Source organism: Mustela nivalis, assembly GCF_964662115.1.
Source record: "Mustela nivalis genome assembly, chromosome: 8".
Lineage (NCBI taxonomy): Eukaryota > Metazoa > Chordata > Mammalia > Carnivora > Mustelidae > Mustela > Mustela nivalis.
Window position 1 is genome coordinate 59,878,111 of NC_139027.1, and position 105,181 is coordinate 59,983,291.

Sequence of the window (105,181 nt, forward strand, 5' to 3'; positions counted from 1 at the left end):
AATAAATCTTAAAAAATAAAATAGAAGTCAGCACCAGAGGCATATGAGTTGAAAGCACCTTAGGAAGGGTCATCTTTTAATGCTCATTTCCTCATGGTGAGTAAAAGCACCTAGAGATAATAGGATTAAGTACTCAATATATCCCAGACATCCCTGCTTTATAAGCGCTTAATATTTATTTGTGAAAGAACATTAAACAAACTTATCTTACATGAACTTCCATAATGAAAAGTGGTAACAGGAGCCCAGCAGTTCAGCTCATGATCTGGGAAGTCGTTGCTCTGAATGGAAATACGGTTTCAATCTATTTACTTACAGGTTTACCTGTAAGTTCTTTGTGCTTTGGCTGGCTACCTTATCTACTAAAAATTAACAATAATTATTATTACTATTATAATTATAATTATTATAGCGTCCACTTCATAGGATTATAGCGAAGATTTAAAGAAATAAAATATCTAAAGGGGTTAGCAATGCACCTAGCACACAACTGAACTAAAATAATTTGGCTCCCTGTAAGTGGTTCATGTTATGTGTAAGAAGCTAGTAACAACGAGAGCGTTGTAAGACAGGCAGTCCCGGTTTGGCAATCACAGGTTCAAAGCAAAAGTCTCTGCAATTTAACAAGAAGTTTTTATACCTCTAACTACCCCCCAGTAACAATCAATAGGAGACAATCAACACTTAAACCAAATGAAAACAGGCACCCATTCCAAACCTTTCTTCCAACTCCCTTTCAAAACGAACAAAATTGAACAAAATACAGGACTAAGCCGCCCAGCAAAAACCAGCTCAGCCCCGACCATTCATATGTAATCCGGTAGCCCACAACACCTCTGAGACGCGTAGGGTTTGAATTAACGGAAGGGACCTCACGACCCAGGCCAGGGCAGCGGGCGATGTTGATGCCCAACGCCCGCCTTTAAAATCATGGGTTTTCCTGGCTGCCTCGCAAACGTCCTCCCTCAGCGCGCCTCCACCCCGGGCCCGGGGCCAATGCTCCTAGTAAACCCCCAGTTGGCAGCCACAGCCGCCTCAACCGGCGCGCGGCGGGCAGCCTGCTACGTCACGTCGGCGCCGCGCCGCGTGGCAGGCCCCCTCTCCACCTCCTCCTCCCGGCGTCCGCGCTGCTTTCTGGAAGCTTCGTGAAGGCGGTGGGCGCGTTCCGTTAGTCTGCGGCCGGCTGGAATCCGGGTCCATCCGTCCTTCGCGAGCCCACGCAGACCCAGCCAAGTTTGCCATGCCGGAGAACGTGGCACCCCGAACCGGGGCGCCAGCCGGGACTGCCGGCGGCCGCAGCAAAAGCGCCTATCAGGACCGCGACAAGCCGGCCCAAATCCGCTTCAGCAACATCTCGGCGGCCAAAGGTATCGCTCCCTCAGTCCGACCCGAGGCCGTGCGGGGTCGAGCTTATACTCTCATCCTGAACTTGGGTTGCTAAAGCTCATTTTTCTGTTACTTGAGATAATCTAGTCCTTCCAGGGATGGCAGCTCAGTTGAGGGATCTCTTATGTATTCTGCCGGTAATTCCCAGGGCCAAGTATGGAGATCTTGAGGCTGGCCCTATTGGTCTTACACGCTCGTAATTTTTCATCCCTGGCGGGTAATCACGCTTCAGGGGAAAGATGTCGAGGACCGCAAGCAGCCGTCCCTTGGGATCTGACACATAAGCGCTGTCGTTTAAATGCGTATGGGTTCCACTGGTGGTAGAATGTTGTTTGCAGAATATATTTTAGTTTTCAAATGTTCCTATAAAAATATTTAAAGACGCTCCTGGCGCAACTGATGAAACGAATTTGGTTAACTCCGCGCTTACGTTGGGGCGGGGCCCTTTGTACTGGGCTGTGGAGGAGACTCACCTGTTCTGATGGAGCGTGTGTGCCTTTACGTTCTCCCTGCATGTCCAGCCAAACGCAAGCAAGTCTAGAAATATGGACGATTTATTGGTGTTTTTTTGTTTTCTATAACTGTATGGTATGTAATAGCAATGAAAACCTGAGTTACAGTTCTCTGTTAACCATTTCTGAGTGGCTTTGTGACCTTCGACCTTTAGCCAACCCATAAAATTGAAGAAAGTGTTCGCACTCTCCCCCCCCCCACCCCACCGGAGTTGCGAGAATTAAGAGTAGTTGTTGAGACAGAAGAGCCTGGAAAAATGAGAACGAAGACTTAGAGATCTTAGCTGATGTATATTGAGTATTGAAATGTAGTGCGTTTTTCATTACAGTTAGAGATTAAAGTGCGAGAAGACCTGAGAGGTGAAGATTGAAAGGGTAGGATGGGGCCAAATCTTGAAGGGCCTAGTGAGCAGAGGCCACCTGAATTATCTGTGAAGCTGACCTTTTTTTTTTTTTTTTTTTTTTTTAAATTTCTTTTAAGTGTAACAGAATTCATTGTTTAGAACCTGACCTTTGGCTCAGTGGGTTAAAGCCTCTGCCTTTGGCTGGTGGCATGATCCCAGAGTTCTGCTCAGCAGGGAGCCTGCTTCCTCCTCTCTCTGCCTGCCTCTCTGCCTACTTGTGATCTCTGTCAAATAAATAAATAAAATCTTAAAAAAAAAAAAAAAGAAAGAAAAGAACCTGACCTTTTTAAATGAGAACTCAGAGGGGCACAACTAGTCTTTCCAAGTCAGACAAAACCCAACAAACTTGATGGAGAAAAGTTGCTTTAGTTTAGGTGCATTTTCAGGATAATTCAGGGAGTCAGTTTTTTCTTTGGATGTTATCTCAAAAGCATGCCCCCCGAAAATTGGTTGATAATGTAAAAACCATAAACACACAGAAAAGTAATACTAGTTCTAGTACTCTTCAGGAGTTCCTTTTAACAGACTCTGCTGTGTGCCATACTGTATCTTAAAAATCAGATGCTTTGGGAGATGTAAGCAGTCTGAAATCTTTTATTTTTTGGATAGGGTGTGTTTTCCTAACTTCATGTAGATGAGTGTGAGGGCATTCTTAAAGTGAATTGGTCTATTGGTGAATCATGGCCATGGGGTCCTCTAAAATCTCCTGAGAGGCTAATATTGACTGGATAATTAGGAATAGCAGTCCAAAATTATGAGACAATTAAATAGAAGATAAGTTTTAATTATAGCAATTTTTTTTGTCCTTAAGGTCTTTAAGTATTATTCATGCAGTAAAAGGAAGTATGCTGGTTGTGGAGTATAAGATGATTAGGGCACAATCTCAGCCCTGTGTATATGGGGTGAGGTGGTATGTGAGGAAGGGGAGTCTTGGGCTTCTCAAAGAAAAGGGGATTTGTCTTGACTGTTCATCAACTCCAGTTTCCCTTCAGTGGACCAATAAACATTCTTAGAGAAGTTAGTAAGAGTAAGTAACTTTGGAATGGTAAACTATATACCCATCGATGTTTCATAATGTACTGATGATGACTGAAAGCTAGGGTTTTTGTTTGGGTTAAGATTTGGGGGTTTTGTTTGGGTTTATTTGGTGGCAGGGTATGTAAAGATGGGCAACATCTTCACATCGGGTGGACAAGTCTTAGCCTTCAAAAATTACACTCTGTATTTAGAGAAGACAGAATAGACAAATAAGGGGAATTATATAGTAGGAAGTCTTGCCTCTCCTGTTGCTTGTGTTCTCTTAAGGAATGGAGAAAAAATGCAGTCTCCATTTTGAGTTCATAATTACATTGTGCTTATTTTGATACTTAGAGGAAGGTTAGGTAAATCCTCAAATTTTATTCTACCATAGGCAGGGCACAAGTATAATGTACAGTGACTTTAACAACAAAAGGTGAGTGTCGTACAGTTAAAGGAATAAATTACTGGGTTTCCAGTAGATTATTATTAGACAGTGAGTTTTCTTTAATAGACAGAGTAAATGGTTGCACACCATATCCTAATAAGGACAGATGATCATTTGAGAGGAGAAATACGTTGCTTTTTTTAAAGAGGTTCTGATTTCTTCCTTCTGTTTACAGCTGTTGCTGATGCTATTAGAACAAGCCTTGGACCAAAAGGAATGGACAAAATGGTAAAAAAAAAAAAAACAAAAACAAAAAAAACCAGATTATTCATTGCATATTGGGTGCTGCTGTCTACACTGCAGATTCTCAATAGTGGGTTAAGATATGCTGCCTAAAGAGCAAAAAGTGCTAGAAGAGTACTTTGAGAGTTTAGAAGACTAATAGATTGCTTTGGGGTGAGCAGGACTTAAGTATAATTCATATATTTTTAATGATCTTTATACAGTGAAAGTACATACACAAAAGTTGTTATCGGTTGTGTTGTTACATGAGAAGTAGAGTAAGGTTGTAGCTATACATGCTTGAGTTCAATGTTCCTTATTGCTGTAACTGTGACCCTGCATGGTTCTGTGGAATTTCAGTTGTTCTGGTGTGACTGACAGGCAGCATAAAACATTGCAGTGCATTCCAGACCATCCAGTTTTGAGAAATATACCCTCAAATTCAGTGCTAATTAACATCCAAAATGAGAGAGAAACCATATGAAGGATTATCTGGATGATACACAGATGGTATTATTCTGTGTGGATGTTTTAAAATCTGTCCCTGCTAGTGAGCCTGTTTATCCTTTGTTGAAAATACTAAGACATAAGTTACTTTTTTGAATATAAGAATTGTATTTACTGTGTTGTGGTGCTTTTTGAAAATTTATGGTGTCATTTCTTTCTTTCTTTTTTTTTTTTTAATTATTTTTATTAACATAAATTGTATTATTTGCCCCAGGGGTATAGGTCTGTGAATCATCAGGCCTACACATTTCACAGCACTCACAATAGCACACACCCTCCCCAATGTCCATAACCCAACCACCCCTTCCCTACTCCCCCACCCCTCAGCAACCGTCAGTTTGCTCTGTGAGATTAAGAGTCTGTTATGGTTTGTCTCCTTCCCGATCTCCTCTCGTTTTGTTTTTTCCTTCTCTACCCCCCACAGCCCTCTGCCCTGCCTCCCAAATTTCTCATATCAGAGAGATCATATGATAATTGTCTTTTCTCTGATTGACTTATTTCACTCAGCATAATACCCTCTAGTTCTGTCATGTCTTTGCAAATGGCAAGATTTCATTTCTTTTGATGGCTGCATAGTATTCCATTGTATGTATATACACACACATCATCTTTATTCATTCATCTGTTGATGGACATCTAGGTTCTTTCCATAGTTTGACAATTATGGACATTGCTGCTATAAACATTCGGGTGCACATGCCCCTTCAGATCACTACATTTGTATCTTTAGGTTAAATATCCAGTAGCACAATTGCTGGGTCATAGGGTAGCTCTATTTTCAACTTTTTGAGGAAACTCCATGCTGTTTTCCACTCTTAATGATGGATATGAACCCAATAATGTTAGTAATTCTTCGTAGTAGTTCTGCTTTGTGTTTTGTGTGTCTAGATTTCCTTCACTTTCAAACAAATGAAAAAAATAGCTGGAGTAAAGCCAGGTGTTTCCATTTGTAAAGTTAGACTGTTGCTGCATATTTCTTAAATCACTCTAGTAATGTAAGAGAATTTGAAATTAAGCACAGTTGTAAACCAGGCAAACGTAAATTAACTTATCTACCAAGAAACTTTAAAATTAATAGAGCTTTTAGGGTGTCATTGTGCTGGGTAAAGAATAATTTTTGAAATACAGCTTTTTTAAAAAAACAAAACTTGACAGATTCAAGATGGAAAAGGCGATGTGACCATTACAAATGATGGAGCCACCATTCTGAAACAAATGCAAGTGTTACATCCAGCAGCCAGAATGGTAAGTATAATTTTAGATGAGGTTGCCTTTTTTTTTTTTTAATGTATTGCTTGATATTTGTAAACAATTAATTTTGTCTTATTTGATCACATTGTATAAACACTGAATTCTTTTTTGTGTTAAAACAGGCATGTTTTTAGGATACATTGTGTGCCTAACATTGTGCTCTTCAGTGCAAGGTTGTAATAAAACATGAGTCTTCTTGTCCATAAGAATGTACTGTATAGTAGAGGAAGAAGAAGATAAAAACATGAAATGTCTTTAATAGTTCAGTGGGTGTTGGTTGGAAGAGAGCTGTGTAATCTTAATTGTGCACAAAATCAAGTGTCTAAAATACTGAGGTTTATTAAACAGTTACCAATCCAGCTTAAGTGTGATGATGATTTCAGTATAAGTGAGAAGTCACCATATCTGCAAAAAGAAATTCCTGTCAAAAAGTTATGTTTGATTACATAAAGGTGACTTTTAAGATGAATCAGATTAGGCTTATCCGGGGTCAATTCAGATAAACTACCAAAGGACTCCAAACTGACACGTGTGTCTTCCATAATCCCGTTCTTTAGTTTCCAAGTCTACAGGGTACCTTTGGTGCAACATCATTTACACTTTATGACAGGAACTTTTAATAGCTGGGGAGAAAAAAAATGTATAACCATAGATCAAACCAAAAAATCATAACAGATTCTTATAGAGAGTATATGAGCAAAATTTTGCAAGTCACAAATATATCAATCATTTTAAAATGAAACTTAAAAATAAAATGAAATCCAAGAAGTCAAGAATTTTATTGAGGGGCGCCTGGGTGGCTCAGTGGGTTAAAGCCTCTTGTCTTCGGCTCTCGTCATGATCCCAGGGTCCTGGAATCGAGCCCTGCATCGGGCTCTCTGCTCAGCAGGGAGCCTGCTTCCTCCTCTCTCTGCCTTCCTCTCTGCCTGCTTGTGGATCTCTATCAGTCAAATAAATAAATAAATAATTTTGAAAAAAAAGGAATTATATTGAGTTTTACAGTGTTGATAATAATCACATTGTTTTTGACACTGATATGAAGGCTATTCATTTATATTTCACTTAGATGTTATTGGGTCCTTACCTTTCTCACTGAGCAACTTAGCATGTTCTGTTTACTTAGCTGGTGGAGCTGTCTAAGGCACAAGATATAGAAGCAGGAGATGGTACCACATCAGTAGTCATCATTGCTGGCTCTCTCTTAGATTCCTGTACCAAGCTTCTTCAAAAAGGTAGGTGGGACATAGGACATGTTTTATTACTAAACAAAGGCCAAAAGTTACTGAGTAATAGATTTGGTATTTGATTTGGAATAACTAATTTTGTTAGGAATTTTTAGGTTAAATTTTGCTGTGTTTATTATATGAATAAGAACATTGTTTCTTTTTGTTCTTTTTTTTTTTTTTTCCTCAACCAGCCTTCATTTTGAATGGAACTTGATAAAATTTTTGCTTTTCTAAAATAAGGTGTGGTGGCGGTACTGATCTTACTTAGATTCTAGATGAGAATGAAGATTTGGGAAAGGTAGTATAGTTTCTTCTGGTAAATACTGCTTAATCATAGTGGAGACTCTCCAGTCACTTACTCTATTTATAACATAGATTTGTGGTTTTGAAAGGTGTAAATATCGCATGAGTGCAGAATTGACTGCCAGATTAATGGAAATAAGTTATTTGCCATAATAGCAGTTAAGGTTGTTCAGACTGTTTTATTTATAACTGAAGCCTAAGTTAATAGAGATCATTTTAAAAATTATGACTACTCTGAAATTATAATAAATAAAAAATCTTAAGGGGTGTCATATGTAGTTTATGTGTTGTAATAACTAAATTTTAACAAATGACAGGGATTCATCCAACCATCATTTCTGAGTCATTCCAGAAGGCTTTGGAAAAGGGTATAGAAATCTTGACTGACATGTCTCGACCTGTGGAACTGAGTGACAGAGAAACCTTATTAAATAGTGCTACCACGTCCCTGAACTCAAAGGTGAGACCAGTACTAAGGGATCATTTTAAAATTACTTTTTAAAGCTTGTTAAGAATTGTAACTCTTAGGTTGTGATTTTTGATGCTCTGCAGTCCATAAACGTAAGGTCTGGAGTGTCTGGGTAATTGAGGTTATTTGTACAACTGAATTAGTTAATGTCAAATCTCTTCCTTCAGGGCTGTCAGATAAACTGTACGTCCATGTTATAGACCGGAAAATACATCTAGTGAAGTTAAGTAACTAATCCCAAGACTTATTAGTAAGGGATAAGTGGAGATTGGAACCCAGGACAGGTTTGCCCATCCGTGGTCCCTCTTAACTTATAACCAGTGCTGCTGTTTTAGTTTTCAAGTGTAAAGCATTGATTTTTTTTTTTTTTTTAAATTTCCTGCAAACTTAATGTTCTTGTCTTCTGTCATGTCCTGTGTCCCCCACCCGCATTTTTTTTTTCATCAGCATTATTTTGATACATTCATCTTTCAGTGAGCTGGATAGTGTTAGTGACATACATGATAACTGTTGAATGTCCTCAGACCTAATATGGACAGAATAGCAGGGTCACAGAGTCTAGACTGCTTGGTTTATTGCTGGGCTCATCACTTGACTAAGCTGTGTGACTCTGAATTTCTTCATCTGAAGATTGATCGGGTATATAAACATAAAGGGCTAAGACCATTGTCTCACATACAGTAAGTTCTTAGTAAAGCGTTAGCCAGAAGTTATTTTTATTAGTCCCTCAGTATTATGTGTGCACATATAGAGCATTTGCTCACAGATTGATTTTAGGTAAAAAACATCTACATATAATTTGATTTTTGGATTTTCTAGAGCTACTAATCTAGACAGTCCCATCTAATAGGTTAATAAAGTAGGAAAAGAAGTCTACATATTTTGTGCCCTACATATTTTGTGATGGACAGCTGAGTGGAGAAGACAGTTTGGAATGTTGTGTCATGTTCCCATTCTCCCTGTCACCCCAAAAAAGTGGTTAAGATTTCTTCTTCAAGATCTTAGTTATTAAAGAACCAGGATTTTGTGTGTGTGTGTGTGAAAGTGACTGTATTTAATTTTTTAAATTCTAGGTTGTCTCTCAGTATTCAAGTCTGCTTTCTCCAATGAGTGTAAATGCAGTGATGAAAGTGATTGATCCAGCCACAGCTACTAGTGTAGATCTTAGAGACATTAAAATTGTTAAGAAACTTGGGTAAGCATTTCTAATTACGATTTTAGTAAAAATTAAAGGGACACCTGGGTGGCTTAATCAATTAAGCCTCTACCTTCAGCTCAGGTCATGATCCCAGGGTACTGGGATCAGGTCCTGCATCAGGCTCCTGCTTCTCCCTCTGCCTGCCATTCCCCCTGCTTGTGTGCTCTCTCTGTCTCTGACAAATAAATTATTTTTAAAAATTAAGAACTTTTATTAATGTGGGAATCTCAAGAATTTGTTTATATTCTGTTATGATGGCAAGGTATTAGTGTGATCAAAGAATTTTAGGAATTGGGGCAGTAATAAATGTGAGACCGACTTGTATTTTATTGGACTTAAGATTTTTAATCTGTTAGCAACCTATTAAACTCACAGATTTCCACCCTTTGTTAACTGTGTCCTCTTTGTTTCCTTTTTCCTTAGTGGTACAATTGATGACTGTGAGCTGGTGGAAGGGCTGGTACTTACTCAAAAGGTGGCAAATTCTGGCATAACCAGAGTTGAAAAGGCTAAGATTGGACTTATTCAATTTTGTTTATCTGCTCCCAAAACAGATGTAAGTAAAGCAAATGAAATTAGTTCCCTATGTATGTAACTTTCTAATAGTTTGGATCTTTGTTCAATATTCTAAAAATACGGTATAGTGATACTAGTGGTAAAGATCATAAATTCTGAAAGAATTAATAGAATTGAGACAAAAGGGGAAATTATTAGATGCCAGACATGACAGATCAGGCTGTCATTGAAATTGAGCGTTGACTCATAGATGAAGGCAAGGAACAGTAGGGGCACTATGTATGAAATAATAAAATTAGGTTATTTAAAAGTTACAGAGTAAGTGGAATTTCCAGTTTCTTTGTAGGTTTCTGAGAAACACCATCCATCCTGTAGCAGCAGACAGATCTTTTGTCCTGTATTTACACAAATGAAAGTTGAAACCAGCTTACTATTTATACTCTAAAAAAATATTTTTTAAGGTATTTTCTTATCTTGGGGCGCCTGGGTGGCTCAGTGGTTTGGGCTGCTGCCTTCGGCTCAGGTCATGATCTCAGGGTCCTGGGATCGAGCCCCGCATCGGGCTCTCTGCTCCGCAGGAAGCCTGCTTCCCTCTCTCTCTCTCTGCCTGCCTCTCTGCCTACTTGTGATTTCTGTCTGTCAAATAAATAAATAAAATCTTTAAAAAAAAAAAAAAAGGTATTTTCTTATCTTTTGATCGTAAGTGCTTTTTCCAAAAGGGAGTGGTTGATCTTGTCATTTCACTCAGATTTGCTCTTGTTTTACATTGTATTGGCATATAGGTTTCCTGTTGAGTCATGTGTTTCCCAAACATTAAACCCATAGAAAAATTAATGTTGTTTTATACACATTTAATTAATAAGATTTGTCCCTCATACCACCTTTTAGCATACCAGTTTTTCTAACAAGCCATAGAGTTAAAAGGATACAACTGAAATTTCAGTAATGCATACCTTTCTATGAAAAAAATTGACATATTCAGGAACAAGGATAACCATTTTAAAATTACCAAAGTGTACTTGCAAAAAATATAAATAATACATCAAGGTGTATAGATGAAAGTTAAAGACCTGAGTTACCGTTTTCCTAGACCTTTTCTATGTATGCCTGTAATTTATTGTTAGGCTTGGTTTTGGTTGAATTTATTATGATACCTAGTATTTTCATTAAAAATCTGTCCTTTTAAAAAAAAAAAAATCTGTCCTTTTGAGGGGCGCCTGGGTGGCTCAGTGTGTTAAGCCTCTCTGCCTTTGGCTCAAGTCATGATCTCGGGGTCCTGGGATCGAGCCCTGCGTTGGGCTCTCTGCTCAGTGGGAAGCCTGCTTACTCCTCTCTGCCTGCCTCTCTGCCTAGTTGTGATCTCTGTCTGTCAAATAAATAAATAAGATCTTAAAACAAAACAAAAAAGCCTTTCTAGAAAAAAGAAAAAATCTGTCCTTTTGGGACGCCTGGGTGGCTCAGTTGGCTAAGCAGCTGCCTTTGGCTCAGGTCATGATCCCAGCGTTCTGGGATCAAGTCCCACATCGGGCTCCTTGCTCGGCAGGGAGCCTGCTTCTCCCTCTGCCTGCCATTCTGTCTGCCTGTGCTCGCTCTCTCTCCCTCTCTCTCTCTCTGACAAATAAATAAAATCTTTAAAAAAAAAAAAAAAAAAAAGCTGTCCTTTTCACTTAAAAACTTTTTTAAACACCAAAAAAAAAAAACCCACAAAACTCTTAGAGCACAATTTATTAACGCGATGTTCTTTTTTCTCAACAGATGGATAATCAAATAGTAGTTTCTGACTATGTCCAGATGGACCGAGTGCTGCGGGAGGAGAGAGCCTATATTCTCAATTTAGTGAAGCAAATTAAAAAAACAGGATGTAATGTCCTTCTTATACAGAAGTCTATTCTGAGGTGTGGAAGCTATTTATTTTGTTGAGCTTTGAATGACAAGTTTATTTTAGCAAATTTTTTTTAAGCAGTTTTTTAAGAAACATTTGGAGTAGGTAGATCACTAGAAATCTAGAATGAATCTGCATTTTGGGACATTGCATTGTGATAAATCCTCTAAAGTGGGTTCTCTTTGCACTGTGATGATTTAACTGTGTGGGATATATAGTTGACCCTTGAGCAACTCAGGTTTGAACTATATGGGTCCACTTACATGTGGATTTTTTTTTTTTTTACAGTACTGTAAATGTATTTTCCTTGTGGTTTTTAAGTTCTCTTTAAGTAATCTCTGCACCCAGCATGGGGCTTGGAACTCATGACCCTTAGATTAAGAGCTACGTATTCCAACTAAGCCAGCTAGCCACTCCTCCTTACGGTTTTCTTAACATTTTCTTTTCTCTAGCTTTATTGTAAGAATACAGCATATTGGCTAGCTAGGTTTTCTATAAGGCTTTGGTTAGCAGGGTATTAGTAGTCAAGTTTTGGGGAAGTCAGGAGTTACATGCATATTTTTTACTGGAGAGGGGGAGTTGGTGCCTCTAATTCTCATTGTTCCAGGGTCAACTGTATGTTCTTTCTAGACCAAGATCCTAAATATCGAGCAAATGGAATGCTTGGTTTTTGATACATTTGGTTTAGAATTGCTTAGCTAGCTAAAAGAGGCATTTATTTAAAGGTCCATGGAATTGCTTGCCTTGAAATTTAGAAGTTCTTTTGAGGAGATTGCAAGAGATAGTTCATGGAACAAAAGAATTTTCCAAAGTTTGAACTGATCCCTTTTATTTCCTTCAGTATTTTATTCTAATAAGTAGATGTAGTCCCTTGTACTCTATTAACAAATGTTATGCCAGGAAATACTAGGGGTGAATATTTTATTATAGAAACCTTGATGAAGAGTTTGATTACCTGGTTCTCCTACCAAGTCCTATCATAGGTGATGACCTTAAGTAAACTTCTCAAAATTTTAGTTAACTTATCTGTAGAAAAGGGATCAGAATATCCACCCTTCCAGTGTCACAGGGTTGTCAGGAGCTTTGTTCAGGTAATTTGTGAGAAAGCGTAAATTTATGGAGTCTTAAATTAATCATACGTCTAAATTCATCAAATATCAATAAAGTTTCAATTATCAAAGATACATTCATTTAGTATTAAAAACTATGACAGTAATTACCTTTTATTGTATTCTTTACAAATAGTGTTGCCTGGGGTACATTTTAATATGATCCATTGGAAATCTTCAAAGAGTTTTGAGCTCATAAACTTGGTCAACTAAATTTAAAACGTCTTCCTATACTAATTGAGTTCTTAATCATTTAAACAGTAATGATGAATAGCTTAAAACACAGTTTAACAGTATATTTTTTAAATCTAGCATTGGCCTAATCACTGGTTTTGTGTTTTAGAGATGCTCTTAGTGATCTTGCATTACATTTCCTGAACAAAATGAAGATTATGGTGGTTAAGGATATTGAAAGAGAAGACATCGAATTCATTTGTAAGGTAAAATATTTGTAGCTTCTGTGTGAAAATATCTGGTAATCAAATGTCTTAATTTGTGGGTTTGATATTTTTCCCAGACAATTGGAACCAAGCCAGTTGCTCATATTGACCAATTTACTGCCGACATGTTGGGATCAGCTGAGTTAGCTGAGGAGGTCAATTTAAATGGTTCTGGCAAACTACTCAAGGTAACAGTATTATTATAATACAGGTTTTATTTACCTGGGTTTGTTTTTGTTTGTTTTTGTTTGTTTTAACCCTTATTTCTGTACCTAACTTGGAGTGTATTTACTATAGATTACAGGCTGTACAAGCCCTGGAAAAACAGTTACAATTGTTGTCCGTGGATCTAACAAATTGGTGATTGAAGAAGCTGAACGCTCCATTCATGATGCCCTGTGTGTTATTCGCTGTTTAGTGAAGAAGAGGTAATACATCACTAACATTTTGAATGTTAACATTTCTATTTTGACTATTTTTAAGGTATAAATAGTAAGTTATTAAAAATAGCTTTTTGTTGGATAAAAAAAGCTAAAAATGTATTTGTGAATTTCAGAGCTCTTATTGCAGGCGGTGGTGCTCCGGAGATAGAATTGGCCCTACGGTTAACTGAATATTCACGAACATTGAGTGGCATGGAATCCTACTGCGTTCGTGCTTTTGCAGATGCTATGGAAGTCATTCCATCTACACTAGCTGAAAATGCTGGCCTGAATCCCATTTCTACAGTAACAGAACTGAGAAACCGGCATGCCCAAGGAGAAAAAACTACCGGCATTAATGTCCGAAAGGTAATAATTTTGTCTTTAATTATTACAGAAAATATTGATTAAAATGTTAACAACTTCATAATTGTCTATTGAAAAACTTGTTTGTTTGGTTTTTTTTGGTGGACAGCAAAGCAAGATTTATTGAGCAGTTATAAAGTTTATTGAAAGATAGAGTACAGAGCTCACAGAGAGAGGACCCGAGAGGGTTGCCTGGATCAAAAGCTTTTTAATTGAAAGTAATCTTTTGGGGGAGCTGGGTGGCTCAGTCAATTAAATGTCTGACCCTTGATTTGGACTCAAGGCATGGTCTCAGAGTTGTGGGGTCAGACTCCCTGCTCAGTGGGGTGGTTGCTCAAGATTCCCTCTCCCTCTGCCCCTGCCCACCATGCTTACTCACTCTCAGGTAAATAAATCTTCTTTTGAAAAAAGTAATCTTGGGTTTAGGGGCACCTGGCTGGCTCAATTGGAAAAGCATATGACTCTTGATCTTCATGTTGTGAATTCAAAGCCCTGCATTATGTGCAGAGATTACTTTAAAAAAAAAAAATGTAATCTAAGATCCAAGTATAAGAACCGCAGGTCAACTAATTTATGCCAGTGAATAAGAATGAAGAGGATGTTTTCAGTGAAAAGTGGTATTTGTTCATTACTCTGCTACTTATTGATTGTGTAACTCTTAGTGAGTTACTTAGTCTGTGCTTCAGTTTCCTTAGTTGTAAAAACGGGGACAATTAATAGTTCCCTCAAAGGCCTGTTATGAGGATTAAATGTATTTACCAGGGGGCGCCTGGGTGGCTCAGTGGGTTAAAGCCTCTGCCTTGGGCTCCGGTCATGATCCCAGGGTGCTGGGATCAAGCCCTGAATCGGGCTCTCTGCTCAGTAAGGAGCCTCCTTCCCTTCCTTTCTCTCTGCCTCCTTGTGATCTCTGTCTGTCAAATAAATAAATAAAATCTTTAAAATAAATAAATAAATAAATAAATGCATTACCAGCTAGGAGGCTCTTACTAAGTTGCCTGGGATAGAGTAAACATTACATAAATATTAATTGTTGCTGCTTTTGTGACCAGTAGCCTAGTATAGTTGTGTGGCATAAACACAACAGTAATAATCTTCCCCTTTGTATTAGTGCTTTATTAATATTTCTATTGAAGAGACAAATAATACGTAATGGAAAATGACAATCCAAGGATAAATAGATTTATTTATTGATTTATTTAAAATAATACCAAACTCCAAAGGAGAAGGGCATTGCCTGGTTAGGGAAAGCTTTATGAAGGTGCAACTTTGGTAGGAGAGGAGGAAATTTCAGATGGGGAAACAAATGTTTTATAGGTGAAAGGAACCAAGAAATTACTTGTTTTGTCTAGAGGGTTATATGCTGGTCATATAGTGGACTTTAAGGTTGGAAAAGCTCCCATAAGACCTAGAATGAGAAGGCCTTTTGAGTATTGGGGCAGTTGTGGAGGAGTTTTATTTTGCTTTTATTCCAGTAGTTGGGAACTACTAATTTTTTTTTTAACCAAGAGACTAAGATGATAAAGTATTTTTCGGAGGGAAGACTGGAGGCATGGTTACCTGTTACGGCCATCATCACATAATGCAGCAATCCCGAGAGAAGGGAGACTGAGAATAGTTGCAGTAACAATTTAAAAGTGGGATTTGAGGAAGATGTAAAGGCAGGGCAGACCAGCCTTGGCCATATTCAGAATTAGGGTTCAGGAATTATTTGAGCATTAAAGATCTTGGAATTTTTAATGGGTATAATTACCTAATTTTGCCTGGGTATTTTTAAGTTAAAAATAGTTAGGAGTTGTTGGGGCACCTGGATGTCATCGGACATCTGCCTTCGGCTCAGGTCATGATCCCAGGATCCTGCTCAGCGAGGAGCCTGCTTCTCCCTCTCCGACTCCCCCCTGCTTTTTGTTCCCTCTGTTGCTGTCTCTCTGTTAAATAAAATCTTTTTTTTTTTTTTTCCCCCTCAAGATAAATGGAGTTGTTTGGGGTCTAGGATTGGGGGAATCCAGAATTCCCCCAAAACTTAAAAATTCAGTTTTTCCAAATTTTCATTAAAGAGAACATTCAGTATAGAGAATAGCTTAAATAGAGTATTTTACTTTTGACTAGAACAAGGGAAAACTAGGTTCGAAAGGCCTTGTGTCATACTGGTAGCAGTGTAATTGGTGAGGTATGTAATCACAGACACTAAAAGCAATTTGTGCTATTTGGCAGGGTGGTATTTCCAACATTTTGGAGGAACTGGTTGTCCAGCCTTTGTTGGTTTCAGTCAGTGCACTGACTCTGGCAACTGAAACTGTCCGGAGCATTCTGAAAATTGATGATGTGGTAAGTGTAAATAGATTATGAATTTCCCTACAGGGTCAAAAAGGTATATTTTTTAAAGAGTTTTGGGAGGGGAACAGGGTGGTACATGTTACTTTGTTGGTCATCAAGGTGATAACAACAGTTCATATTTTTACAGTCATTTCTTGTGAAAATGGGATTTGGTAATGGGCAGTTTGGTAATTGCACGAAATTTCTTTGATCATTAAAATTCTGTTATTATAAGTTGTGGAACTCGTGTTTTTTTCTTACCAGGTAAACACTCGGTAATTGGATGAACACTGGCCGACTGGCACCACTGTGGTCCCTAAATTGCTTCTGGAGTGGAAGATCACCTTGGTGTTCCTTGCTGTTTGGAAGATTGTTTCCTTTGTGAATTCCTGGGCCTGGTCTTCCAATGGCACTTGCTTAAAATTGTATTGACAAAACTTAATTAAAATATTAAATGTTTTGTTTCAAAAAGCAGATTAATTTATTGGCTCTTCCCTCCCAACATTCAGTTACTTCTCATATTGTTGAAAAAGCTATGTAAGAAGAGAAAAAAATGAGTTCATATTTGCCTGTTGACTTTAAGTCTCAGTTCTGTGTGCTTTAAGTTTTGTGGGTTTTGTTTTTTTGTTTTTAAACAGAAGTATTGAGAAATTTTAAATGGCCCAATATGCTCATCTCCCTGATAAATGAACAGATAGGGGTGCCTGGGTGGCTCAGTCATTAAGTGTGCCCCTGTAGTGTTAACTTTTAAAATAGCATATCAGAGTGATACATGCTGTTCTTTAAACTTTTATGAAATTTTTCTTAATAAAAAATTAAGGGTTAGGAATAACACTCGAGGAAAAAAAACAAACATGCAAAATCTCTGCCCCACTGGGGCACAAAACAATCCTCTATATTTACAGATACCTAATGATACAGTTGGAAAGTATATAAAACAAATGGTTCAGTTGGTTCAGTCTGACTGGCTAATATGATCTCAGGGTTGTGAGATGGAGCCCTCCTCCTACCACATTACTTTGCAATGACACCTGCAACTTAAAATATTTGACAGAGAGGGAATACAAGCAGGGGGAGTGGGAGAGAGAAGCTGAGCAGTATGTATGCCATAATGTCAATAATTAAGTGTATAGATTGGTACATCAATTCACTGTTAAGCTACACTCATCCACATCAGGTGTTAAAACAGGACCATGGGATCATAACCTGAGTGTTGCGCCCTTAACTACATTTCTCGAAGTCCTATGGTTTCTCCCGCATCATTCTGCGTTATCATGGATTTAGGTGTTAGTGAATGAAAGCTTGTCTGCTCTTCTACACAGACACACGATGTGTCTTTCCTCAAACTCATTCCTTCTAATCTTCAATTTGTGGTTCTTCAGCATGTAGGCCTGTCTTGTTTTAGGGTCAGGCTTACACCGAATCCCAAGAGGGCCACCTGTAGCCACAGAACCATCTGCATGTGAATAACTACAAGTCCCTACTCTGGTCACTTAAGGCACCCATATCTCATGAACTTCTGGTTCTGGCTTCTGCTCGGAATCGAGCCAGTATTTGTTCCAGTAGGCAAAGCAAGTCTCAGCCAAAAGAAAGAACAGCCTGAAGGAGGTGGGGAAATGGATCTTGCAGGTTCTCACACTCCAGCCCCGTGACCAAGAAAGGCTTGGTAAGAAGGGCTCATGGGTGCTTGGCTGGCTCAGTCAGAACAGCATATGACTAGATCGCAGTCCTCTGAGTTCAGTCTCCATGATGGGCATAAAGCTTGGTTAAAAAAAGATTTAAAAAGAAAAAGGGCTCAGACCTCACAGATAGGTTCTAGGAAATGCACACTGCATACCTTAACTTTAGGTAGGGTGGCAATGGCTGGTTGCAGGGCTAGGGGGCCAGAGGAGGCCGAAGGATAGGGAGGAGAGGTTGTCTCAGCCCAAGGTTGTAGACTTAGCAGTTGGCTGAAACTGCAGCACATACACATGGTGTAGAGGGAAGGCGCCATTTGAAACGCCCAAATCCTCAGTAAGGAAGCTGTTGATGGGCGTGTCTGAGGTTACTGTCAGGCGCTTGCACCTTCAGCCCCATCACTGTGAAGTTGATGGACCCAACCACAAACAACCCGGTTCATAGACTATGTCACTCGCTGGTGGGTGGGCCCGGCTCCACCCAACTCTGGGCTTTTACTGGTCAAACAAAGAAAAAAACCGAGTGCGATAACTAGCAAACTCCTTCGGATTGGTTGATTCCTGCGAGCTCTCAAGTCCATCAAAGTAGAATGTACCTCATTCCATTCCGTTCGCCGGCTCCCAGGGGAGCCATGTTAGGTGACATGAAAACCACGCCACCGTTCTGAGATCACACAATAACATCCCCTGCTTTTCTCTGCCGCCGCCGGCTTCAACAAACGTCATTTCAATGAATGAAAATGCGCTATTTTTTTGTCTACAAAGCAAGTTAACTGATAAAATATGAGAAGTGTGCGTTTAGGCGGTGAGGCGCGAAGCTGGCGAGGAGATGTGCTGTTCTGCCCGCCAATCCTCTAAACCAGCGAAGAGTCAGGACTCACTCCCACTGTTCAGGAAGCGCCCATCTCGGGTTTCCCGCAGCCGAAGGGAGTTTGAGTGACTTTTGGCCCCTCGCGGCCCCTGTAGCGTCCCTAGTTACTGAGCCCCTAGTAACCGCCCGCCCCAATCCAGGAGCCGCTGGCAGGTCTGAGTCGGCGCCAGCTCCCCCGCCCCGGGCCAGCGCGGGCGCTCAGGCCTCCGCGGCGCGGTGATGGCAGCCTCGCACCGAGCGGCGAAGCTGGAGGCCTCCAGTCTCCAAACTCCGGAAAATCCCAGCGTCGGAGCGCAGGTCGCCCAGAATGAACGCGAAGACCCTTCGGAGGCCCTGGCGGCAGCGGCGGCGGCGGCCTTAGAGGAGGAAGAAGGCGACGAAGAGGAGAAGGCGGTGCTGCCGGCGCTGGCGGGGGTAATGCAGGGGCGGGACGGAGGCTGGGGCTGGGTGTCCGCAGGGCGCGGGCTGAGGGCTGGTCTGCGTCCCCGCTGGGCTAAGCGACAGGCTGGGAAATGGGCTGCCCTGTCCATCTCCGCCCTACCCAGTAAACCTGGCCCACCAGGTTTCTCTCTGCTCCCATGGAAAATAACTCAAAACGGAAGCGTTGGAAAATCTTTTAATTTTCAACGAAAAGATTGTAAAAATTTCTTGGAGAGCATTTCTGGAGAGTATAGGGTACAGAAGTTTACTCCTTTTGCTTCAGCATCTGTTGGAAGTTGTTGCTTTTTTCTTTTCAACTTGGGAAAAACTGATGTACCCCATAGTGGATAACCCATAAAATTCAGGTGAATCAGATGTGCTGTCGGGTGTGTTTTATTGTCACTTTAAAGTCTTGGTTATTAGTGCATTTTTATACATTGTCATGAGGCGTGGTGTAAAATCATTTAAGAGTTCAGTGGGCAGTTAGATACACAGATTAAAGTTAGGCATCCAGAGAAGCAAATTACTGAGGTTCCAGTTTCCTAAACGACTCTTCAGGGTGAGAAAACCTTTTCACTGATCAATTTTCAGTGTCAGATATGTCGTGAACACCTGCCCATCAAGTAGAGGGCTGAGTCTGCCATCTACTCTATTCATTTAAAAGATGGGAACATTAAATTTTAACTAGCAGTATGCAGGTATAAATCTCCTCACCCCCAGTTAAGATTCTTAATACCATTTGTCCAAAGCTTCTCAGATACAAAACCATTATGGCCTATGGCTAATAAAATCACTGGATATTTTGGAACTCTAAACTGTTTACACTAAAACTGTTAGTGAGAAAGTCTGTAGCAAACCTTTTATGGTCACAACTTCACCAAGAGACAAACTCCCTGAGGTCCTCCAGAGTAAGGCCGATTGAGACCCTGAACATGAACCAGGATGAGAGTCCTGAGAACAGTTTCATTCATGATAAAGCTTCCCACAGCACAAATCTCAGTACCCAACAAAGGAGGCAAAGTGATAGAGGAAAAAAATTTGAATGGAGGAAGAGGATTGGGAATCCTGGATAGGGTCTGTTCTCTGCCATTTGCTAGGTGCTACTAAAATGTAACTTTCTTCAATCTCAGTTTCCTTAAACGTGAAAGAACTGTAATAAATGTCTCTCTTGTCTCCCCGGGATATTAGGAGAACCAAATGAGTAGATTTGTGTCATATCTAAAGAGCAGTTTATATAAATTCATAACAATAATAACTGCCAGTGATTTGAACAGCTCACCCAAAGATTAAATCTGGCTTTGCTGTGCTAGAGGAGTGCGTCATTTCTGTAGTGGCAGGCATACTTCCAGAGTGCCCTGCGAAACTGCAAATTTGTATTAGAAATTTAGTACCTTAGGAGGGATTAGTTTATCTAATAAGCTAATTTTAAAGGGACAGGATCCTACCAAGCAAACAGAAAAGGGAGCTAAGTCTTATGGGTTTGACAGTGTTCTAAGACTACCACACTTGGAAGATCCAAAAGCAAACCTGGATAAGCTGTGCAGACCCAATAGAGAGTACCGGTTAGAGGAAGAAGCCCTGAAAAGGCAGGAATGGGTTCAGGAGCCAAGCTTGTGTTCTTCAAAGTAGGAAGCTCAGATACTATGTGCGCTACACAAAACTGATTAGAGGGGCGCCTGAGTGGCTCAGTTGGTTAAGTGTCCGACTCCTGATTTCCGCTCAGGCCTTGATTTCAGGGTTGTGAGTTCAGGCCCTGTTCTGGCTCCACGCTGGGCTCCATGCTGGTCATGGAGCCTAATTTTTTAAAAAGACTTATTAGAGAACCAGTTATCACAGTAGGTTCCTTTCAGTCCTTTGCTTTGCCAAAGCCACCCTCCCTCCCCTCTCCCCCACACACACCTTGCAGGACTCTGAGCCCATATTGGGTTCTGAGGCATGTTCCTTGAATCTAGCCCCAGTTGAAGATAGTACTTCATAGGCCTTGTTATGTGGTTGATGATGACATGGGTAAACCAGTATTCTTTAGTTCACTGTTAAAGTTTCACTGACTTTCCTAATGAAGTGACCTTTTTCAGCAAATACCAGCAGTTATCAAGAGCTGATTACTACTCAGTTGTGAGTGAAGCAGGCATAGAGGACATCATCACAAAGCTTCCAGTCTGGTGGGGAAGTTAGATAATACAAAATGAATAGTGACTATATAGTATATTAGGTATATATCTAATATATCCAATATATATTATATAATATATAATTATATATAAGCATTTATCTGATATATCCAATATATATTGGATATATTATATATATAATAAGTGATTATAAGATGAGAAATGCTGGGAAAGAAATGAACAGACTTCTGTGATTAAAAAAAGTAGCTAGGGGACGCCTGGGTGGCTCAGTTGGTTAAGCAGCTGCCTTCGGCTCAGGTCATGATCCCAGCGTCCTGGGATCGAGTCCCACATCGGGGGACTGCTTCTCCCTCTGACTCTGCCTTCCACTCTGTCTGCCTGTGCTTGCTCTCACTCGCTCTCTCACTGACAAATAAATAAATAAAATCTTTAAAAAAATAAATAAATAAATAAATAAATAAGTAGCTAGGAACCTACTTAAATGAATTAAATTTGAAGACGATGTCTGGTAGATGAGAAAGAGCAACCATTTGAAGACTAGGGGTAGAAAAAGCATTCCAAGCAAAGGAACGGCATATGCAGAGGCCCTAAGGTAGGAATAGAAAGAGTTTTGTGTGATTGAGGGTCTGAAAAGAGAGGAGAAAGGGAAGAAGATGAGGTTGGAGAGGTGAGCTGGACCTGAACATTCAGGGCCTTTTGAACCAAGATAAAGAGTTTATGTTTATTTTTGGTACAGGTACAGCAGGAGGTCCTTGAAGACTTTTCAGAGATCAGACATGTTTCTGTTTACATTTTTAAAAGATGATTGATGGCTCTCTGGAGAATGATTGGAGGCTTTGACAAAGCAGAAGTAAGGAAATTGGTTAGGAGGCTGTTGCAGTGACTCAGAGGCCAGTGGTAGTAGCTTGGTCCTAGTCTGGGAGAGGTGGCAAGAAGTGGACAGATTTCTTTAGAATGGATAAGATTTACTGTTAGATTGGATGCGAAGGCCAAGGAAGAAGAAGAAATGAAGAATATTCACTCCCAGGCTTCTGGTTTGACCAGCTGTATGAAAAGTAATGCCATTTACTGAATTGGGGATAACTAGGGGAGGAATAGGTTTACAAGCTGGGTAGGATTCAGGGTCTGAGGTTGTTTTGTTTGTTTTTTTTTTAAGATTTTATTTATTTATTTGACAGAGAAAGATCACAAGTGAGCAGAGAGAGAGAAAGAGAAGCAGGCTGATGCGGGGCTCGATCCCAGGACCCTGAGATCACGACCTGAGCCGAAGGCAGCAGCTTAACCCCCTGAGCCACCCAGGCACCCCTGGTTTTTGTTTGTTTGTTTGTTTCTTTTAAAGATTTATTTATTTTAGAGAGAAAGAGAGTATGAGCAGCAGGGAAAGAGGAAGAGGGAGAGAGAACCTCAACCAGACTCTGTACTGAGCACAAAGCGGAAGCCGGGCTTGATCTCATGACCCTGAGCTCACAATCCTGAGATCAGTACTTGGGCCAAAACAAGAGTCAGACACTCAACAGACTGTGTCACCCAGGTACCCCAGGATTTCTGTTTTGTTTTGTTTTGTTTTTTTAAGATTTTATTTTTTTATTTGACAGAGAGAGATCACAAGAAGACAGAGAGGCAGGCAGAGAGAGAGGGGGAAACAGGCTCCTCGCTGAGCAGGGAACCTGATGCGGGGCTCGATCCCAGGACCCTGAGATCTTGACCTGAGCTGAAGGCAGAGGCTTAATCCACTGAGCCACCTAGGTGCCCCCAGGATTTCAGTTTTGATCATGATAAGTTTGAGATGCCTGTGAAACTACCAAGTAGGAATATGTAGAAAGCAGTTGGGCCTATGAAACCATAGTCCTGTGGGATCTGGACCATAGACTTCTGTCTGGGAGTTTCCAGCCTTTTTAAGACAATGGGAATGAACGAAGTCATTTAGGGACAGAATTTAGAGAAAGAAGAGAAAGGGTCTACCATAGAACTATGAAGAACCTAGCCTTGAAGGGGTATCTGGCTGGCTCCTAGGCAGAGCATGGGAGTCTTTATCTCAGGGTCCTGAGTTCAGGCACCATGTTGGGTGTGGAACCTACTTAAAAATATATGTATTTTTAAAAAGGGGGCACCTGGGGGACTCAGTCATTGTCTGCCTTCGGCTTAGGTCATGATCACAGGGTCCTGGGATCGAGCCCCGCTTCAGGCTCCTTGCTCAGCAGGAAGCCTGCTTCTCCCTCTCCCCCTCCTGCTGCTTGTGTTCCCTCTCTTGCTGTGTGTCTCTGTCAAGTAAGTAAAAAAAAAAAAAATTAAAAAAAAAAAAGGTGCCTGAGTGGCTCAGTCAGTAGAGTGTCAGGCTCGGTTTCAACTCAGGTCAGGTCGTGATCTCAGCGTTGTGAAATCAAGCTGCCCTCCACACACACACCCACCCCTACGCCCCTCCATCCAGCTCTGCATTCAGCAGGGAATCTGCTTGAGATTCTCTTCTCCCCCTGCTCCCTGCTCCCCACCCCCCACACTCACACTCTCTCTCTTTCAAATAAATAAATCTTAAAAGGAAAAAAAAAAAGAAAAGTAAAGAAAAAGGGAACAGAAGAGATTAAGGACCAGCTACAGTGGTAGAAGGGGTGTAAGTTTCCCATTCATTGGTTTTAGTGATGAAGAAAAGAGTTAAATGCTGTTACGAAGAGGAATATTTCATCTCTGAAACAGGAAAGGATCCTGGGATCAAGCCCAGCTTTGAGTTTCCTGCTCAGTGGGGAGTCTTTTTTACCCTTTCCCTCTGCCCCTCTGCCGGCTTGTGCTCGTTCTCTCAAATAAAAAAAAATCTTTAAAAAAAAAAAGGAAGAAATTGTTCAGTCTTGGGGATAGCAGTTTCCCCCCTCTTTTTTAAAATTTATATATTTATTTGAAAGTGAGGGAAAGTGGAGAGAGGGGCAGAGGGAGAGAAAAACTCTGAAGCCAGCTTTGCACTGAGTTGGAAGTCTGACATAGTCCTCGATCTCACAACCCTGAATCAGGACCAGAGCCCAAATCAGCAGTCAGACACACCATCGACTGAGCCACCAAGGCACCCCAGAAATTGTTCAGTTTTTAATTCAGTATCAATATTCACAAAATATTCTTTTTATTTTATTTTATTTTTAAATTTAATTAATTTAATTTTAAGTGGACTCCACACCCAAAATGGGCTTGAACTCATGACCCCGAGATCAAGACCTGAGCTGAGACCAAGAGTCAAATGCTTAACCATCTGAGCTCCCAGCCACCCCTTTTTTTTAAGTTATATTTTAATTGTGGAAATAATATATGAACATATTTTCCTTTTAAATATCAAATGTTGCAAGGGTGCCTGGCTGGCTCAGTCAGTAGAGCATGTGACTCTTGATCTCAGGATTGTGAGTTTGAGCCCATTTGGGGTATAGAGATTACTTAAAATTACTTAAAAATAAAATCTTAAAAGAATTTCAAATGCTACAAATAAGCCACAGGCCCTTTTACCACTTCTCCCCCCAGAAAGAAAATCTGCCTCCCCTACATTGGTAGCTACTCTTTTGCCAATATATAGTCTTCTGGGCATTTTTCAGTTTCCTGTGTACATAATATTTTAATGTATGGTCACATTTTATTTATTTATTGTTTGTTTATAAAGATCTTATTTATTTATTTATTTGTCAGAGAGAGAGAGAGAGCAAGCGAGCACGTGCGCACAAGCAGGCAGAATGGCAGGCAGAGGCAGAGAGAAGCAGGCTCCCCGGCAAGCAAGGAGCCTGATGCAGGACTCAATCCCAGGACCCTGGGATCACGACCTGAGCCAAAGGCAGTGTCTCAACTGACTCAAGCTACCCAGGCATCCCGGTCACATTTTATAAATACATATTTTTCTGCAGCTGGTGTTTTCTCTCACATTTATTGGGGTTTTATCCATGTTAGTATATATAAATCTACCTTATTCCTTAGAAATCTTTTCAATGCAAAGAAGTTTTTTTTGTTTTTTAAGATTTTACTTATTTATTTGACAGAGAGAGAGAGTGAGCAAGCACAGAAGCAGGGGGAACAACAGGCAGAGGGACAGGGAGAAGCAGGCTCCCTGTTGAGCAAGGAGGTAGAAGTGGGTCTCAATCTGAGGACCGCGGGATCATGACCTGAGCTGAAGGCAGACACTTAACCAACTGAGTCACCCCAGCGCCCCGCAAAGAAGTTTTTAAATAAAAATTCCAGAACTGTGGATGATACTACATAGGCTAGAACACAAATAATTATGAGTGCTTGTTACTGATGAAACAACATGTGCTAGAAGGAGTGATTATCTAAATGGGTCAAGCCAATCTAGGGAAGATTATCATCTAATCGGGTGGCTACATGCACAACATTCCATAGAAAGCTAAAGAATTAATTAAAAGGAAAGGGTACTATTTTAGGTTTTTGGAAAATAATGTCCTCAGCCTCTGTTATTTGGATTTACTGAATACTTTTTTCTGTGTGGAGATAATAAAAGATGAAATTAGAATTGGAGGGGCGCCTGGATGGCTCAGTGGGTTAAAGCCTCTGCCTTCGGCTCAGGTCATGATCCCAGGGTCCTGGGATTGAACCCCACATAGGGCTCTCTGCTCAGCTGGGAGCCTGCTTCCTCCTCTCTCTCTGCCTGATTCTCTGCCTACTTGTGATCGCTGCCTGTCAAAATAGATAAATAAAATCTTTAAAAAAAAAAAAAAAGGAAATTAGAATTGGAAGTTGCTTATTAACCATTCATCTGTTTAAGATAAAAAAAACACTGTGAGGTCAGTTTATCTGAAAAATTAGAAGTATTAAGCTTAAATGGAATGGATACTATGCAAAAGTCAGCACCTAAGTAAAGTTTGTGAGACCTGTGCCTCTCATCAGAAGCTACTCATCCTTCTATAATTTTTCAAACAGTTTTTCAGGCCCAAATACATTTTATCCTTTTTGTGAAAATGACTGTTATAAGGCCTCCTTTTAAGGGATGTTGTAGAAGAATGAATGAAGAGTGCACGGATGCTTTTGCCAAAAACAGTTCTTTGGAATATCCTCTTGGTTTTTATTGTAGTTTTTGGAAAATAAGCACACTTGAATATTGAGTAGAATATAGCTATTTAGGGCAGCCAGTATTTCTTCAAAAGATTCAGTCATCTGGGAGGGAATACTTTTCTTCTTCTGCATGTGGAAACTTAATATTTTTTTAGCTTACATTCATTCATCCAACAAATATTTCCTGAGTATCTGCCACTGGCCAAGAACTTTCTAGGCACTGGGAACACAGCCATAAACAAAGCAGACAAATCCTTGTCTTTGTGATGCTTCCTTTTTGGTAGGGACAGACACACAATATACAAAGTCATGTGGAATGTCAGTTGGTGGTGAGTATTTATGAAAAAAATTAAGCAGAAAAGGGAGGCTGACAATGAGTGGGGGAGAGGTTGTAATTTCAAATAGGGTAGTTAGTGAAGACCTTGTTGAGATGACATTTCATTAAGACCTGAAGGACTGAACAAGTGGGCCATGCAAATATCTGGAGAAAGAACATCCCAGGGAAAGGGAACAGCAAGTGCAAAGGTCCTGAGGGGATTTTCCTGATTTTGTGAGCATTGAAAAAACTGCAAACTGGAATCAACTACTGCTACTAAAATGAACTACTATTGCTGCCCAAGGGAAGAACTGTTGCTGGGGAGGCTCAAACAGAGAGAGAAGTAACAGGAAGGTATAAAAGTCCCTTCCTCTCCAGCCATGCAGTTTCCCTCTAGTGTTACTTTTAGAAGAGTCCAGCGGGGAACAGCTGGCAAAGCAGAAACACTACAGAATCCCATCCCCAGCATCACATAACAGGGGCTAGAAGGGTGGCATTGGAGCCAAGAGACAATAGTTTAACACCTGGCACACCTACCTACTTTATGTGTCATAAAATTAATGTTCACAAGGTAAGTGCCCATGTCACATGGCTAAGAAGTGCAGAACCTAGGCTTAAATGAAAATTCTAACACCATGCCTGTAATCTTTCTCCCAAGCCATGACAGCACTCCAAACTGAAAAGTTACTTAGCTTCCATATGGGCATTTCTTATTGAAATGTGTTTGCAAGCATTTCCATCCTCAGGTTTTGTCTCTCATTACTCCATTCTCCCTAGTCAATCTTATCCACATCCAAAGCTGTACCTGTCACTTCTGTGTACACTGGTACATGCCATATCTCCCTCTCCAGCCCAGCCTTATTACTAGCTCTCCACATACATTCTCCCCCTCCCCTCCCCATTTCCTGGACATCTAGCTGCCCCTACTATCCCTTCAAACTCTGTGTGTCCTAAGAGATTAGTTTCCTTTCCGCTTTTATACGCTTTTCCGCTGTATTCTCAATATTAATGCATGGCAGCACCACCTACCTAGACAGACAGCACTCTAAACAAAAATCTTTTTACTCTCTTGCCCACAACCCAGGCCATTATCAAGTTGAAACTTCAGCCTCCTTAGTCTCCCAAGGCAGCCTCCTTTCTTTTGTTCCTGGCACTGCTCCCTTCATTTTGCCCATAGGATATCTAACTCAGACCTTTGCAGTAGCCCATTAACTACTGCCAAACTTACCTTTCTTCCCTCTCTCCTACTTGCTATGAGAAGATTCCTTCTGACAATTACCATATCATTCCTCTGCTCACATCCTTCAATGTTCCTATTGGCTATGGCCTGAGCTCTTGGTTAGGGCTCTTGACTTACCTTTTTCACCTTGTTTCCCACCCTCTTTTGGGTTCCATATACCCTGTTCCCCACTGCCACTCAGACTACCTCCCTCTGAGCACATAATGCCTGTTCGCTTGAGGCTAAAAAAACCCCTCCTGCCCTTGAGGGGAGTGTGGTAAGCTTTGGAGCCTAACAGATTTGGGATTGAATACCAGCTCTGCTACTTATAAGCTGTGTGACTGCAGAGAGGTCACCTAACTCTTCTGAACCTCAGTTTCCTTGAGATCGTACTACGTACTAGTTGCATTGTCATGAGGTGACATGATGAATATTATTCTAGCACTGTGCCTCAGATTTCTTTGTTTTTCACCACTTCCTTGATTGGGCACACTCCTCACCCATCCTTGTGTCTCCAGTCTGGCTCATCTCTAAATTTTGCCTCCTCTTTCTCCCTGGTTAAAATTAGCCATTCTTTCTGAGTTCTCATGGTGTCTTATATCATGACACATGGTCACTCATCTGTCTCCCTGTTCAGCCGGGAGCAGCTTGTGGTTAGGAGTGAGGAGTTCTGTCTTATTCAAAGTCTACTATTGATTTATTTACATGTCCTCTGCTAAACTAGCTGGTAGCTTCTGGAAAGTAGAGTTTTTAATCTGATTTGTATCTTTCAGTCGCCAGCTGAATGCTGGGTGTCTCTAAATATTTAATGGATGAGGAAGTTAACAAAGTTTTTATCCCCACAGCTAAGAAAGTAATAGTGAGGAACACATACAGAAACAACAGAAGAATCAGAAAAATGTTTTATTTGAGTTGTAGGACATATATAAAGCAATTCTCTGAGTCACAAATTTGTTGATAATAAATTTCTGCATATGAGTTCTTTTGAGGAAAACTTGTTTTCCTTCATTTGCTTTCTTTAAGTTACCCCAAGTGGTACAGCACTTGCCTCTCGTATACTCTTTTTAGTCTGTTAAAAAACAAAAACACCACACATGTAAGTATTTGTATACAGATGATATTCTGAGTTTTCCTAAGAGAAGCTTCTCAATTTTATTTTCTAGAGTGTTAGCATATTGTTATATATTTATAATTTTTATGGCAAATAAGCTTTTCTCATTTTTAGTCTATTTCAGGCTTTAGGTCCAATTTAAAACAATGATCAGCAGCCTTTTATGCACCCCATCATAAATAATTTAAACTGTTTCTCAACTGAGAAACTATTAAGATTATTTTATTTATGGAGAAAATTGGATTTTACCTCCTTAGTTGTTTCAGTTAAAGAACTTTGAAAGGAGGGCACGTGGGTGGCTCACATGGTTAAGTGTCTGCCTTTGGCTTAGGTTGTGATCTCCAGATCCTGGGATTGAGCCCCACGTCGAGCTCCCAGCTTACCAGGAAGTCTGCTTCTCCTTCTGCCTCTGCGTCTCCCTCTGTTCTCTCTCACTCTCTCTCTAATGAATAAATAAAATCTTAAATTAAAAAAAAAAAAAGAACTTTGAAAGGTATGTGGAAGGAGTGAGGGAGGAAGATAGTTAGACCCTTTTAGGCATGGCCTTTCTGTACCATAGCTATACTGTGTGCAGTCTCTGTACTGTACTACTCTTGTTCTCTTGTCACCCTCAAAGTTTCTGTCACCTATGGGAGCTGTTGGCTCTTGTTGCCACAGAAGTGGCTTTTCTGATGGTCCCTCCTACCCTCTCCCACACCCTCCTATTCCCTCCTGAGGCATCAAGGAGGCCTTCTCCCTGGCGCCTTGGTGACCCAGTGAGAAATTTGTTCCCCCTATTCCCCTGTCCCCATTCTCTCATTTCCCTAACTTCTCTCTTTCCATGTCTTTTCTCCAATGGCACGCACACCTTTGGGGCCCACACTTCAGGACCCCAGCTGGGAGTGGGTATTGGGCTGTGTTTGGCCAGTTTGCAGCAGGAAGAACTGTTTTTCTTCACCTCAGTTAAAACTTACAACTCAGAAGGAGGTTCTTTATAAAGCGTGGCTTGGGTCTATCCTATTATGGTGTATGAACTGGGAATTTAACCATCCTTTATAAAATGAATTAAATAGCATTTATTTTCTGGCAGTTTGGTATCTGTCTCTCTCTCTTTCTCTCATTCTTTTTTTTTTTTTTAAATATTTATTCACTTACTATAGAGAAAGCGGGGAGGGGCAGAGAGAGAGAGAGTCTAGCAGACTCCCTGCTGAGCAGGGAGCCTGACTCAGGGCCGATCCCACAACCCCAAAATCATCATTGGAACTGAAAATCAAGAGTCAGACACTCAACTGACTGAGCTACCCAGCTGTCTCATCTCTCATTCTTAATAAAATATCATTAGGGGATAGTCCACAAGTAACTTATAATCCATTATGTGTATGTAGCCTACAAGTAACATATAACCTAATTAAGTGTACACTTTAAGAAGCAACATTGGGAATCGGTATCAATTTAATTCATCTTTCAGTTCTAAACACCATATAACAGGTTTTTTACTTCCTACCAGACTGATTTTAACACCAACATTTCTGAGGTGGACGAACAAACACATACAAGCAAGGAGGACTTTGTGGACTTTTCTGATATATACCACTCGAATGAAGAGTATTTTAGGAAGCTAGAAGAGCTGAAAGCTGCCCACTTGGAAACTATGGCAAAGTTAGAGAAGATGTACCAGAATAAATTAAATTTAAAAGAAGTTCAGCCAGTGATCATCAGGGAAGAAGCTTCTAGTGTCTCTTCCAGGTAAGTTTGTACATAACGTTATTTGTGGGCTATAAAATGTATACTTAAAAGTGCAGAACCAAAAAAAAAAAAAAAAAAAAAAAAAAAAGTGCAGAACCAAATTATTCAGAATATTTTCTCTCAACTCTCTCTTTGTACTTTAATGATATACAGAGGTTGGACTGTATTCAAAACGTGTAATGGCTTATCCACCAATGGCTTCTTGTTTTGAGAGTCATTTAGTCTTTTCTCACTGACCTGCCACTCAAAGAACTATAGATATGTATCAAAATATTCAGTCTTGGCCATTTTAATTTTTATTTATTATTATTTTTTAAAAGATTTTTAAGTATTCTCTACACCTAATGTGGAACTTAAACTTACAACCCGACATCAAGAGTCGCATGCTCTACCAGCTGAGCCAGCCAGGCGCCCCTAGTCCTTCATATTATGTAAGTCCTTCATATGAAACATGAACATTATGTGATTTGGTAAGTCCTTCATATTATGTGGATTAACATGAGCTCAGCAGCACTTGGGTGGCTCAGTAGGTTAAGCATCCTACTCTTGATTTCAGCTCAGGTCTTGATCTCAGGGTTGTGAGTTCAAGCCCCATGTTGGAAGTCCATGCCTAGCATGGAGCCTGCTTATAAGAAAACAGCACAAAAAACACAAGTCATTAAACATATAAAGTATAGAAACAGCTCTTTCTATACTTCTATAAAGTATAGAAACACTCTTATATCTCAAGAGTGTACTTTTCTTTTTTTTTTTTTTAATTTTACTTATTTATTTGACAGAGAGAGAAAGATCACAAGTAAAGAGGCAGGTAGAGGGTCAGAGGGAGAGGGGGAAGCAGGCTCTGCCTTGAGCAGAGAGCCCGATGAGGGGCTCAATCCCAGGACCCTGAGATCATGACCTGAGCCAAAGGCAGAGTCTTAACCCATTGAGCCACCCAGGTGTCCTGTACTTTTCATTTTGATAAACTTTCCTGCTTCTGTTACTTGAAAAAATAATTAAGTAAAAAAATAAATTACACACACACACACACATGCACACTCCTACACACAAACAGTTCAGGACTAAGACATAAATCTGATTCAGGTTTTCAAAATAGTCTGTAATTTCTGGACCCATTTCTCCTATGAACTCTCTTGTTTTCGAAACTTGAGGCAGGTCTCTTTTTTTTTTTTTTAAGATTTTATTTATTTATTTGACAGAGAGAAATCACAAGTAGATGGAGAGGCAGGCAGAGAGAGAGAGAGAGGGAAGCAGGCTCCCTGCTGAGCAGAGCCCGATGCGGGACTCGATCCCAGGACCCTGAGATCATGACCTGAGCCGAAGGCAGTGGCTTAACCCACTGAGCCACCCAGGCGCCCCTGGAGGCAGGTCTCTTAACTCATCCAGTTGGTCAGTGCTAATTATGCATCTCCTGTGTGCCAGAAGTTGCTGGACACTGACGAGTCGAAAATCAAGTTGCCCTTAAGGAGCTCAAAAACTAACTGAGAACCGAAAATTGTGATACAACCTGATAAGACAGGGTTATGGAGACAGAAGAAGAAGCAACTGATCATGTCATGGTGTTGGTAGAGGGATACAAGCAGGAATTTTCTATGGAACTGTCATATCCAAGTTCTGTACTAGAGGAGTTGCTGTAGCAGATGCAGGAAGTAAAGAGTGGGCTTCTAGGCCACAGAAACCATGTGTGCCACTAGTGGCATGGCAGTATGAGACTTCCTGGTGTGTACAAGGAACTTCATATGGTTGGATATGACTCAAGATTGGTAACTGAAGGTAGAGAGAGGAAGAGGTGAAACAGGAAAGGTAAAAGGGGACTAGGCTTTTCTTTTTTTAAGACTTTATTTATTTATTTATCTGAGAGAGAGAGAGAGAAAGCACAAGTAGGGGAGGAGCAGAGGGAGAGGGAGAAGCAGACTCCCCACCAAGCAGGGAGCCTGATGCAGGGCTTGATCTCAGGATGCTGGATCCTGACCTGAGCTAAAGGCAGATGCTTAACCATCTGAGCCACCCAGGTACCCCATATTTTTTTTTAAGATTTTATATATTTATTTGAAAGAGGGAGTCCATAAGTGGGCGAATGGCAGAGGGAGAAGGAGAAGCAGACTCCCCATTGAGCAGGGAGCCTGACACAGGGCTTGATCTCAGGACCGTAGGATCCTTACCTGAGCCAAAGATAGACATTTAACCAACTGAGCCACCAAGGTGCCCCAGAGAGGGGCTAGTCTTGAAGGACTTTATAATCTAGACTTCGTTACAATGGCACATCCATCATAGAAAAGTTTCAAGAAGGGGAGTGACCTAATGTATGTTTTAAGATGGTGACTCTGGAAAACATGTGGAGAATTTAATAGAGGTTAGCCACAAGGAGCCTCTGCTGCCTCAGGTTTCCCTGTAAAATGAAAGAATTGAAATAGATAATTTATAGGCATCTCTTAGCTCTATTCTAAATAAAAGTGATAATGATAAGGCCTATCTATCCAGCACCTATCTTCTGAGTATACCTTGATCTTTTAGTTTTTAATTTTTATATCTGGTCACATGCAACTGAGAGTGTAACTTTATTATTCTTCTCATACAGGTCTGATTCAGAAAAGAACTCCTATCACACAATCTCGTTAATGACATCATTTTCAGAGCCTGATTTAGGACAGTCGTCCTCCTTGATTATGTCTTCCTCTGAAGATGAGTTGCCGAACTCAGAAAAAGAGTATCCTGAAAAAAAGAGGGTGATGAGCTATGCTAAAGAACTCATTAACAACATGTGGACAAATTTTTCTGTTGAAGATTATATTCGGTATAAAGATGTTGATTTCCCGGCAGTTGAAAAAACAAAGAAGAAACCAAGAGAATGGGTGCCAAGGATTACAGTACCTGAGCCTTTTCAAATGATGATTAGGGAACAGAGGAAAAAAGAAGAGAACATGAAATCTAAATCAGATATTGAAATGGCACACCAAGTGCTCAGAGAACAAGAAGAAGAATCAGAGTGTAAGAAAAAATTCCGAGCCAATCCAGTTCCTGCATTCGTCTTTCTCCCCCTTTATCATGACATAGTCAAGCAAAATGAAGAACGCAGGAGGCGTTTGAAGGAAAAAACCAAAGAAGCTCTTTTGGCTTCACAAAAACCATTTAAGTTTATTGCAAGGGAGGAACAGAAGCAAGCAATCCGGGAAAAGCAGCTGAGAGACTTATGCAAGTCTAAAAAGAAAACAAATCAATTTAAGGCCAGACCTATACCTCGATCTACTTATGGCTCAACCGTAAGCTCAAAGTTTAGCTCAACCTCCAATGAAAAATTAAAAGAAGAAGAGCTCTATAGAGAGATTGTGACGCAGCTGAGGGCCCAAGAGCTTTTGCAGTATTCATCTCCTCTGCCTTGTAGGTCAGGTCTCAGAAGCTGTGCTCCGAGGAAGCTCAAGTGTCCTGAACAGGTTGAAAAGTTGAAGCGTAAACACGAGTTGAGATGCCAAACTGCCAATTTTGAATACCTTCCTGAGAGATACCGGAAACACCCCTCAGAACAGAAGTGTTCAGAACTCCTAACCGTTGGCCGTAAACCATCTGGTCTTCATGCGGCCTCTAGCGCATCCACTAAAAGAGAGAAAATTCTGGCAGACATTGCAGCAGATGAAGAACATTTAAAAGAAACACGGCCTAATCTCTCTCCAAGGCACAAACTGACAGTAAGAAGTGCAAGTGCAAAGCCTGTGCCTTGTAACTGCAACCCTCCAGTGCCCACAGTGTCTTCCAGAGGAAGAGAGCAAGCCACGAGGTAAATGACTAGGATGTAGTGCCTGCCGACTCACGGCTGCTAAAATAGTATTTGTAGCTCTATTGATTTTTGTGTTGGTCATTTGGAAAATAAGAAGAAATAGATTTGGTAATATATTTTACTATATCAGGCAGAGCATTTTGCCAGAGAGTGTCCTTCTAAGAAATGAGTATCTTTTCCATTTTATGAGTCTCCAGGGATAGAAAAGATAGTCAGCCTGTTGCTTTCCAGTTGCACAAGTCATAGCCTTTTTTCAGTGTTTAAATTTTCCCATGTTAAATCTTTGCTAAATCACATTCTCATTGGCTTAAAGTGAATTAAGCCTTAGTTTGTTGCCCTCAGGAGATCACTTGAGGAAAAGAAAATGTTGGAAGAAGAGAGAAATCGGATCCTAACTAAACAGAAGCAAAGAATGAAAGAATTGCAGAAACTCCTGACAATCCGGGCTAAGGCTTATGACTCACATCAAAGTTTAGCTCAAATGTCTAAATCCAGAGTCAAATCTCTCAGGTATCATAAAAGAATCCTGAACCTCCAGATCATTGGTTTTCAAACTTTCTTTCTTAATCAGTGGATATAATATATGAACATATTAATTAGTATTTTAGTTTCTGGATTCAAGTTGCTGTCAGTTACACTCAACACACAGATATACACATTCACACTCACTCACTCACCTCACCTCATGGTGAGGATTATATGCCATGTTGATGAACTGAAACATTTTATATCATGGCCATAGTTAATAGTTGTAATCATATGTCAGTATCTAATCTTTTCTTTTACTTTATAAATTTTTTTTTTGTGGGGCCTCATTATGACCCGACCTGAGACTAAGAGTTCTATGCTCCACCAATTGAGCCAGCCAGGGGCCCCTTCTTTATACTATTTTTGATAGCCCAGTACAATATTGAGAAAAAATCTTTTTTTTTTTAGTTTTTTTTTTTTAAGGTTTTATTTATTTATTTGACAGACAGAGAGACAAGCAGGGGGAGTGAGAGTGGGAGAAGCAGACTTCCCACTGATCAGGGAGCCCAATGTCAGAGAGAGCCCTTTTTTAATAGTTTGCCGTGTAATCTCAGAATATTCTTCAATAAATTGATCTGTAAGAGAACTTTGTTCTAAGGTCTGCATGAAATCTGATATCACAAATGAACACGTTGATGTCAATTAACATCAGTTATGTGATGTGTCAGTTAACACGTGTATGTGTTCAGCATGTGTGTTGCATTTCATTGTAGTTCTAATATAAACAAATATAAATAAATAAACATATTTGCAGAACCCCTTCACAGAGCACTGGAATTCTGCTGTACAAAGTTTGAAAACCAGTGTTCCAGAGGAACATTTTTCTGTAAAAATGTTCATGTTTAAGTAGGAAAATATCTCCCCCCAAAGCTGGTAAGTAATATGATTTATTTTTAATCTGATTTATAAGTACCCAAATCTATATTTGCTTTTAATTATGAGTTATTCCTTTTTAAGTATATATTGTTTATAATAATTATATTCCTTTATTTATATATTATGTTTATATTCCTTATAATGTATATCAGTGTAATTTATGATAGAGGGAGAAATTTGATGAACTTGAGCAAAAATTTTTTAGAAATATACTCTTCACCCTAAGAAAGTAAACTGGATTTTTCATAATACCAATTTTGTGTATAATTAAGCATAATTATAATTCTATAGTATAATTATCTTCTCTAATCCATGAAATCTTATTATCTTAGTAGAGTTAGTATGTTTTACATAGAGGAAAAAGCGTATTTTATTCACTATAGGATCTTGTGCAAATAGTAAGTACATTTAATGTGAATTTATGTATTTTGGTTCCTTTTCCTATCCATGTCCTTTTCCTTTATTCTCTATTTTCCCCTGACCTGCTCGAATTTAATTAACTTTGCCACCAACCTATAGATCTTTAAACTAAATTTTCTTGATTTTCTGCACTTAAAATTGAGTTATGAGGGCATTTATTCATTTCTTCAAGCCAATTTAATACATTATATTTTGAAAATTTCAGAAAATCAGAGTATCCAGACTGTTCCCAGGATGTAAAATGTGTGCTCTCACAACCTAGTGTTTTTATTTCTGCATTCCATAAAAATTTACCAGTCTAGGAAAGGAATTGTGGTAAACTGTAAGCCATGCTTGTAATTTAATTTCTGATTTGTCATCTAAGCTAAATGTTCTATCTGTAAGCTGTTATTTCTTTTAAAATTCCATTCCTTTTATTTGATTTTAGAAAGAGTGAAAAGGAAAGGATGAGAGAATACCAGCGAGAACTAGAAGAAAGAGAAGAAAAATTAAAACACAGGCCGCTACTATTTGAAAGAGTTGCTCAGGTTGTGTTTGTTGGAATTTAAGAGCTTCAGTCAACCTTTTTTATTTTTTTAAACATCTCTAGCTCCTAACTTACAGTCCATTTTTCTTACATGTTATATAATTTATTGAGACATATTATTGTTTCTGTGACAGGTTCATCAAATCAGTCAAGTAAGTTTGTACTTAAATCTGAACATCAAAGCTAGTCGAGGACGCATGTCAGCTTGATACAGAATGTGCTGCTGATGCAGTCATAGTCAAAATAATCGTTTCACAACCTGTTTTTCATGGCTTTTCTTTTTTTTTAGTACCAACTTTTCTTTTTTTTTTTAGTACCAACTTAGCCATATATTAAGGTGAGTCTTCACTATATGATTTGGAAGTCCTTGAAGAATTAAAAAATGAAACAAAATGCTAATGGAATCAGATTTCTTTCTGCCAGTTTTTCTTTTTCACTTTCATTGAGATATAACTGACCTAGAGCACCGTGTACAGTTAAGATTACAGCACGTGACTTGACATACATATATGGCAAAACGATTACTACCATAAGTTTAGTTAAAAACCCACACCTCATATAATACTGAACTTTTAGGATTTACTAAAATCTGAACTTTTGGAATTTACTCTCTTAGCAGCTTTCAGATATGCCATACAGTGGTATTAGCTACAGTCATCATTTTGTACATTACATTCCCAGTACTTATTTATCTTATAATTAGAGGCTTATACCTTTGACTGCCTTCATCCAATTCCCCTGGTAACCACAAATCTGATCTGTTTTTCTATGAGTTTGTTTTTGTTTTTAGATTCCACATATAAGTGAGACCTGTAGCCCTTGTCTTCCTCTGTCTGACTTATTTCACTTAGCATAAAGTCCTCAAAGTCTATCCATATCATTGCATATGGCAGGACTTCCTTTTTAATGGCCAAATAGTATTCCTTGCACGTACACCACATTTTCTTTACCCATTCATCTTTTGATGGTTACTTATGTTGTTTCCCTGTCTTGGCTATTGTAATTAATACTTTCGTGAATCGTAGGGTGCAGATATCTCTTCAACGTAGTGATTTTGTTTCCTTCAGTTAAATACCCAGAAGTTGGATATCACTGGATTGTATCATATTTATGTTTTTAACTTTTTGAGGAACCTCTGTACTGTTTTCCATAGTGGCCGTTCTATTTTACATTCCTACCAACAGTGCACAAGGGCTCCATTTTCTCCACATCCTCACGAGCATAGCATTTATCATCTCTTATCTTTTTGATACTGACCATTCTAACAGTTGTGAGGTGATACCTCATTGTGGTTTTGGTTTGCATTTCCCTGACGATTAGTGACATTGAGCACCTTTTGGCCTTTTTAGGTACCTGTTGGCCATTTGAGTATCTTCTTTGGAAAAATGTCTATTCAGATCCTTTGCCCATTTTAAATTGGATTATTTCATTTTTTGCTATTGACTTTTATGACTTTTTTATATATTTTGGATATTAACCCACTTTTCAGATATATCATTTGCAGATATTTTCTCCATTTAGTAAGTTGCCTTTTCATTTTGCTGATCGTTTTTTTTTTTTTTCAAGTGAACCTATAATTTTCATTCTTATCTACGATTACTGAAAGGACTTCCTTTTCATTGGGAAAATAATTTGGTCCTATGGACAGTGAGTCCTGATTTTACTAAATGTATAGTTGGTTTTATAATCTTCCTCTAAGAGATATCTGTCCATTTCACATCATCTTTTCTTTTGTACTCAGAAAGTAGGTGTTCTTATGGGTGATATAGCTTAACAATAGACAGGATCACTGGAGATTACAGGTGCTGTGTTGTGATTTTCAAGCTGTTGCATTTGGAGCTTCCTGCCAACATTGCAGGGCCATCCTTCTAAATGCACCAAGGACAGGGACATGGCTTTACATATTCAGGTGAATTTACATATTCAGTCTCTCAAAGTTTTGGGACCCATTTACATACAGATTTGGACATAATTTTATGTAACACTTTTCATTTTAAGGGTAGGTTTCTTTTTTTAATATCTCAGTTTCAATTTTAGAGGGAAAATTACAGAAAAATTCTGTATTACCTAGTGGAAAGTGATTGACTTTAAGCTCAAAGTAGTTCTTTGCAGCTCCCACCTGCAGGTTATTATGACTTTCTGTCTTTCTGGTGGTTATATCTACACAGATTTCCCACACACATCTACATTTATCTTGCTTCAAACTAGATCTTCCTCTTTGATTTCCTGTTTTTGTTGAGCCACAATTTTGGTGGCTGGGAATCACTTTCCCTCCCTCTTTCAATTGCCACTGAGAGACCTGACAAGTTTTCTTCCTAAATAATTTTTGGATCTGCCTTTCTCCATTCCTGAAGGTGAAGTGCCATGTGAAGCCTCTATTATCTCCTCTCTCGGTTATTGTAATCATTTGACTGGTTTTCCAGCCTTGCTCTTTGCAAAGCCACCCATTATATTTTCACTTTACCATTCCTGTTCCCTTGCCAAAATGTTAACTCTGGGTAGGTTGTAAATAACCTTTGGTAATGGTGACAATCGTGTATTTTCATTGATTGTACTCATTCTCATTTTCAATAAATGGGATCAAGAGGTATTGTCCCTGACTTCTTCAAACAATACTACAAAGCAGGTATCCATGTATTACAGAGGAAAAAACTGAAGTTCAAAGGAGGTAAGTAACTAATTAGATTTATAGGTAGTCCGTAATGGAACTAGAATTGGACGCAAGTCCGTTTGCTTCCAAACAGTTAAGACTAAGCTGTCCTGCCTTCTCCCAGAAGATACCTCCATGAGTCTCAGCGTAGTGAGTAGACCCCTCTACACTCTGATCCCTATTAACCTTTAATTGAGTAGATTCTAAATTCTAAACCAAATTCATCAGCCACAGCACTGCCCCCGCCCCCTCACCATGAACACCCTTTACTTTCAGATCATACCAAACCACTAGTTTCAAACTTGAAATTTTTATTCATGCTGTTTCTGAACACTCTTAGAGCCTCTTTCTGTTTTTCCTCCTCATCTTTCAAGTCTTCATATAAAACCACTTCTTGCATTGTTTCCCAGGTCGGATCGGGTGCCTTTTCCTGTGTTTTTCATTACCCTTTGCATACTTCTGTCTTCACTCCTGCCACTCTGTGTGGGAATTACCTGTTTCAGGATCTCTCTTCCCTTCTAACTAGTTCCTTTTAAAAGTTGTGTTCAAATCTTTGTATTCCCAGCACCTAGCACCCAGGATAACGTCTGGCACAGAGGAGATGTTAATAAACATTTATTGAACCAAAACTGAACTGTCAGGATCAAATTAGCCAGACTGTGACCTCTTGCTTTTTTTCTGGGATTAGTGGTGGGGAGTGGAGTGGGGGTTGAGGGGTGTCGGGGAGGGGGCTTGAGAGCACCCCCCCTCTTAGTGATGAGTCTCAGCAGGAGTGAGCAGTTGTGCCATGTTATGAATCCTGCCGCTTCTAAGCACCAGAGAAGGTGAGGCCGAATATGTAGCATGTGTGAAATTAAACCCATAGAGAAATTTTAAATGTTGAAAACATAGATCAGTATCACAGCCCATTCTACTTCTGCCACTTCTGGCCCTCACATATACTGGTCCCTTTGTCCAAAAATACTTCTCTCTCCATATATACCCCCCAACTACAAAAGAAGTATTCAGTAATTAAAGATTTTTTATTTAATTTAATTAATTAATTTATTTGACAGAGATCACAAGTAGGCAGAGAGGCAGAGAGGTTTGGGGGTTGTGGTGGGTGGAAGCAGGCTCCCCGCTGAGCAGAGAGCTCAGCTTGTATATTGGTCTTCATAGCCTCTGGATGCATTTTTTTAAAGATTTTATTTATTTAGGGGCACCTGGGTGGCTCAGTGGGTTAAGCCTCTGCCTTCAGCTCAGGTTATGATCCCAGGGTCCTGGGATGGAGCCTCATGGAGGGCTCTCTGATCAGTGGGGAGCGAATATATACTATTCGCCTTGATAGAAAATATGTAAAAGTAATTAATTCTGTATATAGAGTGACTGGCAGTGACTCACCAGTGACTGGGACTCAATCCCAGGACCCTGAGATCAGGACCGGAGCTGAAGGCAGAGGCTTAACCCACTGAGCCACCCAGGTGCCCCAAGAAGTATTCAGTAATTAAATAAGTAAAAGAGTTACTACAAATGAAACTTACGGTTTTGAAAAGTATTTTTCCGCTTCAAATGAGGGCACTGATTGTAGATAAACTTTCATCATTGCATGTTATTTTGGTTTCCTGAAGAAGCAACACTAATTTTTTTCGCAATCTTTGATAGTAAAATCAAATAATCATACAGTTATTTTAATTGTTCCTTTTATCTCATAGTCTGTGCAATTCTTTGCATGGTGAAATGCAAGGAGGAAATGTTTATTTCAGTTAAGAGTAATTATATACTATTCGCCTTGATAGAAAATATGTAAAAGTAATTAATTCTGTATATAGAGTGACTGGCAGTGACTCACCATTGCTTTGGTTTTGTTAACACAAATTAGTGCAGCTTTTTCTTGCAGTCTGTTTTGCTGTGACTATTGCTGCTAATTAACAGCTGTTATTTGATACATTCACTCACAACTTTGTGCATTATCCATTTATTAGTGTTAATTGTGATCTTGCTGCTGTTGAGTTGTTCTTTCGCAGAGTAAGGCTATGATCTGGGACAGAACAAACCATGTTGTCCTATTTCTTGGAAATCACAGGGTTTATTAATTGAGTAAATTCTAAATTATAAACCAAGTTCAAATGAAGACTTATGAGCACTGACTTGGGTATCATTTTAATCTCTTTTATATTTAATTTACGTATATCAGAATATACTGTTCTTAATGCATTTAGAGTTAGGTCTGGGTTTTTATTCTGCTTTACTGTCTTTGGAGCAGTTCTTATTTTCTTACTTTGCCATGACTTTCAGTTTCTCGAAACTTTTATATTGGTCTTCATAGCCTCTGGATGCATTTTTTTAAAGATTTTATTTATTTAGGGGCACCTGGGTGGCTCAGTGGGTTAAGCCTATGCCTTCAGCTCAGGTTATGATCCCAGGGTCCTGGGATGGAGCCTCATGGAGGGCTCTCTGCTCAGTGGGGAGCCTGCATCCCCCACCCACTCCCCGCCCCCGCTGCCTGCCTCTCTGCCTACTTGTGATCTCTGTCTGTCAAATAAATAAATAAAATCTTTTTTAAAAAAGATTTTATTTATTTGAGAGCGAGAGAGAACAAGAGCAGGGGAGGGAAGGGAGAGAGGAAGAGGGAGAAGCAGATTCCCCTCTGAGCAGGGAGCCTGATGTCCCACTTGATCCCAGGACCCTGCGATCATGACCTGAGCTTAACTGACTGACTGACAGCCACCCAGGTGCCCCCTGGCTGCATTTTCTGAAAATCGTTGTTACTCATAGTGGGTGCATTTTAGCAACAGGTTGAGTGTGTTTTTAGTTTTCCAGAGCATCAGGAAATCACCGGTGACAGTTTATCCATTGTAATCAATCTGTTATTTTGGTTTCTCCTGTGGAACACTGGATGCCATGACCCCTCATGACACTGGAGTCCCTAGGTTAGCCAAATAAATATCTGACACCTGCTTTGCTGAAGTCAGGTTTCAGTTACCTTCACACTCCAGGATGAGCACTACTACTTAGAGAAAGCAGGATGGTGCCATGGAAAAGTCCCAGGAAATGGTCAAGAGACTTGGTTCTACCACTCACTATCCTTGGGACCTTAAGCAAACTGCTTAACCTTCGTGGGAATGGAGGGAGTATTTGTTTCCTTCTTTGTTAAATTTGGGGGTGAGACTGGGTGCCCTCCCACACCCTCTCCAATATGGAGTGCCATTGGGGTACTGGATCTGGCCCATTCCTAGTTACCTTCCTTCAGTTGGAGGACAAGATGGCAATTCTTGGCCCTATACTCATAGGAGGTAAAAAGTGACCAAAGCTGAGATACTAGTGTGAACCCCAGTCCTGTGACAGTGGGAAGCCCGTGGTCTCAGGTACTGTGCTAACTCCTTCCTGTCTTGCTTCAGGTGTGAGAGAGGCTCATCACAATTTCACAGGTGCCAAAGCCAGGAAACAACATTCTGGAGATTTGAAGCCAGTGCTAAGTTCTTGTTCTTTTTGCTGTATTCCCTGATTCCTCCTGATTAAAGATAACAACAGTGATGAATTTATCATCTTTGAAGGATTAGAGATATAGCATGTAAAGGATAAAAATTACAGTAGGTACATAAACTATAAGAACCCTCTGACAACCATCACAAACTTATTTTCTTCCTGGTGTTTCCAGATAGTCTTCAATAGTCATAAAGGTGTATTTTTTCAAAAAAGTATATAAAACAGAGTGCAAAGAATAACTATAGACCAAAACTCATGTGGCTACTACCTAGGTTAATAAACAGAACATTGCCAGCACCCCAGAAACCCTTTGTGCCCATCCCAGATCAAAACCCTCTCCTACTCTCCCAGAGGTAACCACCATTCTAATTTTTGAGATTAACACTTCCTTGTTTTTGCTATTACTGTTGCTTGTGTTTTGCAGTTTTACCATCCTGTGTATCTTTTGCCACACAGTATAGTTTAGTTTCACCCATTTGGGAACTTTATGTAAATGAATCATACATACTATACGTATTCTCTTGTGTTTTGCTTCTTTTCCTTAGTAGTATGTTCATGAGATCTGTCCATATGGTCCTGTACAACTAAAGTTCATTCATTGTCATTGCCTTATTTTACTCTGTTATATGAATAGAACACGATTTATCCATCCTTTTGTTGAGAGATGTTTGGGGCTGTTCCAAACAGTAGTGTCCTATGTATTTTGGTACAGCACATATGTGGGAGCTTCTCTGGGAATAGGCCTGGGAGTGGGATTGCTGGTCAGAAGGTCTGTGTACTGTCAGCCACCTGTGATTATTGGGTTTAATTTTCACTGGAGCTTTTTTTTTTTTTTTTTTAAAGATTTCATCTATTCACTTGACACTCAGAGTTCACAAGTAGACAGAGAGGCAGGCAGAGAGAGAGGAGGAAGCAGGCTCCCCGCTGAGCAGAGAGCACGATTCGGGGCTTGATCCCAGGACCCTGGGACCATGACCTGAGCTGAAGGCAGAGGCTTTAACCCACTGAGCCACCCAGGCGCCCCTCACTGGAGCTTTTAACCCCTATGTTTTTAATGGAAATTTGGTCTTCTGTTCTCCTCTAAAAAGGTTTGTCTTTCCTATAGAAAAATGCAAGAATGGCAGCAGAAAAGCAATATTCTAACACCCTAAAAGCACTAGGACTGTCTGATGAGTTTGTTTCAAAGAAAGGCCAAAGTGGAAAAATAATTGAGTACTTCAGCAATCAAGAGATGAAGAGTTTCACTGAAGATAAAGAAAGGTAACATATATAAGTTGTCTAAATGGTTTACCTTTGAAAAAATTCTTACCTGCCAGAAAGCATAAAATTCTGTCCTATATTTTTAGAAGATCTTTTAACCTAACAAAATACATGTGAACTGTTTGTAAAACATTGGTATTTTAACACTTGGCACATTCAAAATGGCATGGTGATAAAGTATCTTGTTTTTAAAGGAGAATAATTTAACTTTCTGACTGACATGAATGATGAAAATAATAAGATGGTTTCAAATGAAGTTTAAAGTGTCACTCAAGGTTGGAAATATAAAAAATATATATATAAAATAAAAAATATAAAAGTTGGCACTTTTATAGAGTTTTCTTGATAAATCGGAGCTCATACACTTGAGGAAGGAAGACTGCATGATGACATACGTTGCAAGGGGTTTGTTGACCTTTAAATCAAATCATTTTTCCTTTGAGAGATTGATAAATTTCTTCCTCCAGCTTTGAGGAAGAAGAAAAAAGAGAAGAAAGAGCGAGTGGGGAGGAAAATCATTTTATGGATACGAACAGCCAGGATTCTTACAAGGAAAAAGAGGAAGCTGATGAAGAGAGCGGAGAAGAAGAATCTGTTACGGAGTAACACAGTACCTGCGGCTCTCCCGTCTGTGCCTGCACTGTCGATGGCAGCCCTGGGCCCAACCATCTGTGCTTGTGGTGTGAAGAACATCCATGAGAGCCCTCCAATAGGTACAGGGCTCTTGAGCAAAGTCATCTGTAACCTAAAAAGGCCAAGTCCAGCCAAACAGTTGTCGGTTCAGTTAGGCTAAGGCTTTGCCTAGTCAGGTTTTTTAATCACTCGTAATGGTTCGCAACTTTGATCTTACTTGTATTCTTTAAAAAAGCATTTGAGAATCATAGTTGTCACAAACTGATTGGTTAGAAAAGTATGTGTTACTTCTGTATTTGGTATGGAAACAAATGGTGTGGCATTGAGAGCAGAAATATTGGCTTTTGGTGATTCAAAAAAATTTTTCTGGAAAGTCTGAATCAATAAATCTTCAAATTATACTATTTGCCCATTCTTTTCCTCTGTGATACATCTCACAAAATGAATCCTCATACTTGTTTTATTGGGTATTTAAAGTTTCTTATCTGAGCCATTTTTTTAAAAAGTAATAAAATATAGGGGTGCCTGGATGGCTCAGTGGGTTAAAGCCTCTGCCTTCGGCTCAGGTCATGATCCCAGGGTGCTTGGATCAAGCCCTGCATTGGGCTCTCTGCTCAGCAGGGAACCTGCTTCGCCCTCTCTCTCTGCCTACCTCTCTGCCTCCTTGTGATCTCTGTCTGTTAAATAAATAAATAAAATCTTAGGGAAAAGTAATAAAATATAGAAAAAATATGTCCTTACAAATTTGCGTTCATTACTGTACTGTTTGCTGTTAAATTATCCACACTATCATGACTTTTTCTTTTTATCCCTAGTTTTATTCCAAATTATTTTGATATGTAAATTGTTAGAAAAGTTTTTATACCAGGTATTTTTTTTAACTTTGAGTATTATGACAGAGGTAATTATAAAAATCTGTGTTAAAATCTTAATTGGAGGTAAATATCCACACTTGTATATATGATGAAATTGTGCATAATAATTTGTCCAAGGCAAATCTCCAAAGTAATTCAGATTTAACTCTTTAATAGTAGACCTGGTTGTGCTCAAATTTTGTACATTATTGTGGATATATTTTGTCTTTCTGTGCATGATGGTAATTTGTATGAATCTATCATTTTTCCTCTTTAAGCAAATTTTTGTTTTTAAAAAATTCAAACCAGACATAAAGATGTGATAGGATAAGACATTTTATTTTCTAAAAACAACCTCCTCTAAAGAGAATGAACTAATTAAGGTATTTATAATAGCAGTGTTTCCCAGGTGAAAATGTATGCTTTAAATTAAGAAATAAGGCGATTTTTCTCAAGGGCACATGTTTCCTTGTAATTCCTTCCTACAGTTTGTGTTAAAACTATTTGTCACTATAATTAGATTCTAAACTCTCTGGGAGTTGGAACCATTTTAAAATTCATCTTTGTAGTCCTTTAATATTTTGCCCAGGATTGTGTATTTGGTAGGCACTTAATAAAGGCTTGGATGAGTAAGTAGATGAATATGGTTTTTAATTATATTTCAGAATGAGTACACATGGGATTAAAATTATCTCCCTTTTAATTTATTGAAAGCCTGTGAAACACAATCCACAAATTGTAATATTTAAAATGTGACTTTGCTCCTCATTCTATCCCTTCTCAGTTTCATGAGAACAGTGTGGGACTTGGTTTCAGGATCAATGTTCAGTTTTCTTTTCTTTAAAAATGGGAGTAGTACCTATTTGGGTGACTGTAGGAAGAATTGAATGATACCATGTATGGGAAAAAACTCTTTGGAAACTAGGCTATTCGAATAATTGGTGTCAGAGGACAGAATATTCCTGAAGAAATGTTAACTAACCATACTTCTATTTCAATGAGATACAAAGTGATTTAAATATTGTATTAAAAATAATAATTGAAAAAAAAATAATAATAATAATTGGGTGCACTTGGATGACTCAGTTGGCTCAGGTCATGATCTCAGGGTCGTGGAATGGAGCCCCAAGTTGGACTCAGTGCTCAACATGAAGTCTGCTTGAGATTCTCTCTCTTCCTCTCCCTCTGCCCCTCCTCATTCCCTACCCCTTACTCCCGCATACTCTCTCCCTGTCTGTCTCTCAAAAAAATAGATAGATATCTTTGGAAGGAAAAAAAAAAAAAAAGAATGTTTGAACCACTTTTTTTAAAAAAAGATTTTATTTATTTTTGACAGAGATCATAAGTAGGCAGAGAGGCAGGCGGGGGTGGGAGGGAGCGGGCTCCCCACTGAGCAGAAAGCCCAATGTGGGGCTCGATTCCAGGACCATGAGATCATGACCTGAGCCGAAGGCAGAAGCTTAACCCACTGAGTCATCCAGGTACCCCTTGAACCACTCTTTTAAAAAAGATTTTATGTATTAGAGAGAAAGAGAGAGAGCATGACCAGGGGGACAGGCAGAGGAAGAGAGAGAAGCAGACTTCCTGTTGAGTTCAGAGCCCCAAACGGGCCTCAGTCCCAGGACCCCAAGATCATGACCTGAGCCGAAGTCGGATGCTTAACGAACTGAGCCACCCAGGCACCCCCAGGCCACTTTTTTAAAAAACCGTGATCTGGTAAGGGGCGTCAGGGTGGCTCAGTCAGTTAAGTGGCTGCCTTCGGCTAAGGTCATGATCTTGGGGACCTGGGATCAAACCCCGCATTGGGTTCCCTGCTCAGCAGGAAGCCTGCCTCTCCCTTTCCCACTCTTCCACTTATGTTCCCTCTCTCACTGTCTCTCTCTCTGTCAAATAAATAAATAAAATCTCTTTTAAAATTTTTTTTTAAAAGACAGTGATCTGGTAAACTCAGAGCCAAACTTACAAGACACTGGCAGTTTCAAATCTTTCTATGCAAATTCAAAAATTTTCTTTTAGAAGATATCAGGTTGATAACTGAAGCATCTCTTTATCATGTGGCATTACACAGTGATGGGCAGAAGTCAGTCTTTTTTTTTTTTTTTAAAGATTTTATTTATTTATTTGACAGAAATCACAAGTAGATGGAGAGGCAGGCAGAGAGAGAGAGAGAGGGAAGCAGGCTCCCTGCTGAAAAAAGAGCCCAATGCGGGACTCGATCCCAGGACCCTGAGATCATGACCTGAGCCGAAGGCAGTGGCTTAACCCACTGAGCCACCCAGGCGCCCAGGCAGAAGTCAGTCTTAAAGATTAAATCAAATATAGTTTTCAGGTGGTCGGTAACTGAGAATGTTGTACATTTGTATCATCAGAATTTGCTCCATAATTCTTTTCACTTATGGGATTCTCTGTTATTCAGGATTAGCTTAGCATCAAGAAGAAGGTTATGCTCTTTTCCCCTTAAATAAGAAAAATATCACTGGGTTACCTACTGGCCTCAAACATACTTCTTCAGAAGAAATCAACTGGATATTGGAGGATTAAGTGATTTTATATATTATATATATTATATAATATATATACACACACATATGTACACTTAATATGTGTATTCTACATATATAGTATGCACATTCTACATAGATAAATACACTTAATGTAATAACTTTAATATACTTAACTATATATACTAATTTTTATCTTCATATAGTATATATAAGATATATATTATGTATATTACATAAGCACATACAAGTATACGTATGTATATGATAGAAAATTTTAGAAATCACTTTTATCACATTTCATCTACACAATAAAATTCACATGCCTCAAAGGAATTATTTTTATGGATGATATTTTTAAATTAATTCTAATAATTTGAGACTAGCAAAGATTTCAACATTTAGACATAAGCAATAAAAATCATCAGCCTTGGGGCGCCTGGGTGGCTCAGTGGGTTAAGCCGCTGCCTTCGGCTCAGGTCATGATCTCAGAGTCCTGGAATCGAGTCCCGCATCGGGCTCTCTGCTCAGCAGAGAGCCTGCTTCCCTCTCTCTCTCTGCCTGCCTCTCCATCTACTTGTGATTTCTCTCTGTCAAATAAATAAATAAAATCTTTTAAAAAAAAATCATCAGCCTTAAAATACTGCCTTACTGCTTATAAAAAATTTTTACCCTTCTCAACCTTCATATGCCTGTGTGTAGATGTGTGTTCTTGGTGGTTGTTATAGACGGAAACAAGGTTTTGTGAAAGGAGGTTTTAGTCAATAAAGCTTTGTCAATATATTATGGTCTAAAGAAAGTGATTATAGGGCGCCTGGGTGGCTCAGTGGGTTAAAGCCTCCCCTTCAGCTCAGGTCATGATCCAGGGTTCTGGGATTGAGCTCCGCACGGGCTCTCTGCTCAGCAGGGAGCCTGCTTCCTCTTCTCTCTCTCTCTCTCTCTCTCTCTCTGCCTGCCTTTCTGCCTACTTGTAATCTCTGTCTGGCAAATAAATAAATAAAATCTTTTAAAAAAAAATAAAGGGATTACTTTGTCCAAAAGCTCTAGGCATTCTCAATTCATATAGCTTATAAGTTGTGCTGATGTGGCCTATGGTTGGCCAATTTATCTGTACCATCCTTTATCTGTACCAATTATAGGAATAACTTTTATAGGAATTTGTTTGTTTCTACAGAGGAAAAAAAAACAGGTATATGCTATATTTTTTTAATTCTACTTTTAAAAAATCCCAATATTCAGAATCTGTCTAGCAACTAATAAATGAAAAAAACTAAAACCATGGTTTATGAGATTTCCTAGCTCTGAAAGCAGATATGTTAATATTTAGAATATTTACTCTAGTTATTTTTCCTCATTTATTTATTTTTTAAATTTTGATTTTTTTTAAGATTTTATTTGTCTATTTGACAGATTTTATTTGTCTATTTGTCTATTTATTAATAGACTGTGTCTCAGTGTTGGCCTCCTGACCCAGTTTCCCCAGGAATACAGTGTGTCTTTTTTTTTTTTTTAAGCTTTCTGTGTGTGTGTGTGTGTGTGTGTGTATGTGTGTAATTTCTACACCCAACATGGGGCTTGAACCCACAATCTCAAGCTCAAGAGTCCCATGCTCTTCTGACTGAGCCAGCCGGCACCCCTTAACACATTAATTTTTGTGTTTTATTCTCTCCAGTCTTCGTTTTTGAAATGATTATTTTCATTTACTTCTGATCTTTCCTGGGTTTTTTACTTCACTTTTTAAATCTTTTTCAAATCACTTTACTTCAAATTTTTCTCACTATATGAATATTTTCTTTTAGCATTTTCTTTTAGCTCATTCTGAAATATGATGGCTATATTTTCATTTCTTTTGTGTGTATATTTTTCTTCTGTGCCTTCATTGCCCAAAGAGAAATTCTTCTCTTGTTCTCTTATTTAAAAAAAAAAAAAAAATTGGGGGCGCCCTGGTGGCTCAGTTAGTTAAGCATCTGCACTCAGCTTGGGTCATGATCCCAGTGTCCTGGGATCAAGCCCCGCATCAGGCTTCCTGCTCTGTAGCTTCCTGCTTCTCCCTCTCCTCTGCCTGCTCCTTTTCCTGCTTGTGTTCTCTCTCTGTCAAATAAACAAATAAAATCTTCTAAAAATTTTAAAAACAATGCTTTAAAATAGGATTCAATTGTGATCCTTTTACTTTGCTAATGTTTTAAGTGAAATGAGTTAGAAGCAGCTCAGGAAAGCTTTTCTAGCTTCTGTTACAAACTGTGCAGAGTCTAGTACTTTACACTTGTTGTCAGTTCATGAGTTGGCATGCCTCAGTCTCATGGATGTTGTCAGAAAACATGAGACTCCTGTGTCAAAGACAAAGGACTGTTACTCATAGTAAAACCAATAGCTGACGTGTCGGCATGTTGTCTATTTGAGCTGGTTTCCTTTGTCCCCCGAGTTCCACGGAGGAGATGCGATGCGAAGAGACCATTGTGTATGTATGCCTTCACATTGGGGTGGCCTGTGTTGTAAGAGAAGAACTGAGATTGGGGGAAGTAGCAACTTTCAGAGTAGGTGGAAACAAGACTGTAATTTGTCTGGAGGTAGAGGTGGGAGAGACATTACTTCAGCCTTGAAGCTTGCTTGCTACAAACAAAACCCTGAGAAAATGACCCCGGGTAAATAGTGGTCAGGACCTTGCATCCTGGCTTATTTAGCAAGAATGTGTTTGGACTCTCTGGGCCTGTGGCAGGTTACCTCCTCTAACCGCAACACCCCCCCCTTTTTTTTTCTTTTCTTTTTTTTTTTTTTTTTTATTCTTTTTAAGTAGGCTCCACACCCAGCATGGGGCCCAAAATAGAGCTTGAACTCAGGACCCTGAGATGAGGACCTGAGCTGAGATCAAGAGTCAGACACCTGGGGCTCCTGGGTGTCTCAGTTAGTTGAGTGTCTGCCTTCGGCTCAGGTTGTGATCCTGAGTCCTGGGACTGAGTCCCGCATCAGGCTCCCTTCTCTGCGAGGACTCTGTTTCTCTTCTGCTTCTTTCTCTCTGTCTCTCATGAATAAATAAATAAAATCTTGGGGGAAAAAAGGGGTCAGACAATTACCTGACTGAGCCACCCAGGCACCCCTTCTCCATCAGCTTTAAACTTTGCTGTTTGTATGATGTTATTAAAATAAATGTGGGCTTGAACTTTCTGAGATTTTTCTACTCTGCTCACCCATGAGCTTTTACATGAGTCTCCTATTTTCTTTCTCCCTGTTGTCCCTACTGAGGGTAGCTGAGTAGCCAGGGGGTCCTGGCTGGCTCAGTTCGTAGAGCATCCAACTCAGGTTTGTGAGTTCAAGCCCCACATCAGGGGTAGAGCTTACTTAAAAAAATTTTTTTTCACCTCAGTGTGAGACTTTTTCCTGGGAAGATGCTTTGGTCCTTTTGCGACCCTAGACCACTTCAGCATTCTCAGACCTTCCTGTAGGCTCTTCCTACTCAACTGTGTATTGGAGACTACAAAGTCTGCCCCCGTTTCTGCTGCTGTCCTCAGCCTACTCCACTATTGCCAATTTTAGGGCTTTTGGATTCTTGGTGCCTCCAAAAGCGCCTTTGACTTTTCCACTTCCTTTCACATTCTCCCTGACACCATGAGGGTCTTATTTTTCCATTTTGGTATTGGTGGCTCTATCTTATCCCTTGTAGATGTTAGCTGAGGGGTTTTGGTTTTGTCATTGTCCTTTCCTATTGGTGGATATGGGACAATTTCAACACTAGGCTTCTGGCTTTGTCTCTTCTCCACACACAGTACTGGGTACTTTTGGAACTGTTTGAATTTTTTTTTTTCCTTACTGTATTACTTAGAAAAAAATAACTTAATTAAAAGAAGATACTGGAGGGGTGCCTGGGTGGCTCAGTCGTTAATCGTCCACATTCAGCTAGGGTCATGATCCCAGGGTCCTGGGTTCTAGCCCCGCTAGAACTCACTGCTCGGTGGGAAGCATGATTCTCTCTTTCCCACTTCCCGCTGCTTATGTTCCCTCTCTTGCTCTGTGTCTCTCTCTGTCAATAAATAAAAATCTTAAACAAAAAAAGATACTGGACTAGGAGCAAAAGTTTTAGTTCCCTTCCACCACTTAAAGGAAACAAAAAGATGGTGCTAATAAATTCAAGTGCTATAGGAAACAAATGAAGCAGAGAAGGGAGATGGGGGGGAGATCATGCTGCAAATTTTTTCTTAAGATTTTATTTATTTATTTATTTGAGAGAGTGAGAGAGCGCACGCGAATGAGGGAAGGGCAGGGAATCCTGAGCAGACTCCACATTGATGGCAGAGCCAGACCCAGGGCTCCATCTGACCTGAGACGGTGATCCAAGCTGAAAGTTAAGAGTCGGATGCTTAACTGCACCACCAGGGGCCCCTCATGCTGCAGATTTAACTGAGGAGGTGAGGGAGTGTGACCTTCCGACAAAGGCCTGAAAGGGTGAGGGGTGGCCCCAGTGGCCATCAGTGGGGAAAGTGCGGCAGGCAAAGAAGAGCCAGTGCGGAGCTCCGAGCAGGTTGTGCCTCGGATGTTTACGGAACAGAGAGGAGGCTGTGGTGGCTGGAGATAAGGAGACAGGAGATAAGGTCAGAAAGACATGGGGCAGGTTGGGGGTGCCGGCAGAGAAGGAGGCGATCTTGAGAGCCGCTGCAAGGATCGGGCTTCTGGTGAGATGGGAGAATGATCTGACAGCATTACGGTCATTCTGCGGCTGGATGAGAACGGCCTGTAAGTGCAAGCGCGAAAGAGGAAGGTCACTTAAGAGACTTTTAAAAAATAGCCCATAGGGCAGATCCAGGTGTGTCTAATTTCAAAGCCAGTTCTCCGTCCATTACACCTCGTGCACTAAAGCAGTCATAAGGGAGACTGTACTTATGATGTATGGGTAGTTATTTTCTCCTCAAAACCACTCTATTGCAAACAAGCCATATAAATATCCTTTCAAAACAAAAACAAATATCCTCTCAAGACCCACCAACTACAGTGTTGAGTCTATAATATTTCCATTAGAAACTACTCCCCCCCAAACAAGATAACTGACTTGCTTTAGTGATAGTATTGAGAAATTCAAACCAGCCCTTACAGCTCCTATGTTGCTGTTATAATTAGAAAATAACCATTAGGTTGTAGACATAATCTTGACATAGTGATATTTTTTTCCAAGAAAAGAGTGTAGTAGAAACTGTCAGTTGTTTCGTGAAACTATTTTTCCCTTTCTTCCTTATTATTAGTCCCCTACTTTTGCCGGAGGTGGCAGTTTGCCCAGGTGACAACAAAACAACACAAAATTATCCTTCCCAAACTTCCTTACAGCTAGGTGGTAACGTGATACCAACCCCGGGCAGAGAGAGGTAAGTAGGTTTTCAGGTAAGGCCTTCAAGAGGGAAAGATTTGGGGGGCTTGGCCTTTTGGTCTTTGCCTTTTCTCTTTTCTTCTCCCTTCCTTCCTGAACTTCAATGTGGTGGTTAGAGCCAGAGTAGTCATCAGCATGAGGGAAAGCCCAAGGGAAACCTGAGAAACTATGGCCCTCACACCTTTGAGCCACAGAATCAACAAAGCAAAGGCTAACCTCCAAACTCTTGTGTTAATCCTGTTTGAGCCTTCCTGTTTCTTGTTTAAGCCGCAGTCACTTACTCACATGTGACAGAACACAGTTTTCAATTCAACAGCAGCACCCAGCCCATCCTGAAACATGCTTCGGGAAGAAGGAACATTTCTGAATTTCCACAAGCTACAAGTGCCTGTGATGTTCAACATGTACACTGAGGTCTGTATTTTACTTTTCCTTGAAAAACGCTCACTTTTTTCCAAAAAGAAAAACATCCCCTGCATTTGTCTATTAGGGAAGAAATGCAAAACAGGGAATCAACATTATAAAGAAAAACAATGGAGCCCTTCTCAAATACTTGTAAGTTCATCCTAAATTTTTTTCTTTTTTTTTAAGTAATCTCTATGCCCACTGTGGGGCTTGAACTCAAGGTCAAGAGTCCTGTGCCTTACCAACAGAGCCAGCCAGGGACCCTGTTCATCCTGAATTACTAACAAAAAGAAGCATGGTATACTTTATTATGAAAATAAGCTACCCTGTGGCACTCAGATGGACTGAGTAAGCTACCGTGTCCTTTTGCCAAGCCTAAACGTTCTATTCTTGAAAACTATGCCAAGAGAAAGTGTGGCTGAGGGACTGAAATATTTCATGAGAAATATGGAGGCAGAGGAACCAAAATAGGCCAAGAGGAAGCCAAACAAAGTACATTTCTAAAAATTTTCACCAATATAAAACAGCCCACTAAATAAGTGGCATTATGGACATATATATGTAATGAATAATGAGTACCACACTATTCATTCTCTTTGTTATTTTCCTTGCTCATCAAGAAATTTTCAGACGTTCTTTCTCCTATATTTTTGATAGGATCTTGTAAATTTGCTTTGCTCTCTAGGAAGTAGAGAGAAATTGTATTTTGCCTCAGCATTTCTTTCTTTCACAAGGAGACCCTGAACTAATATTTCCAGATCAGATGGGCAAGTGCACTAGACGAGAAGACTCTCCAGGGCCTATCATCACTTCTGGAACCACTTAGGAAGTACATGTTTGAAAAAAAGAGGAAAGGAGGAAAGTTTAAAAACAGCAAATAATAAACAAGAATCTTTTGTTTGTGTAACACTGTAGTTTTCAAAGTATTTCATATCGTATCATTGGGGATTCCCATCCAACCTGGTAGGTAGAGTATCCTTTCCATTTTGCAGAGGAAGGAATTAAATATCCCAGGCAAAGCCTATATTGTTTAAAAAAAAAATGCTATATTGTGCAACTAGTTAATGACAAAAGCAGGCTCAGAGTCCTCTGCTGGTTCAACTGCCCCCAACTTCCCCTACAATTTACAGAATGTTACCTTCAAGACATAATCAGTTTATGTTCTAAGTAGACTCAGAAATCAAACAGTAGTTTCTTTCAAGGAAAGCACAGGATTTTTTTGGTTCTTAGAATAGATCCTACTCAGGACACTTGACTGGCCTAGTTGGAAGAGCATGTGACTCTCGATCTCAAGGTTGTAAGTGGAGTCCCATGTTGGGTGTAGAGATTACTTTTAAAAATAAAATTAAGGGGACAGATGCTGGCGATGATGCAGAGAAATTGTTGGTGGGAATGCAAGCTGGTGCAACGACTCTGGAAAACAGCATGGAGGTTCCTCAAGAAGTTGAAAAGAGAGCTACCCTATGACCCAGCAATTGCACTACTGGGTATTTACCCTAAAGATACAAACGTAATGATCCAATGGGGCAGGTGCACCCGGATGTTTTTAGCAGCAATGTCCACAATAGCCAAACTATGGAAAGGACCTAGATGTCCATCAACAGATGAATGGATAAAGAAGATGTGGTATATATACACAATGGAATACTATGCAGTCATCAAAAGAAATGAAATCTTGCCTTTTGCGACGACGTGGATGGAACTAGAGGGTATTATGCTTAGCAAAATAAGTCAATCAGAGAAAGACAACTATCATATGATCTCCCTGATATGAGGAAGTGGAGATGCAACGTGGGGGTTTAGGGGGTAGGAAAAGAATAAATGAAACAAGATGGGATTGGGAGAGAGACAAACCATAAGAGACTCTTAATCTCACAAAACAAACTGAGGGGGAGTGGGGAGGGGGAGGGCAGTGGGGTTATGGACATTGGGGAAGATATGTACTATGGTGAGTGCTGTGAAGTGTGTAAACCTGGCGATTCACAGACCTGTACCCCTGGGGCTAATAACAAATTATGTATTTATAAAAAATAAAAATTAAAAGAGAAAAAAATAAATTAATAAAACAGTATTAAAAAATAAAATTAAATTAAGGGGTGCCTGGGTGGCTCAGTCATTAAGTATCTTCCTTTGGTTCAGGTCATGATCCCAGAGTCCTGGGATTGAGTCCTGCATCTTGCTCCCTGCTCCACGGGAAGCCTGGCTTCTCCCTCTCCCACTCCCCCTGCTGTGGTCCCTCTCTTGCTGTCTCTCTCTCGTCAAATAAATAAAATCTTTTTAAATTTTTTTAAAAATTAAATTAAAAAAAAGAATAGGGATGCATGGTTGGCTCAGTTGGTTAAGCATCTGCCTTCAGCTCAGGTCATGATCCCAGGGTCCTAAAATCAATCCCCCCATTGGGCTCTCTGCTCAGCCTGGGGCCTGCTTCTACCTCTCTCTCTGCCTGCCTCTCTGCCTACTTGTGATCTCTGTCTGTCAAATAAATAAATCTTTTAAAAAAAAGAAAAGGAATGTGGTTGCAAAGCAAGTGGGACAGAGAATGAAGAGTCACGTGTTCTAAGTCAAGGCGGCTGCACATATTGTCAAACCTGCTGTTAAACCCACTTTACAACTGGGCAGCATAGAGGCAGAGTAAACCAGAGCTCTGAGCTCCGTCCACCCCTGCCCCTGCCCCTCAGAGATTTGGGCAAAGAGTGAAGGGATGCCTTTGCTTTCATGGTGTCATTCAAGGTCATCGTGCTTTAATGTGACCCAGGCAGGGGGGAGGGCAAATATAATGTAATGAGGTGAGAGATTGTGTGAATAGGAGTAAGGTTCTTTGTGTAGAAGAGATGCAGGGCTTCCGAAGAACATGCTTCCTTCGCTGTGGAGGTGTGTTTGGTGTTATGCTCTGGAAGGAAGCCAGCAGGAGTGAAGGTCTCACTGGCCCCCTAGGATCCAGAGCTCATCACTCCTCAAGAGGTGGGGGTGGGAGAAGCAAGCAAAGCGTCAGCTTCCCTTTCCTTTTTGCAGAGCCAGCAGAACTGGGATTAAGGGCTCAGGAAAAGATGCTGATTTTCAGTAGAAGCCCAAGGATGCAACATTTGCAAGACAGAAGAAAGAAGGGGGTAAGTGTTACATTATTTTTGTTGGGAGTATTGGTTACCCCTGGTAGTGGTAACAAAAGGTGTAGTGGGGAAGAAGGGACAGAAAATAAGGAGAGGTTCAAGGCGGGACTTTGGGAAATAAGGGAGAGAAGAACTGAAGGAGAACCAGCATTTATGGATCCAAAAGAGTAGAGATTAAGGTCTAATTTTCCATTCCCCGCTCTCCTTTAGTTGGGAAAAAAACCTCTTAAACATTGTCAAGGGCTCTCTCTGTGTGTTTTCCCAGTAAGGAGGTAAACTATAGACACTGGCCAGAATTCCTCAGGTAAGCCTAGTTTAGTTCTTTGTCCCCATCCCACCCCCACCACACACGCCTCCCCTTAGAAAGGAGATAATGATATGGTGGAATTTTCAGGAGAGCATGAGACCTAGAGACCAATCAAAGGAGTAATCAGTTGCTCTGCCTTGTCTGTACAGAATATAGTACATAATGTTTCGCTTTTACCACCTGGTTTCCATTGCAGTAAGATCTGCTCATCTTCAAATGTCTGAACACATACACACACACAGACACACACACACACCCATTTCAAAGGGAGGGCAGTTGGCCTCTGAGGAGAGAGGCTTCTGCATCCGTTAGTGTTTGCTCTCCTAGAAAAGAACACTTGGCCACCGGATGTTAGTCCTGACCCATCCCCACCCTGAGGCTCCTTCTGGGGCAGGTTCCCTTCTGCTCTCCCAGCACCCCGTGAGGCAGCTTGCCAATACAGCTTTTAGACAAAGTTTTTTTTCCACATAACTTTATAATTATGCACAATCTGAGAAAGGTCCTCCCAGAACCTGGGGTGATTTACTAGAGAACAATAATTTATAGCCATAGTGGGCAAATCCCACATGTATCCCCAAAGGGAGGGAAAATGTTGATTGGAAGGTTAAGGGACTTGGGCCTTAAAAGAGTCAGCCTGGGACTGTCCCTCCCTGCTCCAGGCTCATCTTTTAATAGTCGCTCTGGCTCTTGCCACAATCCAACTGAAAGATGGTGAGGACTTCGACTAGAAGTTGTCATGAGGGAGATAATGAGAAATATTTGGATTCTGGGTATATTTTAAAGATAACATTAGAAGGATTTTACTGTAGAGTGTGAAATAAATTGATGAGTGTAGGGATGGAGTTTCTACCTTGAACAAGAAGAGAATGGAGTCAGCACTTACTGGATTAGAAAAGATTTGGGTGGGGCGGGGGGTGTACCTGGGTGGCTCAGATGATTAAGCAACTGGCTTTGGCTCAGGTCATGATCCTGGAGTCAGAGGATCGAGTCCAGGACTCCCTGCTCAGCGGGGAGTCTGCTTCTCTCTCTGACCCTCTGCTCTCTCTTCCTCTCTCTCTCTCTCTCATTCTTTCTCTCTCAAACAAATAAATAAAATCTTAAAAAAAGAAAGAAAGAAAGAAAGAAAGAAAGAAAGAAAGAAAGAAAGAAAGAAAGAAAGAAAAGATTTGGGAAGAAACGGTTTGGGTAGTTACCAAATGCCATTTGTGCCTTATCCCACCTTCCCTTGGCCTACTTCTGAGTTTACTTGCAGCTTGGCAAATAGTTCACCCTCATCCTTCTGCTTCCCTGCCTTGCTGGGGACTCCCCCATTGCTGGGAGACTTGTTCAGCCAAGCTGAAGGGCTGGAGAACTTTGCTTAGACTTTCTGGAGTAGCCTTCCACGTAAGTTAGCTTTCGCTGCGTAACCAACTATTATTTCTATTATTACAACTATAATCAAAAGGTAGTGGCTTCAAACAACTATAATTTTTGCTCACGATTCTGTGGGTGAGCAGTTTGGTCTGGACTCTGCTGGGTGATCTGGCCTTGCCCACATCACTTAGTGGCTACAATCAACTGGCAGCTGGACTGGTGCTGAATGGTTTGAGATCACCTCTGCTGGTACATGGTAGATGCTAGTTGTCAGCTGGTTAATTTAGAGGCTTCAGATGGAAGGGCTCATCTACTCCCCCAGCCTTCTCATCCTCCCCTAGCATAGACTGAGGCTCTACAAGGCAGTCTCAGAGTCGAATCCTAAGGAGGGCAAAAGTAGAAGCCACAAAGCATCCTGGGGCCTGGGGTCAGAAGTCCCACACTGTCACTTCTACTGCATTCTTTGTCAAAGCAAGTCACAATGCAGGGCCTGATTCGAAGGATGAAGTGATAAATCCCACTTCTTATTGGAAGGAACATTAGGGTCCTCTTGCACAGGAGCAGGCACATGGAAAGGGAGGAAAGCTTAGATGATTTTTCATACAATCTCCCCATCTCCCCTGGTACTTGGGAGACATTAACTTGGGGAAAAGCTAACTTATGCGGAAGGTTACTCCAGAAAGTCTAAGCAAGGTTCCCTAAGGAAAGTTCATTGAAGTAGACATAAATATTGAAAGTGATAGACCTGGATAAAAGCATATAAAGAACATGTGTAGGGAGAAGAGGTCAAGACTGAGTCCTGAGCTACCAGTGATGAGAAGTTGAGGAGAGGGTAAGGAGCCAGCAAAGGACACTGAGAAGGAGTAACCTTGGTGTCCTGGAGGCTGAGGAAAGAGTGTTTCTGAGAGATAAACAGTGACGACGGGAGCTTTCATATACTGTCTGTATAAAGTGACCTGGGCTCACTGATTCATTTATGTCAGTATTTAATATTGTTTTTAAAAGCCCCACAGGCCTGGGCGCCTGGGTGGCTCAGTGGGTTAATCCGCTGCCTTTGGCTCAGATCATGATCTCAGGGTCCTGGGATCCAGTCCCGCATCGGGCTCTCTGCTCAGCAGGGAGCCTGCTTCCCTCTCTCTCTCTGCCTGCCTCTCTGTCTACTGTTATCTCTCTCTGTCAAATAAATAAATAAAATCTTTAAAAATAAATAAATAAATAAATAAAAATAAAAGCCCCACAGGCCCTAAATGGTGTTACTTAGACTGAGTTCCCAAACTGATGCTTAATATGTAATCGAATTTTAATTTCAACCTCCCCCAGAAATACAGTCTGAACCTGTTGGCCGGGAATATTTCAGTTCCTGTGGATAAGTCTGCGTCTTGGGCCCCGTCCTCCCCCAAAGAAGATGAAGTTATCTGCTTGATAAAACACCTTGTTTTCCTCCCTAAAGAGCACCCTCTCCTAGTTCTTTTCTTCTCCTACTAACTTTCTTGCCTCCATGCTCTTTCTAGAAAAACCTTCCATTTTGTGTAACTCCTTGAGTGCCTCTCTATTTGCTTGATGGGATGCTGCCCAATTCATGAATCATTTAATAAAGCCAATTACATCTTCAAACTTACCTGATTGAACCTTATTACTTAACAACATCCATCTTCATTATTTTTTTCTTCCTTCACTTGTAAGAATTATTTTGCAGGGCACCTGGGTGGCTCAGTCAGCTAAATGCCTGGCTTTGGCTCAAATCATGATCTCGGGGTCCTGGGATCGAGCCCCATGTTGTGCTCTCCCTGCTCAGCAGTGAGTTTTCTGCTCCTTCTTCCTCTGCCCCTCCCCCTGCTCCTGCTCTCTCTTTCTCTCTCAAATAAATAAATAAAATCCTAAAAGAAATTATTTTGCAACTCAGAGACAGAGGCAAGCAGAACATGCACCTTTGGGGCAGGTGTGTAAATCAAGATGCAGTCGAGCAAGGAGGGCAAAGGGCACATACGTAGCACAGTACCCCTGCCCTGCATACAGGAATTACTGCCAGCGCTCCAAAGGAGCTAGAGGATCAGACCATTTTAAACCTCACACTTAAAAGGAAAGCAGCATTGTATTTCCTGTTTACAGTTAGTTGGTGGTCAGGTATTACCAACTGCCTCCCCAAACCAATTCTGCTGTGCTATTCATACCTCACTTTATTATTTTTTTTTAATTAATTTTTATTAAACACCAGAACTAATGCCTTTCTTGGTCTGTTTGGGGACAGAATCAAAACCATAATGTTGGCAGTGTCAGAGTCATATTCTCCCCAACTAAGCTAACTAGCCAGCTGTAGACCTCATTTTTAAAAATTATTTAATAAGTATTTCACATTTTATTTTATTTTTAAAGATTTTATTTATATATTTGACAGAGAGACACAGCGAGAAAGGGAACACAAGCAGGGGGTGTGGGAGAGGGAGAAGCAGGATTCCCAATGTGGGGCTTGATCCCAGGAACCTGGGATCATGACCTGAGTGGAAGGCAGATGCTTAACGACTGAGCCACCCAGGTGCCCTGCGGACCTCATTTTTAAGAGTTTTTGTCCTCTTCCCTCAGGAGTAATAATTTACCTTTCCCCCTCCATGTCTTCCAGAGCTTACTCTTGTCATGCATTCCAGATATAACAATGCTCTAATTTTTTGAATACTGCATTCTATGCCTAAAAGAAAAAGAGCCTACCTTAAATCCTGGGTTCAGGGCACATTCAGAAAACTTTTTCCATTGTCTGCAAACAATTTTTTTTTTTTAAAGATTTTATTTATTTATTTGACAGAGAGAAATCACAAGTAGGCAGAGAGGCAGGCAGAGAGAGAGAGAGAGAGGAGGAAGCAGGCTCCCTGCTGAGCAGAGAGCCCGATGCGGGACTCGATCCCAGGACCCTGAGATCATGACCTGAGCCGAAGGCAGCGGCTTAACCACTGAGCCACCCAGGCGCCCTGCAAACAATTATTAAGAAGCCTTCAGTACCAGTATCTGAAGAAGCCTTCAGATAATGAATGAAACCTCCAAACAGTTCCTTTGACTAGACGAGGCAATTTCCCCAGTCCCTCTTCCCAGTGGTTGCCAGGTGGCTGGGGCTGCAGGGCTTCCCCACTTCTCCATCAGTTCCTGTAACCCCCTCCCAAATAAACCCTTGCTCCCAAATCCAAGTCTCAGGGCTGGTTTTTGGGGGAGTCCAAACAGCGTCCTTCTGAATATCTGAAATGTCTAGCAGCGCTGGGCCCACACTTCCCCGGCCCACAGACAGTGGAGCCCAGAGCAACTGACCCTTCCAAGGACGCCAGTGCCTCCATTCCGAGCAGCCTTCTCTGGGATCCGCTGGGTAAACATCTGGGTTTGCAATCCTGCACACCTAAGACACAGGTAAGGGGAGGTCTTTCTTTTTTACACTTTCTTTAAAAATTTCTTTTTTAAGATTTTATTTGTTTATTTGACAGACAGAGATCACAAGTAGGCAGAGAGGCAGGCGGAGGGTGGGGCGGGGGGAGCAGGCTCCCTGCTGAGCAGAGAGCCTGATGTGGGGCTTGATCCCAGGACCCTGGGATCATGACCAGAGCTGAAGGCAGAGGCTTTAACCCACTGAGCCACCCAGGCGCCCCTCTTTTTTACACTTTTTTAAAAAAGATCTTTTTTTTCTTTTTAAGAAATCTCTACACCCAACGTGGGGCTTGAATTTACAAACTCAAGGTTGAGAGTTGAGTGCTCTACTGACTGAGCCAGCCGGGGGCTCCTCTTTTTCACATCTTTTTTTTTTTTTTTTTAAAGATTTTATTTATTTATTAGAGAGAGAGAGAGAGCAAGCACAGGCAGACAGAGTGGCAGGCAGAGGCAGAGGGCGAAGCAGGCTCCCTGCCGAGCAAGGAGCCTGATGTGGGACTTGATCCCAGGACGCTGGGATCATGACCTGAGCCGAAGGCAGCCGCTTAACCAACTGAGCCACCCAGGCGTCCCTCTTTTTCACATCTTAAAGCAGCAAGAGAATGCATTTTACAACTTCTGTTATTATTATTATTATTATTATTTATTTATTTATTTATTGGAGAGACATAGAGCGAGAGAGAGCAAGAGAGCGTGCATGGTGGGGGTGGGTAGAAGGAGCGGAAGAGAGAGAATCTTCAGCAGGCTCTACAACCACAGCGCCTGACTTGGGCTCCACCTCATGACCCTGAGATCATGACCTGAGCCGAAATCAAGACACTGAACCGTGGAACCACCTGGACACCAACCCCCCTCACACATTTTACAACTTCAAAACCACAGTATAATCTATGCAATGCATGTAATTGAAAAAGCCAAACAGATAATTTAACAAAAAATATTTCCCTTCATAAGTGCCTCCTATTCTGTCATTTTTTTCTCTTTCTAATTTCTTCTCTTCCTGCTTCTCTATTTTCTCAAGTTGGGGTTTCAAGAGTCTCATTTCAAGAACTAACTTGCTTTGCTTAATTTTTGTCCTCCGGGCTTTTGTTACCTCATTAGCTTGAGTGTTTTCAGGAGGACATTTAATGCTTCAACTGCAATTAGCAATTTCTTCCTCTGGAAGAAAACACATACCACTGTCATTTCTAAATTAATTCTAAGACCTTACCAAATTTGATTTCCACAAAAGAATGTGAAAATCATCTTCGATAATTTAGGCAGCAATTTTATCTGACAAATGTGAGCTTTGATTCTTTCAAACAAGAAGACATGAAAGGCAAAATTGCTTTCATGTGAAAAATACACACCCATGATTTAAGCTGTTTAATATCAATTACTCATAAAAATCCTCTTTCCCTACAGTTACTTCTAAATAGAATCTGAGACTGAGTATTACATTTCCAAGACTGCTGGTCTTTTCCCTGATTTTAAGGCATGGTTAATTTTCCCATTTCCCAGGTGTCTAAAATGAACGTTTCGCACTGACAGTGATAGGGTAACAGCAGCCTAGTGTTGTCACCGCCACACCCGAAGCCTGCTCATGGTCAAGTAATGCCAGGTTTGTACACCTCAACTGAAAAAATAATGGGAGTTTCTCAGTAGAAGTTCAACATGCACTTAGATAAGGGGTAATGGCGCCTTCAGAAGAACCATGAGCCATGAAAGATCAAAACATGCTTAGAACCATCTTTCTGGATTGAAATTGCTTTCTGAGCTCAGGGTATATTCTTTTCTTTTTTGAAGATTTATTTATTTATTTGAGAGAAAGAGAGGGAGAGTGGGGGATAGGGCAGAAGGAGAGAATCTCAAGCAGACTCCCCACTGAGCACAGAGTGGGAACGGGGCCCGATCCCATGACCCATGAGCTTAAGCCCGGAGCCAAAGCTAAGAGTTGGTTGCTCAACCAACTGAGCCACACAGATGTCCTCCAGGGTATATTCTTTTGAGTATCTCAATGGTGCCAAATATTTCTTCTTTGAGAACTGGTTACTTTTCTTAAAAACTGATCAAAGGAATTTGATAATAAGTCTAGTGAATAAGATGGGCAATCATAACGGTTGGCACGGACTTAGCAAAAAAGCCTATGAGACAGGTGTTCCTGCCTTGCTCAGGCGCTGCCTTTGAGATTAGTCCATTGTGCCCCAAGTGTTCCAGACACTGCAGCATCACTGGCAGCTACAGCTCCCCAGGGGTGGTGACCGAGACCAGTTGCCCAATTACTGTACCCCCAACACCTACTATAGTGACTGGTACACAGCAGGTATCCAATAAACATTGATTAGATGAATAAATCAAAGCAACCATTCACAGGGGGTACTAACTTAAAGTACCTGACATTCATTTAATGTATATATTTGCAATAGTTGTGGGGGGTTTTTTGTTTTGTTTGGGGGGAGGGGCCGAGGGAGAATCTTCAGCAGGCTCCACACCCAGCACAGGGCCACTCTGCAGGCTCGATTTCACAGCCCTGAGATCATAACCAGAGCCAAAACCAAGAGTCAGATGGTCAACCAACTGAGCCACCCAGGTGCCCCTGAAATTGTTGTTTTTCAATATAGTTTCCATAATTTGTAAACCCAACAATAATCTGATAGTTTATAGGAAATGCCCCAAGCTACTCAGTCTAATTTTATTTATTTTTGCATAACACCCCCTTCTAGATATAGTCCATTTTATAAAATAAAATAGCACTTTTACAGTGATTATGTTGGATAGATAGGGAAGACAATATCACCCTCATTTTATAGACTAAACATCAGGATGCTAAGCAGTTAAGTAATTTGTTCAGCATTCATGTTATTAATTAGAATATTTTTGGCTACTAATAATAGAAATCCTAAGTTATACTGATTAATGCCCATTTCTAACCAAACTACTTGGCAAAGGAAGGGGGATTACTCGTGGTGCTGGGGACGGGGTCAGCCGCTCCTAAAATGCCAGGGCTTGGTGGGGCAAGATGATGCTTGAGTAAGACTGGGTCCTACTGGAATGTAAGAATGTGAGAGTGTATCCTGGGTCAGTACTATGTCCCCTGTGGTCACCAACTGGCACTCAAACCCAGCTCTCCTAAAAGCAAATGTTTTTTTTTTTTTTAAGATTTTTAAAATTTATTTGACAGAGGTCACAAGTAGGCAGAGAGGCAGGCAGAGAGAGAGGGGGGAAGCAGGCTCCCCGCTGAACAGAGAGTCCTATGTGGGGTTCGATCCCAGGACCCTGGGATCATGACCTGAGCCGAAGGCAGAGGCTTAACACACTGAGCCACCCAGGAGCCCCTCAAATGTATTTTTTTTTTTAAGGGAACATGCTGTAACAAAGTTATATTTTACAAGTTCATTTTATAGCAGTTTTCAGGAATTAATAAATTTTACCCTGAGAGCGTATCAGCAGTTTTATTTTGTCTGAAAGTTAAATTTGATTTATGTGTCTTCTGTATTTTGATTTGGCTTAATACAGTTCATAAATAAAGAGTTGGGAGAATGCAAATAATTCAAGTTTTTGTGTTTGTCATTTTGAGTCTTAATTTAAAGTTGTATTACATTCCTAGAGTACTTCTGGTGGTGCTATTCTAAGTCCCTTAGTAACATTATTTAAGAGGGCCTGGAGAATGTGTTCCAGTAATTTTTGAAGTGTTGTTCTTTAACGTTGCCCCACAGAGAAGCATTAATGTTTCCTACGAGCTTCTACCCTAAGTCATCCTAAGAAATTACGGAGTTCAATAAATATCAGATTTGAGATTGGCGTCCTTAAGTTACATAGTATGCCAATGTGGCAGACCTTGCAAGTGGCTTGCCCAATAGCCATCATTTTTATTCACAGAACACAACCTATTCCAGGCACAGTGTGTCCAGTTAAAATAATGAACTCTCAGCCTCTCTGGTAGTTGTGGATACCCTATAATAACATGGTTCTGGCCAATTCTCAATTCAATAAAGCAGTGGATTGGTGGAGCTTCTGGGAACATACCCATTGCCTTTCCCCTCTTCTTCCTGCCTGACTCCTGGACATGATGCTTGACAGTGGGAAAGCCATCTTGCCACCATCCCTATTTGGTGAAGCCATTGTAGTTGGGCTTCTATTTGCATGCTTCCAGATGCAATGCCCGAGAGACCCATTCAGTATTTCCATTTTTGGCATTCTTTAAAGTTCCAGTGAGAAGACTAAACAACAGGACCATTACTATAGGAAGTCTTCCCTGACCAACTTACTAACTAAAATTCATTCTTCTCTGACATGTTTTTCTGTGACAGTCATTAACTTACATGCAATTGGCAGATAGGGAAAAAAGAACAGCATGACATGGAAGTCCCATTGAGTTATACACTGTTTTTCACAGCATATTCATATTTTGAAGCAACTCATGAAAGTCTTAAGGGAAAAAACTCAAAATCTTACAGAAATGCCCTTCTTTAATACAAGTAGGGGTACTTCAGTGGCCTTAAGAACTGCCAATCTTCCCTCAATGTTAACCTGTCCTGGACAAGGTGACCAAAGAGCAGCTGAAGAAGCTGGTCCTGTCCTACATATAATACATTTAATTCCAGAAGAGTTGTTGACTCCAGTGAAGATCTTTAATTTTATCATTTCATCACATATATCCCAGAGGAGGCCATGCGAGCCCTAGGGATTGGTGCTGCAAAAAGTGACAGGGTAGGGATGCCTGGGTGGCTCAGTCAGTTAAGTGTCTGACTTCAGCTCAGGTCATGATTCTGGGGTCCTGGGATTGAGTCCCACGTCAGACTCCTTGCTCAGCAGAGAGCCTGCTTCTCCCTCTGCCTGCCACTCCCCTGCTTGTACTCTCTCTCTCTTTCTGACAAATAAATAAATAAAATCTTTAAAAAAAAAAAAAACTGACAGGGCATGAAGGTGGGTACAGCTTCATCTGCAGGTTGGATGTGCTAATATTTTTTTTTTTTATCAGAATTCTTATTGTTTTCATTAGTGTTCTGGTTACAGCATTGCATAGAATTTTAAAAGTTTGCACCAGATCCATTTTCCCCCTAAGTCCAAATGATTTTTAGAGAGTGATCTTGTAAAATTCAATCTTTAGAAAAGGAATACATATATTCACTAAAGCAGAAATGTTGGATTCTTAGAAACAGATATTAACTCTTGTCAGGACTGCCATTAATAATCTGGGTAGATAAAAAAAAAATCGTATCATTAGGGTTTCTTTAAAAAAAAAAACATGTGCTGAATAATGGAAATAAAAATGTTTTATTTCCATTGGCCTGGCCACAGAGAAAAATCTTGTGCATAGTAGTGTTTTCTATATAAAGGAAGTCATTTCACACCTTTGCAAGTAACCATATGTTCTATTCGCAATGAATTCTGGAAACAAATTATCCCACAGAGCAAGCCTTTTCTAGTTCCTGTCTTCCTAAATAATCTCTAAACAAAGTGAGCAAGCATGGGCTGAGCAGAATCTTTCATGCATTTTAACGTCTCACAATGAACAACAGTACTACTCATTTAAAGACAACACCACTACAAGCGTTAGTAAGTCCAAGCTCCACTCCTACTAGAAGAAACAACATAAACTCTATCCATTCGTAAAACTGAACAGCACACTAAAATTTGAGAGTTCGGAAGACAAATAGAGTGAGGAGAAAGGTAGATATGTAAAATCTCCCTGTTTCTTTTAGCTAAATGAAGTTCAGAAAATTTGGGATCACTTATAAATTCTTTGTAGAAACTTGGGTGTATTTTTTCCCCTTCTATTTCAGCCAAGTCCTAACCAAAAAAAGGTCCCTTATGATCTTGCTCCTGCCTTGCCTGTCTCTGGTCTAATTTCCTACAGTTCCACTGTTACACACATTCTACTCCAAAACCACACTGGCCTTTTAGTTGTTCCTCCAGTTCTTCTTATACACCAAGCCCTCTCCCATCACAGGACCTTTGCACATAGCTTTCCCTCTGCCTAGAATACTCTTTCCTCAGTCACCAGAGTTGCTCTCTCACCTCATTCAGACCCTCGTTCAAATGTCATCTCCTCTGGGAAGACTTTGTAACTCCCCTATCTAAAACGGCACTACCTCGCAATCCCAGTTTCTCTCTACCCCTTTATTCTGCTTTGCCTACATAGCATTTATCATTACTAGGCATTATGTAATATTCTTATTTGCTTATTTATCATCTTTCCTCCACACCAATGGAAGCTCCACAAGTACAGAAACATCATCTGTTTTGGTCACTGCTATATCCCAGGGCCTAGAGGATTGGTTAGTAAACATCTTTCAAAAACTTACCGAGCCTCTGCTAGATGATAAGGATATAGCAGTGAACAAAACTGAAAAATCTCTGCCCAGTGGAGCTTATATTCTAGTGGTATGTAGTAAGTGTTTGATTTAATATTTGTTGAACAAATCCTCAATCCTCAAGATTGCAATCAATCCACTAAAATAAACATTTTGTCCCATAAGCTCATTATAAGGCATGTTAATGAGACCCTCGTCATACTAGTGCCCTGGGTAACAAATGACCACAAACTGGGTGGTTTCAAATAACAGAAATTTATTTTCTCACAGTTCTGGAGGCTGGGAGTAGGAGATCAGTCTCACTGGGCCCAAATCAAGGGATCAGCTGGGCCTTCTCCCTCTGCAGGCTCTGTCAGGAGACTTCATTTCTCGCCTCTTCCGACTTCTGGAGGCTGCTGGCCCTCCTTGCTTGTGAGGCTATCACTCCAGTCACTGCTTCTGTCTTTACATCACCTTCTCCTCCGTGTCTACAACAAATCTGTCTCCCTCTCTCTTGTGAGGAGGTATATGACGGCTTTCGGGGCCCACCAGATAATCCAAGATAATCTCCCCATCTGAAAAACCTCATATCTGCCAAGACCTTTCCCTCAGATAAGGCGACGTCTGCAGGTTGCAGGGAAAAGACCTGATGTCTGTGGGGGCCGTCATTCAGCCTACCACGCTAATGTTGTCATAGATGAAGGGAAGTCTCTGTCAGGAGAATACCGCGACGTATCTTTATCTCTCTGCTTTTGTCCTCTCCTCTTCTTGGAAAACATGTTTATTTCTGGAAAACTAAGAAAGGTGATGACTCTTTATTTTCATCTTAACAATAGAATTCTATTTTCCAAAGAATCAGTGGAGTCGTATTTGTGACTCACACATAAATGTGTTTGATTGTCTTCCATCAAGAAACTCCCACAAAATTAAGTTAATGAACAGTGGAGGTGGCAAAGCAATATTTGAGAACAAATTGTTTTATACCTTGTACCATGAGATCTCATTATGATTTGCAGACAGAATATGAAACCCTTACCATTCACTACTTAGAGTCATAATCTCTACCTCACAAAAGCAGGCTGTGACCTTAGGGTGCTTGAGAAATGCCAATGAACAGAGTAGGGGTCTGGCTTCACAGGGTGAGCTGGAGCCCCGCAGCCTTTGGTGTGTTTGGGAGCCCCTACGATGAAGGACAAACAAGCATCATTCACAAATAAAGCCATTTTGGTGCAATTAAGCCTCTCTGGAATTTGTTTTTTCTTTTTAAAGATTTTATTCATTTATTTGACAGAGATCACAAGAAGCCAGGGAGGCAGGCACAGAGAGAGGGGGAAGCAGTCTCCCCGCTGAGCAGAGAACCTGATGCAGGGCTCCATCCCAGGATCCTGGGACCATGACCTGAGCCGAAGGCAGAGGCTTTAACCAACTGAGCCACCCAGGCGCCCCCGTTTTTGTTTTTGTTTTTAATAAAGATTTTTATTTATTTGACAGAGAGAGAGAGAGAGAACATGAGCATGAGCTCAGCTCCTGCTGAGCAGGGAGCCCAATTCAGGACTCAGTCCCAGGACCCTGGGATCATGACCTGAGCCAAAGGCAGATGCTTAATCAACTGAACCGCTCAGATGCCCCAAGCCTCTCTGGAATTTGATTTGCAAGCCCAGAATTTATATTTGCCCTGCTTTTCGGCTTCTTTTTTTTTTTAATTAAATTTATTTTTTTTAATAAACATATAATGTATTTTTATCCCCAGGGGTACAGGTCTGTGAATCGCCAGGTTTATACATTTCACAGCACTCATCATATCATAGCACATACCCTCCCCAATGTCCATATCCCTACCACCCTCTCCTGTTCCCCCTCCCCCCAGCAACCCTCAGTCTGTTTTTTGAGATTGAGTCTTTTATGGTTTGTCTCCCTCCCAATCCCACCTTCTTTCATTTTTTCTTTTCCTACCTCCCAACCCCCCCACATTGCATCTTCACTTCTTCATATCAGGGAGATCATATGATAGTTGTCTTTCTCCGCTTGACTTATTTCACTAAGCATAATACCCTCTAGTTCCATCCATGTCGTCGCAAATGGCAAGATTTCATTTCTTTTGATGGCTGCATAGTAGTCCATTGTGTGTATATACCACATCTTCTTTATCCATTCATCTGTTGATGGACATCTAGGTTCTTTCCATAGTTTGGCTATTGTGGACATTGCTGCTATAAACATTAAGGTGCACGTGCCCCTTTGGAGCACCATGTTTGTATCTTTAGGATATATAACCCAGTAGTGCAATCGCTGGATCATAGGGTAGCTCTATTTTCAGTTTTTTGAGGAACCTCCACACGGTTTTCCAGAGTGGTTGCACCAGCTTGCATTCCCACCAACAGTGTAGGAGGGTTCCCCTCTCTCCACATCCTTGCCAGCATCTGTCATTTCCTGACTTGTTAATTTTAGCCATTCTGACTGGTGTGAGGTGGTATCTCATTGTGGTTTTGATTTGTATTTCCCTGATGCCGGGTAATGTGGAGCACTTTTTCATGTGTCTTTGGCCATCTGGATGTCTTCTTTGCAGAAATGTCTGTTCATGTCCTCTGCCCATTTCTTGATTGGATTATTTGTTCTTCGGGTGTTGAGTTTGCTAAGCTCTTCGTAGATTTTGGATACTAGCCCTTTATCTGATATGTCGTTTGCAAATATCTTCTCCCATCCTGTCAGTTGTTTTTGGTTTTGTTAACTGTTTTCTTTGCTGTGCAAAAGTTTTTGATCTTGATGAAATCCCAATAGTTCATTTTTGCCCTTGCTTCTGTTGTCTTTGGCGATGTTCCTAGGAAGAAGTTGCTGCGGTTGAGGTCGAAGAGGTTGCTGCCTGTGTTCTCCTCAAGGATTTTGATGGATTCCTTTCTCACATTGAGGTCCTTCATCCATTTTGAGTCTATTTTCATGTGTGGTGTAAGGAAATAGTCCAATTTCATTTTTCTGCATGTGGCTGTCCAATTTTCCCACCACCATTTGTTGAAGAGGCTGCCTTTTCCATTGGACATTTCTTCCTGCTTTGTCAAAAATTAGTTGGCCATAGAGTTGAGGTTCTATTTCTGGGCTCTCTATTCTGTTCCATTGATCTATGTGTCTGTTTTTGTGCCAGTATCATGCTGTCTTGATGATGACAGCTTTGTAATAGAGCTTGAAGTCTGGAATTGTGATGTCACCAACTTTGGCTTTCTTTTTCAATATTCCTTTGGCTATTCGAGGTCTTTTCTGGTTCCAAATAAATTTTAGGGTTGTTTGTTCTATTTCCTTGAAAAAAGTGGATGGGATTTTGATAGGAATTGCATTAAATGTGTAGATTGCTTTGTAGAATAGACATTTTCACAATATTTGTTCTTCTGATCCAGGAGCATGGAACATTTTTCCATTTCTTTGTGTCTTCCTCAATTTCGTTCATGGGTACTTTATAGTTTTCTGAGTATAGATTCATTGCCTCTTTGGTTAGGTTTGGGGTGCAATTGTAAATGGACTGACTCCTTAATTTCTCTTTCTTCTGTCTTGTTGTTAGTGTAAAGAAATGCAACTGATTTCTGTGCATTGACTTTATATCCTGACACTTTACTGAATTCCTGTACAAGTTCTAGCAGTTTTGGAGTGGAGCCTTTTGGGTTTTCCACATATAGTATCATATCATCTGCAAAGAGTGGTAATTCGACTTTTTCTTTGCCGATTTGGATGCCTTTAATTTCTTTTTGTTGTCTGATTGCTGAGGCTAGGACTTCTAGTACTATGTTGAACAGCAGTGGTGATAATGGACATCCTTGCCGTGTTCCTGACCTTAGCGGAAAAGCTTTCAGTTTTTTTCCATTGAGAATGATGTTTGTGGTGGGTTTTTCATAGATGGATTTGATAATATTGAGGTATGTGCCCTCTATCCCTACACTTTGAAGAGTTTTAATCAGGAAGGGATGCTGCACTTTGTCAAATGCTTTTTCAGCATCTATTGAGAGTATCATATGGTTCTTATTCTTTCTTTTATTAATGTATTGTATCACATTGATTGATTTGTGGATGTTGAACCAACCTTGCAGCCCTGGAATAAATCCCACTTGGTCGTGGTGAATAATCCTTTTAATGTACTGTTGGATCCTATTGGCCAGTATTTTGGTGAGAATTTTCGCATCTGTGTTCATCAAGGATATTGGTCTGTAATTCTCTTTTTTGATGGGATCCTTGTCTGGTTTTGGTATCAAGGTGATGCTGGCCTCATAAAATGAGTTTGGAAGTTTTCCTTCCATTTCTATTTTTTGGAACAGTTTCAGGAGAATAGGAATTAATTCTTCTTTAAATGTTTGGTAGAATTCCCTTGGGAAGCCATCTGGCCCTGGACTTTTGTTTGTTTGGAGGTTTTTAATGACTGCTTCAATCTCCTTACTGGTTATAGGTCTGTTCAGGTTTTCTATTTCTTCCTGGTTCAGTTGTGGTAGTTTATATGTCTCCAGGAATGCATCCATTTCTTCCAGGTTGTCAAATTTGTTGCCATAGAGTTGTTCATAATATGTTCTTATAATTGTTTGTATTTCTTTGGTGTTGGTTGTAATCTCTCCTCTTTCATTCATGATTTTATTTATTTGGGTCCTTTCTCTTTTCTTTTTGATAAGTCTGGCCAGGGGTTTGTCAATCTTATTAATTCTTTCAAAGAACCAGCTCCTACTTTCATTGATTTGTTCTATTGTTTTTTAGTTTCTATTTCATTAATTTCTGCTCTGATCTTTATGATTTCTCTTCTTCTGCTGGGTTTAGGCTTTCTTTGTTGTTCTTTCTCCAGCTCCTTTAAGTGTAGGGTTAGGTTGTGTATTTGAGACCTTTCTTGTTTCTTGAGAAAGGCGTGTACCGCTATGTATTTTTTTTTCAGGACTGCCTTTGCTGTGTCCCACAGATTTTGAACCATTGTGTTTTCATTATCATTTGTTTCCATGAACTTTTTCAATTCTTCTTTAATTTCCTGGTTGACCCATTCATTTTTTAGAAGGATGCTGTTTAGTCTCCATGTATTTGGGTTCTTCCCAAATTTACTCTTGTGATTGAGTTCTAGCTTCAGAGCATTGTGGTCTGAAAATATGCAGGGAATGATTCCAATCTTTTGATACCGGTTGAGACCTGATTTATGTCCCAGGATGTGATCTATTCTGGAGAATGTTCCATGTGCACCAGAGAAGAATGTATATTCTGTTGCTTTGGGATGGGATGTTCTGAATATATCTGTGATGTCCATCTGGTCCAGTGTGTCATTTAAGGCCTTTATTTTCTTGTTGATCTTTTGCTTAGATGATCTGTCCATTTCAGTGAGGGGAGTATTAAAGTACCCTACTATTATTATATTATTGTTGATGTATTTTTTTGATTTTGTTATTAATTGGTTTATATAGTTGGCTGCTCCCACGTTAAGGGCATAGATATTTAAAATTGTTAGGTCTTCTTGTTGGACAGACCCTTTGAAGATGATATAGTGTCCTTCCTCATCTCTTATTATAGTCTTTGGCTTAAAATCTAATTGATCTGATATAAGGATTGCCACCCCAGCTTTCTTCTGATGTTCATTAGCATGGTACATTGTTTTCCATCCCCTCACTTTAAATCTGGAGGTGTCTTTGGGTCTAAAATGAGTTTCCTGTAGGCAGCATATAGATGGGTTTTGTTTTTTTATCCATTCTGATACCCTGTGTCTTTTGATTGGGGCATTTAGCCCATTAACATTCAGGGTAACTATTGAGAGATATGAATTTAGTGCCATTGTATTGCCTGTAAAGTGACTGTTACTGTATATTGTCTCTGTTTCTTTCTGATCTACTACTTTTAGGGTCTCTCTTTGCTTAGAGGACCCCTTTCAATATTTCCTGTAAAGCTGGTTTGGTGTTTGCAAATTCTTTCAGTTTTTGTTTGTCCTGGAAGCTTTTTATCTCTCCTTTTATTTTGAATGATAGCCTAGCTGGATATAGTATTCTTGGCTGCATGTTTTTCTCATTTAGTGCTCTGAATATATTATGCCAGTTCTTTCTGGCCTGCCAGGTCTCTGTGGATAGGTCCTTGCCAATCTAATGTTTTTACCTTTGTATGTTACAGACTTCTTTTCCCGGGCTGCTTTCAGGATTTTCTCTTTGTCGCTAAGACTTGTAAATTTTACTATCAGGTGACGAGGTGTGGACCTATTTTTATTGATTTTGAGGGGCGTTCTTACCGTCTCCTGGATTTTGATGTTTGCTCCCTTTGCCATATTAGGGAAATTCTCTACAATAATTCTCTCCAATATACCTTCTGCTCCCCTCTCTCTTTCTTCTTCTTCTGGATTCCTAATTATTCTAATGTTGTGTCATCTTAAGGTGTCTCTTATCTCTCGAATTCTCTCCTCGTGGTCCAGTATTTGTTTGTCTCTCTTTTGCTCAGCTTCTTTATTCTCTGTCATTTGGTCTTCTATGTCACTAAATCTTTCTTCTGCCTCATTTATCCTAGCAGTGAGAGCCTCCATTTTTTATTGCACCTCATTAATAGCTTTTTTAATTTCAACTTGGTTAGATTTTAGTTCTTTTATTTCTCTAGAAAGGGCTTTTATCTCTCTGGAGAGGGTTTCTCTAATATCTTCTATGCCTTTTTTGAGCCTGGCTAGAACCTTGAGAATTGTCATTCTGAGCTCTAGATCTGTCATATTAGCAATGTCTGTATTGATTTAGGTCCCCAGCCTTCACTACTGCCTCTTGTTCTTTTTTCTGTGGTGAGCTTTTCCACCTTGTCATTTTGTCCAGATAAGATTTGCTTTCTCCTCCTCTGGAATTCCGCTGTTCTCCTTGGTGAGTGAAGTTGGTCTTAGCTGGGTTTCTTGTTGATCTTCTGGGGAAGAGGCCTGTTGTAGTGATTCTCAAGTGTCTTATTGCACCGCCCTTACCAGGGGCCGGGCTAAGTAATCCGCTCAGGTTTGCTTTCTGGAGCTTTTGTCCCTGAGCGCTTTCCATAGAGTTCCAGAGGACGGGAATGAAGATGGAGGCCTCCCAATCTCTGGCCGGAGGAGTGGAGAGCTCAGGGTCCCGCTCTTCAGTGCACCCTCAGAGAAAAGCGCCCAACCGCTGCCATCTCCCTGGCCTCTGGTCGCGCTTGTAGGAAAGCGCTCAATCTGTTGCACTTGGAGAAAAGCGCCCAGAGCTTCCGTCTCCGTGGCCTCTGGCCGGGCTCCAAGCTCGCCGAGCCTGCGACCTGTTCAAGGTAACCCTGAGCTGAGAGCTCACTCCTTGGCTTTGTCGCTGTAGCCGGCTTCCCCGCTCTAATACCTGCAAGCTCAGACACTCAGACATCCCCAGTCCTTCTGTGACCCCGTGGGACGTGGGGTTCTGCTGACCCTGCATGGGCTTCACCCCGGTTTAGCCTCTGGAGCGAGGTCCCTCTGTGGAGCAGACTTTTAAAAGTCCCGATTTTGTGCTCCGTTGCTCCGCTGCTTGTCCGGAGCCGGCCCCTCCCACCGCGGCCTATCTTCCTGTCACTTTGGATTCACTTCTCTGCAGGTCCCACCTTTCAGAAAGTGGTCGATTTTCTGTTTCTAGAATTGCTGCTCTTCTTCTCTTCGATTTCCCGTTGGATTTGTAGGTGTTCGCAATGGTTAGATAAGCTATCTAGCTGATCTCCTGCTTCCTGATACTGTCTCAGCCTGCTACTTCTCCACCATCTTGACTCCTCCCCTCCTTTTGGCTTCTTAAGAGGAAAAATGTATTCTACAAATTTTTTTCTCCTGTAGTTTATTCAAAATATTTTCACTGCTTCTTTAGTGGGAAAGAATATTCTTAGTTAGATGTATTTAAATATGGTCAAATTTAATCAGTGTATAAAGTCACACTTATTTTTCATAATAGTATTTTGCTCTTGTAAAAATCTCATTATTAAGTAATAGAGTCTATTGAGAAGGTCAGGTCTAACAAAAAAAGATTTGAATGATTCTCATGAGTTTTATTTCATTTATAATGAATTCAGAGGAACATTTTAGTTTTGTTTAACTTTATTTTTGTGTTAGTACTTTCAAAATAAAATTGTGAGAGTAAATTATGAATTTCTCCTTTACCCGAAAACCTAGTTTTAAAGACTTTGATTCTAATTAGGTCCATAAAATTGACAGCATATGTGTTTTTTCTCAGGAATTAAAAATTTCTCAAGTATGCTGTTTCATTTATTCACATAGGCATTTATTTTTTGAACACATATTATGTGCCAGTGATGGTACCAGGCACTGGGGATACCAAGGTAAACAAGACCCAGTCTCTGCCCTCAGAAAGCCTAGGTGTAAAGGGAACAGGGACAAAGACATTGTTCCTCCCAGAGTGTGCCCGTGCTCTGCCTAAAGACTGGGTAAAAGTCAGACTGTTGCTCAAAGAGACTGCAGTGACGGGGTGGGGGGTGGGGGTGTGAATGTCCAGAAGTAAGAGAAAGTCTAGGTCTTGGGAAATGGAGGTAGTTCCTGGCTAGATCTGAAAGGGACAGAGCTGAATTAAATGAAGAGGGGAGGCTAGCCCCTCCACGGCCCCTAAGCTTATTAAAGAGCCTGGACTTCAAAAGCCATCGAAGGACTTCACTGATTTAATTTCATTAATTAATTAATTTGAAGATTTTATTCTTAAGTAATCATTATGCCCAATTAATTAAGGGGCTTGAACTCATAACTATAAAGTCAAGAGTGCATGTTCTACCCTGAGCCACCCAGGCACCCCTACCATTGAAGGATTTTTTTAAAGAAGAGCAGTAGTATGCTGAGATCTGTATATTATAATGATCATTCTAGTTGCAGGGAGAGAATGGATTGGAGGTTGGCACCACTGAAAGCAGAGCTCTGTCAGGATGGAGAGTAGGGGTAGGGTGGGGCAGGGATGGGGGGGGTCCATGGAAGAGCCTACTTACCTGAATTAGAGCTCTGTGAGGAAGCCGGCAGATTTGAGAAATAATTTCACCTAGTAACATTCTTAAAACAAACAATAAAAGTTAAATACTTTCGGGGAACCGTGAAAAAATTTTAGTGGTCTGTGGTGAATGAGTTTATATATAAAGAACGTGATTGACAAGAGCTTTCTGTAATTTTTATTCCAAAGTCATCTGACACAAGCCTAAATAAGTAAACCTAACCTGCCCACAGAGTATAGAAACATATCAAAGCTGCTCTGATCCCCAAATATAGGTATTGAAGCAGCCAATAATATTACCACTGGCACTTCTCTTGGCTCTCAGAATCCATAAGTGAATTTCCCTGATGTTTTCCTGGCTCACCTTAGTAGTAGCCCACTCCAACACCTTCCATTCTCTTGAGGTAAAGGGATGGAGGCAGGTTGCAGGACATTCTCAGGAACTGAACGGTCAGAGAACCTCCTTCTCCTGGAGTCCAACCACATGCATTCCTCTGCCTTCACCTGGGGCAATAAGGGGCGACTTCTTTGAGGGCAAGTATGTTTTCCAGGTAAAGCATTCAGTTGCACTCCTTCTCTTCTCCGGCAGGTGGCAACATGTAAGCGACAAAACTCCAAAGAAGCCCATTCATAGCCAAAGCCAGAAGGGCACTGAATGTTTAAAATTCTTAACTAAATGCCAACTGTTAAAATATTTAAATTTTGTTTAGATTGGCACAAAATGGAAGGCCTACATAATGTCCTTGTGATTACAAATAATTGTGGCAGAAGCAAGCACCTCAACATTTTTTTATAAAAACAGAATCCTAAAATTTCCATTTCTTTATATAAAAGGATGACGCTACAAACCAATGCCAGTGGTGACTAGTCTGCAGCCGATCCCAGGAGATCACTCTGGGTTTCCTGGACAATGAACCAGCTGTAACCAATGGTCTCCCTTCCCTGTTTCTTCCAAACTCAGCTTCCCACAGCACCAGTAGCTTTTTCCTTCCCAGCAGAAGAGGCTGTGACCTCCCAAAGACAACCCCCCACCCCCATCCATCTCCACCCCCAGAGTCCAGACACAGGCAGCTGGTTCTCTCAGATAACTCCTGACAGTTGACATCTAAACCCTGACAGCCTGATACCAAAGAGTCTGTGTGGACCCCACTGACAAGAATGTTCACAGCTTTGGTCATGGAGAGAGCAAAAGGGAGGTGTCTCTTCTCTGGAATGCTCCCTTATGACAAGTCCAACAGAGCACCCTGCTCCCAGTATATCCACTGTGCCTTTTCTTGCAGACTCATGGCTTGCCACTTTCCCAGTAAAGCCTGTTCCTTTGTGACACTGAATTCACCTCAGCCCTGTTGATGACAGCATAGGCTTTAAGTTGCTTTTCAGATGATGAGTGTTCCTTAGGCAGTTCAGTCTCATAGTTGTAATCTCTCTGGGGATCAACAGTACATAGAATAAGACATGAATCTTTCTAATTAGAAGGAGGCAAGTAAAACCATTGTTTCCTAGTGGAATGTCTTAAGAGGTCTTTTTTTTTTTTTTTTTTAAGATTTTATTTATTTATTTGAGAGAGAGAGAGAACACAAGTAGTCAGAGCAGCAGGCAGAGGGAGAGGGAGAAGCAGATTCCGCAATGCAGGGCTTGATCCCAGGTCCCTTAGATTGTGACATGGGCTGAAGGCAGATGCTTAATGCACTGAGCCACCCAGGCACCCAGGAATCATACTGTTTTATAATACATTTTCCACTTACCAGTATATCTTGGACAACTTTCCGCGTCATTCTTTTAAAAGACTGTGTAGTATCTCAATACGTGAATATCATTATGCTTAACCAATTCCACATCTATAGATACCTGCATTGTTTTCAATCTTTTGCTATTATAAACGATGTTGCAATAAGTATCCTGTGTCTATAGATCTTTGGGCTCTTGAATGATTATTTACAGAGGATCAATTGCTGGAGGTAAAATTGCTGAGTCCAACAGTATGACTGTTTGGGTTTTAACAGATATTGCCAAATAGTCCCTCCAAAGGTTTGAACCACTAAATATTCTTGTATAAATACTGTATCCAGCTAAGGCAGTGGTTTTCAGACTTGTGTACTGTGGGAATTCTTTCTTTGAAAGAAATCCTTTTCAGAATCAGTAATGTAAAGCAGAAAAGGAGCTTTGTTTGGGTGGAAGCTGATACCCGGGTGGGAGGCCTGCGCTTGGCTGGCCTGGCCCTCACCTTAGCCTCTGCAGCAGCTCAGGGGGCCTCCTGGGCCAAAAGCGATTGAGGCAGTTCCCTTCTTTCTAACAATGTGTTCTCAAATATCTTTCACCGTCTGCAAGTAGAACTAACATGATCTAAGACTTAAAAGTTACTATAAAGCACCTATTACCCTTGGTTTCTTTATTTTCTTTATTTTTTTTAAAGATTTTTAATAATTTATTTGACAGAGAGAGAGAGAGCACAAGCAGGCAGAGGAGCAGAGGGAGAAGGAGAGAAGCAGGCTCCCCACCAAGCAGGGAGCTTGATGTGGGGCTCCATCCCAGGACCCTGGAATCATGACCTGAGCCAAAGGCAGATGCTTAACTGACTGAGGCACCCAGGTGCCCCTAAGTCCTGTTCCTTTTAGATAGTTGAGTGATTTCCATCTTTGTCTTAACTGTTCTAAGTGTATGAAACCTAAACTTGGTTTCACTGGGACCCACACTTTCATTTTTGTTTCTCTTCAGTTAAAAGATTAATGAAAAAAAAAATGTATTCAGTAGAGGGGCACCTGTGTGGCTCAGTTGTTAAGGGTCTGCCTTTAGCTCAGGACATGATCCTGGGGTCCTGGAATCAAGCCCTGCATCTGGCTCCCTGCTCAGAGGGAAGCCTGCTTCTCCCTCTCCTTCTCCCCCTGCTTGTGTTCCCTCTCTCGCTTTCTCTCTCTCTCTCTCTCTCTCTCAAATAAATAAATAAAAGCTTTTAAAAAAATGTATTCAGTAGAGAGAGCACAAGCAGGGGGAGCAGCAGGCAGAAGGAGAGGGAGAAGCCGACTCCCTGCGGAGCTGGGAGCCTGACGTTTGGGGCTCCATTACAGGACCCCGGGATCATGACCTGAGGTGAAGCCAGCCCCTAACCATCTGAGCCACCCAGGCACCCCTGTTTCTCTTCATTTTAATAAGAGAAGGACAAGATGCAATAAAATATTCAAATAATTACACAGACTCATCGACAAAGGTAGTGACTGTGACTGTCAACACTGAAATGAAACTCTTGGCTGTCTCACCATATAATATTTCAAAATATCAATTCATTAACTGATATTTAAGAACCTGAACTGAAGAAAAGGTGGGTTGGGGTGTGACTATAATACATAGAGGGATAGGGGTAAAAATGTGAAGAACCACGTATATAGCATTGCAATCAGTGACCCTAGTCTGGGGTTTAGAAGGCTATTTTCAATGTTTTCTTAAGAGATTGCCAGACTTGAACAAATCTATGTTCCCAGAGAAGCAATGAGAGAAGAATACGTAAATGTCCACCGAAGCTAGGGAGCCATTTGTACCGGTCATCTCTGAAAACTAGATGTCCTGCTTAGAGCTCTCACTCCAGACCCAAGCTTCTGTGAGATTCCTCTAAATAGAGGCCTCTGCTTCCCCTCATTTTTCCCAAGAGAATGCTCACGTCTCTCTCTCTTTTTCCTCTAAACCTTTTCACTTTTGTTCCCATTTCTATCAGATCAAAATTATGCAAAGTTTATTTCAAGGTTGCTTCACAGAGGCATAATTAGGCTTATTATTTTCAGCCAACCAGGTATTGTCCCCCTTTTCATAATTATATAATGCTTCTTAAAAGCATCCAGAAATCCCAGCTCTTAGAGACAGGATGGAACACATTCAACCATCTAAAAGGAGCAGATCTTTAGCCTCAATCAGATGCTTATTGTGAAGGAAGAAACAACTCAGGAGAAAACACACAGAATGCTAGAATGATTTTATTCGGCGAGTCAACAAATACGTGAGGCCCTATGAGGCAATCACTCGTTGCTAAGAGAGTGCAGAACGTGCAAACAGCGGTCACTCTCACCAGGGCAACTGGGTATACACACCCAAGAAGTTCCATGATCAGGAGGTAGTTTTTGAATTAAATGTGAAATGTGTGGTACAGATGATGGTTGCTGTAGAAGACCCACCCTTTCAGGGTCTCAGTTTATTAACCCCCTTAGAGTTTCACATGCCCTTGTTCCTGGTCTAGCCACTTCAATTACATCGGCATCTCAGAATCCTTTGGCCACTTGATCTTTCATATCTGCCTTATCATTCCTTGATCCTGGTAAATGCCACTGTCTGCTTTCTCAGCTTACTCTCCTGGGGAGAATGATGTTCTCCCCAGCATCCCTGGAGAGAATGATGTTCTTTGCTTTACCTGATTCTCTGCGTGGTGTCTTATAGCAGCTCTTCCAATTTTTCCTACTCTCCTGGTCCCAGAGGCTCCCTCATCTCAGCAGGTGACCTACCCTCCTGTACAAGAATCAAGGAGCTCTGGCGAGATTGTACCTTCCATCCTTCCCATCTGGATTTTTTTCTGATCCTTGCTCTTCCTTTCCATAAATAACTTCTCCTTCCTTCCCTGATGATTCTCTCCCTACAACCTTCCTCCAGAATTTGACATAACCATTATTTCCTCTCTCCTGCAGAATCTGCAGGATCCCAGGCTCTTTTGGCTGCTGCTTCTCAACCCACAAACATGTTCAAGACTGGCTTATTCCCTCACCTCTTATATTTGTTATCGTTGCATAACAAACTTCCTCAAAATTTAGCAGATTAAAACAACATTTACACTTTCTATAGGTCAGGAATATAAGGTCAACTTAGCTGGTGGTCCTTCTGGCTCTGCGCCTCTCCTGCGGCTGCAATTGCGATGTCCCCAAGAGCTTGTCTTGGGGCTACAGAATCTACTTCCAAGGTTGAGTTTCCTCCCAGCATGGCAGCTACCTTCCCCCAGGGCGTGATCCAAGAAGGCAAGAGGGAAGCCCCAGTGCCGCTTAGGACCTAGTCTCAGAAGTGTCATACCATCACTTCTACCTTATTCAGTTCACTAGGAGTGAGTAACCAAATCCAGCCCACACTCAAAGGAGCAGAACTGTTTCCATCTCTCAGAGAAAGGAATATCAAAGAAGTTGTAGACATATTTTAAACCTACCACATCTCTCAAGCGGTTGTTTAAGAAAAGATTTTATTTATTTTTGCGACAGAGAGAAAGAGAGCATGCTCACACAAGTGAGGGGAAGGGGCAGAGGGAGGAGCAGACTCCCACTGAGCTGAGCAGGGAGCCCGAGCTGGGGCTTCATCCCAGGACCCTGGCTTCATGACCTGAGCCAAAAGCAGATGCGTAACTGATGGAGTTACCCAGGTGTCCTCAAACTGTTCTTTCAAACCTGTCAGTTCTTGGGGTGCCTGGATGGCTCAGTTGGTTGAGCCACTGCCTTCGGCTGAGGTCGTGATCCCGGAGTTTCAGGATTGAGTTCTTCATCAGGCTCCCCGCTCCATGGGGAGTCTGCTTCTCCCACTGACCTCCCTTTTCATGCTCGCGCTCTCTCTCTCTCTCTCAAATAAATAATCTTTAAAACAAACAAACAAACAAACAAAAAACCTGCTAGTTCTTCAAGATACTCCACTGCTTCCTTACTCCTTTCTTTGCCAGGCTTCTCAAAGCAGTGATCCGCTCCCTTCCCCCACTGTCTCACCACCTAGTACTCAACTGTTGACAGTCCAGACGTTTATTGCCTTCCTGAACACTACTGCTGTTGACCATCATATCTGAATTAGCGTGGTATTCAGGGCCCTACAAAACCTAGCCACAGCCTAGCTTTTCATTTCATTTCCCCCAGGTCCCCAACCACCTAGCTGAATTTCTCACCATCATTCCCCAAACATGACCTCAGCTTTTGCTCAGATGGTTCCCTCACTAGAAAGGTCCCCTCCTCACGTTCTCATTGTTCAAGACCAGTTTAAATGTCTTTTCATCCAAGATTTCCTTGCTCTTCCCCTTCCTCCTCTCTACTCCCAGAGTGTGTTCTCATTCCATTTCACACCAGTACTGTGTTGGTATACATCTTTGTATTCCTTTCAGCACCCCAACAATACCTGGCTCATACTAAGACCTTAATCTTTTTTGAATGAACAAATTTATCTAAATCATTAAGATTTAATTTTACTCTTATCAAAGGGCAAATTTAAGTCCCTATAATCTCTAACTCTGTTAGACTAATATATGGAGCTAAGAGAAATTGCAAAATGGTCTCTGCCAGAGAATAGCCTTTTCTATTATTTGAACAATTTTAATGGAGTGGCTCAAATTAAATCACGATTATTTTCCAAAAAGGTTTGCCTCTGAGATATGTTTGCATATAGTATTTTTACAGTTCCTGGTCAACATGAAATTTCCATGGTAACAGATCACACACACTGGAGAAGAAAAGAATTGAATTGTGTTTGAGCTGCATTTTGTCATCTCCATGGAGCTATTTGTGCTAAATATTTGAGTGCGTAGGGAAACTGTAATTTAAAATCACCCAAGAAAAGACATAATATTTAATGCTTTTTAAAAATGGTAATATCTGTTACTAGTCTTAAAGATTTTTATTAATAATGTGGATATACTATAAAAAGAAGTTTGAATATTTCTCAAATCATATATTAATATCGATGAACAAAATACCTTTTTGCCTCTTTGCCAGTGCATAAAAGGGAAGAAATTAAATGCCATCATGGAAAGGGTGATGGTGCTGTTTTGGGTCAATAGATAGAATAATTTCTTCTGGATATCATTCAGTTTCTAGTCTAGGTTCATGTAGCAATGAACTATCTAACAATTTTGATTCTCAATATTACTAATTAAATACAGTTTAAAATTATGTATAGAAACTAAAAGACAATTTTTTTTTCTCACTCAATAGTACTGTAAGCTTTTATGATTTGAGAAATGTATTCTTTTCCTAAGCACTGTAAAACCTACCCAGGAACTTGAAACCATCAGAAATAATGTATCTTGAAGATTATCTTTTTTAATCTGTTTTTGGAATATAAATCTTTGTACATCAAAATTATTAGAGATTTATTCAAACAACTCAAAATATTCAAGAGGAATCAGAAACATCTCAGGGGTTTTGGTGTCTGTTTTTTTCAATAAAGACTCTATTTATTTGACAGAAAAAGAGACACAGCAAGAGAGGGAACACAAGCACAGGGAGTGGGAGAGGGAGAAGCAGGCTTCTCTCCTAGCGAGGAACCCGATGTGGGGTTTGATCCCAGGACCCTAGGATCATGACCTGAGAAGAAGATAGATGCTTAACCCAGGCATCCAGGATTTTCTTAAATTCTCATTCAACGGGCCACTTGGGTGGCTCAGTTGGTTAAGGGTCTGCTCAGGTCTTGATCCCGTGGTTCTGGGATCAAGTCTTGCATCAGACTCCCTGCTGAGCAAGGGAGCTTGCTTCTCTCTCTGCCTGCTGCTCCCCTGCTTATGAGCTCTCTTGCACTTTCTCTTTCTTTCTCTGACAAATAAATAAGATAAAATATTTTTAAAAAGAGAGAGATTTATTTTAAAAAATAAAATAAAATAATAAATTCTCATTCAACATCAGCTGTTGACTTTTATTTTTACATTTCAATAAGTATAATCAGAACAAACATAACAGAAAAAAGGAAAAGAATTACAAAAGTTGTATACCCTTTTGTGCACAGAGGCTATTCACAAAAAGAAGTTACATCACACTTACTCTACATTTTACTTGCTCCACAATTACAACTGTTGGCATTTATTTATTTATTTTTATTTAAAAATTTTTTTCAACTCTTGATTTTTTAATATTAATGAAAGGATGTATTGGTAGAAGGCAATTTAAATGTGTCAGTAATGTAGAGGCCACTTTTAGGCAAACAGGCTTGAGCAATGGAATGTCGAAAGGCCCACAGTGACCCTACCTCCCCCAGCTAAATACAGACTAGCCCATCAGATGAGCCAAAATATCAATGGGTTACTTAAAACCAGGCACTGTTACCAAAAAAGGGAACATTCCATAACTCGCGATATCTCCTTCTTTCCCCTTTAAAAACAGCCCTGGTCCCACTACCTGTATGCAGATGTCCTCTTCTCTGCCTGGGAATCCCTTGCGGTGTGTTCAATAACCTTCCATCTCCTCTGTTCTGCCTCAGGTAAATTCTTTCAAGTCCTGTGCCACTGGCCTCCACCCAATCGACACCCCACATTTGGGGGCTCCCACCCCATTTAGACACCACAAATAATACACTTAGCTTTTTCTTTATCGATCAACCTTCAGCACCAAAATTTATCTTACAAAAAAGACCAGGTCTCTTACTTTGCCAGGGACAAAAACTGAAAAAGCCATCAAAGCCAAAAACGCAGTAGAAAACAGTCAATGGAGTACCCTTTCCATTTAGCCTTTCTGATAGTTTTGCTCAGATGGAAATTTGAATGAAGCCTCCACCTATTTGTCCGAGTGATGATAACCCCCTCAGATAGGTTTGCTGTAAGCGAACTTTCTCCAGTTGGCAGGGGCTGGCTTCGAGGGGTCTGATGGTTTCCTCACAGGCCTGTAGGACTTTACCTAAATTACTGGCAACCGTGTTGAAACCATGTTTGTCCTTCTTATAGGACCCAGCTTTCCGTTCCTGGGGCAGCTGTAGCTTTGACTGGAATAAACAGCAGCTCAGAGGTGATTATACTTTGACTCTTCCAAGGTGGGGAGTCGGGGAGGTTGGGTGGGGTGACTTTAGTGGAATAGAGGGCTATTCACGCAAACGAAGATAAGTCTAAAATCCAAAATGTAACGACGGAGGCAAAAAAAAAAAAAGGTAGAAAAAGCCAAAATACTCAGGCCTAGAAAGTGACACTTTGATTAATCTTTTTTTTTTAAGTTCAATATTCTTTTTTTTTTTTAATTTTTAATTTTTTATAAACATATATTTTTATCCCCAGGGGTACAGGTCTGTGAATCACCAGGTTTACACACTTTGATTAATCTTAATGAGAATCTACACATCAGAGATTATTTTTCCTTTCAGATTCATTCTGCTGCCTCCTCTGTGCCCTGAGAGACTGACCTGTATGGACTGCAGCAATGGGCTCCCTGCTCTCCGATTTCTATCCGTGTTCACTGAATGGGAGGGGCGGTGCTGGTACTGGTGGGAAGTTGGTGAGGGAGTGAGGAAGGGATGTTTATTTCCCTGGCTCCCTCCTTTCCATGTTGCCATAGGTTGACTGTTTCCCTTTGTCAAAATCACTGTTTCTGTTATGTTGCCCTCAAATGAAGTTCACCCTCAAAGGTTCAGCAACTGTTCCTTCCCCTTGCCCTTTCAAAGGTAAGTGTGGAAACTGCTCCCTACTGTTACTAGCCTTGGGCCACTACTCCATCCCTTCTTTTTTCCCTCCAAATCTTGTCTTTATAAATAACCTCTTTATTAAACGCTCCTTAATGACTTGGTTTGACGGTGCCATCTGCTTTCTGGATCCTGACTGATACAGATGGTACTGATTTTCAACAAGAAATCTCAGAAACATGATTCTGCATTGCAGTTTGCCTACACAATCCCATTCATATTATGGACACATTTCCTTGTTCGTGTTCATGCTCATGACTAAAACCTTTCCACGCCTCCAGGCTGACCCTTGACATAATGTCCTTCTCTCTCTGCACAAGTGACAGGGATTTAGAATAGTTCTTCCTTCCATTCTGGGAATGCACCAAGACCCTGGGCACATTCACGAATGGTTAGACTGTAGCTTTCTTTTGAGTTGTGTTCAGTCTCTCTGACTAATCTTCAGTGCTAGTTATTGGTTTTCAGATTAGCCTTCTTGCTGGGACTAGAGTCTGACCTTGAACCCCAACCTTGTAAATCTGACCTCTGCTTTTCCCAGATATTTAATTGTTCCCCCATTGTCTTTTAGCTACTGGATGCTTCCTATGTCACCAAGATGGACCTTCTTATCACTCTATCGTTGGCCTGCTCCTGATCCTAAAAACTGTCCATCTCAAAATCCCTTTTATTACACTAAACCTGTCCCTTAGAAAGAAATCCTATTTACTAATTCTCCTGGAACTTTCCTATTTGGTCTGCTGGTCCCTCCTTGGAGGCTATGCCTGTTGGGTGTATTCCTCCCCCAGGTCTCATGCCTCTTATAGGCAGAACAGGCAGTGGGATTCTGAAATAGTCCATGGCCGTGGTGACATCACTTATGATCAATACAACCTGAAGGAGAATGGATAATACAACGTTAAAAATAGAGACTCACAAAGCAAGAATCAGTAAGTGTGCTTTCAGCAAAATACTAAGGATAATGCATTCTAAGCAACCGATACATGTATTGCTCAGTTTGGCATTTTAATTTACTAATCAGCCCTTATGAATCAATGCCCTGAGGTTTAATCAGCCTAGATAAACTTCAAAATAAGGAATTTAAAACCTAAAGATCAAGATCCTGAAAAGGGAGTAATAATTCTTGGACTCCAACACAAAGAATCTGCCAAGAAACAATCTTAAATGTCCAAAAATAGGAGAAAGATTAAAATTATGGTATTAATAACAACTATTTTGTTAGACACCTACTATGTGCCAGGTATTTTGCACATATCGCTTTTTTCCCTTAAGTTTTCTTTTTAACATTAAAAAAAAGATTTTATTTATTTATTTGACAGAGAGAGAGAGGATAAGCAGGGGGACCAGCTGGCAGGGGGCACAGCTGATGGTGCGGCTAGATCCTGGGATCGTGACCTAAGCCAAAGGCAGACGGTTAAATGACTGAGCCACTTAGGTACCCCAATGTGTATCACTTTATTTAACTCTTAACAACCCTGAAACTTTGGTATTTTACTAATGACCAAGGCTGAGAAAGGCTAACTGCCTTTAGTCACACTGCTAGCATTTGGGGAACTGGAATTTGAATTCAGCCTTGTTTAGAAGCTCATTCTTCTCTCTGTACTTCTTTCTATATTATGCTAATACATCAATATGATAGAATATTGGACTACCCTTAAAATAATAAATATGATGACTTTATCGATATAGAAGAAAATGTATATGAGGAATGTAAATACAATATTATATAAAAACATAAAAATTCAGTGACCCTAAAATAATTTACAAAAGGAAACTCGGAGAAAATAAAGTAGTTGCTACTTTAAAGCAAAGAGATTATGTTTTGATAATTTTTTAAAGATTCATTTATTTATTTGAGAGAGAGAGAGCAAACATGTATGTAGGGAAGGAGAGAATCTCTAGCAGACTCACCTTTGACCACAGAGCCTGATACAGGCTTGATCTCATGATTGAGACCTGAGCCTAAACCAAGTCAGTCACTCAACTGACTGAGCCACCCAGACACCCCTTGTTTTGATAAATTTATATCTATGTATTTCTTTTTTTTGGAGGGGGGAGAAATTATAAATATTACTTTTAAATTTTTTGTTTACCGCTGTTAGTGTATAGAAATTTGTATGCTGACCTTGCTGTATCTTGCAATCTTGCTAAACTCAGTCATTCGTTCTAGATTTTCTTTTTGGGGGCATAGATTCCTTGGAGTTTTCTTTGTAGACAATCACGTTATCTGCAAATAGGGAAGATTTTATTTCTTCCTTTCCGATCTGTATGCCTGTTATTTCTTTTTCTTAACTTGCCCTCGCTAGGACTTCCATATGTTGTTGAACAGGAGTAGAGGGATGGACAGCTTTGACTTGCTCTTTATCTTAGGGAGAAGCACACAGCCTTTCATCATTAAGTATGATGTTAGTTGTGGGGTTTTTTTTTTCTCCCTAAGGCTTTATTTATTTATTTGAGAGCAAGACAGAGAGAATACGTGTTGGGGCGATAGAGAAGCAGACACCCTGCTGAGCAGGAGTCCCCCAAGTGGGGCTCAATCCCAGGACCCTGAGATCAGGACCTGAGCTGAAGGCAGATGCTTAGCTCACTGAGCCACCCAGGCACCCCTAGCTGTAGGTTTTTTGAGGATGCTTTTACCATGTTGAGGAAAGTTCCTTCTATCCCTAGTTGGTTGAGAGGCTTTTTTTTTTTAATCATGAATTGATGCTTAATGTTTCAAATTCTTTTTCTGCATCAATTAGTATAGTCATGTGATTTTTCTTCTGTAGACTGTTAAGCTAATTGTATTAATTTTCTAATATTGAACAAACTTTTCCTTCTTAGAATAAACCCCACTTGGTCATGATGTGTTACTCTATTTTTATATTATTGGATTCAATTTTCAAATATTTTGTTGAAGATTTTTCTATGTTCATGAGGGACATTGATACATAGTTTTCTTTTCCTGTAATGTTTTTGGTTTTAGTACTATAGTAATAATATTTGTATCTTCTATGTTTTTGTCAATTTTCTGTTTGCTATTCTGTTACTGAGAGAGGAGTACTGAAGTTCCCAACTATGATGTGAATTTATATATTTCTTTTTCACTTCTGACAGATTTTGCTTCCTGTGTTTTGAAAACCTATGGTTAGATGCATAAACAATTAGAATTCTTACACCCTCTCAATGAACTGAATCCTCTATTGCTATGAAATGACCTTCTTTATCCCTGCTGATTTTCTTTGCTGTAAACTCTGCCTTGTCTGATATCAACCACTGTTTCAGTTTTCTTTCAGTTAGAGTTTTCAAAGTATATCTTTTTTCATTCTTTAGCATTGAATCTATAGATGATATTTGAAGTGAGTTTCTCATATATAGCAGATTTTTGTTGTTGTTGTTTAGTTTTTTGGTGCATTTTGACTAATCTTTATATCTCACTGGCTCAAATTCCACTTTAGCCAAGGAAATACTAGGCACTGATTTGCTTAACTTGGCAATTATCGTGACAAGAGGGAAAAAGATCACCTGACTGGGCAGCAAATTAGAGAATAAATCAATAAGTAGAATTGAGTCTGCTTTTTCCCATAATCCTATGGGTGCTACACAGCTGGGGAGATACACTCACAATGTCCAGGACAAGCTTCAGCTACCATGACACTAGAAACATTTAGTATTTGTAAAGCTGAACCCTTAAATGATACCAGCTGACTTTGTATCCCAAAAGAAAAACAAAAGTTCTAGAGAGGGGAAAATTGTTCTCTCACAGAAAAGTGTTTTAACAGATATTTTTGCTGAGATCGTATCTCAAGAATTGGCTGGCACAAAACTAACTTGTATTCACACAACAATGCAGTTGTGTTCCCGTGTTAGTGCTGAAGTAAGGTAAAGGTAATTTTAAGTAATCTGATGTACAACTGTGGTCTTTCTGGGTAGATTGAAGAGTATTGACTCCTGCTTGGAGTCATATCCCCACCCTGCTGAAATATGACAGTCATGTGATTTGCTTTGACCAGTGAAATATGAGTGAACGGATATGCATCAACTTACAGGAGGAAGTTTTAAGAGCCAGTGGTTAACTACTTTTTCTTTTTTTCTTTGCCATCACGACCTTCAGTGTTCCAAAGTAGTATGAGTAAGAAACAAATTTGTAGTGATGCATGGGTGGTTCAGCTGGTTAAGCGGCTTCCTTTGGCTCAGGTCATGATCCCAGAGTGGTGGGATCGAGTCACATTGGGCTCCCTTCTCAGTGGGAAGCCCTCTTCTCCCTCTCCCTTTGCCTGCTGCTCCCTCTGCTTGTGCTCACTTCTCTCTGTGTCAAATAAGTAAATAAAAATCTTAAAAAAAAAAAAAAAGAAAAGAAACAAATTTGTAAGTATCTGAGATCTTGGAGATATTTGTTACTAATAACTAATAATAATTAGCCTATGACTCATATTTTTTACATATGCTTTACTGCCTTTAAGCTTTCCTGTCTCATCTCTCCTGCGTCCATTTTTTTGTGCTTAGTTTTTCTCTTTTTATACCTTTATATTTTGCCATTATCCTGTCCTTGAGAATCTGTTTTTATTTATTTTATTTATTTATTATTTTAACTGTCCTTGAAAATGTGGATCAACAAAAAGCAGAGAAACAGTTAACAAGCCTGGAGCCTTGAAGATTTTAAATTTCCTCTTGTTCTATAAAGTCCAGGTAGTTGATTTGTTTGTTTGTTTGTTTGTTTAAGATTTTATTTATTTATTTGAAAGAGGGAAAGGGAGCACACAGGAGCAGGGCCAGAGGGAGAAGCAGACTCCCTGAGTAGGGAGCCTGATGTGACTCAGTGAGGGACTCAATCCTACAACCCTGGGATCATGACCTGAGCTGAAGGCAGACGATTAACTGACTGAGCCACCCAGGTGCCCTAATCCAGGTAGTTTTTACAAGAATCTTAGGCTTACTACCATTTAGACAGAAAACTAGAAACCTGAGAATTAAACATTTCATAAAAATGCTTACATTTGACTAGCATTATAAATGCTTACCCTTACTTCACTTTTCATTATTGACTTTATATTAAATACTTAATATAAATTTAAAGCAATTTAAAGTATATATTGTAATCCCAACATCTTAATTCTATTCTCTATAGCAATAATATTAATATAAACTTTAAAAATAAAGGTTTTAAATTTTAACACTCTGGTCACTTGAAGAAGAAGAATGGCAACAAATAAACCTCCTTAAATTCTCTTCCAAGCTCTTAATGAAAAGAATTCCCATGGCTCCCATACCTCTTTATGAGTTTGAGAGGAAAGATTCCTCTATAGTGCTCCTAGAGATTCTGATTCAGTACATATTTGGAAACCATTGCGTTAAATGGTAGTGAATCCCTAGTATAACTGGAACAGAAAAGTTTCATCCTCAATTCTCAGGCTGTACTTTCTTTCAAGTACTAATTAGGAATTTTGGAACAGCTGATGCAATGTACTGTCCCCACCATATGTTGAAGCTCTAATCCCCAATATGATGGTATTGGAGCCAGACCTTTGGGAGGAAGTTAAGTTTACATGAGATCATGAGGGTAGAATCCCCATTATAGGATTAATATGTACGTAAGAGGAAGAAATCCGAGCTCACTGTGTACAGTGTGAGGACACAGTGAAAAGGCTGCTGTTTGCAAAGGAGGAAGAGGGCTCTCACCAGACATGGAATTTGCCAGCACCTTGATCTAGAACTTCCAGCTTCCAGAACCAAGAGAAATAAGTGGTTTTTTTGTGTTAAGCCACTTTGTATAAGCTGTTAACCTTAATAAAACTGCAGTTATTTTATCACCAAAGGATGGACTTACTAGGGAATAGCTGAGAACTGCAATCTGGCAGATAAGCAGAGGCAAAACTGTACATAAATCCAGAGATCAAAGGGACGGAATGCTTTTTTGATGGAGAAAAGAGATCAGTTGGGAAGGCTGTTATAAACTAAAAGTCCACCGGAGTAAACTGAGTATAGTGGCTTCTCATTGGCTGAGCTATTGCTGTGGGATAAGGAACTCCTCTCTTCCTCCCATCTTTCTCCTCCCCTTTCCTAAATGAGGAGAACCAGACAGTGTCTTTTATTACGTTAGTATGGTGACTATTGAACCTCACGGAAGGATGGGGGCTGGTAGCTGGGAAAACCAACACTGTGATTAGAGGACTGGAACTTTCAGTCCCACTCCCCTGACCTGGGAGGTGAGAGGGGCTGGAGGTTGATTCATTCATCAGTGGTCAATGATTAATCAATCATGCCTATGTAATGAAACCTTCATAAAAACCCCAAAGGATGAGGTTTGGAGAATTTTAAGGTTGGGGAACTTACACGTGACGCTGTGCTGGGCCCCAAACTCCACAAGGACAGAAGCTCCTTGGTTTTGGGAAATACCATCTGTTTCATCCATCCATTGATTCATATTCTTTACTATTCTTTGCAATAAATGGATAATCTAATGAGTAAATGGGCTTCCTGAGTTCTGTGAGCTGCTTTAGCAAATTAATCAAGCCCAAGGAGAGAGTTAACAGGAATCTGTGATTTCTAGCCCGTCAGTCACAAGTACAGGTAACAACCTGGGCTGTGCTTGGCATCTGAAATGGAGGGCAGTCTTGTAAGACAGAGCCCTTAAGCTGTGGAATCTGTACTATCAGCAAGTAGGTAGTGATGTAGTTTTGGAATGTATGTGAGGTTTGGTGGGGTGAGGTCTGGTGCCAACAGCCAAGAAAGAATTCTTGAGATGTCTTTGGTGCAAACAGGTGATTTTATTAAAACACAGAGCAGGGCCTGTTGGCAGAAAGGGGCACTGGGTTTGTGCGGAGTGACTGATTATATCTTTCAGGGTCAAGGGACGTTAGGAAGAAGGGAGGTGTCCAAAAGGACTTTTATATGCTAAAGAAGACTGGTACTGGTGGCCTTGCTATTAACAAGCTAAGGCTGTTTTCCCCTTTAGCAAAGCATTAACAATAAGATAGTTGGAAGTTTCCTGGAGGAATGTCACACATATCCCACCCAGGAGTTGGGAGTTTGGGGAGGTTGCAGGGTGTCAACTTGTGCTGTGTCTTCTACTAGCCTTCTGCTCCCTCATCAGATAGTGTCAGAATTGAATTAAATTATAGGACACCCAGCTGGTGTGGAAGAATTGGTGGTATGTAAACCCCCCCACAAGCTGAAATTGGGAGCAGAACCATTATTCCCAGCTACCTCCTTAAAATTATTAAATCAAGGGGTAGAGCATAGGAATAATTTTTTAAATTAATAGACTTAATTTTTTTAGTATAGTTTTAGGATTACAGAAAAATTGAGCAAATAATACAGATCTCATATTCTGCCCTTAGATCTATGTAATCTTCCTCATTATTAGCATCTTTATATTAGTATGTAATATATTAATTAGTGAATGAGTCGATACAGATACATTACTAATAACTAAAGTCCATAGTTTATTCAGATTTGCTTCATTTATACCTGTCTTTTTTATGTTCCAGGATCCTATCCTGGATGTCATGTTACAGTCAGATGGCATGTCATCCTTTTTATTTCTTTTTTTAAGATTTATTTATTATTTATTTGAGAGAGAGAATGAGCACTAGCAAGGACAGGAGGAAGAGAATGTGGAGAGCAGACTCCTCGCTGAGCAGGGAGACTGATGTGGGACTTGATCCCAGGACCCTGAGATGATGATCTGAGCTGAAGGCAGATGCTTAACCGACTGAGTCACCCAGGAACCCCACATTTAGATGGTATGATTGTGACACTTTCTCAGACTTTTCTTATTTTTGATGACATTGACAATGTTGAGAAGTACTCGTCAGGTATATTGTATCATTCCCCTCTACTGAAATTTGGCTTAAATTTTTTTCATGATGAGACTAAAGTTATGATGGTGCCTGGTTGGCTCAGATGATTAAGCATCTGCCTTCGACTTAGGTCCTGGAGTCCTAGGCTTGAGGCCTGTATTGGGCTCCCTGCTCGGCAGGGAGCCTACTTCTCCCTCTGCCTCTCTCTCTTTCTGTCTCTCATGAATAAATAAATCCTAGAAAAAAATAGACTAAGGTTATGAGTTTGGGGAGGAAATTCACCAAGCATTTTTAACAGGCACTCAGGTGATTTTTATGTTCACACAGTAGTTAGAGGCCCTGCTGGTCATATGTGTATTATCTAGTAATTGTGACTGTAGGTGCAGCTTTGTGTATTATACAGCCATATTGATATTTTCAAGGACAGAAACCATGTCTTACTCATCTTTGAATTCTTAGAGTTCAGCATAGGACTTATCATATAGTACCTATTAGAGGTATTATAATATACTTGTATATTACTTATTATTATAGTTACGCAAGTCCATTCACACCAGAAAAGGTAACTAAATATAAGGAAAGAAATAATTGTTCCTCTGAAAACAAAAATGAACATGAATCATCAAAAATAATAGGTATGGACTGAATGTTTGTGTCCCCCAAATGAATATGCTGAAACCCCAACCACCAACATGACTCTGTTAAAGATAGGGCTTTTATGGAGGTAATTAAGGTTAAATAATGTCATAAGGGTATAGCTCTGATCCAATAGGATTAATGTCCTTATAAGAAGAATAAGAGACATCAGAGAATTCATTTTCTTTCATTCCATACTATGCAAGGACACAGCACAAAGGTGGCCCTCTGTATACCAGAATAAAAATCCTCACCAGAACTTATCATCCTGGCTCCCTGATCTAGGACTTCCAGCTTCCAGAACTTTGGGAAAATAAATTTTTGTTAAGCCATCCAGTTGGTAGTATTGTATTATGGCAAGCCCGAGCAAACGAAAAAAGACTTGGTACCAAGAAGTAGGATGTTGCTATTATAATAAAAACTAAAAATGTGGAAGTGGCTTTGAAACTGGGCTATGGGTAGAGGCCAGAAGAGTTTTGAAGTGCATGTTACAAAAAGCCTAGATTGTCATGAAGGGATTTTTGGAAGAAATATGTATGTTAAAGGTGGTTATGGTGAGAGCTTAGAAAGAGAAAAAGAGCTAGAGGGGCTTCTGGGTGGTTCAGTCTTTTAAGCATCTGCCTTTGGCTCAGGTCATGATCCCAGAGTCCTGGGGTTGAGTTGCACATCGTGTTCCCTGCTCGGAGGGGAGTCTGCTTCTTCCTCTGCCTCTGCCCCCCAACCCCACTCTCTCTCTCACTCTGTCTCTCTCTTAAATAAATAAAATCTTTATTTTCTTATAACAGTTTTACAGAGAGATAGCACAAGCAGAGAGAGCAGCAGGCAGAGGGAGAAACAGGCCTCCCCCACCACCATACCAGAGAGCCCAATGCACTGATCCCATCACAACCCAAGTGGGAGGCAGATGCTTAACTGACTGAGCCACCCAGTCACCCCAACAAAATATTTAAAAAAAGAAAAAAGAGCTAGAGAGAAGGCCTCCATCGTCTTTCTTCCTTTCTTTCTTTTTAAAAGACTTTTTAAAATTTACTTATTTGACAGAGAGAAACACACAGAGAGAGGGAACATGAGCAGGGGGAGTGGGTAAGGGAGAAGCAAGCCTCCTACCAAGCATGGAGCCTGATGCAGGGCTCGATCCCAGGACGCCGGGATCATGACCCAAGCCAAAGGCAGATGCTTAACAATTGAGCCACCCAGGTGCCCTAGGCCTCCCTCTTCTTAGAGAATGTATGAATAGTCATGAGCGGAATGTTAGTAGAAATATGAATGCTAAAGGCCATTCTGGTGTGGTCTCAGATAGAAATGAGGAGCAGTTATTGGAAAATGGAGAAAAGGTGATTCCTGTTATAAAGCAGCAAAGAACTTGGCTGAATTGTGTTCTATTGTTTTGTGGAAGAAAGAACTTGTGAACAATGAAATTGGATATTTGGCTGAGGAGATTTAAAAAAAATTTTTTTTAAAGATTTTATTTATTTATTTGAGAGAGAGAGCTCAAGCACGGCAGGAGGAACAAAGGGAGAGGGAGAAGCAGACTGACTCCCCACTGAGCAGGGACACCCCCCCTCAAGACAGGACTCAATCCCAGAACCCTGACAGAGCTGAAGGCAGACACTTAACCAACTGAGCCACCCAGATGCCTCGACTGAGGAGGTTTCTAAGTAAGATGTTAAAGGTTGTAGCCTCGGTCCTCCTGACTACTACTAGTGAAGTGTGAGAAGGGAGAGCTGAATTGAGGAAGAAAATATTAAAACCAAAAAAGAACCAAAATTTAAAGCTTTGGAAAATTCTCAGCCTATCCATGATGCAAAATAGGAGAATGCTCATTCTGAGGACAACACTAAAGGTGTGGCTGAACAACCATTTGGTAAAGATATTAATATGGGTGTGAACCCTGAATTTAATCATCACTTCAACAGACAGGCAGAACAAGAGATGGATTATACCAACAGAGACACTGCCCGTTAGCCCTAATATGGACAGAAAAAATGAGGAAATGAAGAAAGGCTGCTGGGACTTTTTGTATTGTACAAAACTGGATGATAGAGCTCTTCTGCTGGAACATGGTTTTTTCTTTAAGAAAAAGGAAGAATGACCTTCAAGGTAGTCCAGAGATCTTTGGGGCTTCCATATCCACCATGGGCCCAGTGTGCAAGTTTTTCCTCCTTGGTTTCAGAGGGTGGGGTCCTTGTAGAACAGCAGAACATTGGACCAAAAAATATTATTCTCAAGCCTTAAGATCTTACAGAATTATGTAAGTCCTGGGAATGTAATGTACATCATGGTGACTATAATCAATGTTGTATTATATATTGGATAAATGCTAAGTGAGTAGATCTTAAAAGTACTCATCACCAGGAAGCAAAATTGTAAATATGTGTGGTGATGGATGTTAACTAAACTCAGTGTGGTAATCATTTTGCAACATATACATGTATCACATCACGTTATACACCTAAACATAATACAATGTTATATGTCAATTATATCTCAATTGAAAGAATATTTTAATTAAAAATAAGATCTGGGGTGCCTGAGTGGCTCAGTGGGTTAAAGCCTCTGCCTTCGGCTCAGGTCATGGTCCCAGGGTCCTGGGATTGAGCCCCGCATCTGGCTGTCTGCTCGGCGAGGAGCCTGTTTCCCTCCTCTGTCTCTGCCTGCCTCTCTGCCTGCTTGTGATCTCTGCCTGTCAAAAAAAAATGAATTAAGGGGCACCTGGGTGGCTCAGTGGGTTAAGGCCCCTGCCTTCAGCTCAGGTCATGATCCCAGAGTCCTGGGATCAAGCCTCGCATCAGGCTCTCTGCTCAGCAGGGAACCTGTTTCCTCCTCTCTCTCTCTGCCTGCCTCTCTGCCTACTTGTGATCTCTCTCTCTCTCTCTGTTAAATAAATAAATAAAATCTTTTTAAAAAATGAATTTAAAAAAATCTTAAAATAAAAGAAGATCTAATGGGATTTGCCTTGCTAGGTTTAGACTTGCTTGGGACTCACCTGTCCCCCTTCCTTCTTTCCTCTTTCTCCTTTTTGGAATGGGAATGTCTATCTGGCCCATTATTTTACTTTGGAAGCATGTAACTGGGTTTCACAGATTCTTAGCTGGAGAGAATTCTGCCTCAGGATGAATCATACCTCTTAAGTCTTACCAATAACTGATTTAGATGATAATTAAATGAGACTTTGGGCTTCAGATTTTAGAGTTGATGCTAGAACAAGTTAAGACTTTTGGGGTTACTGGAATAGACTGAATGTATTATATATACAAGAAGGACATGAGCTTGGGAATCCCAGTGGCAGACTAATGTAATAACAGTCAAACTCATTGAGGGCAAGAGAATATTAAAAGATGAGAGAAAAAATGTAGAAATCTAGAATTCTGCATTCAGATTGCTCGGTGAGTATCTTTAAATTCTTAACCTGCATGGAAGAAATTGAAGCTTGCAACAACAGCAGTGCATTATGGGTATGTTTCATGGAAGTATACTGATGAACTCCAATCAGAGCCTGAATTCAAAAAGTCTTGGCCCTACATCAAAGCTCTGATAAATATCCATATGCTTTAAGTTAAAACAAAATGTTTAAGTACACCTATATCAATTAAGAATGACAGTTGAGGGGCACCTGGGTGGCTCAGTGGGTTAAAGCCTCTGCCTTCGGCTCAGGTCATGATCCCAGCGTCCTGGGATAGAGCCCCAAATCGGGCTCTCTGCTCAGCGGGGTGCCTGCTTCCTCCTCTCTCTCTCTGCCTGCCTCTCTGCCTAGTTGTGATCTCTGTCTGTCAAATAAATAAAATATTAAAAAAAAAAAAGGAATGACATTTGGCTGTTAGGATCCAAGGTCCACATTTATTGTATAATAAGTAAGTCATCCAAGGGGCTTATTTTTCTTACTGAAAACAAGGCCAGAGATAGGCAGCACCGTTATCAACAGACTCCTATATCATCTCTAGTGGCATATAAGCTGACACTTAGAGCCCTAGCCATCATAAATGAATTCCAAAAAGGAAGCAAGAGAAAAAGGAGAACAAGAAAGGTTCCTCCCATAAATCACACTCAACAGAGTCCATTTACATCTCAGTGACCAGCTCTAACTACAAAGGCAGCTGAGAAGTGTCTTTTGTTTAGTACACTGCCTATGCAGAATGAAATACCAGTTTTATTGGTAAGGATGAAAGAGAATGAATTTCTTTTAAAAAATTCAAGTATAAGTAACATATGGTATCACATTAGTTTCATGTGTGAAGAATGAAAATTATTTGGGAGACAACAGACCCTGCCAGCGTAGAAATTTTGTTATGATTCTTTGTTTTAGTAACTTAAAACTAAATGACCAATTAACTGGCCCTAATGGCACGGAGTAGAAGAGCATGTATTCTCCAGCTTATTCAGGTGGGATATGTGGGATGCTCTGATGGGATGGGGGGGGCAACCAAATGTGGGGTGACCTGATTGGGAGGAAGCCAGGGATGCGGGGGCAGTGAAAGAATTCACCCAAAGCAGAACCAAGGAGATCAAAGTTTATTGAATACACCAGAAGGGAGCAATGGGCAGAACAGTTGAGCTGACTGTGTGCAACAAGGTGGTGGTGAGGGGCTGCAGTTATAGGGCAGAGTGAGACAGTATGGGAACATATCGAATTCTCCCTTTTTAGGTAGTCTTAGGAACTGTGCCTGTTTGTGTTTGTCAGTTAGGGCCTATGGTTATTTTGAGGTCGGTTGCTTGATGAGCATGTTTGCATTCAGCTTGGTGGTCACTGTGAGCCCTTTTACCTTACTCGGGTTTCCATTACTCAAGCTTGTTGCCTAATAGCTGCCTCTACAGGATACCGCAAAGCTGACTGGAGTACCTTTTTTACCCATGTGGCATCCAAAAGGGATAGATTCAGTGAAAGTCTGAAAATATGAGACTTGAAAGTTGGTTAGAGTTTAGTGCTAGAGATGCAGATGTCCTAACCTGTGGTATGGACAGCCTGTTGGATGAACTCATAAAAAGGTAGAAAGAAGAAAGCCTAGGACATTAGCTCAAGCAATTGCAGTTAAACAGAATAAGAGTGAAGAAAATAAAGAAAAACCAGAAAGGATAGAAAGTTATATCATGAAGATGAAGAAAAAAGGGAGTGACCAGCATCAAATGAGATAAAAAGGTGAATGCAGATTCATAGAGCAAGCAGTGGAAAGAGGCTGGGGAGGGTCTCACTACTCAGTATATAGACTCTTTCATTTAATCATTTTTTTTGCTTGACCTGGTGTGCCTAAATCTTTGGTTCCAACTCTCTACCAGTTCTAGGGTTAAGCTACTCACTTGGTTATTTGTCCTAAGGATGGTGACCTAGATCTAGAAGTCTAACTACTCTGTACAGATCAAATGATCCTTTGGTGTTTCTTTCCACACCCTCCCATTGATGTGGTATCCACAATTTACTTACAAGTCTGTAGTATAATATGGCATGTCTTTGTCTCCTGTTCCTAGCAAAGAGCTTATAAAAACTCTGGAATTTCCTGAGTGATAGGAGAATATTTTGCTTATTCAGGAGGCTCCACTTTTTTTTTTTTTTTTTTTTTTAGGAGAGTGGGAGGTGAGTGGTGGTGCAGAGGGAGAGAGAGAATCTTAAGTAAGCTCCATGCCCAGCCCACCTTGGGGGCTCAATCTCATCACTCTGAGATTATGACCTGAGTCGAAATGAATTCAGACACTTAACCAACTTAGCTACCCAGGTGCCCCCAAGAGGCTTCTCTTTTGAGTACACTTGAGTTCATGCTAATTTAGGGGAGGGCCCCTAAATAGACTCAGGATGGTGCTGGTGACCAGAAAGACCAAATGACTGGAGGGTTAGAACTTTTAGCCCCACCCACAGACCCCAGGAAAGGGAGAGGGGGAGTAGAGATTAAGCTCTATAAAAACTCTCAAGGAAATCTGAAGAGTTTCTGGGTTGGTGAACATCATGGAGGTGCTGGGAGGGTGGTGCGTAGAGAGCATGGAAACTCTGTGCCCCTTTCCCCCTTCTTTGTATCTTTCCATGTTTCATTGTATACTTTATAACAAATCAATAAACATAAGTAAATATTTCCCTAAATTCTGTGACCTGTTCTATCAAATTACTAAACCAGAGAAGGGAGTCCTAGGAATTCCAATTTATGGTTATTTGGTCAGAAGTGCAAGTGACAGTTTGGACTTGCAGTTGGCATCTGAAGTGGAGGTAGTCTTGACGGCTGAGTCAGGGTTCTCTAAAGGAATAGAACCAATAGGATAGACAGATGATAGATAGATGATAGATAGATAGATAGATAGATAGATAGATAGATAGATAGATGAGATTTGCTGTAGGAGTTGGCTCAGATGATTATGGAGGGCAAGAAGTCCTACACTCTGCTGTCTGCAAGCTGGAGAAATAGGAAAGCTGGTGACATAATTCTGTTTGAGTCTGAAGGATGCAGAATGGCCCAGTCTGAGTACCCAGAGAGGGGGTCCCAAAGGACTAGCCAAGAGGGTCCCTGGCTTCATGCAGGATGGAAATCAAATGAGCCAGCAGAAGTGAAAGCAGAGTTTATTGAAGATGTATGTAGAGACAGTCAGATACAGACAAGAGTATCCTGGAGATTTGGTAAGGTAAGATGCACGAGTCTTGTCTTTGGTTGTGTCCTGGAGTTTTTATTGCCCATTGTGGTCTGGTGCACAGTCTTTAACCTCTGAGATCTGATGCTGTCTTCAGGTAGGTAGTGTCAGAATTGACTTAAATTTGTAGAACACCCAGGGGTACCTGGGTGGCTCAGTGGGTTAAAGCCTCTGCCTTCAGCTCAGGTCATGATCCCAGCATCCTGGGATTAAGCCCCACATCGGGCTCTCTGCTCAGCAGGGAGCCTGTCCCCCCCTCCCCCACCTGCTTGCCTCTCTGCCTATTTGTGATATCTGTCTGTCAAAAAAATAAATTATTTAAAAAAAAATTTGTGGGACACCCAGTCAGTGTCCACTGCAAATTGGAGAAGTGATGTGGGATAATCCCCCCACATCTGGTGTCAAAGTTATTGAGAGTAGAGTGAGAAAAACAATTTTCCTTTACAGAGCTTTCCTGGAGTTCTGAATTATGAATTACTACTATACTTCTAATTGTCATTCCCCTCTGCATTCATCTTTCTTTTTTTTTTTTTTTTTTAAGATTTTTATTTATTTATTTGACAGAGAGAGATCACAAGTAGGCAGAGAGGCAGGCAGAGAGAGAGAAGGAAGCAGGCTCCCCGCCGAGCAGAGAGCCTGATGTGGGACTCGATCCCAGGACCGTGAGATCATGAACCGAGCCGAAGGCAGCAGCTCAACCCACTGAGCCACCCAGGCGCCCTGCATTCATCTTTCTTAGTTCCAACAATTTCTTTATCCTCTTTCCTTCTTCCACTAAGAACACTCCAACATCTCTCATTCCGTTTCCCACTTTCTTAGTCTTTGTAGGTTTTTGTATTTTCTCATTTCAGTGGGGGTTCATAGGGAAACAAGACTAACATATGTTTGATTGCTCATGTTAAAAGTCACTCTGTAGAACATGTTTTCAAAATTATGAATTTTTAAAAAATCAGTTATGTGGTTATAAAATGCTTAACTGATATCCTTTTTTTCAATACAGTAGTCCTCCTTTATCCACAGTTTCACTTTCTGAGACTGCAGTTACCAAGGCAGGCCAACCTCAGGCCTAAAGCGGATGATCCTTCTCCTGATGTATAGTCAGGTCAATTGTCTAGTGCCACATCACAATACAAACATTATCCACTTCACTTCAAGTCATCACATGGGCATTTTACCATATCACAGCCTCACAAAAAGGGTGAGTACCACTGTAAGATATTTTGAGAGAGACCAACATTCATGTAACTTTTATTACAGCATATTCTTATAATTGTTCTATCTTATTATTGCTTATTATCAGTCTCTTGCTGTGTCTAATTTATAAATTAAACTTTATCATAGCTTTGTATGCATAGGAAAAAAAAAAACAGTATAGATAGGGCTTGGTACCATTGCTAATTTCAGGGATCTCCTCGGGGTCTTGAATCCGGGCCCTGCAGATAAAGGGGCAGTACTGAATCTTATTTTTCTGATTAGAAATGTTTGCGCATTGGGGCACCTGAGTGGCTCAGTCGGTTAAGCGTCTGCCTTGGGCTCAGGTCTTGACCCTAGGGTCCTTGGGATCGAGCCCTACATCAAGTTCCCTGCTCAGCAGGGAAACCACTTCTCCCTCTCCCTCTGCTGCTCCCCCTTCTTGTGCTCTCTCTCTGTACCAAATAAAAAAATAAAATCTTAAAAAAAAAAAAAGAAACAAATGTTTGCTTATTAGAGTAACCCAGAGGATACAGAAATATCTAACAAAGGGAAGGTCTTTCACAATCATAGCCTTAGACAAAGTTACAGGTTGGTCTCTTACGTATACTACTGTTTAGTGATTCTATATTTGTAAAATATAAGATAGGAAAAAACAACAGGAAGATAACACTAAAATAGTAACAGCAGTTAACTCGGGGGATTGGGATTAATGGATTTTTCCCCCTTCTACTGATTTAGCTGTATTTCCTAATGTGCCCAAATTAACATCTAATTATTTATTTTTTGAACATTTATATTTAAAAAACCTTGAAATGTTAAGATTTAAGTCTTTTCCTCAAAATAAATGTAATTATGTTCAAACTTTTGCAATTTTTAAAAATTAAAACAAAATTTTTTATTAATATACAATGTATTATTTGCCCCAGGGGTACAGGTATGTGAATCATCAGGCTTACACACTTCACAGCACTCACCATAGCACATACCCTCCCCAATGTTCATAAAACTTTTGCAATTTTTGAAATAAAATATTTCATTTCACTTAATATTCCAAGAATAAAAAAAAATTCCAAGAATAGTAAAAGGCTCTCTGATGTCTACAGATTAAAAGAATTTTAAAATTATAATAAAATTAAAGAATCAATACAATCTACCATACAGTTTCCATCACTTAATTACGTAATTTGTGTTTAAGTGCTTAAGGGTTTCCTAGATGAACGAGCTCTTAATTTTCCGTTTTAACATCATTCACCAGATGGTCTAGAAATCTTTGATCTGCAAGCCTTGTGGGGTTGTCAGGCCTCCAGCTGAGGTGTTACTTCCCCCAAACTTTATGTGGTTCCTGTCCACTCTCTGAGACAGAATAATTAGACGTTTAGAGTTACTGATCAATCACCATAAAGTTAGATAATTTGCCAAAGGGAACAGCATGAATTTTACAACGCTGTTCACGGATTGTTTTTAAGATTTTATTTATTTGAGAGAGAGAGAGAGACAAACACAGAAATAGCGACAGAGCAAACAGAGCAGGGAGGAAAGGGTGAAGTAGGCTCCCCAATGAGCGGGGAGCCTCATGAGGGGATGGATCCCAGGACCCTGGGATCATGACCTAAGCAGAAGGTAGTAGACACTTAACAAACTGAGCCACCCAGGGTAACAAATCAGGGTATTTCTACAGGGTAATTCAGAGAGATTGCCTTAAAAAACGTCAACCTTTCCACCTAATGTCCTATTGATATCTCAAACCCGAAGATTTTGAATCGTAATCATTCAAAAATTGGTTATCAACTTTCACCCCAAACACAAGCGTAGTTCTATCTGGTTCCTACATGAGTACAGGGGCGTGTGCCTGTTCATCTCAAAGGCCTCGCCACTTAACAGCCTCTCTTGTTGGGTGTAGTAGGTCTTTCCCCTCCCCGCTTTCCCGGCCCGGCCGGTGGCTAACCCATGCAGCAGCCAGTAGCTGGCCCGACCCTTCAACCTGGGCCTCGCCTTCCCTTCCTCCTCCTCCGCAGTCCCACGTCTGCAGTGGGTCCGGCCTCGGGGAGGGGGTGGTGGTGGAAAACCTCGCTTGACTCCTGCGGCCCGCTAACCTCGGGTGCGAGGAAGATTAAGACGCTCCCAATTCAAGAACAAGCATGAACCAGTCAGTCCCCTCCCACCGCCAAGGTCCCCAACCCGCGCCCCGAGTAGGGCGCGAGAGTGACAGGCCCGCGAGCGCGCTCCCGCCCGGCCTCCCGGCGCGCGCTGGGAGGAGCCTGGCCAATCAGAGCGCGCCTCGCCTCTACGCCCCCAGCTCCGCGCGCGTCCGTCTTCCCGTAAGGGCAGCTTCCTAATACAAAAGCCTGCAAGCGGACCTTCCCTTCCCTACTTGCTCTCAAGTCTCGCCCATAGAACCGCCCTTCCCCGAGGCGGCCTTGAGACCCTCCCGAGGGAGGGAAAGCGGGTGGTGGGGGAAGGGTGGGAAGTGAGGTAGGGTTTTTCACTTTCAAGAAAACACCTTTCCCTCTTCATACTTT

At 40.6% G+C, this 105,181-nt stretch overlaps 2 protein-coding genes and 3 long non-coding RNA genes across 9 annotated transcripts; 4 read left to right on the plus strand and 1 right to left on the minus strand.

Annotated features, from left to right (window-relative positions):
• Positions 1-1,060: 1,060 nt before the first annotated feature.
• On the plus strand, positions 1,061-16,462 carry CCT4 (chaperonin containing TCP1 subunit 4). The gene is made up of 14 exons (XM_082746683.1): positions 1,061-1,367; positions 3,943-3,995; positions 5,652-5,741; positions 6,871-6,979; positions 7,594-7,736; positions 8,819-8,940; positions 9,367-9,499; positions 11,215-11,354; positions 12,794-12,890; positions 12,968-13,078; positions 13,188-13,318; positions 13,447-13,681; positions 15,890-16,003; positions 16,256-16,462. Exons 1-14 carry the CDS (start codon positions 1,241-1,243, stop codon positions 16,268-16,270), a joined length of 1,620 nt encoding a protein of 539 aa, XP_082602809.1. The 5' UTR covers positions 1,061-1,240; the 3' UTR covers positions 16,271-16,462.
• Positions 16,463-18,290: 1,828 nt separating this feature from the next.
• Positions 18,291-46,111, plus strand: FAM161A (FAM161 centrosomal protein A). 4 transcript variants are annotated; one of them, XR_014315875.1, is made up of 8 exons: positions 18,291-18,952; positions 30,251-30,489; positions 33,068-34,261; positions 34,604-34,771; positions 35,544-35,662; positions 36,513-36,612; positions 43,832-43,986; positions 44,454-46,111. XR_014315875.1 is itself a non-coding variant. In XM_082746670.1 (7 exons), the coding sequence occupies exons 1-7, from the start codon at positions 18,758-18,760 to the stop codon at positions 44,457-44,459; spliced, it is 2,079 nt and encodes a 692-aa protein (XP_082602796.1). In that variant the 5' UTR covers positions 18,292-18,757; the 3' UTR covers positions 44,460-46,111. The 4 variants fall into 4 exon arrangements, 3 of the variants coding, with proteins under 3 accessions (XP_082602796.1, XP_082602795.1, XP_082602797.1); XM_082746670.1 differs by lacking the exon at positions 35,544-35,662 and having other exon boundaries at positions 18,292-18,952; positions 44,432-46,111; XM_082746669.1 differs by lacking the exon at positions 35,544-35,662 and having other exon boundaries at positions 18,297-18,952.
• A 7,542-nt stretch (positions 46,112-53,653) lies between these two features.
• LOC309872499 lies at positions 53,654-63,484 on the plus strand. Its single transcript, XR_014315911.1, has 3 exons — positions 53,654-53,738; positions 56,742-56,836; positions 63,399-63,484. It is a non-coding gene; the product is annotated as an uncharacterized lncRNA (long non-coding RNA).
• Positions 63,485-68,430: 4,946 nt separating this feature from the next.
• On the minus strand, positions 68,431-78,073 carry LOC309872481. Of its 2 annotated transcripts, XR_014315886.1 has the most exons (3): positions 77,932-78,073; positions 77,447-77,586; positions 68,431-68,968 (listed from the first exon to the last, which is right to left on the minus strand). It is a non-coding gene; the product is annotated as an uncharacterized lncRNA (long non-coding RNA). The 2 variants fall into 2 exon arrangements; XR_014315887.1 differs by having other exon boundaries at positions 77,447-78,073.
• Positions 78,074-85,724: 7,651 nt separating this feature from the next.
• LOC309872505 lies at positions 85,725-86,550 on the plus strand. The gene is made up of 2 exons (XR_014315917.1): positions 85,725-85,787; positions 86,137-86,550. It is a non-coding gene; the product is annotated as an uncharacterized lncRNA (long non-coding RNA).
• Positions 86,551-105,181: the final 18,631 nt, after the last annotated feature.

What these genes read in the sequence shown, in the direction of transcription:
- CCT4 (XM_082746683.1), top strand. Translation starts at nt 1,241, where the DNA reads ATGCCGGAGAACGTGGCACCCCGAACCGGGGCGCCAGCCGGGACTGCC. An exon ending in AAAATTGTTAAGAAACTTGG is followed by an intron (nt 8,941 to 9,366) that starts GTAAGCATTTCT and finishes CTTTTTCCTTAG; the next exon opens with TGGTACAATTGATGACTGTG. An exon ending in ATACAGAAGTCTATTCTGAG is followed by an intron (nt 11,355 to 12,793) that starts GTGTGGAAGCTA and finishes TTTGTGTTTTAG; the next exon opens with AGATGCTCTTAGTGATCTTG.
- FAM161A (XM_082746669.1), top strand. Translation starts at nt 18,758, where the DNA reads ATGGCAGCCTCGCACCGAGCGGCGAAGCTGGAGGCCTCCAGTCTCCAA. An exon ending in GGAAGAGAGCAAGCCACGAG is followed by an intron (nt 34,262 to 34,603) that starts GTAAATGACTAG and finishes TGTTGCCCTCAG; the next exon opens with GAGATCACTTGAGGAAAAGA. An exon ending in TCCAGAGTCAAATCTCTCAG is followed by an intron (nt 34,772 to 36,512) that starts GTATCATAAAAG and finishes ATTTGATTTTAG; the next exon opens with AAAGAGTGAAAAGGAAAGGA.